Here is a 144,179-nt window from a genome sequence, read left to right as displayed (position 1 = left end):
GTAGGATACTCCCAACATACATCTGTAAACTGCCTACTCCTCACATTCAGTTTACGCCCGATGAGAGCCTCAATGCTGCTGCCGCTAGCACTGGGCAATCCTGGGCAAGTGCTGGGGCCCAGATCTGCCGGGGTGGGGGTGGGGCACATAAGGCTGTACATAAGTAATTCACAGGGGGTTAGGGGGACTTTATATAAAATAACCATGAGTGGGATATTTGGCATGATAAACTAGGGAATATTTTAGGGGACAGGAGACTCACCATGTTAGTTAATTGCTAAGGGGCCGACAGAGGCCCTGTCGCCCAGGGGCCTTCTGAAGCCTGGAGCCTCCTACTCCTCATTACAGGTAGCTTCCCACTCTTTCCTCCCCTATTGTGTGGACTCTGATTAAATGTTGTCTTTTCCGTTTTTATTCTTTTATCAGGCCAGGACCCATCAGGTATTAGACTCACGGGATGAAAAGTAACAATGTATTTCATGCCTGGAGTTTCATATGTGTTATGGTCCGGCCTATTCAGTGCACTGACATATATATATATATATATATATATATATATATAAATAAATGGAAAGTTCAGAGCAGCACAGCAACCTGGTTGGGTGCAAAGTCCTTGACCCTCTGGCTAGAGCGTCTTCAAATGTAATCTTTCAAAAACAGGCAGCACTCCAAAATAGTGGTGAAAACGATGGGGGTGTCTTTATTCCATGTGCAACGTTTCAGCTCTCACAGAGCCTTTATCAAGCATAGTATACATGGCCAGTGTGCAAACTTATAAGGGCCAGTCTTACATCTCATTGGTCCGTGTGCGGACTCTAACAATCATTTACAAACTTTCAAAAAATATGATAGTGCTTATTACAAGTGATACATATGAAAGATCAAAATGCAGTAATACATTGTGTACATTAAAATTACATCGTTAAATAGGTGAACAATGCAAGTGTAGGTGCAAGTGAAGGGAGTAGTGCCCTCCCATCGGTTATAGGACCGCCCCCAGTCTCGGCTTTCCATTCATCAAATCGTAAACAGGAGGGGCAGGACGCCGGAAGTGTCAATGATGTTCAAGCCGCGTCACCGGAAGTCGTCATAGTCACGTGGGCGGGCTCCGTCCACGTGATCTTGGCGCATGTGCACTTGCTCTTGCGATGTCGGACGCCATTTTGGGTAAGGGAAAAGAGGGAAAAAAGGAAGAAAACACACAGACATAGTCGGATCCCATGTTAGGTTACGTGCAATGCTGTGCCACTCCATAACCAGGAGCCTGGGGGTGACAGTAAGTAGTGAACCCACCACTCGTGTCACCCAGCTAAGATCGTCGGGATTAAACACGGTATCCTGTATATGGACCACCGTTGTTCTGTCCCGACGTCTTACCTGGTATTACTGGAGTGATAGTCACAATCTGAGGTGATAACCTCTGACGTTCTCCCTGATGGTTACGACTAATGATTTTCTGTGTCTGTCAAGTAGAAAACTGAATAAATGAATTATCATAGCTCACGGCATGAAGAGGTAGATAATGTGACTACTCCGGTGGTACGGATGTGATTTGTTAAAAGGCGAAAAAAGTGGAAGGCACGAGACTGTCGGGGGTTTGTGATCCATCCGATGAGGGTCAAATATTCCAAATGTGTCTAGGAAAATAGATAAATAAATAAATAAAGTAAATTGTCATATTGCAGTATTATCAATATTCAGACCAATAGGGTCTGATTCATTACTGGCGGGGATATTTTCCCCATACTATACTTTAACCTACACAGAAGAAGAACACCAGGAGGGCTACACAATGTGTCGAAGGACGACCCATACCTCAGGGCACCATTGTTACTGTCAACACCAAGGAAATATGTAATTAAACAAGCCCACTCAAGTTGTACTCAACATTTAAACCATGGGGTTGTAAGGTCCCTAGTCTCTGTATCCATCTTAATTCACATCTCCTGAGTATGGCTTCTCGGTTGCCCCCTCTTCTCAGTGTAGGAATGTAGTCTATAATCATACATTTCAAGTCGCTCTCCTTGTGCCCTGCCTCGGTGAAGTGTCGGCTGACCGGTAAGTCTTTCTTCTTTTTACGTATTGTATACCTGTGTTGCGTAAATCGCGTCTTGAAGTCAAGTGTGGTCTCACCCACGTATTTCAAGTCACATGGGCAACTGAGTAAATATATTACGAAGTCGCTATTGCAGTCAAGATAGTGGTGCATCTTAAACCGTGTTCCTTTGTGGGTAAACGTGTCACCTTTAATGACGTGGGAACAATTAATACATGTGCGACATGGGTAGCACCCTTTTCGAATAGGGCCTAATATGCCCCTTTGTATTGATGTCTTGGATGGACCTATATCAGTCTTTACTACTCGATCCCTGATGTTTCTAGCTCTTCTATATGAGAGTATTGGGGGATTCTGTAGTGCTGGCACTCCTGTGGGATCACTTTGTAGTAGCCTCCAGTGTTTCCTCACTATGGATGCTACTTGTGTACTTGTGTCACAATAGGTGGAGATGAAGGGAATCCTTTCACCTTTGTTTTCCGATTGTGTGGGTGATAGTAGTTCATTCCTACTTTTGCGTTCCAACCTGTGTTTGTTATCGAGAAGTACCCTATTGGGGTATCCTCGTTGTTTAAATTTGGATAACATCAGTTTAGTGTTTTTCTGCAATTTATCATCATCACTGGCTATTCGTTTAACTCTGTAGAGTTGGCTGAGGGGTAGAGAATTAACCATAGGTCGTGGGTGATTACTGTCAAAACGTAAAATAGTGTTTCTATCCGTAGGTTTATAGAAAACATCTGTTTTGAGGCTTTGTTGTGTATTTTCAATGAGTACGTCTAAAAATTGTAGGCTCTCCTTTGATTGTACCATAGTAAATTTGATGTCACTGTCCACTGTATTAAGGTATTCATGAAAGTCCGTCAGTTGTTGTGTGTCACCAGTCCACAGGAGGAAGACATCGTCTATGTATCGCCACCACCCCATTATGTGTTGGAAGTGGTGGGACCCATAGACGAAGTCCTCCTCCAGCGTGGTCATGACAATATTGGCATATGTGGAGGCCATATTGGCCCCCATAGCCACACCCCTAAGTTGCACAAAAAAGTCACTGCCAAATAAAAAATAATTGTTAAATAATATCAATCTTAAAAGATCCAGAATGAAAAGAATTTCGGATTGCTTGAAGCTGGATCTCTGTAGTTGTTTCTCCACACAATTAAGACCCATCTCATGGTTGATAGAAGTATACAACGATACTACATCAAAGGAAACAAGTGTAAGTCTTTTCGGGTCACATGGTATCTGTTTCAGTTTGCACAAAAAGTCAGTGGTGTCACGTATGTGTGATTGTCCCCTGGTAGATAGTTCCCTCAGCGCCTGATCTAAGAAGATGGCTATATTTGATGTGATAGATCCCCTCCCGGACACTATTGGTCTCCCTGGGGGATGTTCAAGACTTTTATGTATCTTGGGGAGGGTATATATAATGGGGGTACGTGGATGCATGACAGTTAGAAATTTGTGCATGTTCTCACTGATGATCCCTGTGTTCACAGCTGTGTCCAAGATCTGTGAGATACGTCGTCCCAATTCAAATTTAGGGTCAATTGAGACACGTTTATACACTGTTGTGTCATCCAATTGTCGACGAATCTCAGTGTTGTACATTGACGTGTCCATGACCACTACCGCTCCACCTTTGTCGGCGGGGCGGATCGTGATGTCATTGTCACGGGCAAGTTGTCCCAACGCCAAGATTTCCTCAGAGTTGAGGTTGGTGTGTGTTAACTTGTCACTTCTGGTCTGTTGTAATAGATTTATATCATGTTGCACTGCGTCCTTAAACGCTACAATGGCTGGGATCTCTACGTTAGGGAAAAAGTTACTTTTAATCGATAAACCAAATTGTCTTCGGTCAAGATTGGTATGGACCTTAGGGGTAGCTGGATTATTATGAAACCAGTGTTTAAGACATATACTGCGGTACAATCTGTGTAGGTCAACATCTAATTGAAACCAATCAGTGTTAGTGCATGGACAGAAACTTAAACCTTTTTCTAATACAGACAATTCACTCACATTTAGCTGTTTTGAGGAAATATTGACCACCACCGGCTTTACTTCTTCTTGTTCACTGTTCTCAATGGTAAAGTCCTGTTCTTTGCCGTTTTGCTTTTTTCTCCACCGATAGTGGCGTCGGCCACCCCTCCTGGTGGATCGTCTCTGTCCGGGTTGTCCCCTAAAAAAGACTCGCCTGGCGTTGATGAATTTGTAGTGGAGAACTGGTCATCATGTTGTGGTTTCCTAGTCGGGCTGCGTTTTTTCTTTCTCGTAGGAGCTTCTTTAGATGTGGTCCCCATGGTGACGGAGTGTGTGCCCTGCCAGTTATAGATTCTGCCGATCCGGTAATCTTCATTATCCCTTGCCCACTTCGTTCTTTTCGTCTGTTCCTGTTCATTCTTTAGTGTTGTCAATTTTTTGTCGACTTCTTTTACAAACTCTTCAAATTCCGTAATGGTATACATCTCTTTAAGTTTCTGTGACAGCTCCATGGTGAGAGCGTCCAGTTTTTTGGTCTCAGTCTGGAGATATTCAATATTTAACAAGATAAGGTCAAGTGAGTACTTATTGGAAATGTGCATGAATTTCAAACAAAATGACACATCCTGCGAGAAGAGGTTCGGTCGGACATTGGACCGCATGCCCCTTGGAATCTGTTTGGCTTTGAGATATTCACCAAGTGTTACAAGATGGAGTTGAAGAGACACTGATTTTTTCATGGCTTGTTCGTATTGTTTTCTGAGTTCGTTGACTGTAGGAGTGCTCAAGAAGGTCGTGTCGCCCTGCAGCCCACGTACAATCCGCTCCTGGTCTTCCTCTGTGTAGGCAAAGAGCTGGAATGGCTCCCCCGAAAATATATCCATAGTGAAAAAAAACGAAAATGTTGAGAAAAACTTGCGTGCAAGTAAGCTCCGATGCCGGGAAGATAAATAAATGGAAAGTTCAGAGCAGCACAGCAACCTGGTTGGGTGCAAAGTCCTTGACCCTCTGGCTAGAGCGTCTTCAAATATAATCTTTCAAAAACAGGCAGCACTCCAAAATAGTGGTGAAAACGATGGGGATGTCTTTATTCCATGTGCAACGTTTCAGCTCTCACAGAGCCTTTATCAAGCATAGTATACATGGCCAGTGTGCAAACTTATAAGGGCCAGTCTTACATCTCATTGGTCCGTGTGCGGACTCTAACAATCATTTACAAACTTTCAAAAAATATGATAGTGCTTATTACAAGTGATACATATGAAAGATCAAAATGCAGTAATACATTGTGTACATTAAAATTACATCGTTAAATAGGTGAACAATGCAAGTGTAGGTGCAAGTGAAGGGAGTAGTGCCCTCCCATCGGTTATAGGACCGCCCCCAGTCTCGGCTTTCCATTCATCAAATCGTAAACAGGAGGGGCAGGACGCCGGAAGTGTCAATGATGTTCAAGCTGCGTCACCGGAAGTCGTCATAGTCACGTGGGCGGGCTCCGTCCACGTGATCTTGGCGCATGTGCACTTGCTCTTGCGATGTCGGACGCCATTTTGGGTAAGGGAAAAGAGGGAAAAAAGGAAAAAGAAACACACAGACATAGTCGGATCCCATGTTAGGTTACGTGCAATGCTGTGCCACTCCATAACCAGGAGCCTGGGGGTGACAGTAAGTAGTGAACCCACCACTCGTGTCACCCAGCTTAGATCGTCGGGATTAAACACGGTATCCTGTATATGGACCACCGTTGTTCTGTCCCGACGTCTTACCTGGTATTACTGGAGTGATAGTCACAATCTGAGGTGATAACCTCTGACGTTCTCCCTGATGGTTACGACTAATGATTTTCTGTGCCTGTCAAGTAGAAAACTGAATAAATGAATTATCATAGCTCACGGCATGAAGAGGTAGATAATGTGACTACTCCGGTGGTACGGATGTGATTTGTTAAAAGGCGAAAAAAGTGGAAGGCACGAGACTGTCGGGGGTTTGTGATCCATCCGATGAGGGTCAAATATTCCAAATGTGTCTAGGAAAATAGATAAATAAATAAATAAAGTAAATAAAGTAAATAAAGTATCCCCCAATACTCTCATATAGAAGAGCTAGAAACATCAGGGATCGAGTAGTAAAGACTGATATAGGTCCATCCAAGACATCAATACAAAGGGGCATATTAGGCCCTATTCGAAAAGGGTGCTACCCATGTCGCACATGTATTAATTGTTCCCAGGTCATTAAAGGTGACACGTTTACCCACAAAGGAACACGGTTTAAGATACACCACTATCTTGACTGCAATAGCGACTTCGTAATATATTTACTCAGTTGCCCATGTGACTTGAAATACGTGGGTGAGGCCACACTTGACTTCAAGACGCGATTTACGCAACACAGGTATACAATACGTAAAAAGAAGAAAGACTTACCGGTCAGCCGACACTTCACCGAGGCAGGGCACAAGGAGAGCGACTTGAAATGTATGATTATAGACCACATTCCTACACTGAGAAGAGGGGGCAACCGAGAAGCCATACTCAGGAGATGTGAATTAAGATGGATACAGAGACTAGGGACCTTACAACCCCATGGTTTAAATGTTGAGTACAACTTGAGTGGGCTTGTTTAATTACATATTTCCTTGGTGTTGACAGTAACAATGGTGCCCTGAGGTATGGGTCGTCCTTCGACACATTGTGTAGCCCTCCTGGTGTTCTTCTTCTGTGTAGGTTAAAGTATAGTATGGGGAAAATATCCCCGCCAGTAATGAATCGGACCCTATTGGTCTGAATATTGATAATACTGCAATATGACAATTTACTTTATTTATTTATTTATCTATTTTCCTAGACACATTTGGAATATTTGACCCTCATCGGATGGATCACAAACCCCCGACAGTCTCGTGCCTTCCACTTTTTTCGCCTTTTAACAAATCACATCCGTACCACCGGAGTAGTCACATTATCTACCTCTTCATGCCGTGAGCTATGATAATTCATTTATTCAGTTTTCTACTTGACAGGCACAGAAAATCATTAGTCGTAACCATCAGGGAGAACGTCAGAGGTTATCACCTCAGATTGTGACTATCACTCCAGTAATACCAGGTAAGACGTCGGGACAGAACAACGGTGGTCCATATACAGGATACCGTGTTTAATCCCGACGATCTTAGCTGGGTGACACGAGTGGTGGGTTCACTACTTACTGTCACCCCCAGGCTCCTGGTTATGGAGTGGCACAGCATTGCACGTAACCTAACATGGGATCCGACTATGTCTGTGTGTTTCTTTTTCCTTTTTTCCCCTCTTTTCCCTTACCCAAAATGGCATCCGACATCGCAAGAGCAAGTGCACATGCGCCAAGATCACGTGGACGGAGCCCGCCCACGTGACTATGACGACTTCCGGTGACGCGGCTTGAGCATCATTGACACTTCCGGCGTCCTGCCCCTCCTGTTTACGATTTGATGAATGGAAAGCCGAGACTGGGGGCGGTCCTATAACCGATGGGAGGGCACTACTCCCTTCACTTGCACCTACACTTGCATTGTTCACCTATTTAACGATGTAATTTTAATGTACACAATGTATTACTGCATTTTGATCTTTCATATGTATCACTTGTAATAAGCACTATCATATTTTTTGAAAGTTTGTAAATGATTGTTAGAGTCCGCACACGGACCAATGAGATGTAAGACTGGCCCTTATAAGTTTGCACACTGGCCATGTATACTATGCTTGATAAAGGCTCTGTGAGAGCTGAAACGTTGCACATGGAATAAAGACACCCCCATCGTTTTCACCACTATTTTGGAGTGCTGCCTGTTTTTGAAAGATTATATATATATAGGTATACTGTATGTTTTTGTCTTCTATATTGTAATATTTTCATCCATTATAAAAATAAATAAAAAGAATAAAAATGGTATCTGAAAAAATATAAAGTCTTGCTGAATTTGGTTGTCAATTTTGCAAATGTTATAAATGTTGTGAACCTAATTATAAATGCTGCCTTAATATTTGTAACAAGTAAAAAAAAAAATCAAAAGCAATTAACCCTTTATCACCGAGACTAGTTTTCAGCTCAATGACCAGACTCGATTTTTCAAATCTGCCCTGTCTCACGATAATTTGTTATAACTTTGGAACGCTTTAACATATCCCGGTGATTTTCAGAATGTTTTCTCATGACACATTGTACTTCATGTTAATTGTAAAATTTGAGTGATAAGTTTTGCATTTCGTTCTGAAAAAAAGTTTGCAAAAGTTTGTAAAAATTCTTCATTTTCCAAGTTTGAAATGTTCTGCTTTCCAGACAGGAAGTAAAACTACCCAAAAAGCTTGATAAATTACATTTACGGAATGTCTGCTTTATGTTGGGATGATATTTTATGCGTCCTCTCACTTTTCTAGGATGTTATGAGGTGCAGAACTTTAGGTACCATTTTTCTAATTTTCATGAAAATTGCCAAAGCTCACATTTTGAGGGACAACTCAGCTTTCAAGTGACTTTGAAAGGCCTAAATAATAGTAAAACTCCATAAATTATAATTATAAAAAGTTCACCCCTCAACATTTGTAAAACAACGTCTATTAACCCTTTAAGTGTTTCACATGGGTTAAAACCATATGGACCTGCATTTTAGAAACGTTTGATTTTTTTGGAAAATACATTCATTTAGGCCAAAACTGACAATTTCATAATAATTTAAATGATGAAACGCTCTACAACGTTTGATGCCCAATTTCTCCAGAGTGTAGCATTACCCCATATGTGGTGTTAAAGTGCTGTATGGGCGCACTGCCGGGCATAGAATGAAAGCAGTGCCATTCATAGCAGATTTGTATTGTCACATTGTACTAGCTATAAATTTTTATATTTTTTCAGTAATGCGAACATATGAGGCTTATTATTTATGGGAAGAGATACAATGTATAGATAATTCATTTTGGGGGTGCTTAAATCTTTATTGGGAGACCTGCACTCTTCGATTCAAAAAGAGATCCAAGGGGCTCTACATGCATCTCAGTCTGAATGTACGTTACTAGGGGAAAGAACCGCACATGTACAATTTAAAATGGCGGAGTTCACAGTGGCCCATGATGATTTGGTGGACGCCAATAACAACCTAGAAGAAGAAGTGCGGGAACTGAGACTCAAGCTGGCAGACATGGAGGATCGCTCCCGTAGAAATAACATGAGATTCAGGGGAATTCCTGAGACAGTAAAATCAGACCAGCTAGAAGAATTTCTCATTGATTTCTTTGTTGCACTAATACCGGATACTCCTCAAATGAATCTTATGATAGACAGAGTTCATAGATTGCCACAAGCTAAAACTCTGCCACCAGAGGTGCCTAGGGATGTTATAGCCCGCCTCCATTTTTTTCACTTCAAGGACCGCCTGATGAAAGCTGGTAGAGACATTGAAGGTCTCCCCGAAAGATTTCGGAACTTATCTCTCTTCACGGACCTTTCAGCCGTTACGCTAGAACGGAGAAGGGATTTTCAAGCTGCAGCAAAGATACTAATGGACAATAAAATACCCTATACAGGTTTTCCTGTAAAGCTGATTATTAACAAAGATGGCCGAAAAGTCATAGCAACATCTCCAGAAAGGCTGAAACAGCTTCTAGCAGGATGGAACATCCTGTCAGAAGGGGAAAATACAGGAAGAGCAACAGATCAACATAAGAAACGCCTGGACGCAGAATGGAAGAGCACAGGAAAAGACTAAGTAAATATATGGGTATCAATATCATGTTTCCTTTTTCAAGGGCTTATTCTCTGGATGTTGTTGGATATATACCCTGTCTGGGTACGGTGCCATGTCAGATACACTAAAATTGATATGGTGTTCCGAACCCCCACTATATCCCTTGGAAGAAGGGATATTATACACTCACCGGCCACTTTATTAGGTACACCATGCTAGTAACCTTTTGCCTTCAGAACTGCCTCAATTCTTCGTGGCATAGATTCAACAAGGTGCTGGAAGCATTCCTCAGAGATTTTGGTCCATATTGACATGATGGCATCACACAGTTGCCGCAGATTTGTCGGCTGCACATCCATGATGCGAATCTCCCGTTCCACAACATCCCAAAGATGCTCTATTGGATTGAGATCTGGTGACTGTGGAGGCCATTTGAGTACAGTGAACTCATTGTCATGTTCAAGAAACCAGTCTGAGATGATTCCAGCTTTATGACATGGCGCATTATCCTGCTGAAAGTAGCCTTCAGATGTTGGGTACATTGTGGTCATAAAGGGATGGACATGGTCAGCAACAATACTCAGGTAGGCTGTGGCGTTGCAACGATGCTCAATTGGTACCAAGGGGCCCAAAGAGTGCCAAGAAAATATTCCCCACACCATGACACCAACAGCCTGAACCGTTGATACAAGGCAGGATGGATCCATGCTTTCATGTTGTTGACGCCAAATTCTGACCCTACCATCCGAATGTCGTAGCAGAAATCGAGACTCATCAGACCAGGCAACGTTTTTCCAATCTTCTACTGTCCAATTTCAATGAGCTTGTGCAAATTGTAGCCTCAGTTTCCTGTACTTAGCTGAAAGGAGTGGCACCCGGGGTGGTCTTCTGCTGCTGTAGCCCATCTGCCTCAAAGTTCGATGTACTGTGCGTTCAGAGATGCTCTTCTGCCTACCTTGGTTGTAACGGGTGGCAATTTGAGTCACTGTTGCTTTTCTATCAGCTCGAACCAGTCTGCCCATTCTCCTCTGACCTCTGGCATCAACAAGGCATTTCCGCCCACAGAACTGCCGCTCACTGGATGTTTTTTCTTTTTCAGACCATTCTCTGTAAACCCTAGAGATGGTTCTGCGTGAAAATCCCAGTAGATCAGCAGTTTCTGAAATACTCAGACCAGCCCTTCTGGCACCAACAACCATGCCACGTTCAAAGGCACTCAAATCACCTTTCTTCCCCATACTGATGCTCGGTTTGAACTGCAGGAGATTGTCTTGACCATGTCTACATGCCTAAATGCACTGAGTTGCCGCCATGTGATTGGCTGATTAGAAATTAAGTGTTAACGAGCAGTTGGACAGGTGTACCTAATAAAGTGGCCGGTGAGTGTACATGTAACATACAGATTGTGTATGGTTGATATGTTTTTGTTCCTAAGTTTATGTTTAAGTAGGATAGCAGAAAACAAGAAACAATTGCAAAAATATCTCATCAGTGTGTATGTCAAAGACAAAATAAGCCTAAAATTAGTTTTTAATAATGGGGATACAGGTTATGTCTATTAATGCTAAAGGACTAAACAGTCCTTTCAAGCTATCCCAATTATGGAGAGAGACACAATCAGCTAAAGCTGATCTGATATGTGTACAAGAAACGCATTTGAACCAGGAGGATACTTTTAGACTCAGTCATAAACAGTTCCCCCATACATTTTTCACCCCAGCTGTAAATAAGAAAGGAGGAGTATGTATAGCAGTTAAAAATTCTTTCACTTTTTCACTTCTGAGGTCAGAAGTGGACACCCAGGGAAGTTTTGTAATCTTGGTGTGCTCTATCAATAATATAATCTATACAGTGATGTCTCTATATGCACCCAACCGTAAAACTTCGAAAATAGATGTTATTAGCTGGTCGGTCCATGCTCCAATACATATGTATATAGCAGAACAATATAACAAATCTCGTCCCTCCACTTGGCGATTAAATAATTATCACCTACACTCTTCCAAATTTTTGCCCCATTCCACTGGGGTATTGAAAGAATTTTTTAGGTTCAATAGCTCAGAAGAAATGTCTCCGATGGCTATGTGGTGCACTCACAAGGCTTATATGCAAGGCCACTATACCAGTATAGCTATTACGGACTCTAAGTCCAGAAAGGAAACAAGATTCCATATAATATCAATGCCAACACATCTAAACGCTCTCCATAAAGCAAAATTTTGTCCCCACAGAGCAGACATGATAAAAAACTTAGAAAACCAATTGCATCAAATAGACCTGTATAAATATGGGACGGGCTCTTAACAAGTTAAAGGCTAAATTCTATGCATCTAGTAACAATGCAGGGAAAGTACTGGCTAATCAAGTAAAACAATAAACAGTACAAAGCAAAATCCCATACTTGTTTAACAAAGCTGGGGAGAAGGTGTTTGACCCTCAAGACATAGCAGATGAGATAGCAAACTTTTATGCCTCACTATACAACCTCAAGGATGATATATAAAACAGCCTGATGAGTGTGAGATAGATAGTTTTTTGAGGACAATAAAAATATGCCTAGCCTATCATTAGAACAATCGACCATAACTAAGCAAGAAATACTAGTGGCTATTAAAGCGCTTAAGCGAAATAAGGCTCTGGGGCCTGATGGCTTGTCAAATGAATATTTTAAAGCATTCTCAGATATATTGATGCAACATTTAAAAAAGGTATTTAATAATATTCAGGATACCGGACACATACCTTCAGAAATGTTGAGGGCTAGGATTGTCACACTCCCAAAGCCGGGTAAAACAGCAGATAGGCCTGGCATTATTAAATTCTGATTTAAAATTATACTCGTAGGATTTGTGAAAAGCAGACTGCCCTCAGATGGAACCAGGAGATTTATAAATATTATAGATTATGTGGAGAGGAATCGGACGCCTTTTCTGCTTCTTTCTTTGGATGCAGGCGTTCGACAGAGTCCACTGGGGATATTTAAGAAAAGTATTGATGAAATTCGGGTTTAGGGAAGAAGCACTTAAAGCTTTTATGGCACTATATACAATACCATCTGCTTCGGTTTTATCGGGCGGTTACGTGTCCAAGCAGTTTACAATTTCTAATGGAACCTGACACTGTCGCCGCTTATTTTCACTCTAGTAATGGAGCCTTTAGCTCAAGCTGTTAGATCATCTGGGTATACAAATAGGGAGCACTATACATAAAATTGGGCTGTTTGCCGACGACATTATAATAGCTATAACTAAACCAACTATGTCATTAGCGGCAGTGAGCATATTATTAAGTCAGTTTGGAAACGTTTCATATGCCGAGTGTAAATTTGCTCTCTTTTGCGAAGTGACAGCACATACAGATGTTGGCACCACATTTGTAAAAGCCCCTTGTGTGCAGCCATGTACGTTTATTTGGTACTCTACTAATGTCACTTGGAGATAAAATGCCTTCTATGGTTGAGGCTCTTCAAGGGGCTTTTACAAATATGGTGCCAACATCTGTATGTGCTGTCACTTCGCAAAAGAGAGCAAATTTACACAGAATTGACCACACTACATTGGCAATCCGTGATTTTATCAATTGCAGCACAAGAAATGTGATATATTGCATCACTTGCACATTATGTGATAAAGACTATGTAGGCTGCACTGGTAGAATGCTCAAAGAGCGTATACGTGAACATCTCAATGGGATCACAAACATGGAACATAACAACCCTTCTAATGCAGCCAGGCACTTTATACAGCAACACAATAGAGACCGATCTGGTTTCTCTTTCTGTGGTTTGGAAAGAGTTAAGCACAACAATAGAGGTGGAGACAAAAGAAAAAAACTGTTGAATCGTGAAGGATTTTGGATCCTGACAAAAGATTGTATATACCCTAAAGGTTTCAATGTAAGGAACGACTTACTTGTCAATTATTAAAATATGTTTTTACTGTGTATATATATTTTCTATGTATGTTTTTATATTTGCAACAAGTTTTTTCTTTATCTGTGTCATATACCAGAAGGGGTTAAGCACCTGCTCACCTGCAATGGGCTGACATCACTTCCCGTGAGCTGGGTATATCAGTATGTAACCCCATATTGGAAGCTATCTATGACTAAGGACCTTATTGGTCAGAAACGCGTAAGAAGATGGTTTTTTCTGCACTTATGTGTTAATACCTGTAACTTGCTGTGTCACCATGTTTGAATAAAGGATTCAAGATTTTCGGTGAAACAAAAAGTGCCGACCTCATCTGTTTTGAAGTTTATGTTTGCTTGGGAGAAGAGTAGTACTCTCAGAGGACCGTGCACCTGGAGTTTTGAGCAGGTTCGTTTGGTGTGTATTCACACTCAGCAGTGACTTGTACACCTCATAGGCTCGCAAACATATACGGGTCGACTTCCCCAAAATGCTGGCGTTGCCATAAACAAAAGGGAACAATTCCGCATATATTTTGGGATTGTCAATTGATAGTAGGTTTTTGGAAACAAGTAGAATCCAAATGACAAATAACATAAATAATAATTGTTTAACCCCTTAACGCTCTGCGCCGTAGCTCTCGGGCTGAGTCCTCTTGCACCGATCGCGGCTATTAACCCTTTCAACGCCGCCATCTTTTTTACGATCGCCGCGCCCCCGAACGTCATCGGGGGGCGGCGATCGGTTGCCATGGTAGCCTCGGGTCTTCGTTTGACCAGAGACTATCTGGCATCTTCAGATTCGTTACAATGAGCCAGGGGCTCATTGTAATGAATGTGCTGCAAAAATGCCATATATTGCAATACAGAAGTATTGCAGTATATGGTAGGAGCGATCTGACTATCTAGGGTTAATGTACCCTAGATGGTCTAAAAAATAGTGAAAAAAAAAATTTAAAAAAAAGTTTAAAAAATTAAAAAAATTAATAAAATATTAAAAGTTCAAATCACCCCCCTTTCCCTAGAACGGATATAAAACATAATAAACAGTAAAAATCACAAACATATTAGGTATCGCCGCGTCCTAAAATGCCCAATCTATCAAAATATACAAACGGTTACGGGCGGCGGTGACCTCCGAGGCGGGAAATGGCGCCCAAATGTCCGAAATGCGACTTTTACACCTTTTTACATAACATAAAAAATGAAATAAAAAATTATCAAAATGTCGCACAGTCCTCAAAGTGGTAGAAATGAAAACGTTGCCTCATTTTGCAAAAAATGACCCCTCACACATCTCCGTGCGCCAAAGTATGAAAAAGTTATTAGCGTCAGAAGATGGCAAAATTTTTTTTTTCTTTTTTGTACACATTCGTTTAATTTTTGAAAATGTATTAAAACACAATAAAACCTATATAAATTTGGTATCACCGCGATCGCACCGCACCAAAGAATAAAGTAGGCATGTTATTTGGAGTGAAGAGTGAAAGTCGTAAAAACTGAGCCCACAAGAACGTGACCACGTGCGGTTTTTTTTTAAATTTTTCCACATTTGGAATTTTTTGTTCAGCTTCGCAGTACACGGCATGTTAAAATAAATATCACTACGGGAAAGCAAAATTTGTAACGCACAAAATAAGCCCTCACACAGGTCTGTACACGTAAAAATGAAAAAGTTATGGATTTTTGAAGTTGGAGAGCGAGAAATGAGCCGAAAAACCCTGCATCCTTAAGGGGTTAATGGAAAAACATATAGCTATAAATGAAGGTTCACAAACTAAGTTCAAGAAGAGGTGGGAAAAATGGATGGGTTCCATATATTTTCAGAGTCACGTAAATACAAATGAATAAAAATATTGTCATACACAAAAGAAGAAGATACCGAGGATATATATAAATATATATATATGATGTGGTAATAGGAGATATGTTTCTTATGCTATCCTACAAGTTGGCTATGTTAGTACAATGTTTACTTTTGTTTGTATTACAGTAAGATTACAAAAGAGACATGGATAACATAGATGTATGTTATAAAAAAACAGAGGTTCAGTTTTAATAGATATATATGTGAAAAGAGTCGAAATGCAAGATGCTGCTACAAAAGAATTATGCAATGTACTTACACTGTATGATTTATATGATTTGTATTCATGTATTTTGACTCAAATAACCCCGGGGTGTCGGACAGTGTGTGCTAGGGGACAACATGGCATCTGGTGGGTATCTGTGAGATTTATCTCTGGTTGCATACTTTGGATACTTGTGTCCGTGATGTGGCATTTACCCTGAATTGTAGTGACATGTGAAACTCATTATCCAGGTCAGAGGTGTTTGTACTTATGCAACCAGCGCTTTATACATTCTTATAATACATTTTGGATTGCCCTCTAGTATTTGCACACTGTCCGTTTTTTGTACATGTTTTTATGGGGTTGTTTTTATCAGATGTTATTTTTATGATGAAATCACTCTATGCAGTTGCAGTAGGGATCAGCATCAGTATACACTCACCGGCCACTTTATTAGGTACACCTGTCCAACTGCTCATTAACACTTAATTTCTAATCAGCCAATCACATGGCGGCAACTCAGTGCATTTAGGCATGTAGACATGGTCAAGACAATCTCCTGCAGTTCAAACCGAGCATCAGTATGGGGAAGAAAGGTGATTTGAGTGCCTTTGAACGTGGCATGGTTGTTGGTGCCAGAAGGGCTGGTCTGAGTATTTCAGAAACTGCTGATCTACTGGGATTTTCACGCACAACCATCTCTAGGGTTTACAGAGAATGGTCCGAAAAAGAAAAAACATCCAGTGAGCGGCAGTTCTGTGGGCGGAAATGCCTTGTTGATGCCAGAGGAGAATGGGCAGACTGGTTCGAGCTGATAGAAAGGCAACAGTGACTCAAATCGCCACCCGTTACAACCAAGGTAGGCAGAAGCGCATCTCTGAACGCACAGTACGTCGAACTTTGATGCATATGGGCTACAGCAGCAGAAGACCACCCCGGGTGCCACTCCTTTCAGCGAAGAACAGGAAACTGAGGCTACTATTTGCACAAGCTCATCGAAATTGGACAGTAGAAGATTGGAAAAACGTTGCCTGGTCTGATGAGTCTCGATTTCTGCTGCGACATTCGGATGGTAGGGTCAGAATTTGGCGTCAACAACATGAAAGCATGGATCCATCCTGCCTTGTATCAATGGTTCAGGCTGGTGGTGGTGGTGTCATGGTGTGGGGAATATTTTCTTGGCACTCTTTGGGTCCCTTGGTACCAATTGAGCATCATGGATGTGCAGCCGACAAATCTGCGGCAACTGTGTGATGCCATCATGTCAATATGGACTAAAATCTCTGAGGAATGCTTCCAGCACCTTGTTGAATCTATGCCACGAAGAATTGAGGCAGTTCTGAAGGCAAAAGGGGGTCCAACCCGTTACTAGCATGGTTACCTAATAAAGTGGACGGTGAGTGTAAATATTTAATTCTTCCCACCAGGACATAGTGAGATTGGCCAATGAAGTGGAAAATTTGGCCCCCGTTTTGACTCCCTTAATTTGAAAGAAAAAACTCCTGTCAAACAAAGTAGTTATGTGTCATGAGAAATGTTCAAACATCAATGCTGTATCTTTTTAGCTGAGGTGTATAATCACTATATTTATGAAGGTGGAATTCTAATGCAGTGATGGCAATATGGTGGGGTATTGATGCATAAAGTGATATCACATCACAGCTGTGTTTAAATGTTTGTAAGATTAAGTCTCACATTAGCCATGACTAAGAACAGTTTGCCTGTTTGAAACACGTTGGAGAAGACTTACGCTATGGATTTTAAAGACATGCCATAATAAAGAATAGAGTTGCCTTTGGCTGGATCTGGAACTTTTTTCGCTACTTCTGCCCTTACAGATGGGTGATCCGTGTCAAACCGGGTACTTGGTTGGTTGATGGTGAGATGGACCCCAAGGCTGAACCGTGACCTTTTTCCATGAGATGGACTTTATACCATTACTTTTTTGAACTCTGTTTCCATGCACACCTTGGTTTTCTCAATGCCATTACAACAAATGTACAAACCGGTCATGATAACGGCAAGGAACTTGAGAAAATGTCTGAACAGGAAGCTAAAATTTGGTGGGATCATACCACTTTAAAGGTGTAAAAAGGCATGATTCCACAAGGTCTATGTCTGAAAAAGATGCCCGTCTAATGTTTATTCTGACTTTTTTTGTTGAAGACTGGAACAACATCATGTCTGACTGTTCCGTTAAATTAATGAAACTTATTATACTCAATGTAAAAAAGAAGCTGAAAGATTTGCAAGTTGAGATCTCCAGTGCTAGAGAAAAGTTAGAATCAACTATGTTTTAAGATAATTTTGAATAAACTAACAAAAAGGTTAGATGAACATCTCTCAACCCTCGAAGAAAGGATAGCTGCCACAAAAAAAAAACTTCAAAAAGGGACCAATTTGATTATGACAACCAACAAGTATATGAATGAGGTAGGTGGGAGAGATCAACATATCTCCCAAGATCTATCCTTTAGAATTAGTAGATTTAGAATTAAGTCGTCTTCTATTAGAATTTTTAAGTCAGCTTTACCTCTTCGGATCCAGATGTGTCGGGTGGCCTGTCTCAGTAATACGAAGGTTCACGTCTTGCCAGCATGCCAAAAAAGTATCTTACTATAAAAGAAGAGAAAAAATAAGACCTAAAAAAATGACGTGAAGGTGTAAACACCACCCAAAAACCATATGGCATCTCCACGCGACATCAACAGATCTGTCGGTGACCTAACTGTGAAATGACTTTTTTTTTTTTTACAGAAAATTATTCTAGATCAAATTCATCGTCTGTTTTACCCATGGTTGGTAATATGTTTAAACAACTTATGTTTGATGAACAGGTAACTCTATGCAATCTCATGTCTTTAGATGCACTTAGCCCAGAAGAATATGTACATAACTCCAAAGTAAAGAACCCCCATTTCTATCCGGTGAATTCATGTTTGGATGTACGGATCAATTTCAGGAAAGAATAGAAAGGGATTTAAAAATTCTAAAGGATACTACATCACCTGTCATAACCTGGTACAATATCTAGATAAAGCTCTTCATGAGATTAAAGAATGGGACGATACCATAATTTGAACTATACGAAGGATAACTAGAAATAGTACATCTTTATTATTACAATATTAAACACCAAAATATGCCAAACTTTTTATTAAAAACATTAAAAAAGCACAGTGCATACATTTCAATGAGGCAACAAAAAATGTTTTGTGCAAAAGATAAGCACTTGTTGCTGCAAGCAACTATATAATAAACTATAGTTGCTTGAATTTGTTAGGGCTAAACGTAATTGTAGCAGTGAGGAAGCCTACACCAAAGAAATTAACAACATTTGTTTCTTAACAGACATGGCTATTTTTCTATCCGCAAGAGAATTAGTCAAATCAATATAAACCCTTTTAGCCTCTTCCCATATATTCCTATTATTTTCTGAAGGGTGTTTAATAAAAACCTCCTCTAACTCTTCAACCTTCCTACCCATAGCTATAAAAGAAATGTAGATAATGGGGTAGAAGATATTTGTGCCTTAAATTCCCTCCCGAATATACGCTTTTGCTGTGTCCCATACAAATTACATTTTCTGAGGATCTTCATTTACCCGGAAAAAATCCTTTATACTCTTGCTAACCCAATCCTGATACCCTTATAACCCTAGCCAAAAAGATGCTACTCTAAACCCTGTATTCATTTTTACTCTATTAACATGTAAATCCACAATCAAAGGACAGTGATCTGAAATACCGCACACACAAAACGTTATTTTAACCACAAGCTGAAGTGTTTTTTTTTATCTGTAAAAGCCATATCTAATCTAGAGAACACCTTATAAGAAGGTGAATAACATGAGTATTCCTTTATTCCTGGGCGAAATTCTCTCCACACATCATACCATCCTACACTTTCTATCATATTTACTAGTGAATTATTCTTATGTGATGAAACTCTTTCATCCACCTACATTGTGTCTTTGTGAGCTTGCATTAAAGTCCCCTATCACTAGGTGAGGTTCCCCTAAACCTATGTAATAATTTAATAACAGCGTGCAAACCAGCAAAGAAAAGGAGGTGGAATATATACAGTGGCAATCGCCCATGTTTTCCCAGCTATTCCCCCCCCCCCCAAAAAAAAAAGTACCGTCCCTCTGTGTCTATCAATACTTATTCTCCTCAAATTGCAAATCCCTGTGTATTAACATCAACACCCCTCTAGAATAGGAAGAGTAAAAGGAATTATATAATTTTTCTACCCAATTTTCTTAAGAATTTCCCCTTTTTCTGCCATTAGATGAGTTTCTTGCAAAGCTACAATATCCAGTTTATGATGCCTTATCAAATCAAATATTGCTACCTGCTTGACTGGAGCACCTAGACCCCTAATATACCATGATAATACTTTCACTCCCTACCCAACTCCTTTCCTTCTAGTAATGGATAGGTTGAATAGTCTGTAAACAAGCATGGAGTAGAAGAGCGGCAAATGCATTAAGGGGAAGTGGGAGAGGGGAGATAAAAAAAACAAAACAAACAAAAACAAACAACCTAATATTTTAACATCAGAATATTTAACCATCTTTTTTCAGCCAATTGAGTACCTCTTCTGGTTCCTCAAAAAATATTGTTTTTTCCTTCCAGATGACCCTTAGCTTATCTGGAAAAGTCATAGCATATTGTATGTCCTTTTGCCTAAGTTTTTGTTTCACATCATAAAATTTTTTTTGGGGTTTCAACTGCAAAGTCCGGGAAGATTTTTATTTTATTACCATTATACTCTAATTTTTCAATATATCTTATTTTTTTCAAAATCAAATCCCTGTCCCTTGATAACAATTTAATCAGTATAGTTGAGGATACCCTCCTGGAATTGGGCTCTTCCCTGGAACCGAATGTGCTCTTTCAATAAAAGCGGGCAGTTTAAATAACTCTTCTCCCACCATCTCCTTCAATCACTTTTTTCATGAAACTCACTGGATCACTACCTTCTGCCACTTCGGGGAAACCTGTGCACCTCAGATTATTTCTTCTGGATCAATTTTCTAGATCAATTAACTTTTTATTTTCCTCCTGACTACGCATTTTCCCACTTTTAATTCTGCACAAATTGTATTTAACCCATCTTCCATTTCCGATATTATATGTTCTGCCTGATCCAGTGTTTCCCCATAGTGATGCAGCTCTGTTCTTAGTAAACCAAATTCTTCCTTAAATTGCCCCACTTCCAAAGTCAAATTAGCTATACCTCCTTTACAGTGTAGTATAGCCTTAAATATCTCTTTCAGGGAGGATGACCTATTTTCCTCACTCCTTTTCCTCTGTTGGTCTTCTCCCTCCTCTTTATCTTCTGACCTTCCCTCCACCAATTCCAAAACCCTATCAGGCATTTGTTTTTCCCCCAATTAACCAGCGACACTTAATTCCTCCACCTCTTCCCATCTACCATCCTGAGCTTTTTTTCCCCTATAATCCTTTCATCACAGGGGTTCTCCACAAATATCCTATCCTTAACTTGTCCACAACTCCCCTTCTCCATATTTTTTGGTGATAAGGCAAACTTATTCATAGGCAAGGTCTGTGGAGTATTACCAATGGTCTTGCCCGACCTTTTGGTGCCTGGTCTAATCATTTTTAATACAAAGAAACTGTCCCTAAATGGAACACTGATATTGAGAGTGACAATGGCTTGATAGTTTAAAAGACTCCCTTAGTTCATACAAAAAAGTTCAGGTTAGTAGAACACAGTGCTGGGAGATTAACTCGTACATCAGTCACACAGCCAGAGCTAATACAGGAGAGTTCAGGCAGTATTCACACAGTTCCAGAAGAGTTAGTCCTTATGCAATAAAAGAACAGTGGATCGAACAAAAAGGCAGCAGAGACTGCCCGCATTCCATGAAAAGAGATATTATTACAGAGTTTTTCCCTTGAACTGGCTAGCAAAGTGCCGTTAGTATTGCACAGCTCCTCAGATTTAGAATTGTGGAAGACTAGTATACTCAAAACAGCAAGAAGGAATGGATTAATATGACTCTGTCTTAAAGATTAACACATAGAAAAAAGTTGAGGTTAGCAAAACACATTGCTCGGAGATTAACTCATGCATTGCACAGCCAAAGCTAATTCAGGCGAGTTCAGGCAGTATTCACACATTTCCAGGAGAGTTAGTCCTTATTCAGCCAAAAAAAAAATATAAAAAAACAGAGGGTCAAACAGAAGGCAGGAGAGACTAATTAAGGGTTGGGGGCCCTTAGGATGGTCAAACCTCACGTTGCTTTGCGGTCCTGGCGCCCCCTGGACGTCCTTTCTGGATGCCGATGGTCGTCTCCCCACGTTCCTCACACCTCCAGCAAGAGGGCCCCCACTTTGTAATCTCACCCTCCACAGCATCTCTTCTTTCACTTTTCTTTATCAAATGCTTTCCCAACTACGCATTGCACGCTGCTCCATAAAAACGCTCTCTCCACCACCTCTCCGTTGCCTCCAACTGCCCTGCTTACTCCCAGCAGAGCTCCGTCCCAAGTGCAGACAAACGAACCATGCTGAACTCACATCAAGAACCTAGTATGGTCAAGGTGAGCAGCTGTAGGGAGGCGTGACGTCACGTCAGATCAGATGTTGGGTACATTGTGGTCATAAAGGGATGGACATGGTCAGCAACAATACTCAGGTAGGCTGTGGCGTTGCAACGATGCTCAATTGGTACAAAGGGGCCCAAAGAGTGCCAAGAAAATATTCCCCACACCATGACACCACCACCACCAGCCTGAACCGTTGATACAAGGCAGGATGGAACCATGCTTTCTTGTTGTTGATGCCAAATTCTGACCCTACCATCCGAATGTCGCAGCAGAAATCGAGACTCATCAGACCAGGCAACATTTTTCCAATCTTCTACTGTCCAATTTCGATGAGCTTGTGCAAATTGTAGCCTCAGTTTCCTGTTCTTAGATGAAAGGAGTGGCACCCGGTGTGGTCTTTTGCTGCTGTAGCCCATCTGCCTCAAAGTTCGACGTACTGTGCGTTCAGAGATGCTCTTCTGCCTACCTTGGTTGTAACGGGTGGCGATTTGAGTCACTGTTGCCTTTCTATCAGCTCGAACCAGTCTGCCCATTCTCCTCTGACCTCTGGCATCAACAAGGCATTTCCGCCCACAGAACTGACACTCACTGGATGTTTTTTCTTTTTCGGACCATTCTCTGTAAACCCTAGAGATTGTTGTGCGTGAAAATCCCAGTAGATCAGCAGTTTCTGAAATACTCAGACCAGCCCTTCTGGCACCAACAACCATGCCACGTTCAAAGGCACTCAAATCACCTTTCTTCCCCATACTGATGCTCGGTTTGAACCGCAGGAGATTGTCTTGACCATGTCTACATGCCTAAATGCACTGAGTTGCCGCTATGTGATTGGCTGATTAGAAATTAAGTGTTAACGAGCAGTTGGACACGTGTACCTAATAAAGTGGCCGGTGAGTGTATATGTATATATATATATTGAATACCATTATTGCCATTATTGCAGATGAATGTTCGTTTTTGCCAATGCTTTCATATGAAAACTATTATTATTATTATTTGTGTAATTTTTCAGTCATGGTACATGTAATATACTTTGCACAATATTAGAAAATCATAGGATGTTTATGTATCACTATTTAAAAAGATCCTCGCTTTCCCCTCCCCCCTTCCTCTTTCCCCTGGAATTCTGGAAATTTGTTTGGATTACTTCACAAATTGGGGGAGTGTTTGTTTTTACACGTGTTTAAATGTTTGTAAGATAATGTCTCACATTAGCTATGAGTAAGAATGGTTTGCCCGTTTGAAATGCATTGGCTAAGACTTATCCTATGGATTTTAAAGATATGCCATAATAAATAATAGAGTTGCCTTTAACACGGCTGGATACCAACGCCGGCGTCCCACTAGACAGAGCGGAGTAATGTCATATTGAGTCAAAGAGAAGATTTGGCATAATATAGCGTAAATTAAGAGTCGATGTAAAGACAGTTAGTCAGCAGACGACGCGGTTCACATGCTAGTAAAATGTCATGAACAAAAACCTTGACTCATTAGGTCACAATAAAAGACAAATGATACGCTACTGTAACTAGTGTTAGGCACGGAGTGATTGTGGGCATTGTGAAGCTGCGTTGAACCTAAGCACTACACAACTCCTAAACCCACTATACGTGCCACATCGTGTATAATCATATCTCATCTCTGATGAACTGCTATATGCAGGGAAACGCGTCAGGTGTAAATAGGTGTAAATAATCGTCATTGTGGAGGTGTATATATGGGTTGGGTGGCAAATCACTGGTCCACCACTACACTCCTGTAATGTATTCTGTTCTGAATACAGGAGGTGTATAAGCTATATCATAGGTGGTAAATTTAGAACCCACCGATACACCTCTTTATGATTTTCCTGACTTTTAAGAAATACACGTTGGTGATGCTTTGGGGTGAAGGAGAAAAACATATTGAATACCACATTACACACTAAAATTAGTCGTGTACTAGAATATCAGTGGACACATTAAAGGACCCAACATGGGGAGAGAAAAAGAACTGGACCGCACATCCACACATCACACAATGATCTAATGCCGCTAGGCTACATTATATAACGAACTCGAGGTTCTTAGTTACATTTTGATCAAATTGTATAAGCCCACCAACCACTTCACGGTGACCTCTTTTTGGTGGGTCCCTACGCTATTTTGTGCAGCATCACATGGCGTCCACCCCCGCCGCAGCACAGCGCCGGCAGGGACCAAGACCCGGTTGCCCCCCAGTACCCATACTGGTGGGCATAGCCCCCATGGCTCCGGGCCCAGGCCCCCACCAGCACCGCACCACAGAAGCGGCGGACGCCATGCAACACCGCACCATGTGAACAGGAAAAAAGGCTCACCATGTGTGAACAGGTGTTAAACTCACCGTTCCATGTGGTCTCAGACTCTGGCTGAGAGGAAGTAGGCGGACCCTAAATGCAGTCTCCTGCTAATTTAAAAACACCTGGGTCGAATGGGGCGGAGTGCTGGTGCCAGGAAAAACAAAATAAATGAAGGGATAGAGTATACTAAACCAACATGGGGAGAGAAAAAGAACTGGACCGCACATCCACACATCACACAATGATCTAATGCCGCTAGGCTACATTATATAACGAACTCGAGGTTCTTAGTTACATTTTGATCAAATTGTATAAGCCCACCAACCACTTCACGGTGACCTCTTTTTGGTGGGTCCCTACGCTATTTTGTGCAGCATCACATGGCGTCCACCCCCGCCGCAGCACAGCGCCGGCAGGGACCAAGACCCGGTTGCCCCCCAGTACCCATACTGGTGGGCATAGCCCCCATGGCTCCGGGCCCAGGCCCCCACCAGCACCGCACCACAGAAGTGGCGGACGCCATGCAACACCGCACCATGTGAACAGGAAAAAAGGCTCACCATGTGTGAACAGGTGTTAAACTCACCGTTCCATGTGGTCTCAGACTCTGGCTGAGAGGAAGTAGGCGGACCCTAAATGCAGTCTCCTGCTAATTTAAAAACACCTGGGTCGAATGGGGCGGAGTGCTGGTGCCAGGAAAAACAAAATAAATGAAGGGATAGAGTATACTAAACCAACATGGGGAGAGAAAAAGAACTGGACCGCACATCCACACATCACACAATGATCTAATGCCGCTAGGCTACATTATATAACGAACTCGAGGTTCTTAGTTACATTTTGATCAAATTGTATAAGCCCACCAACCACTTCACGGTGACCTCTTTTTGGTGGGTCCCTACGCTATTTTGTGCAGCATCACATGGCGTCCACCCCAGCCGCAGCACAGCGCCGGCAGGGACCAAGACCCGGTTGCCCCCCAGTACCCATACTGGTGGGCATAGCCCCCATGGCTCCGGGCCCAGGCCCCCACCAGCACCGCACCACAGAAGCGGCGGACGCCATGCAACACCGCACCATGTGAACAGGAAAAAAGGCTCACCATGTGTGAACAGGTGTTAAACTCACCGTTCCATGTGGTCTCAGACTCTGGCTGAGAGGAAGTAGGCGGACCCTAAATGCAGTCTCCTGCTAATTTAAAAACACCTGGGTCGAATGGGGCGGAGTGCTGGTGCCAGGAAAAACAAAATAAATGAAGGGATAGAGTATACTAAACCAACATGGGGAGAGAAAAAGAACTGGACCGCACATCCACACATCACACAATGATCTAATGCCGCTAGGCTACATTATATAACGAACTCGAGGTTCTTAGTTACATTTTGATCAAATTGTATAAGCCCACCAACCACTTCACGGTGACCTCTTTTTGGTGGGTCCCTACGCTATTTTGTGCAGCATCACATGGCGTCCACCCCCGCCGCAGCACAGCGCCGGCAGGGACCAAGACCCGGTTGCCCCCCAGTACCCATACTGGTGGGCATAGCCCCCATGGCTCCGGGCCCAGGCCCCCACCAGCACCGCACCACAGAAGCGGCGGACGCCATGCAACACCGCACCATGTGAACAGGAAAAAAGGCTCACCATGTGTGAACAGGTGTTAAACTCACCGTTCCATGTGGTCTCAGACTCTGGCTGAGAGGAAGTAGGCGGACCCTAAATGCAGTCTCCTGCTAATTTAAAAACACCTGGGTCGAATGGGGCGGAGTGCTGGTGCCAGGAAAAACAAAATAAATGAAGGGATAGAGTATACTAAACCAACATGGGGAGAGAAAAAGAACTGGACCGCACATCCACACATCACACAATGATCTAATGCCGCTAGGCTACATTATATAACGAACTCGAGGTTCTTAGTTACATTTTGATCAAATTGTATAAGCCCACCAACCACTTCACGGTGACCTCTTTTTGGTGGGTCCCTACGCTATTTTGTGCAGCATCACATGGCGTCCACCCCCGCCGCAGCACAGCGCCGGCAGGGACCAAGACCCGGTTGCCCCCCAGTACCCATACTGGTGGGCATAGCCCCCATGGCTCCGGGCCCAGGCCCCCACCAGCACCGCACCACAGAAGCGGCGGACGCCATGCAACACCGCACCATGTGAACAGGAAAAAAGGCTCACCATGTGTGAACAGGTGTTAAACTCACCGTTCCATGTGGTCTCAGACTCTGGCTGAGAGGAAGTAGGCGGACCCTAAATGCAGTCTCCTGCTAATTTAAAAACACCTGGGTCGAATGGGGCGGAGTGCTGGTGCCAGGAAAAACAAAATAAATGAAGGGATAGAGTATACTAAACCAACATGGGGAGAGAAAAAGAACTGGACCGCACATCCACACATCACACAATGATCTAATGCCGCTAGGCTACATTATATAACGAACTCGAGGTTCTTAGTTACATTTTGATCAAATTGTATAAGCCCACCAACCACTTCACGGTGACCTCTTTTTGGTGGGTCCCTACGCTATTTTGTGCAGCATCACATGGCGTCCACCCCCGCCGCAGCACAGCGCCGGCAGGGACCAAGACCCGGTTGCCCCCCAGTACCCATACTGGTGGGCATAGCCCCCATGGCTCCGGGCCCAGGCCCCCACCAGCACCGCACCACAGAAGCGGCGGACGCCATGCAACACCGCACCATGTGAACAGGAAAAAAGGCTCACCATGTGTGAACAGGTGTTAAACTCACCGTTCCATGTGGTCTCAGACTCTGGCTGAGAGGAAGTAGGCGGACCCTAAATGCAGTCTCCTGCTAATTTAAAAACACCTGGGTCGAATGGGGCGGAGTGCTGGTGCCAGGAAAAACAAAATAAATGAAGGGATAGAGTATACTAAACCAACATGGGGAGAGAAAAAGAACTGGACCGCACATCCACACATCACACAATGATCTAATGCCGCTAGGCTACATTATATAACGAACTCGAGGTTCTTAGTTACATTTTGATCAAATTGTATAAGCCCACCAACCACTTCACGGTGACCTCTTTTTGGTGGGTCCCTACGCTATTTTGTGCAGCATCACATGGCGTCCACCCCCGCCGCAGCACAGCGCCGGCAGGGACCAAGACCCGGTTGCCCCCCAGTACCCATACTGGTGGGCATAGCCCCCATGGCTCCGGGCCCAGGCCCCCACCAGCACCGCACCACAGAAGCGGCGGACGCCATGCAACACCGCACCATGTGAACAGGAAAAAAGGCTCACCATGTGTGAACAGGTGTTAAACTCACCGTTCCATGTGGTCTCAGACTCTGGCTGAGAGGAAGTAGGCGGACCCTAAATGCAGTCTCCTGCTAATTTAAAAACACCTGGGTCGAATGGGGCGGAGTGCTGGTGCCAGGAAAAACAAAATAAATGAAGGGATAGAGTATACTAAACCAACATGGGGAGAGAAAAAGAGGTGGTAAATTTAGAACCCACCGATACACCTCTTTATGATTTTCCTGACTTTTAAGAAATACACGTTGGTGATGCTTTGGGGTGAAGGAGAAAAACATATTGAATACCACATTACACACTAAAATTAGTCGTGTACTAGAATATCAGTGGACACATTAAAGGACCCTCCTACTGTTAACACAGCGTGGTGAAAAGATAGGAACTCCTTGATGCTCTGCCTTAATATAATATGCGGTAGATGGATGTAACCTTAGTATCCGCTAACAAATATTTGTAAATGGCAGATCATTGAAGTACTCACATACATAGTTTTATTAATTATACAATAAAGGTTGTTTTTTTTAAATGTTAACAGAGAAAACCTCTCAACAAAAATATTTGTGTTTTTCTATAAGTCTCCTCTTGCTGACAGCTATTGACATAGTTTTAGAAGCAAAAAGCAGATGAAATGATATACAAAATTATTTATGTATTATATAGTACAGTTTACCTTGGAGTCACTGAGTGGAAGCTGGGCTTCTGCAACCACTAAAAACAGTGGTATAGTAACAACTATTACTTGTCTGTATACAAATGTGTGACCTGAATTACCAAGGAAAACATGTTCTATATTATACTGTATACAATTATTAGTATTGCAAATAAATCTCATTACATTTTCTGATGGTGTAGCAGAGCTTTTTTTATTCTTCCGTATACATACCTGGGGGATCAGGTCCTACCACACACCCATGTTTTCCATAACATTATATGCAGTGAACACTACCCCCCTTTTCTTTTACTTTCCCTTTCTTTTATTAAACATGACTGAACTAACATACAAATGAAAGTGTGCATAGTCTGGGCACAGACATGTCCAAACCTGGCTAAAACCCAAAATAGACAACAAAGTTAGGCTAATGAAAAACATTCTTTTGGTCCTGATTAGGTTTTATGGGAGTGGGTGTGGTTGTTTAAGAAATTATGCCTCAATGTTTCATCTGGGAAATTGTTCCATCTTACATTGGTCGCTACCCTGAAATCATTAAACTCATTAATGCATATTTCGTAAACATAATGCATTTCATAAGTCCCTTTTAAACAAGTACGGTATATTCATTCGATGTTACCAGTGTTAAATCCCCCATCTCGTATTTCTGGGTGAGCTGGAATTTGAAGCTGAAAAATGTCTGGATTTCCATCTGGTCCAGAACTCTGTCCAGTAATTATTGTAAGGGCTTTGATCCTTAGGAGAAGACATGGGTTTCTGGCAGATATCTTAATGCTCAGCGTTACCTTGGAAAATCGATTAAGTCCTTCCCATCAGCGAGGGATACATTTGGGTCCAGTGAGTATACTGTAACAGAGGATCTTTTTGATGATCTATTTGCAAGTCATATGGGCTTCCTGTAAGCCTGGAGAAAAGTTCACACCTATGGTAATTAATACTGAGTAGTATAACATTACAGAACGAATTGTGGAAGCTGGGGGAATGGGCAGAGTAAAGGCTGATGAGGTTTAATATAGATAAATGTTAAGCTATGCACTTGGGTGAACTGGAATAGGTGCAGAGGAGAGTAACCAAGATTAATATGGGAATGGGTGGATTAGAATACAGTGAGCGATAACTAAAACTGGGCTTATTTAACTTTGAAAAAAAGAGCTGAGAGGAGACCTCGTTACAATGTACAAATATCTGAATGGGCAGTAGAGATTTCTCCAAAGATCTTTTTATACCTAGGCCAGTGCAGCATTCTCTTCACCTACAGGAGAGGTGGTTCTACCATCACAATAGAGAGGGATTCTCGGACTATGGAATTGTCTGCCATAGGAGGTTGTTATGGCGGATATATGGTATATGTTGAAGAGGGGACTGGATGGCTGTCTTGATAAAAAAAAAAAAAAATCATGGATTATGGAGAAGAAAAACATTTCATTTATGTCATAGGTTGGACCTGGGTCCTTTTCCAAGCTTGTATACTATACTATATGATCATAGGTTGGACTTGATGAACTTACATCCATTCTTTTTTTTTTTCTACTATGTCTATGGCCTCATAGAAAATTAGGGACTTGTAAATTCTCTAAGCAAACTTGCTAATTTTTCAAAATGTCACGTGCATGAAGCCCAAATTGGCTTTGAAGTTTTCAAAGAAATAAAGAGATTTTCATAATATATTTAATAACTTTGTAAACGAACATAAATGCTACATTTATCCAACATTTCAACGTCAGCAACAGCAATGAACCTTGGAATGAAAAAGGTCAGATAAGGCTATAATTTTTATGATACATTGATTTATTTTTTTTGTTTAGCATTCCATTGACCAAATGTGCCTCAAACTATTTATCAAACCTCAAAAAATCAATTCCCTTCAGTTATCAGATTTAATAAGCATTTTAAATTTTAAATTAATATATATGTTAATGGGATTATACTTTGATTATTAAACCATTTTTCATGGAAATATATTTACCTTGTCATGTTTTTATGATGTCACAAGGTGCAGTTTGAACTTGATTCCAATCGCTTGGTTTATGTATTGTGCAAGCCCATTAACAAAAAAGTAATAGAAAAACTTATGTTGAAACAAAAGAAAAAAATCCTCCTGTATACTGTATAAGCAGTTAATACTTGCATTTTCATTGAGGATGAAACTAAACCCTAAGCAACTGGTAGACCACACCACACGAATTGTCCTCATCACTATTTATTTGAAGTGTGCATATACAATGTATTATCGTTGCTTTAGATACCACAGATACAGCCATATTAACCCCTTAAGGATGCAGCCATTTTACAACTTAAGGCTCAGACCCATTTTTGAATTCTGACATGCGTCGCTTTATATGGTTATAACTTTTGAACAATGTTACTTATCAAAGAGATTCTGAGATTGTTTTTTCCCCACATGTTGTACTTCATTTTAGTGGTAAATATTGGCTGATAAGTTTTGCGCTTACTTACCAAAAAAAAATTAAAAATGATGACATTTTTGAAAAATTTGCCATTTTTGAAATTCTAAATCATTGCATTTCCAGGCAGATAGATTTACTACCTAAATAAGTTGCTGAATAACATTTCCCATGTGTCTACTTTACATTTTCATCATTTTGGAAATGTAGGGATAATTTATTTTGATGTCATGCGGCTTACAAATAGAATATCGATTTTCCGTATTTTCAGAATTTACTATTTTGGGGATAAATACAGTTTTGAATAAAATTTTAAATATTTAGCCACCATATTAAAACCACCTATGTAATCAACCCATTTGCAAATCTGCACCCCACAAACAATCAGAAACAGCTTTTAGGAAGATTGTTAACCCCTTGAGATCTTCATAGTAATTGAATCAAAATGGAGGTGAAATTTAGAATGGTCAAATTTTGTCGGTTATACGTTCATTTAGCCCTAAAATGTACACATTTTCAAAAGATAAAAAGAGAAAACCCCCCATAAAATTTGTTATGCAATTTCTCCCAAGTGCAGAGACCTCCCCACACGTGGCCGTTACTTGTTTCATGGGCGCACGGCGAGGCGCAGAAAGGAAGGAGGGACCTGCAGCTGCCAGGATTTTAGTTTCTTCATTGGACCATTTTGCAGGCTATAAAATTTGCTTTTTCGTTATTGGGGCCATGTGATGGCATTTTTTTTTTGAGGGACGAGATGCTTTTTCCAGTGTTACCATTTTGGGGTTGGTAACCCCTATTGTTGAAAATTTAGGAACGTTTTTTGGGGTCAGGATTTTTCCTTTTTTTCGGGATTTTAAAGTTTTTTTTTTTCATCATACGGGTTCAATAATTATTTAATTTTATTCTACGGATTGTTACGGACGTGGTGATACTATATATGTGGGGTTGGTGTTATGATTTATACTTTTTTTAGCGTTATATTTGTCTTTATGGGGCTTATGGACATTTTTACTGATTTATTACTTTATTTTATTTTTTAACTTTAACTATTTCCACGATGGGACATTAACTAGCAATCATCTGACTGCTTGTTCATGATAATACTCTGCAGTACTGATGTATTTTATGGGTATTAGTGTCAGCCTAAGAAAGATCCCCCAAAGGCAAGTTTAATGCTGCTGACCGCGGCATTTGACGAGTTAAGTGGGCTCCAATCACAGGTTTTACCCGGGGATGTCAGCTGTAGATTACCGCTCAGTGGGAGCGGAGTATCCTATGGGTTGTCTTTCTGTGGTGCACGGTGGCCACGTTTAGTCCTTGTACCATGCCCACAAGGAATAAAACTTAAAAAGCGGTTAAAAAAAAAACAAAATTTTAGTTATGACTTAAATAGAAAACAAAATAACTACATTTGAAAAAACTGTTGTTATCTGGTTTTAAGCCCTTTTCGACACGTCCTCAACATAGCCGGTAAGTCTTTGCTGCAATACCCGATCGGTGCTAGTACCGATCGCAGGTGTTTTCCCGTTGATTGGGAAAACACAGCGCATGGGCTGCCATCTTGGTGATGATCATCGCTCCACGTGACATCATCGGAGCGCACCATGACAGCCTCTGTCTCGTTTTAAACCATTCATTACAATGTGCGATTTGCACATTTTAACGAATGAGATGGAAAATCCCCATATACTACCATACAGTAGTATGGCAGTATATAGTAAGATTGATCAGACCTTAGGGGGTCTGAAAATAGTGAAAGTGAAAAAAATAAATAAATAAAAAAAATAAGTAAATAATATGGGGCATGGCCAAGCCATAGGACAGGCCAGACGTACGGCCAGGCAGCTTCATGCTGGGCAATAAAACCGAGGCCGATTAGCTCCCTCCATCACCTAACCGGGCCACTTAACCCCTTAGCGCTTTAAGATGGCGTCTGTGACGTCATCTTAAAGGCAAAGTGTCAGCCTATGCATCTGCATAGGCTGGCACTGCTAATACCCTGCAATACATGAGTATTGCAGAGTATTATCATGAACAAGCAATCAGATGATTGCTTGTTCATATCCCATGGTGGATCATGTAAAAAAATGTAAAAAAAAAATGTTTTTCAATAAAAAATTACTTTATAAATCACTAAAAATGTCCATAAGCCCCAAAAGATATAAAGAGACATATAACGCTCAAAAAAGTCTAAATCATAACACAAACCCCACATATATAGTATCACCGCGTCCGTAACAATCCATAGAATAAAACTAAATAACTAATGAACCCATATGATGAATGCCGTAAAAAAAAACGTTAAAAACCCGCCAAAAATTATGATTTTTACCTATTATATCCCACTAAAAATGCAATAAAAAGTGATCAACAAAACATATGTACTCCAGAATGATACTGTTGCAAAGAACTTGTCCCGCAAAATACAAGCCATCAAACAGCTCTGTAGCCAAAAACGTAACAATGTTATGCCACTTGGAAGACGGCGATGCAAAAATGATTTTTCCCCACATTAGGGTTTTATTTGGCAAATTTAGTAAAACATAAGAAAAAATATTCATGTCTGGTATCCCCGTAATCGTATCGACCCATAGAATAAAGATAACAGTAAAAGTAAAAAATCCAGTACAGAATTGATGCTTTTCTACTCATGACCTCAAAAATGTTCCTAAATTTTCAACAATCGGTGATACCAACATCTCATTGGGAAAAAAAAAATGCCGTCACATGGCCCAAATAATGGAAAAGCGAAAATTTTATAGCCTTCAAAAGGGGGCAACGAGAAAACTAAAATCCTGGCAGCTGCAGGGTGCTCCTTCCCTTCTGCGCCTCACTGTGCCCCCAAAACACAAGTAATGTCCACATGTGGGGGGTCGCTGCACTCAGGAGAAATTGTAGAACAAATTTTATGATGGGTTTTCTCTTTTTATTTTTTGGAAATGTGTAAATTTTAGGGCTAAATGAACGTATAACCGACAAATTTTGACCATTCTAAATTTCACCGCCATTTTGATTCAATTACTATGAAGATCTCAAGGGGTTAACAATCTTTGTAAATGCGGTTTCGGGATGCAGATTTGAAAATGGGTAGATTATATAGGGGGTTTTTGATGATAAATATGTAAAATTTAATTTCAAACAGTATTTATCCCCAAAATAGTCAATTCTGAAAATACGGAAAATCGCTATTCGATTTGTAGGCCGCGTGACGTCAAAATAAATGATCCAAACATTTAAAAAATTATGAAAATGTAAAGTAGACAAATGGGAAATGTTATTCAGCAAGTTATTTAGGTGGTATATCGATCTGCCTGAAAACGCAGTGATTTAGAATTTCAAAAATGGCAAATTTTTCTAAAAATTCATCATATTTTTATTTTTTTTTAAATAAACGCAAAACTTATCAGCCAAAATTTACCACTAAAATGAAGCACAACATGTGGGGAAAAAACAATCTCAGAATCGCTTTGATAAGTAACAGTGTTCAAAAGTTATAACCATATAAAGAGACGCAGGTCAGAATCCAAAAAATGGGACTGAGCCTTAAGCTGCCTTAGGCTGCGTCCTTAAGGGGTTAATAAACCTAGGGTAGCCGTCGGCACATCCCTGAGTCTTTTAGTGCGTCACAAGGAAAATCTGCGGCTGTGGCCTAGTGTGGCGTACATCGGGCCTATAAGCCGGCCACTCTAAGGCACAGTGTGGGAAGGATTGTAGCAGATAAGGAGCCCGAGATGGACCCCATCAGTTTGCGGCCTACAAGCCCAGAGAAGCCCCAGCCTGGATCAGTGGAGGAGCCCAGGCGCAGCTTGCCACCACTGCCATCACATCCCGGTAATCGCCAGGAGACAGAAAGCCTGTTCAGCTGAATCCACCTGCAGGCAGCCTATCCAGTTACTGCTTTCTGTACTACCGCCCTACACACCTGCAGTATCCCTCAACTACTTGGCTCAGGCGATTCAATTGGAAGGGAGGCCCTTCGGGTGCCCTGTTACACATCCATCTAGACAGGGCATCCGGGGTAGCAGCCCAATCCGCAATTTCCACAACAACCATCTCTTTAAGGGCCAGTACGCTCTCTACATTAACAGCTGCCTGCGCCTTACATACCCCACCACCACCCTAGCAATTGCTAATTTTTTTTCACATGCGGGGGGGGGGGGGGCAGAGGGGTTAAAAATGCTCACCACCAGCAGACATTTGCTAACCCAGGCCTATCTGCCTGCATAATACTTTGAGCAACTCAAATGGAATGACAAGGCCAAAGTAAAACAAGGACTCGTTACCTTAAGGTCCCTCTATATTGGATCTTCTTCAACACCTCCAGGCCTCAAATGGACCTGCTATGGCACCAACACCGCTTCCTTAGGCTAGGCCGCACTCATCCCAGGCATCTCCTCTAGGAGACAATCCTCCATGGCCAAAATCACAGCCGACACCGCTTGCCACCAAGGAGTTCCTACATTCCATCCAGGAGACCTTCCACAAGAAATTGTCTACAGCTGTGGAAACCCTTACTAAGCAACTCCAGGACATCGGAACCATAACTGAGGACCTGGAGCGTGGTATGGATGATACAGCTGATGCTCTTGAAGAAGACAGAGGAATTGGAAGACCATGTCAATCGCATAACAGCAAGGACTTAGAAAACCGGTCGCGGATGGGAAATATCAGAATATGGGGTCTCCCTGAGTCTATTACAGCCCTAAAGGAGATATATTCTCTGCTCTCCTACCGCAGGTTGACCCCAACCTGCTTTATATTGTCAGGATTCATCGGGCACTGGAATGACCTAGACCGAAGGGCTCACCCAGGGATGTGGTTCTCAAACTGCAACCTGAGCACTCCAGAGATCCGATTCTCAACGCCGCCAGAGATAATGCGGCTTAACCCAATCTTCCCGATTCAGTGAAACTGTATGCCCATATTTGCCGTGCCATACTGGCCAGATGCTGAGATATGCCTCCTATTACGGCGGCACTCCAAGAAGCACAGGTCCGATACCGTTGGGGATTCCAGTTTTCCTTGGCATTTACCCATAACGGCTCACAGTTCCTGGTTCGCTCCCTGGAGGAGGGCAGCTGAGCCCTCAAACGAGCCGGGATCCCCTGTACAGAGCAAGCACCACTTCCTCAACAGGCCCCTAGACCATCTCAACAATGGCGTACCATACCATGCCACAACGATCACTCACCTTATCACACCTGAACTGCTATGCACACAGAGAGAGCGTGAGTTTTTGAGAACTCCTGTTATATCTGCCCAATATTGTTTTTCTTTCCGGTTCTTTTCCTTCTCAATAGTTCCATTCCCTTGGAATGTCAGACTTACTCATTACTCATACTGATTATTGTTATTATAAATACTTTTGAGCTTAAAGTTACAATGTGTACAGTCACATAATGTGAAGGGACTAAACTCCCCTGCCAAGCGCCATGATTGACTATTCTAAACCTCGCCCCGGTATCATCTGCCTCCAAGAGACATTTCTCCACCACCTCCAGCCCCAATTATTTCCATTCCCAGTATAGACGAGTTTATTTGGCATCACATACCAGAAAGATGTGTAGCTATCCTCCTGAAAAACTCATTCCCCTTGAAGCCACTAGACACATACTCTGACCCCGAAGTGCGATTCCTGATACTCTCCGGAACACTACAATCCAGACAAATATGTATTGCATATTGCTATGCACCACTGACCCTCCAACTCTCCACTATTAAAGCTGTCTTCCATAAACTCCGCCAGCATTCTTATTCTATAATTTGGTGTGGAGACCTTAACCTTACAGTCAACTCTGCTGTGGACAGCTCAGCTGTGAGCAGGTCTGATGTAACGCGTCTGGATAGATGTGTCTTCTTGCAAGTGCTTAAAACACATTATTTAGCTGACTCCTGGCCAGAGTCACATGGCAATAGACGAGGTTACACTTATTTCTCCCCAGTACACAGAACCTACTCTAGAATTTACTATATATTCACTGACACCTCCTCTCTCCTAAATGAAGACTTATTAGTAGACCCTACTGTGCGCACACAAATAGAAACAGAACTCACTGTTTGCGGCAGCAAAATAAAAGCAAATCCCAACATCCAAGGCCTCCAAACAACACATGACACCTATAAGGTCAGTCTCTTTGCAGAGGACTTGCTTCTATCCATTACTAACCTCCACACATCTCTGCCAAATTTACTACAACTCCTCAATAGATTTTACTCAGTTTCGGGATTTAAGGTCTGAAACTCTGTATGCATCCAATTGAATAATTGGTCCTGGCTAGGCCAGATTCACACAATAAAAATGGTGACACTACCTAGGTTTATATTCCTTTTCAAATCCTTACCCATTCTGGTAAAAACCTTTAACCCCTTTTTTGCATTTCATTTCCATTTTTCACTCCTCACCTTTAACCCCTTCCCGCCGCAGCCCTTTTTCGTTTTTGCGTTTTCACTTTTCACTCCCCACATTTAAAAATCTGTAACTTTTTTATTTTTCCTGTGTGATGGCTTATTTTCTGCGTAACAAATTACACTTCAAAATGGTGGTATTTAATATTCCATGCCGTGTACTGGGAAGCGGGGAAAAAAAATTCCAAATGCAGTGAAATTGGTAAAAAACGCATTTGTGTCGTATTCTTGTGGGTTTGGATTTTACGGATTTCACTGTACGCCCCAAATGACAGGTCTACTTTATTCTTTGGGTCGGTACGATTACTGGGGTAACACATTTATATAGGTTTTATAATGTTTCCATACATTTAAAAAAATTAAAACCTCCTGTACAAAATTTTTTTGGGGATTTTGCCATCTTCTGGCGCTAATAACTTTTTCATACTTTGGTGTATGGAGCTGTGGGTGGTGCCGTTTTTTGCAGATTTTGATGACGTTTACAATGTTATCATTTTTAGGACTGTATGACCTTTTGATCACTTTTTATAGAATTTTTTTTCTTTTTTAAATGACTTTGGCCGCAATTTTCCATTAAGGGGTTAAACGCAGTGAAAAACCGTTATCATATTTTGATAGATGGGGCATTTTCGGACGCGACGATACCTAATGTGTTTATGATTTTTACTGTTTATTTATATCAGTTCTAGGGAAAGGGGGGTGATTTGAATTTTTAGTTTTTTATTTAATTATAATTTTTTTTTGAACTTTTTTTTTATTTTTACTATTTTTCAGACTCCCTAGGGTACTTTAACCCTAGGGTGTCTGTACGATCCTATCATATACTGCCATACTACAGTATGGCAGTATATGTGTATTTTACTACTCATACATTACAATGTGCTGATAGCACATTGTAATGTATGGGTTAACCCGAAGTAGCTTCGGGTCTTCGTGAGACCCGAAACTACCATGCACCGGGACCCGACGTGACGTACTATTACGTCACATGTCGGTAAGGGGTTAAAAATCTAACACTTTTTTTTCACGTAAAGAGCTGTGTGATGGCTTTTTTTGTGGAAAAAATTGCACTTAATTGTGATGGTATTTAATTTTCCATGTACTGGGAAGCGTGAAAAAAAAAATCGAAATGCAGTGAAAAAACACATTTGCACTGTTCTCTTGTGAGCTTGCATTTTACAGCTTTCACTGTGCGCTCCAAATGACAAGTCTACTTTATTCTTTGGGTCGGTGCGATCACGGGGATAACAAATTTGTATAGGTTTTATAATGTTTTCATACATTTAAAAAAATTAAAACCTCCATCTTCTTGCGCAAGTAACTTTTTCATACTTCAGTGAACGGAGCTGTGGGTGGTGTCTTGTTTTGCCACTTTTGATGATGTTTTCAATTTTATTATTTTTAGAACTGCTCAACATTTTGATCACTTTTCATAGAATTTTTTTTGTATTTTTTAAAATTTAAAAAAGTGCCATTTTCGAATTTGGCGCTATTTTCCGTTACAGGTTTAAACAGTGAAAAACCCATAGATGGGGCATTTGCACATGCGGCGATACCTAATGTGTTTATGATTTTTAATGTTTATATTTATATCAGTGTTAGGGAAAAGGGGGGGGGGGGCGCGATTTGAATTTAAAGTTTTTTTTTTTTTAACTTTTATTTTGTTGTTTGGTCGATCCTATCATATGCTGCCATACTACAGGCAAACAAGCCGTTTTTTCTTAAAAACTAGGGTATCTAGGGTATCCTCCGCTGGCCACATCACTCCTTTTCATCGTGAAGGAACCAGAGCTGGGTCATCATATAGGCGGCAATCAACTCCAGGCAACCATAATGTCTGATATAGCTCTGGATGCTGTCTGTGTGCAGAGACAGCGTCCAAAGCTTCCTCCCCTGGTCCGACAATTAAAAAGCATCATGAGGCTTCTGTGTGTTACATCTCAGGTGAGCGGCAGCCTGTGAAGTAGAGTGACAGAGCGGCTGCTACTACTGAGGTATAGTCTGAGCCAGACAGGGAATAGGTGCTGGAGAGGTGGTGGTGAATAAATGGCACTTCAGGCCAGGGGTGGCGGATGGGGCAGTCATACAGAAGAGGTATCAGGAGGTGTGTAGAGGGGAGACCGTGCCGGAATCCAGCATCCTGTTCTAGAATCACCTTAGCAACAGCATGACAACATAATCACTCCTATTGCACGGTACAACTTTTATCATATGTGTATGGCCACAGCACAGCACTATTACTACTCCTATGCCTGATGAAAGCTCCGGTCCAGAGTTGAAACGCGTCGCATTACTAATAAATCGTCCTTAATTTGCCTGCTGTCTCCTCATTTATAATCTTGAGCGCTGGTCCGTCATCATTTCTACCTGTACGGGCTTCTACATCATCACTCTCCACGGTGTGGATTCCTGGGTCCATCCAAGGGAGGCTGTTTCCTGGACTGGCTGCCATCTATTCTATACAAGGCTGACTCTCATCAAAAACCCGGTGAGAGTTAAATTGTGACGTCTGGATTCCGCTGACTCATCTTTCCGTGACAATATTACACTAGGGTTGCGCCTTTTTCTTTGTGTTTGTTCCCCTTTGGTGTTTCTGACACTCATTAACCCTGAGTGTTGGAGCCCATTCCAGGTTCTCTTCACATCATGTATAAATAGGCACAGTACTACTACTCCTATCCTGTATATATGGGCACAGCACAGTACTACTATCCTGTATATATGGGCACAGCACAGTACTACTATCCTGTATATATGGGCACAGCACAGTACTACTATCCTGTATATATGGGCACAGCACTACTATTACTATTCCTATCCTGTATATATGGGCACAGCACAGTACTACTACTATCCTGTATATATGGGCACAGCACAGTACTACTACTATCCTGTATATATGGGCACAGCACAGTACTACTACTATCCTGTATATATGGGCACAGCACAGTACTACTACTATCCTGTATATATGGGCACAGCACAGTACTACTACTATCCTGTATATATGGGCACAGCACAGTACTACTACTATCCTGTATATATGGGCACAGCACAGTACTACTACTATCCTGTATATATGGGCACAGCACAGTACTACTACTATCCTGTATATATGGGCACAGCACAGTACTACTACTCCTATCCTGTATATATGGGCACATCACTACTATTACTACTCCTATCCTGCATATATGGGAACAGCACAGTACTACTACTCCTATCCTGTATAAATGGGCACAGCACAGTACTACTACTCCTATCCTGTATATATGGTTACAGAACAGTACTACTACTCCTATCCTGTATATATGGACACAGCACTACTACTCCTCTCCTATATAAACGGGCACATCACAGGAATCAGTCATGGATGAGCACACGGTCGCGTGCATTACATTTTACTCAGACCGTTTTTAGAAAAGAGGCCTATATGAAAGTTTAATTAGGTAAATATTATTAAATACATATATAGTGACAATGAATTAGGAATAGAGAATCGGGGAAACATGACACAGTACATACAGCATTTATAGCAGAATCCTGCTGAAGTCAGTGGCGTAGAACTCTGGTAAGGCCAATAAGAGAGGCAGCTGCATAGTATTATGGGATTTGTGATAAAACTGCCTTCTAGGCCCCTACCACATTTACTTCTGTGTGGTACAGAATAGAGGCTAAACAAGCCTTGAGAAAACAAATAAAATGTATTTCTCATTCCAGTTAATCATAATGAATAGGTGTTTTTGAAATATTTTAACCTCTTTGGTATCTTTTTGAAGGAAGTTGAGTCGTGGCATAACCCCTTTAAAAGGAAGTCAAGCACACGTCAAAGAAGGGCGGCACAGTGAGATAGCGGATTAAGATCCAAAGGTGGGTGCAGGCTCGAAGGGTCTGATTCAAGGACCCTAGAAGTTTCAGAGGAAAAGGCAGGCGGGCAGCACTCCGTGGAAAAAGGTGTCTTTATTTCACAAGTGGATACAGCGACGTTTCGGCTGACTCTATGCAGCCATTTTCAAGCATGAGAATGGCTGCATAGAGTCAGCCGAAACGTCGCTGTATCCACTTGTGAAATAAAGACACCTTTTTCCACGGAGTGCTGCCCGCCTGCCTTTTCCTTTAAAAGGAAGTCAGATTTAGTGAACGAAAGTTGGTTAGAAGAATAGTGGTTGCTGTGCTGGTTGTTGCAGAGGGCTGTGTGCTGGATAGAGGTCTGAGCTTATCTGATTGTAGGAGAAGTCTTCTAGGCAGAGAGACTAATTGAAAGAAAGACTTCAAAGACTTTCAAGTACAGCTGGTCGTATACACGGAGACCACGTAGTGATACACAAATTACATAAGGTGTCGGTGTAAGAGTCCCTTATCACTGGAAACGTTGTCCTGTCTTAATTGGAGAGCTAGACTGAGGCCTATATCTGTGGTCCAAGGAGAAGACAGCTATTACCTGTGGATTACGTCCTAACAGAAATCCAGAAAAGACTTGTTCTTAAAGGACTTGTGCCCATCACCGTTTCAAGTAACTAGGTCAAAAGGTCAGCACCTTCTGCACACCGCAAATAGAGAGGAAACAGACGGACTAACTTCACTGTTATCTGCTTCAATAATGTCCACAAAGAAAAAAAATTATATGTAGCCCTCACCAACTTGTGACAGCAGCTCATTTTATTTTCAACATATATTCCATCACAGACACACCGACCATGAGTGGGGCAGTAGCAGGCCTCCTTACCACATGAGCGGCCGACGTACCTGGATGAAGAGTCACGTGACGCAAAACAGCCGTCTGTGGTAAGGATGCTAGTTCCCCACTCATGCACACATTTAATGGTTATAAATTGACGAGTGTCACATATAACTATTCTTCTTTGTGATTAGTTTGGTTTATTGAGCCTATTCATCATGACAGGTTTTCAGTTAAAGGAAATATAACACACTACACACTTTCAAGGAATATTCTGTCCACAGACAAATTATTAAGTATTAAACTTGTCCAATACCTTATCTGTTCAGTTAGGTATATTTTTGCCAAATACAATTACATTATACACCTTATAAACAAAGATATATACTTATAAACATATTACGTTATTTGATTTGAGGGTTCCTTCAAGAGCATGTTCTACTTTCCTGTCACAGCGTCTTCCAGTCTTTTAAATTTCTTCAAGTTTACAAGTAATTCCCAGTATTTTAAATAGATCCACATTAACCTACCATTTTCACACTTATTGGTGTTTGTTAGTACAGCACAATGGTTATCATGCTTAAAAATGTCAATCAAGCCATCAGTCATCCCCAGTTCTACAGCTACTGGATTGCTTGCAGCTTTGACTAATACATGTTTTTCTATTTCCAATCTATCTTTTCTAGGTCTTCTCCAACTGCAATAAATGTTCTGTCTCTCTTTCAGTGCATCTTCAAATTCCTTTAATAGGATTTTAGCTTTTGCCTGCCACTCCTCTTCCTTCTCAAGGTGACTTGCATACAAGGCCTGCATTTTGCTACCCTTCTGGGCTACGTTTATTTCCTGCTTTAATAGGTCTCTCTCAAGTTCCATCTGCTTTCTTTCTTCCACGAGCTGCTTGCTTTGAGCAATAAGGGCGTTACGATAACTAAGAGTTCTGTTTTGTTCTTTCTCAAGCTCGATTTCCAAGTGAGCCACTGCCCGCCTATTTTCAACTATAATATCTCGATATTTTGTTTCAAGTTCTTTCTCCGCAATGGTGACTTTACGAAGGTATTCAGTTTTGACTTTAGTAATTTCTTTTTCTGATTCCTTGGACCAAACCCATCCTAGAGAACACAAAAGAGATGTAATAGAATTAATGACTTGTCAGTACTTTGTATACAAAGTCTAATTCATCTTAAAGTATATTTAAAGTTCTGGGTCCTTAAAGAGGACCTTTCACCACCTGCCACATGAGGCGATTAACATACCATACTGCATTGTCTCCTACGCAGATTTAGGGGCACTTTGAATAACCTCTCTAGACCTAGACCAAACGGTAATAACGGAGATAGTCTAGGGCTCATATAGAGAGTTATAAATACCAATAGGTGTACCCACTTCTCTGGTAACCGATCCCTATGTAATTCAAGCAATAAATACCAACAGAAAACATATGAGATCACACTCATACTCCAAGTACCAAAAATAAATTCAAAATATACACCTTTATTAATTCATATAGACAATCAAAAATTGGACATTAAAAACATACACGTTAAAACCACAAAAACAAACAGCATGGTGGTGGTCAGTCTATTCACCATAGTAAAAAGTACCACGTCATAATAGTATACAACATCAATCCATAAGTATGAAAATAAGGGCTATACCGGGCACAGAAAATATAAACTCAATATCAAGTCAGACGCAATGCCAAAGTAATATACCTGTGCCTCAGACCAGATTAGCCCCAGACCACCACCTACCCCTCTCTTTGGAGAGGGGTAGGGGGCAAACCCCCCTCACTCCCTCCTCCTCTCCCGGACATCAGCGTGTGCCCGCTGTGCTATGGTACGGCGGGCACACGTTCATGTGAATGTAGCCTAAGGGGACTATGTAGGGATACCTTTATTAGGAGTCATTGTGTGACATTTGGTGAAGTTTTAATAGTTTACTTTGTGTGGAGAGAATTAATGGGGAGATTTTATTAGGGGACACTACAATTGTTCTGTCAGAGTAAGCCCTATACAGAACACTTGATGGTCGGGGGGAGTGTTGTTCCTTTGGCTGGGGCTTGGCTAGCAGCAAGCTCAGCCAACCAGTGTTGGGGGCAGAATTAGTGATTGGAATTACGGCTCTTTAGATAGAATTATGCTGCCACGTAGTCAGGGGGTCTCAAGAGTTACCAGAGCTGTATAGGTATGCGTATATGTGACAATGGTCACAAGAGCTTACAATCTATGAGGAGGAGGGGACAGGAGGTGACAGTGCTTGTACAATGGTCACAAGAGCTTACAATCTATGAGGAGGAGGGGACAGGAGGTGACAGTGCTTGTACAATGGTCACAATAGCTTACAATCTATGAGGAGGACACAGGGTGACAATGCTTGTACAATGGTCACAAGAGCTTACCATCTATGAGGAGGAGGGGCACTGGCTGTGACAGTGCTTATACAATGGCCACAAGAGCTTACAATCTTTGAGGAGGAAACACAGGATGTGACAGTCCTTGTACAATGGTCACAAGAGCTTACAATCTATGAGGAGGAGGGGCACTGGCGGTGACAATGCTTGTACAATGGCCGCAAGAGCTTATAATCTATGAGGAAGGGGGGACACAGGAGATGACAGTGCTTGCACAATGGTAACAAGAGCTTGCAATCTATGAGGAGGAGACAGGAGGTGACCGTGTTTGTACAATGGTCACAAGAGCTTACAATCTATGAGGAGGAGGGGACACAGGAGATGACAGTGCTTGTATAATGGTCACAAGAGCTTAAAATTTATGAGGTGGAGGAGGAGGACACAGGAGGTGACAGACTGTAAGCTCCTATGACCTTGTACAAGCACTGTTTGGGAATTGTTCATTTTCATACACCTGTGAGCACAGCACAGCAGGCAGAGGAGCAGAGAAGTACTGGTCACATGTCCTGTCCCCTCTTTAGTGTTATCTGATGCCCTTGCAGCACAAGCAGCTGGGACTCTGGGAGAAGACAGTGACCTGTCTGACATCAGTCACAGATAGTGCTCCCTGCTGAGGGGGCGTGGCTTCTGCTTCCCTTCCTCAGATAACCTAGAAGTGGGTGTCACAGTCTGTGTGCACTGTGTGGAGCCAAGCTCATCACTGCCCCACCTACATTTGGACTATAAGATGCACCACAGTTTATTCCCCTTTTTCGGGGAAAAAGATTTGCGTCTTATAGTCCAAAAAATACGGGAGTTGTAAATATGGATTTTGCTCAGTAAAATTGAGCAAAGACAACAAAAACTATATAAATGCAGTATCACCATAATCAGTGAACCAGAGAATAAAGATAAAATATTATTTTTACATTACGATGAGCGGGAATCCAAGTGCAAAAATCCAAAATAAAAATTGAAGATTTTGTTTGTGTCCCCCTTGAAATAGTTAATAAAATCTCATGAATAAGCTAGAGACCCCCAAAATGAATAATCTATACATTGCATCTCACCACCCAAATAATAAGCACTCATATGTTCGCATTACCAAAAAAAATAAATATAGCCTGTAAAACGTGACAATACAAATCTGCTGTGAATTGCGATGCTTCCAATCTATGCACGGCCATGCGCCCGTACATTAGGTTACCACCACATATGGTTCATTTCATCATTGTATTCATTATAAAAAAAAGTGTCATTTTTGGCCTAAATGAAAGTATTTTACAAAAAAATTAAAAAGTTTCTAAATGGCAGGTCCATATTGTTTTAACCCATGTGAAACACTAAAAGGGTAAAATTGAAGTTGTTTTACATATTGAGGGGTGTAGTTTCTATAGTGGGGTTATTTATGGAGTTTTACTATTATTTAGGCCTTTAAAAGTCACTTGAAAGCTGAGTTGTTCCTCAAAATGTGAGTTTTGGCAATTTTCATGAAAATGAGAAAAATCGCACCCAAAGTTCTAAGCCTCATAACATCCTAGAAAAATGAGAGGACCCATAAAATATCATTCCAGCATTCTGGATATGTTAGTTATCTAGCTTTTTGTGTATTTTAACTATCTGCCTGGAAAGCAGAACATTTCAAACTTTAAAAATTAAGAATTTTCTAAACTTTTGCCAAATTTTAATTTTTTCTCTGAACGAAACGCAAAACTTAGCACTTTAATTTTACAACTTACATAGTACAATGTGTCTTGAGAAAACAATCTCAAAATCACCTAGAATTTGTTAAAAGCATTCCGAAGTTAAAATCAATTATCGTGACGCGTCAGATTCTAAGAATCGAGTCTGCTCACTGAGCTGAAAACAAGCATCAGTGATAAGGGGTTACCAGTATATACGGTAGAAGAGATGTCCGTTTGTGAATATAGTGGAGCTATTACAAAGATGTGTGTGACTGTTAAATGGGTGTCAAATATATTTTTCCTTTTTTGATGTTCAAATCTGGGGTGCATCTTATAGTCCGAAACATACAGGTACGTATTTTTCCAATACACTTTATAATAATAATTCTTTATTTATATAGCGCACAAAGATTACGCAGCGCTGCAAAGTTTGCCAAATCATGTATCACTGTTTTATAGATCTCGGCTTGCTGTCATTCTGTTGAAAATCTGACCATGGTTGCACAGGTATACAAATCGTTAAATCTGATTACTCTCTATGATACCGCGTGATGTAACGAGCTGTGCACCTGTGTGACCATGATCAGATTTCTGTCCACTGGAAATAAACAATGAAACTTCCTATAGATTAACCGCAGGAAGAGATCAAAAAAGCAATGTGGAACTGATACAGAAAGTATATTGGAAAATCATATAGCTTTTCATTATACAAACAATATTTGCTAAAATGGGAATAGGAACTACTTATGTACTAAACACCTATATTATGCCAACAGTGGTATATTAACCCCTTAGCGCTCTGCGCCGTAGCTGTACTGCGCTGAGTCCCGCGAATAGCGCTCAGCGCAGTACAGCTACTGCGCAGAGACGATGCCGGTTCAGCGCTGCATAGCAGCCGAACCGGCATCGTTAGCCGCGGGATTTCAACGGTAATCTGTTGAAACGCGACCGCGGCATTTAACATGCCTTCTGGGGGTCTGTACCCCACGATCGCCCCCCCCCCCCCGCACCATTTTCGGGGGGGGGGGGGCATCGCTGTTTTGGCACCTCTGGGGTCTGATCGGGACCCCAGAGAAGCCTGGAGGGATTACCTTTAAGATGGCGTCTGTGACGTCATCTTAAAGGCAAAGTGTCAGCCTATGCATCTGCATAGGCTGGCACTGCTAATACCCTGCAATACATCAGTATTGCAGAGTATTATCAAGAACAAGCAATCAGATGATTGCTTGCTCATATCCCATGGTGGATCATGTAAAAAAATGTAAAAAAAATGTTTTTCAATAAAAAATTACTTTATAAATCACTAAAAATGCCCATAAGCCCCAAAACATATAAAGAGACATATAACGCTCAAAAAAGTCTAAATCATAACACAAACCCCACATATATAGTATCACCGCGTCCGTAACAATCCATAGAATAAAACTAAATAACTATTGAACCCATATGAACGCCGTAAAAAAAAAAACCGTTAAAAACCCGCCCAAAATTATGATTTTTACCTATTATATCCCACTAAAAATGCAATAAAAAGTGATCAACAAAACATATGTACTCCAGAATGATACCTTTGCAAAGAACAACATGTCCCGCAAAAAACAAGCCATCAACCAGCTCTGTAGCCAAAAACGTAACAATGTTATGCCACTTGGAAGACGGCAATGCAAAAATGATAGATTTTTCCCCACATTAGGGTTTTATTTGGCAAATTTAGTAAAACATAAGAAAAAATATTCATGTCTGGTATCCCCGTAATCGTATTGACCCATAGAATAAAGATAACAGTAAAAGTAAAAAATCCAGTACAGAATTGATGCTTTTCTACTCATGACCTCAAAAAAGTTCCTAAATTTTCAACAATAGGTGATACCAACCCCAAAATGGTAACACTGGAAAAAGCATCTCGTCCCGCAAAAAAAATGCCGTCACATGGCACAAATAACGGAAAAGCGAAAATTTTATAGCCTTCAAAAGGGGCAACGAGAAAACTAAAATCCTGGCAGCTGCAGGGTGCTCCTTCCCTTCTGCGCCTCGCTGTGCCCCCAAAACACAAGTAACGTCCACATGTGGGGGGTCGCTGCACTCAGGAGAAATTGTAGAACAAATTTTATGATGGGTTTTCTCTTTTTATCTTTTGGAAATGTGTAAATTTTAGGGCTAAATGAACGTATAACCGACAAAATTTGACCATTCTAAATTTCACCGCCATTTTGATTCAATTACTATGAAGATGTCAAGGGGTTAACAATCTTTGTAAATGCTGTTTCTGATAGTTTGAGGGGTGCAGATTTGAAAATGGGTTGGTTATATAGGGGTTTTTTGTTGCTAAATATGTAAAATTTGATTTCAAAACAGTATTTATCCCCAAAATAGTCAATTCTGAAAATACGGAAAATCGCTATTCGATTTGTAAGCCGCGTGACGTCAAAATAAATTATCCAAACATTTCAAAAATTATGAAAATGTAAAGTAGACAAATGGGAAATGTTATTCTGCAAGTTATTTAGGTGGTAAATCGATCTGCCTGAAAACGCAGTGATTTTGAATTTCGAAAATGGCAAATTTTTCTAAAAATTCATAATTTTTTTCTTTTTTTTGTAAATAAACGCAAAACTTATCAGCCAAAATTTACCACTAAAATGAAGTACAACATGTGGGGAAAAAACAATCTCAGAATCACTTTGATAAGTAACAGTGATCAAAAGTTATAACCATATAAAGAGACGCAGGTCAGAATCTAAAAAATGGGACTGAGCCTTAAGCTGTAAAATGGCTGCGTCCTTAAGGGGTTAAAGTGCAAGTGCATATACAACAAAGAATAGACACATATATATTCCATATGAGAGTCCGTAATCGCGTCTTTATATCTCAAGTGTGCATGACCAGAAGTGTCTACGGACTGCACATGCGCAATGGCAAAACAGAAGATCGTGTTGGCCATATTGGATAAGGGAACCGCAACTGTGATAAAGTGCCTATATAGGCTGTTGCAACTAGCCATATCGGGTCAAGTGCAAAGTAAAGTATAGTGTATTTCTCCTTAGGTACCTACCCCATAGTGTGATCAGAACTGGCAATCAGATTGGAAGAAATGGCCACTGGTGCCAGAACGCAAGCACATATATGAGGTATATTGATAACCACAAATGTGGAGTCTATAACCACCAGTAGTGCATACACAGACCCATTGTATAGGGGGCATGTCATATACAGAGCGAACACTTCAACGATGGAGCCATTGCTAGTACCAAAATAAAGGCTGTATACATATTGTGCAGAAACCAATAATTTAGCCTAGAAATGATGTCAGTTCCCGAACCAATCTTCTAGTAAAAGTGACAGTGCATATGATGTGATAATGATCTAAAAAAATAAGAACAATATATTAAAATCAAATAATGAATAAAGACAATAGCAGTTTTATTGTTATTCAGATGAGGGTCATGGGACACCAAAATGTTGGTTTTGTCAATTTACACGATACTTCCCAAGTTATAATCTACGTTAAGGCCATTGGCTTTAAGAGTATTTAAGCGATAAATCCACTGTTTCTTTTCCAAATCACATGGTCAATTCTTGTAAATTTTAATTGCGCTTCTGTATGACCAAAGTCAAAAAAATGTTTTGAAACTGGGAGATCCTGTCTACCCTTCCTTACTGTATACCTATGTTGATTAAAACGGGTTTCGAAGTCTAGTGTTGTCTCACCAATATATGCCAAGCCAAAAGGGCATTAACAGATAGATGACATGGTCTCTATTACAATTGAGATGTCTAATCTGGAATGTCTTGCCATTATGATCAAAAGTTTCACCCTTGGTCATATGGGAGCAGTTCACACAGGAGCGGCAAGGAAAACTCCCCTTGCGTATCCTACCCCATTGTCCCAATTGTGTTCTTAAGGGATCCCACATCAGCTTTCACTAGTCTGTCCCTCAGATTTCTAGATCTCCTATAACAGTGGTGGCGAACCTATGGCACATGTGCCAGAGAGGGCACGCAGAGCCCTCTCTGTGGGCATGCGGACCATCTCCCCTGCTGTCTATATATATATATCATTAGAACGCCTGGCAGGCTGGAAAAGCTGCCGATCGCCAAGAGCTCCAGTGATCTCTTTCACTGAAGGCTGCGTCTGACCTGCTATGTGCTCATTAATGCTGCCTAGAGACACAGCAGCAGGTCAGTGCCGCCCCCCACTCCCTCCCCCTTTAGCCCAGGAACAGGAGGAGAGTGAGAGGGAACTCACGCAGAAGCCTGTGCCCAGTGAGTACAGAGGAGTGCAGCAGGAGGGCAAGAGCTGCTCTGTGTGTATTACACAGGCAGCAGTCAGGAAGCTTTGGGGCACTATATACTGCCCCTGGTCCAGATCTCCTGTCACTGTCCTATGCTGTGCCAGTGACCCTGGGGTGCATAGACTGCCAGCATGACCTCACTGACAGCATGGCACAGGTGCCCAGAGCTCCAGACCAAGGGCAGTATATATATATATATATATATATATATATATATATATATACACTCACCGGCCACTTTATTAGGTACACCTGTCCAACTGCTCGTTAGGCATGTAGACATGGTCAAGACAATCTCCTGCAGTTCAAACCGAGCATCAGTATGGGGAAGAAAGGTGATTTGAGTGCCTTTGAACATGGCATGGTTGTTGGTGCCAGAAGGGCTGGTCTGAGTATTGCAGAAACTGCTGATCTACTGGGATTTTCACGCACAACCATCTCTAGGGTTTACAGAGAATGGTCCGAAAAAGAAAAAACATCCAGTGAGCGGCAGTTTTGTGGGCGGAAATGCCTTGTTGATGCCAGAGGAGAATGGGCAGACTGGTTCGAGCTGATAGAAAGGCAACAGTGACTCAAATCGCCACCTGTTACAACCAAGGTAGGCAGAAAAGCATCTCTGAATGCACAGTACGTCGAACTTTGAGGCAGATGGGCTACAGCAGCAGAAGACCACACCGGGTGCTACTCCTTTCAGCTAAGAACAGGAAACTGAGGCTACAATTTGCACAAGCTCATCGAAATTGGACAGTAGAAGATTGGAAAAACGTTGCCTGGTCTGATGAGTCTCGATTTCTGCTGCGACATTCGGATGGTAGGGTCAGAATTTGGCGTCAACAACATGAAAGCATGGATCCATCCTGCCTTGTATCAACGGTTCATTCTGGTGGTGGTGGTGTCATGGTGTGGGGAATATTTTCTTGGCACTCTTTGGGCCCCTTGGTACCAATTGAGCATCGTTGCAACGCCACAGCCTACCTGAGTATTGTTGCTGACCATGTCCATCCCTTTATGACCACAATGTACCCAACATCTGATGGCTACTTTCAGCAGGATAATGTGCCATGTCATAAAGCTGGAATCATCTCAGACTGGTTTCTTGAACATGACAATGAGTTCACTGTACTCAAATGGCCTCCACAGTCACCAGATCTCAATCCAATAGAGCATCCATGGGATGTGGTGGAACAGGAGATTCGCATCATGGATGTGCAGCCGACAACTGTGTGATGCCATCATGTCAATATGGACCAAAATCTCTGAGGAATGCTTCCTCACCTTGTTGAATCTATGCCACGAAGAATTGAGGCAAAAGGGGGTCCAACCCGTTACTAGCATGGTGTACCTAATAAAGTGGCCGGTGAGTGTATGTGTGTGTGGCCACAGACATGTGTCATATGTGGTGATTTGATGGTAAATTCACCTGCCTGGTTCCATGTAGATTTGCTGTTCAGAGTCCCACACTGGATGGGGGGGGGGGGGGGGGGTAGCGTCCCACACTGGATGGGGGGGGGGGGTAGCGTCCCACACTGGATGGGGGGGGGTAGCGTCCCACACTGGATGGGGGGGGTAGCGTCCCACACTGGATGGGGGGGCAGCGTCCCACACTGGATGGGGGGGGGGTAGCGTCCCACACTGGATGGGGGGGGTAGCATCCCACACTGGATGGGGGGGGGTAGCATCCCACACTGGATGGGGGGGGTAGCATCCCACACTGGATGGGGGGGTAGCGTCCCACAACGGATGGGGGGGTAGCTTCCCACACTGGATGGGGGGGTAGCTTCCCACACTGGATGGGGGGGGGGTAGCGTCCCACACTGGATGGGGGGGGGTAGCGTCCCACACTGGATGGGGGGGGGTAGCGTCCCACACTGGATGGGGGGTAGCGATCCTCACTGGATGGGGGTAGTGTTCCTCACTGGATGGGGGGAGTAGTGTTCCTCACTGGATGGGGGGTAGTATTCTCTGCTGTATTTGCTCCTGCTTTGTGATATAATTGGTGATGTTGGACTTTCTTTAGTGGTCTGTTTATTATCAGTATGGTGGTGTTTATCTTGTTGTACTGGTAATGGTCATCATGTAGCAGTATTATATGTCCCTTATAGAGTGGTATGGTGTGATTTTAGGCTAAATAGACGTGTTGGCACTTTGCGATGATTACATGGACTTTGGTTTGGAGTTTGGGCACTCAGTCTCTAAAAGGTTCGCCATCACTGTCCTATAAGATAAGAAAGGAGGATTAAAAAATTCAGGAATGTCCTCAGAATACTTACCTAGTATTGGCCAGCATTTTCTGATAATTTTTGCAACGTTCGGACTCAAGTCATTGTATGTGATAATGAATGGTATCCTTTTTGTGTTATCTCTGTTTGTATTTGGTCTCAATAGAGACTTGCGGTCCCTATTCAACGCCTATTGTTTATTCCTCTCTATGATCTTATGAGGGTACCCCGGTTCTTAAACCTCTTCATAATTATACATTTTTTTTCTAGTGAAGCAATCTCGCTAGAGACTCTTAATTCTCAAAAACTGGCTCAGTGGTAGTTATATCAACATTGCTTTAGGGTGGTTGCTCTCAAGCCTAAGGAGATTGTTTCTATCAGTACTTTTCGTTTATAAATCAGTAGAAAGTATACCAGATTTTATACTCACAAAAACATCTAGGAACTGGATGTCAGTTTTGGAGGCCATCATAGTGAACGTAATGTCTATCCACTTCATTCAGGTATTGGTTACTCGAAAGTCGAGTAACTTTGGGAAGTATCTGTCCAGATGAGGAAGATGTCGTTTATGTATCGCCACCACCTTAACATTACCATCTTTGCATGAATTTAATACAAAAACTTTGTTCCCACTATTAATTGTCCTGCTATAGAAACTATATTGCCCTAAAAAGGAATATTGCGAAACTTAAACTTGAAAACACGGAGACCCTTGAGGCAAGCCAATCTTACATCAGAAGAGATATCAGCCCTGCATCAGCCTCACGATCAAACCCGCAGACAATGGGGGTGCGGTCGTCGTCATGGATACGGCGATGTAGCGGTCTGAAATCCGTCTTCAGTTAGCGGATACTGAGGTATATAAAAAAAGTCTCACAAGATTCCAAATTTTAACTTAAACGTCAAATCACTGGTATTATTAATACTGCTGTAGAGAATGGTGTTATTAATGACAATAGGGCCAAATATCTTATGGTTGAATATTTGGTTACACCGGTACTTTATGTCTTGCCAAAGATACATAAATCCCTTGAATCTCGCCTGGACAACCTATTGTCTCTGGGAGTGACTTTTTTTTAAATGGCCATGGTACTTGATAAAGCACTACGCATCTTTGCCCCCTCTAGTCCTTCATACATTAGATACACTACTGACTTTTTGATGAAACTATCTGAGATTAAACTTGAAACACATCCTGAGGTTACACTTGTTTCTTTTGATGTGGTCTCCCTCTAGGTCATGAACAGGGCCTTATGGCCATCTCCAAAAAACTGTCAAATTCCATGTATACTGAAGATGAAAGATCATTCATTATTACATTACTCAAACTAACGAATTCTTCGCCCCATTGCACGGGGTTGCTATGGGGTCTAATATGGCCCCAACCTACGCGAACATTGTTATGTCCATTCTTGAGGAGGAGTATGTCTATGTGTCCCACAACTTTAGTAAGGTACTGAGGTGGTGGCGATACATAGACTACATCTTCCTATTCTGGACATGTACCTCCCAAGAGTTACTCAACTTTCACCAATACCTGAATGAAGTGGATAGAGACATTGGAGCGCATTTACCAAGGGTCCGAACGCCGCACTTTCGTCGGGTTTCCCAAATATTTCGGCTTTGTGCCGAATTGCCCAGGGATTTTGGAGCACGCGATCGGATTTACACGCATCGTTGCGACAGAAATTGGGAGGCCGGCCGTCGGACAACCTGACGGATTTGGACAACCTGCGGAATTTAAAAAAGGTTTTGTGTTGCAAGATCATGCACTCACATGCACCAGCAAGAAGCAGGTGAACTCCGGCGGACCTTGGCGCGCAGCAGCGACACATGCAGGAACTTGGACGCACGATCTTAGTGAATCGCGCCGGGCCCGAATCCTCGTCGGACAACGCACCCCATTAAGTTCACTACGATGGTCTCCAAAACTCTGCGATGTTTTAGTGAGTATAAAATCTGATGTACTTTCTGATTTATACACGAAAAGTACTGATAGGAACAGTCTCCTTAGGTTTGAGAGCAACCACCCTATAGCAATGATGATATCACTACCACTGAGCCAATTTTTGAGAATTAAAACCGTATAATTAAGGAGAAGAGGTTTAAGAACTGGTGGTACCCTCATAAGATCATGGACAGGAATAAACCATAGACGCTGAATAGGGACCACAAGTCTCTATTGAGACCAAATACAAACAGAGGTAACACAAAAAGGATACCTTTAATTTCCACATACAATGACTTGAGTCCGAATGTTTCAAATATTATCAGAACACTGGACAATACTAGGCAAGTATTCTGAGGACATTCCTGAATTTTCTGATCCTCCTGGCTTATCCTTTAAGAACAAAACTCAACTGGGAATATGGGGTAGACACACAAGGGGAGTTTTCCGTGCTGCTCCTGTGTGAACTGCTCCCATATGACCAAGGGTGAAACTTTTGATCATAATGGCAGGACTTTCCGGATTATCATCTATGTGTTAATGCCCTTGTGGCTTTGCATATATTGGTGAGACAACACTAGACTTCGAAACCAGTAAGGAAGGGTAGACAGGATCTCCCAGTTTCAAAACATTTTTTTGACTTTGGTCATACAGAAGCGCAATTAAAATTTACATTAATTGACCTTGTACCCGCATTACGACGAGGTGGGAATAGGGAAAAGTTGCTTCGGAAAAAGAAATTACAGTGGATTTATCGCTTAAATACTCTTAAACCCAATGGCCTTAATGTAGATTATAACTTGGGAAGTATCATGTAAATTGACAAAACCAACATTTTGGTGTCCCATGACCCTCATCTGAATAACAATGAAACTGCTATTGTCTTTATTCCTTATTTGATTTTAATATATTGTTCTTATTTGTTTAGATCATTATCACATCATATGCACTGTTACTTTCACTAGAAGATTGATTCAGGAACGGACATCATTTCTAGGCTATATTATTGCTTTCTGCACAATATGTACAGGCAGTCCCTGGGTTACATACAAGATAGGTTCTGTAGGTTTGCTCTTAAAGGGGTTATGCCACAAAACAATTGACTACGAAAAGCTGTCAAAGAGGATAAAATATTTCAAAAATCTATATGTAATGGTTACCTGGAAGTAAAGATCCCTTTCTATGCGTTATTATGATGCTTGTTCAGCCTCTATTCTGCTCCACACAGAAGCAGATGTGGGAGGGGCCTAGCCAGGCACATGCACAGCACTGACAGCAGCAGTTATTGCACAACTCAGTGCTACAGAGCGCTCAGCCTTCAGAGTCTCCTTCCACCTGCTGTGCTCAAATAGTCCCTGCATTAACTGATCCAATAGAAGTCCAATATAAATGTGTCATACGCCCCATGTTAAAAGTGCAACAAAAAAAGTTGGTGCAGTCTGTCAAAGCAGTGCAGGGGGCACCAGATTCACCAGAACATGCGCCAGAAATCCTGAATCTGGCGCTCCCTGTACACTACACTGCACATAGTACACATGTGCTATGTATTCTCACAGCATGATGGTCGGTCAGGCTGACATGCATGGCGGAAGTCTAGGTGGGTGCAGGGGAGGTAAACCCCACGTGTATCGTCACTCCAGAGTGACACTTACCCCTGAGGAAGTCACTTCGAAGTGAGGATACACATGGAGTTTGCCGTCCCTGCATTTTTCTAGACCTCCGACATATTTACACTTTACTGTCCGCCTGACCTAACATGATGCTGTGAGAATACATTGTTTTGCTCTACTTGTATGCACTGATTGTACAAAATTAGGTGCAATAACATGGATCTTTTTAGTTGTTTTTATGACTTTTACTAATAAACTTTTGTATTTTTGTATGTTACTTTGGGGCCGTTAATTGCATCTCTTTCTGTGTATTTTGTAAGGAATTGCAACTAAATCACTAGATAGATAGATAGATAGATAGATAGATAGATAGATAGATATGAGATGGATGTATGGATAGATAGGAGATAGATAGATGACAGGTGATAGGTAATAGGACTTGGATAGATAAATAGGTGACAGCTTCTCACATGTTACTGATCTTTAGCTACTTCCCTGATAGTCAGGGACAGGGGCCCCTTGCAGGATGGCAGTGTAGCTTGGAGTACAGGAGGAGGACTTCATCAGGAGATGTCAGAGCTCAGCCTGTTACTTGTGTTATCTCTGCAGCCTCCTGTGTGACCTGACTAATGGTGGAGGGAGGAAGGGCTGCTACATTTCTATGATCCATGTTAGGAGAGGACTCCTCTGAGCTGCAGATAGTCATGTCTGGCTGCAGTTACCTTGTATCTGCTGCTGTAGGCTCCTGTGACGCTGGTAAGCAGTGGCCATCACAGCACAATCTCTGCCCCTCCTCCTCTCTCACTCCCTATTGGCTGCAATGTGTCAGGTGATCTCTGAGTGTGGAGAGGAGCTGTGAGCCCGTGGAGTGATCTGTAGTGCAGAGCAGCTGACAGAATCCTTGTGCGCAGACTCGGCCAGATCAGCTGTAGCTCAGGAAGGGACACAGCTACCAGCAGGGGGCGCCAGCAACCAGAACAAAAGGAGTTATCTCAGTTAGGCTGCAGATTTTGTAATAAGTGTAAATGGTGAAAATACTTGTCACAATGCATTGAGCTGAATTACAGCCATGTGCTATGGTGACACAACCCCTTTAAGTTGAGTTTGTATGTAAGTCGGAACTGTATACTTTATTATTGTAACCCCAGTCAAAGTTTTTTTGGTCTCTGTCACAATTGGATTTTAAAAATGTTGGATAGTTATAAGAACCAGGATTAACAATAACTCTTAATTACAGGCACCATTGATAACTGTTATAGCTGTTTATTGTAGCCTAGGGCTAAAGTACATTAAATTAACAAAATCCAGAGGTCCGTTTGTAACTAGGAGTCATATGTAAGTCAGGTGTTCTTAAGTAGGGGACCGCCTGTATACTTTCAATGCCTTTTGGTACTAGCAATGGGTCTGTTGTTGGTGAAGTGTTCGCTCTGTACATGGGACCATGACATGCCCCCTATATAGTGCACTACTGATGGTGATCGACTCCACATTGTGGTTATCGATATACCTCATATATAGTGCTTGCTACACTATCACATTTAAATGTCTAGAAGACGCTACATATACTTTACTTTGCACTTGACCTGACATCGCTAGTTGCAATAGCCTATATAGGCACTTTATCACAGTTGCAGTTCCCTTATCCAATATGGCCACCACTATCTTCTCTTTTGCCACTGCGCAGTCTGGAGACACGCCTGGTTATGTGCATTTGAGATACAAAGACGCGATTACTAACTATCGCCATCACGTGTGTACAGAGACACCAGGTACCGACAATCAGTATGTAATTATGCATCCGATGTTGCACAGTCTGATCATGTGCCCAGATTGTATTGTAATCATGCTCTCATATGGATTATATTATTTTTTGTTGTATATGCACTTGCACTTTAATATACCACTGTCTTTCTAATTATGATGATCGTATTTACACTTTTATGAATTGTATACACTATGTATATTATAATGTGATTCTTTAGACACTTCCACTAGTGGGTATTTAAGATTGCTCACTTGTAAGCGCACATTGCTTGAGAAAGGTGGTAACACACCGAAACGTCGTTGGTTTTGGATTAAACCCTTCCTGTCTTCACTTTTGAAACTGGAGAGCTGCCTCATTTTTTGGTAGATAGATACATAGATAGAATATACATACATAGATACATTGATCTAGCTCATATCTATCTCCTATAATATGATATATCTCATATCTGTGATGCCGAACCTTTTACAGAACGAGTGCCCAAGCTACAACTAAACCATTTATTTACCGTGAAGTGCCAACATGGCATGTTAACGAGTAACTTATTGCTACCTGTTCTTCCTCAATTTTCAATCGTATCAACCCTGAGGCCACCAATACAGTTGAAAGAAGGGCAAATGCAGACTCTCATTGTAGCTTCTCTCTGAGGTCTCTCTGTTGAATGAGAACGGTGGAAGACATTGCAGTTCTGCCAATAGCCTCTCACTTTTCCTGCAGTTACAAACAGCCAATGAAATGTATTTTTAAAACATTATCTCTTAAGTTGCCTGGGACTGCAGGATTTGGTCCTACATGGTGAACTCTGTCCTGAAGTGATGGTCTGAGTACCCACAGAAATGGCCTTTGGCACCCATACCATAGGTTCGCCACCACTGAGCTAGATAGATATTAGATAGATAGATATGGTGTAATTGGTCAACAATTGCTGATAGAAGCTTTTTTGAGAGACAGAAACCGTGGTTGTTATGGACCAAAAAAGGTACTAAATGAAGACCGAGAGACAAAATATTTTGAGGAATGATTCCCATGGACATCTGGAGCAGAATTATACTTTTTTTGCTCAGAATGATGGATACACTTTAAACAAGGCCTGCCAGTCAATACCAAAGAAATGCAAAAAAATGTTAAATTCTTTGCCTATTCACAAAACCCCAGGCCAGGATGGCCCAACATCAACTTTCTACTTCAACAGCTATCTTCCTGGTGTGCAGCACTCAGTACAGGTGAGTCTTTACCAAGTCAGGCTTTAGAAGCCACATCAGTCATGCCTAAGAAGGGAGAGATTTGGAAAATTGTGCCAATTACAGTCAAATTTCTTTAATAAATGTGGATGTAAAATTTTGGGCCAAAGTCTTACCCCAAAAATTAAGTAAATTTTGTCCGCCTCTTAAATCCTGAGCATGTGGGATTTGTCCCGGGTAAAGGGGAGAATCTGATCTCCTCTAGGGTGCTATACACTAAAGACTTGGCAAGGAGATAGGATACCCTTCTCAGCATCGTACCAAGAAGGGTTTTGACAGAATCAATTGGGAATTTATGAATGAGAAAGTTTTGGCTCCCTAAATCTTTCATATAAGCTGTTAACACACTATATAGCTGCCCATCCACTTGCTTTAAATGACATCTAACACCAAGATCAAGCATTGTAAACCAAACACACTGACATTTTAGTGTGTGCCCCCTCTGGCAGGATCTGCTCTTTTTTAACCCCTTAACGACATGTGAGGTGATTGTATGTCACGCGTCGGCCGGGGGTGAATAGAGAGGGCTCATGGGTTTAACACTTATCAGTAACACCTGCGATTGGCGATAGCACAGTCCTAAAAATGGAAGCATTGAAAACGTCATCAAAAATCCACCCAGATCCAGTAATCCAGTAAATTGCATGGAATATTAAATACTGTCACAATGAAGTGCAATTTGTTATGCAGAAAAGGAGCCCTCATAAAGTCATCGATTTTTGAAGGTGGAAAGTGAAAAATATAAACGCAAAAACTAAAAAGGGCCGTGATGGGAAGGGATTAAGCGTCTTACGACCTTGTGTTTAAGAAAAAAAAAAAATATTAAGAATTATGCAAACGAGTCTGAGGGGCTACAGGCTCCATTAACACCAATGGAGCTCTTAAACCTTTAAAAAAAAATAAATAATTAAAAAAACCATTAAAGAAAGATCATATCCTGCTGAAGGGGGCACACAACCAGTATGTCAGTGTGCTTGGTTTACAATCCTTGATCCTGCTGGTATATGTCCTTTAATGGGAACCTGTCACCATAAAAAATTAGCCAAGGACAGTTTCCAATAGAGCCCTTATGTTCCTCACTCAACCCTATTTCATCTAGCAAGCTCGATCCTCACAAAAGCAGAAAACCACTTTTTATCATGGTAACTATGGATGGAGTCCATGTCCCTCCTCCCTGTACCTCCGTCTGCACACGCCTCTCTCACTATGCAACGTCACTCAGCCGCGTTCTCGTGCCTGCACACTTCCCCTCCATAGCCGTCAAGCGCAGTGAGCATCGCAGGGCCCGCCAAAGCCGCCGGTCTACTGCGCACGTGCAGTGATGCGCCCTACGTTTCTAGGAACTGAAGTATACACATCTCCCTATGGAGTTTGCATATCTCTCAATCGGCACCTCTCTGTCTAGACACTAATGCAATGAATGTAAAACTTAGTTTGACACTCATTGCGGACTTGTCTTGCAGAGATGTAACAGGTCTCATAAATGGGCAGTGTATTATGTATTTTCTGAAGCCTCTGTTGAGTTTACTTTCCTTTCGGGGGAGGGCGAAGAATAGCATAGTGGGTGGCATTACACAGTGGGGGGGGGGGGGGGGTGTTGGAGGGGCTAATTGGCCTGAATAATAATGTAGGGTTATGTTTTGTGTTCATATTAGCTGCCATTATATGGTGGGTTGACTTTGGGGGGGCATATTGGCTGGCATCAGAATGAGGGTGGTTGTTGGGGGGCATAGGGCTGGCATTACAATATGTAGGGATGTTTGGGGGGCTTATTGGCTGGCATAAAAAATGAGGGGGTTGTTTGGGGGCATAGTGGCTGCCATAACAATATGTAGGGCTGTTTGGTGGGCTTATTGGCTGCCATAACAATATGTAGGGCTGTTTGGTGGGCTTATTGGCTGGCATCACAATATGTAGGGCTGTTTGGTGGGCTTGTTGGCTGGCATCACAATATGTAGGGCTGTTTGGTGGGCTTGTTGGCTGGCATCACAATATGTAGGGCTGTTTGGTGGGCTTGTTGGCTGGCATCACAATATGTAGGGCTGTTTGGTGGGCTTGTTGGCTGGCATCACAATATGTAGGGCTGTTTGGTGGGCTTGTTGGCTGGCATCACAATATGTAGGGCTGTTTGGTGGGCTTGTTGGCTGGCATCACAATATGTAGGGCTGTTTGGTGGGCTTGTTGGCTGGCATCACAATATGTAGGGCTGTTTGGTGGGCTTGTTGGCTGGCATCACAATATGTAGGGCTGTTTGGTGGGCTTGTTGGCTGGCATCACAATATGTAGGGCTGTTTGGTGGGCTTGTTGGCTGGCATCACAATATGTAGGGCTGTTTGGTGGGCTTGTTGGCTGGCATCACAATATGTAGGGCTGTTTGGTGGGCTTGTTGGCTGGCATCACAATATGTAGGGCTGTTTGGTGGGCTTATTGGCTGGCATCACAATATGTAGGGCTGTTTGGTGGGCTTATTGGCTGGCATCACAATATGTAGGGCTGTTTGGTGGGCTTATTGGCTGGCATCACAATATGTAGGGCTGTTTGGTGGGCTTATTGGCTGGCATCACAATATGTAGGGCTGTTTGGTGGGCTTATTGGCTGGCATCACAATATGTAGGGCTGTTTGGTGGGCTTATTGGCTGGCATCACAATATGTAGGGCTGTTTGGTGGGCTTATTGGCTGGCATCACAATATGTAGGGCTGTTTGGTGGGCTTATTGGCTGGCATCACAATATGTAGGGCTGTTTGGTGGGCTTATTGGCTGGCATCACAATATGTAGGGCTGTTTGGTGGGCTTATTGGCTGGCATCACAATATGTAGGGCTGTTTGGTGGGCTTATTGGCTGGCATCACAATATGTAGGGCTGTTTGGTGGGCTTATTGGCTGGCATCACAATATGTAGGGCTGTTTGGTGGGCTTATTGGCTGGCATCACAATATGTAGGGCTGTTTGGTGGGCTTATTGGCTGGCATCACAATATGTAGGGCTGTTTGGTGGGCTTATTGGCTGGCATCACAATATGTAGGGCTGTTTGGTGGGCTTATTGGCTGGCATCACAATATGTAGGGCTGTTTGGTGGGCTTATTGGCTGGCATCACAATATGTAGGGCTGTTTGGTGGGCTTATTGGCTGGCATCACAATATGTAGGGCTGTTTGGTGGGCTTATTGGCTGGCATCACAATATGTAGGGCTGTTTGGTGGGCTTATTGGCTGGCATCACAATATGTAGGGCTGTTTGGTGGGCTTATTGGCTGGCATCACAATATGTAGGGCTGTTTGGTGGGCTTATTGGCTGGCATCACAATATGTAGGGCTGTTTGGTGGGCTTATTGGCTGGCATAACAATATGTAGGGCTGTTTGGTGGGCTTATTGGCTGGCATCACAATATGTAGGGCTGTTTGGTGGGCTTATTGGCTGGCATCACAATATGTAGGGCTGTTTGGTGGGCTTATTGGCTGGCATCACAATATGTAGGGCTGTTTGGTGGGCTTATTGGCTGGCATCACAATATGTAGGGCTGTTTGGTGGGCTTATTGGCTGCCATAACAATATGTAGGGCTGTTTGGTGGGCTTATTGGCTGCCATAACAATATGTAGGGCTGTTTGGTGGGCTTATTGGCTGCCATAACAATATGTAGGGCTGTTTGGTGGGCTTATTGGCTGCCATAACAATATGTAGGGCTGTTTGGTGGGCTTATTGGCTGGCATCACAATATGTAGGGCTGTTTGGTGGGCTTATTGGCTGGCATCACAATATGTAGGGCTGTTTGGTGGGCTTATTGGCTGGCATCACAATATGTAGGGCTGTTTGGTGGGCTTATTGGCTGGCATCACAATATGTAGGGCTGTTTGGTGGGCTTATTGGCTGGCATCACAATATGTAGGGCTGTTTGGTGGGCTTATTGGCCGGCATCACAATATGTAGGGCTGTTTGGTGGGCTTATTGGCTGGCATCACAATGTGGGAGGTTCTTGGGGGGCATAGTGGCTGAAATCGCAATGTGTGGTGTGGGAGAATTATTTTTAATTACATTGTTTGTGTGGTAGTGTTACATGTTGCTAGTATATAATGGGCAAAGTGTCTCTCATATGTAGTTTGAAATTTTGTGCAAAGTATGAACCTTTTAAATGGCTAATGTTTCCGCAAAATCAGTTCAAAAATTGTGATTGACAGTACATATGACTTAAATATTACATTTTTTTTTCAATTAAAAAATTTATAAAGAATCATAAACAAATATTTATATAAATAAAATGGAGAATGAACAAGACAACAACAATCTTGAAGATCAAGAAAATTTAAGTCTCAATTATTAAATGGATTCTGTTTACTTAATTGTAATTTTTTTAAATTAGTTTACCGTATATACTCGAGTATAAGCCGACCCGAGTATAAGCCGAGACCCCTAATTTTACCACCAAAAACTGGGAAAACTTATTGACTCGAGTATAAGCCGAGGGTGGGAAATTCATTGGTCACAGACCCCCCCCCCCCAGTAGTATACAGCCTGGCCCCAGTAGTATACGGCCTGGCCCCCAGTAGTATACAGCACTGCCCAGCCTGCCCCCAGTAGTGTACAGCACTGCCCAGCCTGCCCCCAGTAGTGTACAGCACTGCCCAGCCTGCCCCCAGTAGTGTACAGCACTGCCCAGCCTGCCCCCAGTAGTATACAGCACAGCCCAGCCAGCCCACAGTAGTATACAGCACAGCCCAGCCAGCCCACAGTAGTATACAGCACAGCCCAGCCAGCCCACAGTAGTATACAGCACAGCCCAGCCAGCCCACAGTAGTATACAGCACAGCCAGCCCACAGTAGTATACAGCACAGCCCAGCCAGCTCACAGTAGTATACAGCCCAGCCTGCCCCCAGTAGTGTACAGCACTGCCCAGCCTGCCCCTAGTAGTGTACAGCCCAGCCCAGCCTTCCCACAGTAGTATACAGCACAGCCCAGCCAGCCCACAGTAGTATACAGCACAGCCCAGCCAGCCCACAGTAGTATACAGCACAGCCCAGCCAGCCCACAGTAGTATACAGCACAGCCCAGCCAGCCCACAGTAGTATACAGCACAGCCCACAGTAGTATACAGCACAGCCAGCCCACAGTAGTATACAGCACAGCCCAGCCCAGCCAGCCCACAGTAGTATACAGCACCGCCCAGCATTAAAAAAAAAATAACAAACTTATATACCCTTCGGTGGCCCCTATGTGCAGGGCTGCTCCCCCGATGTCTGCGCGGCTCGTCTTCTGGCTTCCATGCCCGTCCTCTGTACATCGCGCTGGGCACCGCCATTGCTCTCTCCCAGGCGGCGTTGCTGACGCCATACTAGGCGCTACCTGTGGGTGAAAAAACATGGCGGCGCCCAGCACGATGGTAGAGAAGACAGAAGAGGAGCCAGGAAGCCAGAAGACGAGCCGCGCGGACATCGGGGGAGCAGCGCTGCACATCAGGGCCACCGGAGGGTGAGTATATAAGTTTATTATTTTTTAAGTATTTTTTGTGGGGCGTATTGACTCGTGTATAAGCCGACGGGACGTTTTTCAGCACATTTTTTGTGCTGAAAAACTCGGCATATACATGAGTATATACGGTAATTTTCTACATTTCTAAATCCCATATAGATACCAATGGTAGTAGATAATCTTGCTGAAGAATCCTTAGTTATAAATCTTAGGGCACATTCACATGGCCGTCTGCAGGGACGTACATGCGGCCGCAAATTTGCGGCCGCATGTACGTCCCCATATACGGCAATAGCGGCGAGGCGCAGATGCGGTGCCACACATGTGTGGCACCGATCCGGCCCGCACACCGCAAAAAGATAGAGCATGCTCTATCTTTTGGCGTGTGTGCGGCCGTGCGCCGCTATTCTCTATGGAGGGAGGAGGGGCTGCCTCCTCCTCCTCTCCAGCACACGGCGGTATGCTCGCACGGCGGGCATACCGCTGTGAGAATGTACCCTTACCTGTATGCCCGATTCTAGTATTATGGTAGAATCCAATTACAACATTCTGTCTTGTATTGTTGAATCGGATGATGGAGAACCTTACAACATTCAAGTAAGTAATTTTTTACATTACAAAAATTCGGTTACTACATGTCTTCTGAAATTGTTGTAGATGGATACCAACAGCATAAATATATGTATTCCCCCAGGGGACACTAATGTAACATGACAACCCCATAGCGAATACCCTGCCAAATTTGAGTCAAATAAAGCTAAACAACTTTCAGCTTTTAGATTTCGATTATCAAAACTTCCTTTTGTTAAAAATAATCAAAAAACTTTAATCGACTGTTATAAACAAATTTTAATTCATTCTATTTATTTACTAAAGGCCCTATTTGAAAATGAGGACAATGCCATCTCTTCTGCTGCTACTAGCAACATTGACAAAAGTGTCTGTTAGACTAAAGTAAGGCATTGTGTCTCTCTCCCATTGCTGACATGCACTACACATCAGTGCATGACTAAACCGCCATAGGGACTCATATGACGGATAACATGTTAAACACCATATAAATAATACAGTCTCCTTATAGAAAAAGTAATTTCCTTTTGACATCCAGCTTCTTGAAGTAAAGTTTGCATGTCAGTTAACAATTTTCAATTTTTAATACATTATTAATAAAAAATGACATTGTGTTAAACTATTTAAAAATGTCAGTGGAAAACGTGATGTTTGGTATTGTGGTTTAACAGTAACACCATTTATTAAAAATTTCCTTTTTTAAAGATTTCAGATTTGCTGTTCGAATTAAGTTTGGAGGGAACCAAAGAAATGAGCCATGCTTTCCTTCAAATCCTTTGCGAGTTGATTATTCGCAATATATTGATTTTGAAATAGAAGAAACCAATGAGAGAATCGGAAACGTTAATTGGTGTAATTGCAATAATTGTATTCTCATGAGAATGCAATCCCTTCCGTCACTAATCATACATGTATAATAGATCACGAATACTTTAGAATATTTTGTCAGAGAACTGACACAGTGAATATTATATTAAGAGTTATCGGTCAAATAATGTATCCCCCACTGGAGAAAGAAAAATCTTATAACTTTTAGTATATACCGTGAAACATATATAAAAGAGCTGCTAATTACTATTTTATAACAGTAAGTTTGCCCACAAAGAGATTCATTTAAATATTTAACTAAAGTTGAGTTAATATTATAAATATCACTTTAGACAAGCTTATCTGAAAGTTAATCTGCCTAGCTTTGGCTCTTCTCAGTGTGCTGGTTTTAATCATATGTGAACCTGTAATGTACAGATTAAAGGGGGAATGATTGAGATGCCTTTAGACATATGCATAGTTACACCATTTCTACATCACTAGTTTATGAAACCTGTCAATGTGAGCCAGCCATCAAGATAAGGTTTTTTAATTATTCAAAATTTTTCAGTATAGTGTAATCTTTGTAAGTTTTTCACAATCAATATGGACAGCAAGGATAATTATTATTATTTGGATTTTAGTAATAAAAGAATATAATATATAAAAACCTGTTGTTTAGTAAACTAAAATGTATTTAAAAATTAAGTAAACATTGTGAATATAATTATTTTTTTTTTTGTTCACATCGCATTTACTGCATGGGTACACGGGTACCTAGGAATGGGAAACCGACAACCCATTCCTTTATGTGTTAAACATTTAGTACGTTTAGCGTTTCCAGACCCGGCCAATGAATTACATGGGTTACAGAGCAAGCAACGACGGGGCCGAGTTCATGGCTTTTGAGTAAAGCACTGTTAATGACCATCAACCAACAGAATCAGTGTGTAAAGTATTGACATGTTTGTCTCAGCCAGTGGTGTGCTCTTTTGTATTATAGTTTATCCCTAAAAATATCATTTATAGCTTACATCAACCGACTATTTTCAAAGAACACTCATGAATACGAGTAATGATAATGTGGAAATTGAGCGTTCCTCACCAAAAAGCTGATCAATAACCAAATTAGTGACTTTACTGGCTGAAACAAACATGTTAGTAATATACATTCATTGATTATAATTCATTGTTTACTTGAAGAAATTCACCATCACTAATATTTAATAATTTATATACATTTATATTATATACATTGTTTTTTCATGTTGCAATTATTTAAAAAGTTCATATTAAAAAAATTTATGGAAAATTAAAATTTGCTTTGCTATGAATAAAACACAAATACCACTGGATGAAACATTGATTTTAATAAGATAAATTAAGAAAAATGCAACAAAGCTTGCAACCATAATTAAAAATCAAATGAACCATTTGGGCTTTACTTAACTAGTTCACATAATTTTTATTACAAATAAAAGGTTTTATAGAACTTTGATAGCACTGACTATAACACAACAGTTATATAAATTATATAAGAATATTTAGTAGAATAAGATACCACTCATAATTTACTCTAAGGTACAGTTGTGAATACAACAGTTTCTACTCAAAAAGTTTAGTGTCTGTCAAATCTACCTCTAAATCCAAAATATTGACAAGTTTGTTTTTGCGGAAACGGGCTATTCGCATAAGCTCCTTATTTGGTCTCTCCAAATTTGATGGAAGTAAAGGAGCCAGTTGTGTGAAATTTCCCCCTTGCACAACCTTAGAACATCGGTCATAATTGCTTCTAGCTAGTTTATGGACAATTTTTCATAGACAGACATTCTGAACTGTCCATTTTTTCCCCCCTTTGGGATAATTAACTTTGTTTTTTCGGTGCCAACAAGTTCAGTGTTTTTTCCGCTGGACTTTGACTGTTGCTAGCTTTTGTCCAGTATTAAAATTGTGGGTAAGTACCGCCAGCTTTGTTCTTGCTTCCATGGCGTTGACTCCAAAGTGTATTCTTTTAGTACGGTACTTCAATGCCATACTATGAAAAAATTCAAGGGCACCAGTATGGCAATTGTGTACCAAGTTGGCCAAATCATCTAGAAGTTCTTGATTTGTCACAACTTTGTCAATATTTTTGTATGGCCGGGTATCAGGATTTAACCACAACACCTTTTTATCATCTGCATCAGGAGTTTCCAAGGGACCATGCACACATGCAGTGTAGAAATTTCCTTCCCAAGAATGGATATGGTATAAAAAAGACAGCCATTTTTCTCTGAGAAGCTCAACATTGTCGTCACATGTTTGTAGGCACCACCAAAAATGCAAGTTAATTTTTTCAATCCAAGGGACAATTTGCTTGTTAAATTTTTCTTTACTGCCCTGGGTCAGCTTTTTTCGAATAGACTTCGCATAGTGCCAGACATCAAACAGATGTATAATTTTGGGGTAGTTTAGCTTCATTACTTTTCCGAATGCTTACATGACGGTCAGACGCAAAAAGTTTTATCCTATAGCCCTGAGCAATAATCCGTTCCATGCAAACACCAAATCCATACATCTCCATAGCTACTGATGATGAACACTGGGGGCGTTGAACCACTTCAAAGTCAACTATTTTTTCTGTAACAGTCCATCAATGTATAAATGCAGTATTTTGCGCTGTGACATTGGCCTTCTCCTGAAATACATAACTTTTTTCCTTGAAGGTTGTTGAATAAATGACTTTGCTCCTGTTTCCATGAAATATGGGAACATGGAAAAGTGACTGGTATCTGTAATAGCTACACTCTGATATGTTGACCAAACCAAGTAAACTCAGAAAGTCAGAAACTCTTATTTTCTGAAAATTCAATACGCTGAACAGAATGGCTGAGACTAATAACAGATTACCTGAAGCATATTGTCCAATTTTTGGTTGTGTTTCCATAATGTTCAAAGTAAGTCCCTTGGAACACTTCGCCCTAATTAAACAGTAGCTCCCATCAAATTTTTTCGTTACATGTTCAACAAGGCTTGCACAATTGATATATTTTTGACATTTAACTTTATATAACAGTTCGTCCAGACATGATTCAAAAAGTATAAGTTGCCGGTCTATAACTTGTTCAGCTTCACTCAGATAAGATCCAAATTGTGTTTCTATCAAAACCACCTCTTTTAGAATAATGGATATGAGGAGCAAAGGCGGCCGTGTCTTCTGATAATGTCAGTGGCTCTGTATAATACATTATTGTTGAATTCAATAAATCGAAATCATTTTGGGTAGATATTTCTCAGAATTTCACAAAAACTGTACTCTCCAAATTTGGTTAAGGTGTAGGTACCGGGACAAGAAAAGGAGAATTATTCTCACCGTTAATTCGGTTTCCATTAGTCCCCCATGACGGCCCCAACTGGAGGATGACCCTTGACCTCTGTAGGGACAGGAAGCAGAGAGGTTAAATACCCCACCCCGGCATCCGTACTCCAGTGGCTACCAAATAACTACACAGGCCTTGGATGCAACCCATTTATTTTATGTTATTATTGCACACAGAACAACAGGTAACTTAAATTTTTGAAAATTCAGGGTGGGAATATATATGGGCCGTCATGGTGGACTAATGGAAACCGAATTAAAGGTGAGAATAATTCTCCTTTTCCATAGCGTCCCCCATGACGGTCCCAACTGGAGATGTACCAGATAAGTAATTTTTTTAGGGGGGGACAACAGCTTGTAAGACCTTCCTTCCGAAGGACTGGTCTCTAGCACTCTGAATATCTAGCCTATAATGTTTGGCAAAGGTTAGATGAGTTGCCCAGGTAGCTGCTTTACATATGTCCTCTAGTGAGGCCCCCCGTTTCTCAGCCCAAGAGGCTGCCACTCCTCTGGTTGAATGGGCTCTAATAGTCCCTGGAATGTCCAAGTTATTGGCATTGTAAGCTTCCTTGATGACAGTCCGGATCCATCTAGCAATGGATGCTTTTGAAGCTTTTTTGCCTTTGTTTCTTCCTTTGAACTGTAGTAAAATGTTGTCATGCTTTCTCCAGGACTTGGTAACTTCAAGATAATGCAGGAGACATCTTCTGGCATCCAATGTATGCCATTCCCATTCTTTAGCCTGTTTTGGGTTCTGACAAAAGGAAGGTAGAATAATCTCTTGATTACGGTGAAAAGATGAGGCTACCTTGGGTGTGAAGGTTTTATCTAACATTAGTACGACCTTGTCCTCATACATTTTGAGATAGGGCTCTTTAATCGACAGGGTTTGAATTTCTCCCAAACGCCTAGCGGTTGTTATAGCTATAAGGAAGGTGAGCTTTAACGTCAGTTCTCTAAGATTAACCGTTTCTAGGGGTTCGAATGGTATTTTCATGAGGTAATCTAGTACTAATGAGAGATCCCAATTGGGGATATTCTGTTTTATATGTGGTCTTAGTCTACTGGTAGCTTTGAAAAACCTTTGGATCCATCTGTTTTCTGCTAGTGGGGCATCGAAGAATGCGCTGAGGGCGAAAATCTGGACTTTTAAAGAGCTTGTTTTAAGGCCCTTGTCAAATCCCGCTTGCAGGAAGTCTAGCACCTGTGACATATTTGGGGATAGTTGGTTAGGAGGAGTCCTGTCACAAAAGGATACGAATCTTCCCCATATACTGGAGTAGATTTTGTGAGTAACCGGCTTGCGGCTTGCCTTGAGCGTGGAAATTACCTTATTTGATAACCCCTTGGATATCAACAACATCCTTTCAGGATCCATGCCGAGAGCTGGAGAGCCTGTGGGTCTGGATGGTATACTGGACCCTGGAACAGAAGGTCGTTTAGAGGTTCCAGCCTGATAGGTTCTTCCAACGCCATCTTCCCTAACCACGGAAACCAGTTCCTTTTGGGCCACCAGGGAACAATGAGAATAACTCTGGCTTGATCCATTCTGATTTTCTGAACCACTCTTGATATAAGAGGTATGGGGGGAAATGCGTACATCAGAGGCCCGTTCCAGGACTGACTGAAGGCGTCCCTTTGACCAAATGGAGTCTTTGGTTCCAGAGAGAAGAAATATGGAACCTTCGCATTTTTGCTGGAGGCAAAGAGATCTATTGCTGGTTGACCCCATCTTTGTGTGAGACGTGCAAAGATGTTCTCGTTCAAACACCACTCGTTTTGGTCTATGACTTGACGACTGAGATAGTCCGCTATCAAGTTCTCTTCCCCCTTTAGATGGGTGGTTGAGAGAGAGCAGACGTTGGTTTCTGCCCATGCAAAGATCTTCTCTGAGAGACTGAGGAGATCGGGGTTCCTGGTGCACCCCTGATGTCGAAGGTAAGCCACAGTTGTGATGTTGTCCGAGTATATCCTTATGTGTTTCCCCTTCAAAATTAGAGTGCTGGCTCTCAAGGTCTCTAGGACGGCTCTCAATTCTCTGTAATTTGATAAGCGGGATCTGACCGATTGTGGCCATAGGCCCTGAGTGGGACGACCTGCCACGTCTGCTCCCCAGCCTGACTGACTTGCATCTGTCCGGATATTTATTACTGGCCAGGGATGCCATGATATTCCTTTTGTTAGGTTTGAAGTGTTTTTCCACCAATCCAAGGATCGCTTGACCACTTCTGATATCCGTATTTTTTGATTCAGGTGCTGAGGATTTCTGTTCCAAGAAGCCAATATCCAGCTCTGAAGGGATCTTGTGTGGCTCTGGCTCCACTGTACACACTGAATGGCTGACGTCATAATTCCTAGGATCCTCATGGCTTCCCGTACTGTGCATTGATCTTTCCCCTGAAATATTGTAGTCTGTTGTATCAGCTTCATTATCTTCTCTGGTGGTAAGAAGGACATTTGCTGAACGGAGTCCAATAATGTTCCCAAAAAGACTACTTTTGTGCTTGGGGTTAGATTTCTCCAAATTTATCATCCAGCCTAACTGTTGCAGGATTAACATTGTGGCATTTCGGTGATGTATTAGTTCTTGTTTTGAACTGGCCACCACTAATAAATCGTCCAAGTAGGGTATGACTAATATCCCTTTTTTTCTCAGGAATGCTTGGTCCTTGGGGCCGAAGAAATCCCAAAGGGCAGCGCCATGTACTGATAATGTACGTCTTCTCCCCTGGGTGATCGTACGGCGAATCTGAGAAATTTTTGTGAGTTCAAATGGATTGGCACGTGGTAATATGCGTCTCTCAGATCTATGGTACACAAAGGCTCCCCGTTGGATCAGGACGGCTGCTGAGCTTACCGTTTCCATCTTGAACCTCCGGTAACGTATGTATCTGTTCAGGTTCTTCAGGTTGCAAATCATCCTGAATGTGCCGTTCGTTTTTTTATCAGGAAGAGGGGAGAGTAGTACCCTTCTGTTAGATTTTCCTGAGTCACAGGGATGATGACGTCCAGCTGTACCAGCTTTTGTATTTCTGACCAGAGTAAGGCTGAGAGATTTTCTGAGGGTTGTTCTGTCAGGACAAATTTTTTGGGGGGGGAAGAGAGGTTAGTTCTATATGGTAACCTTCTTGAAGAATACTTAGTATCCAGGGATTTGATGTTATCTGATCCCATTGCGAATGGAATCTCAATCTTCCCCCCACTCTGGCGTCATTGTTTCCTGTACGCTGGAGCGGAGTTACTGGCACTAAGTAGGAAGCCCCTTCCTCTTCCTCCTTTAGGGTAACTCCACTTACCCTGTTTACCTTTCCCTCTGTAAGACTGTTTTCTATCTTTGGAGTCCCGAAAGGGCTGCTTCCTTGGATTAGTTCTTGATTCAGGAAAGCCTTTCTTCCTATCCGCTGCGCTTTCCAGAAGCGTGTCTAGTTCGGCACCAAATAGATATTCCCCTTCAAATGGAATACCGCAAAGTTTTGACTTTGACCTAAAATCTCCCGTCCATTGGCGAAGCCAGAGTGATCTCCTGAAGGAATTAGATAGTGCTCCCTCTTTGGCGCTTATTCTTACTCCTTCTGCAGAAGCATCTGCGATGAAGGCTGTAGCCGCTCTTAATGTGGGGAAGGTACTTAATAGCATCTCTCTAGGGGTGCCATCTCTAATATGACTCTCCAACTCTGTCACCCAGTGAAAGAGTGTGCGTGCCATGGATGTTGTGGCAATATTAGATTTTAAATTTAACATAGCACACTCCCATGTCTTCTTCAGAAGACTGTCTGCCTTCCGATCCAAGGGATCTTTAAGCTGGATCGCGTCTTCAAATGGTAGGTCCGTTTTTTTGGTCATTTTTGTGACCTGGATATCTACTTTAGGCGTAGAATTCCAAACTTTGGTTTCAGCTTCACAAAGGAAAGACGGTTTTTAAACTCCTTAGATATGGAAATCCTGTTTTCAGGCTCCCTCCATTCTTCCAGTATCAATTCTTTGAGAGTGTTGTTAATTGGAAACACACGTCTCTTTTTTACCTTAAGAAGACCAAATAGCTCATCCTGGATAGTCTTGGTCTCCTCCACTTCTTCTGTTTTGAGTGTATCTCTCATAGCTCTCAAAAGTGGCTCTAGATCTTCAGTTGCTAGCAGATATCTGGATTCCATTTTACTAGCTGAATTGGAGGGCCCAGGATCCATATCAACAGATTCTTTGGTTCCTTCAGAGTCCGATGCTGAATCCGACATGGATTCTATAATCCTTTGCCTTTTATGTGGAGGTTCTTGAGGTATAAATGCCGCCATGGATGTTGTAACTGATGTTCTAACTTCGTCTCTGATAAAGTTACGCATCTCATCCACGAATGAGACTCTCTCTTCTCTGAGCAAATTATCCACACAAGTTTTGCAGACTGGTTTTTTGTAGTCTGTGGGGAGCTTTTCTGAGCACATACTGCACTTTTTTGAAGTAGCCTTCTTAGTGCCCGACTCCTTAGCTCTCCCTTTATCCTTCTCCTTTTCCCTGGGATCCTACCAAGGAGAAGGAGGAGTAATTAGTCCTTAACCGGACACCTATGTGATAATATGGGGATATGTGGGTGACCCACCACCCTATCCCTAAATAACCATACTTACAGGGTTCAAGGATATGAGGTCCATGTTTGAAGCCTCCACGCCATGCGCCTCCATATTCCCAATGGTGGAATCACTAATATCAGCAAGCCTAAACATTTAATAAAAATTACATGATAGCTTCTGACAGATTAAACAGCGATGTATAAGTGAAAGGGTACCTTAAGAAGCTTGAACAAAGGATATACCGCACCAGTTCCTAAGAAAAACATACATTGGGATATAGACCTATATCATATATGGCATAATTGAGGCAAAATTCAGCATATAACCGACCTTGACGGCTGGGGAAATGCTTAGAATGGCGTCTGATCTTGAAAGTACCTGAGTCAGGACTGACATGCGATCATTAGACCTCAGATCAACGTGCATATCCCGCTTTTTGAATCGTACCGCTCCACGCTCCTGTTTCCGGGTCGCGTCATCATGACGTCACATCCGGTTTCTTCATTTCCGGTGGACGTCATCACCAGAGTCGGATGGAGCCGGCACACGTGACCTTCGTGACGGACGCGCTCCGGGTGTCCTTAGCTTCACGGAGCTGCGGGCAGAGGCGGAGAGATGTAGTCTCTTCTTGTGGCAGAGGAAAGGACCGGGGTCCGATCGAGGCCGAGACTACCTGGGGTAAGGGGAAAATCCCAGCGCCTATCATGATCCCCCCTCACCGTCCCAACTACTGGGGATGAGGAGAGACTTCTCTCTACTCCCTGCCCTGTGTAGGGACAGGAAGCCACTGGAGTACGGATGCCGGGGTGGGGTATTTAACCTCTCTGCTTCCTGTCCCTACAGAGGTCAAGGGTCATCCTCCAGTTGGGGCCGTCATGGGGGACGCTATGGAAATCTCCACAATCCTCTTTCTCTTGACAGCTTTTTTCAATGACTCCTCAATAAGACATTCCCCCTCTTCCACAGTTAGAAAAATTGTTGGTACAGCTTCCGGGCGGAGGGTTCTTTAAATATATATGCATCAAGAGCAAAGTGTTTAGAGCACAAACGAAATTTACTGGTCTTGTTTTCATCTTTTATCCGTTGGGCTAGCTTATCAACATCAGAAAACTGTTGTCCAGTGCTGACAAGCCATCGTCTGATTCATGATACATCAGATGGAAAAGTATGTAAAATTACATCTGGTTGCTGTCCCTTTTAACCATTTTTTTACAGTCTTACTATCGCATTGGTTTATAAGACATGTAGTCATGTTGAATAGTCTAATTAAACAAAAAAATATATATATTGCTGTTACTTTAAAATATAAATATTTGAATTATTCTAATTTGTAAATTAATTTGAAAGCTACTTGTCCCACCCCACCAAAGAGCGCCTTTTTCAAGCAAATTTTCAATCAGCCACACGCATTCAATGAACTTAGATGGACTTATCAGCCTGCCCCACCAGGATAATGTACTTGTCAACATCCCCCTACACAAATAGCCAGCCAGCTCCACAAACTTCCACCCAATGTGTAATGACAGCCAACATGCTGCAAAACAATTATACACATTGTTATGCCAGCCACTATGCCCCCCAACAACCCCCTGCATTCTGATGCCAGCCAAAAAGCCGACCAAACATCCCTACATATTGTAATGCCAGCCACTATGTCCCCCAACAACCCCCCACACTCTGATGACAGCCAATAAGCCCCCCAAAACCCCCCCACATTGTGATGCCAGCCAGTAAGCCCAAACATCCTTACATATTGTAATGCCAGCCAATAAGCCCTCCAAACATCTCTACATATTGTGATGCCAGCGAATATGCCCTCCAAACATCTCTACATATTGTAATGCCATCCACTATGCCCCCCAACAACCCCCCCACATTCTGATGCCAGCCAATAAGCCCACCAAACATCCCTACATATTGTGATGGAGGACCTGGAACTCTTGATGTTGGAGCGGAAATATGATATAGTGGGTATCAGCGAGACATGGCTGGACAGTAGCTATGACTGCAATAGATTTGTTAAAGATGAGGATCGCACTCTTGCTTGCTTGCATAAAAAAAACTTGAGCTTTATTCATACATGGATACAGCGATTACAAAGTAAAATGAGATCTGACACGTTTCTGACCTCGGTCCTTAGTCTTAGATAAAAGTGAGTGTGGTGCGAGAGACACTTGTACTCTAGGTATCGGAAATGGTAAGGTAATTAACAGGTGTGTGTGTCTCTATCGCACCTCAGACACTATGTGCTTGTACAATAAAAACATTGTAATGTAAGACAAAACATCATAATGTATAAAATAACACAACCAAAGGTATGGGATTTAATAATTGACCAGTAGGTCATTTCTCCCATTGAATTCTCTAGGGCAGGGGTCAGGAACCTTTTTGGCTGAGAGAGCCATGTACACGTCATATTTTAAAATGTAATTCTGTGAGAGCCATACAGTATGCACATTCCTACCAGTAGATAGGTAGCCATGGCACATGTCCCCCAGTAGATAGGTAGCCCCAGTACATGTCCCCCAGTAGATAAGTAGCCATGGCACATGTCCCCCAGTAGATAGGTAGCCCTAATACATGTCCCCCAATAAATAGGTAGCCACCGCACATGCCCCCCAATAGATAGGTAGCCACAACACATGCCCCCCTGTAGATAGTTAGCCCCAGTACATATCCCCCAGTAAATGGGTAGCCACAGCACATGCCGCCAGTAGATAGGTACCCCCAGTAGATAGATAGCCCCAGTAAATGCCCCCCCCAGTAGATAGGTAGCCCCAGTACATGCCCACCAGTACATATGTAGCCACAGCACATGCACCCAAATAGACATCTAGCCCCAGCACATGCCCCCAAGTAGATAGATACCCACAGAACATGTCCCCTAGTATGCTGGTAATCACGGCACATGCCCCCCTAGTAGATAGGTAGCACCATCACATGCCTGCTAGTAAATAGGTAGCCACAGCACATGCCCCCCAGTAGATAGGTAGCCCCAGTGCATGCCCCCAGTAAATAGGTAGCCACAGAACATGCCACCAGTAGATAGGTAGCCCCAGTAGGTACCCCCAGTAAATAGGTAGGCACATCACATGGCCCCCAGTAACTAGGTAGCCACTGCACATACCGCCCCAATAGATAGTTAGCCCCAGCACATGCCCCCAGTAGATAGCTAGCCCCAACACATGCCCCCAGTAGATAGCTAGCCGCAGCACATGCCCCCCTGTAGATAGTTAGCCCCAGTACATATCCCCCAGTAAATGGGTAGCCACAGCACATGCCGCCAGTAGATAGGTACCCCCAGTAGATAGATAGCCCCAGTACATGCCCCCCCCAGTAGATAGGTAGCCCCAGTACATGCCCACCAGTACATATGTAGCCACAGCACATGCACCCAAATAGACATCTAGCCCCAGCACATGCCCCCAAGTAGATAGATACCCACAGAACATGTCCCCTAGTATGCTGGTAATCACGGCACATGCCCCCCTAGTAGATAGGTAGCACCATCACATGCCTGCTAGTAAATAGGTAGCCACAGCACATGCCCCCCAGTAGATAGGTAGCCCCAGTGCATGCCCCCAGTAAATAGGTAGCCACAGAACATGCCACCAGTAGATAGGTAGCCCCAGTAGGTACCCCCAGTAAATAGGTAGGCACATCACATGGCCCCCAGTAACTAGGTAGCCACTGCACATACCGCCCCAATAGATAGTTAGCCCCAGCACATGCCCCCAGTAGATAGCTAGCCGCAGCACATGCACCCAGGCCCCAGTAGATAGGTAGTCACAGCACATGCCTCTCAGTAGACAGGTAGTGCAAGCACATACTTGCACCCAGTAGATAGGTAGCTCCAGCACATACCCCCAGTAGATAGGTAGTCACAGAAAAAAAGGGAATACTACCTGCTCTCCCTTCAGCAGCTTCTTATCACTCCCTCACTCTTCTCTATGACCCAGGCACCGCTGCCATCGTTGCTTAGGCAATGGATGAGTGGAGAGGAGTGGATGCTGCTCTACTCTATGACACAGGTGCTGTCACCTAAGCAACGGTGTGGCGATGGCGCCTGGGTCACAGAAAGGATACAGGCAGTGGTAACATCCCTGCCTGCATCCAGTGATCATCGCTGTGTGTGTCTTAGATGTACACACTGCCGATCCCTATTAATCAATGATTTATCAGAGAGCCAGATGCTGCCATTAAAAGAGCCACATATGGCTCCCGAGCCATAGGTTCCCTACCCCTGCCATAGACCTTCCTTTTCTTCTACACATAGTATTAAACCCACCTTTGTTACCACATATAGTGTAGAACATAAAGCTATAAAAAACATCATTAGCACCTTTATACCTATGCTTTTCTTTCAGAAAAGCCCCAACTATAGGTAGTATACTGTCTCCGAGTGATATTAATAGAAACATTCATACAAGGTCTTGGCTTAGCACTAAAAGATTTTTTAAATGTGGGGCTAAAATCTGCAGTAAAGTTGCAAATATGCACGAAATTGCAAAACAACGTTAGACAAAAATAAAAACATGGAAATAACTATACGAGATTTTATAAATTGTAACACTAAAACGTTGTATATTGCATCACATGATCACGTGATGTAATAAGGCAAATCACCTCTCCTCAGCTGTTGTATATGCGTTTCAAACGCAATGAAAAAGCAGGTCAAAACGCAACGTGTGAACGCGCCCTCAAGGAGAACTGACTAGTTGGCATAGGATTTCAATGACACTGGAAACAATGGGCCTAACCCCCCCCCCCCCGGCAAATGATGAAGGTGTGATCAGGTGGGAGCGTCAGGTGTACATAGCTTTTAGGTCGTTCTCTGTCATTAGGCCCTTTTTGGATAAGATCAAGAGGCATATTAAACTAATCACTCTGCACAGCATCACTCTACGAAGCATCACTGTGTCAACATACTAATACAAGCAGCAAATTTTATATGACCATTTTGTTAAACTCTGGAAACCTTACATTCAATTTAGAAAAGCAGTCCGTGTCAGCTGGGACACAGATGGGATAGCAGAATAGTAGCTAAGATAAGGCTGTGATGGGCTCTTAGATAACCTTTTGAAACTATACAATTAGCTTATCCCTTTACTCTCTATTTTCTGCAGGATGAATAAGAACTCTACATTTAAGAAACTCTAAACCACCTTTGTATAAAAATTACTTTTATTATTGGAGGCTATGATGTATTCTTGTCAAAGATTGTATTAGGTTATATCACAGGATTTCTCTGACTTCCCTTCCCTGAATTCACCCCCCATCCCCGCTTTGTCCCTTCTCCCCTTCCACCTCTTCTTGTGGCACGCATTGCGGCTTAAAGAAAACTAAGCCATATTTGCTAACTTATGATGTACTGTATATCTTGTATATCTTCTTATGCACATGGACATTGTAATCTGCTGAAGTTATTCTAAACACGGCTGAAGACAGTAAAGAGATCTCTCCAAAGATATTCTACACCTAGGCCTGTGGCCAAGTCAAGGGAGCATCCTCTGTGCTGAGAGAGGTGGTTCTACCAATGCCACAGACAGGGATTTTTTTTACTGCAAAAGCAGCGAGACTATGAAACTTTCTGCCACAGCAGATTGTCATTGCAGATTCTTTGTGCATGTTCAAAAGAGGTCTGGATGCCTCTCGAGAGGAAAAATATCACAGGTTATTGGAAAAAACATTTTATATGTGTTTTTTTCCAACTTTATAAACTATGATACTCATACTATATACTTACCATAGGTTCCGGGTTTTGGTTCAGGGGGTCTGAACATGTGCAAAACCATTTATATTTATTTCTATTTATTGTACACTGAAGGGGGAGGGGTATGGTGTTTCTCCTTGCTGTTTCTGACTATAGTTTATCATTGTTGAAATTAACCCCTTAACGCTCTGCGCCGTAGCTCTACGGCACAGAGGTACAGGGAATGTATGAAGAGTCCTCTTCATACAAAGGTGGGGGTTGTTGCATATTACGCACAAAATAAGCCCTCACACAGATCTGTACACGTAAAAATGAAAAAGTTATGGATTTTTGAAGGTGGAGAGCGAGAAATGAGGGAAAAAACCCTGCGTCCTTAAGGGGTTAATGATTTTTCATCATGGGAAATTATATACAAACATCATAGAAAAATTGGTGTGGTTTTCTCTGGTCCAAGGCTCAGAAAGGAAACTTTTCACCATACCTTTGAACACAAAAAAAACAAACAACTTACTAAAAGCGGCAAGTGCCAACATTGGTACCAGCAAGGCATAGTTCCATTTATTCCTATCTTCACCAGCTTCATTTGGACGAATGTTCCAACGCGGTGGATTGTTTAAATTATTCATTGATGTTCACCTTAGAACTATAAAGAAATAGGAAATACAACAAATGAAAAAAAAGTAGAAATTATTTATGCATGTGCAATGTTTATGAGGGCTTATGTTTTTGTTTGAGTACCCTTTGGTCTATTTGGAAATCATAGATTTTACAATTACTTAATTTGTTTTTGTATTTATCTTGTGATATATAAGTACTGTGATGTGTGAAAGGGAACCTGTTAGCACCCCACCCCCCAAACCCACCAACAGTACCTTGTTATATACAGTGGGTACAAAAAATATTCAGACCCATTTAAATTATTTACCCTTTGTTTCATTGCATCCAATAAGTAAGATCCAAAATAGTTTTTTGTATTTGCTCACTAATGTTAACTCTGCATCGAAATGTTTAATACAATATCAAAAATATCTACAAGAAAAACTTAAATACCACATGGTCATAATATTTGGCTCATTATTGAGTAGAAGCACATTTTGAGCTAGTACAGCCATGAGTCTTCTTGGGAATGATGTAACACGTTTTCCACACCTGGATTTGGGGATCCATTCTTACTTGCAGGTGTGCTTAGGGTCATTGTCTTGTTGGAAGGTGAACCCTTTGGCCCTGTCTGAAGTCTAGAGGACTCTGGAAGAGGTTTTCATCCAGGATCTCTCTCTCTCTACTTGGCCCCCTTCATCTTTCCTACAGTTGACACCAGTCGTCCTGCCTTGCAGCTGAAAAACACACTTATAGCATGATACTGCCAACTCATTTCATTGTCGGAATTGTAATTAACATCTGAGCCGTACTGGCATTGGAAAACACGGGGTGCCGGATGTAACATTCTCGCTCTCCACCTTCAAAAATCCATAACTTTTTCATTTTTACGTGTACAGACCTGTGTGAGGGCTTATTTTGTGCGTAACAAATTTTACGAATCTGCAGAAGCCAGATAGCCTCGGGTCAAACGAAGACCCGAGGCTACCATGGCAACCGTTCACGGGCGCGGCGATCGGAATAAAGATGGCGGCGCCCGCGCGCCGCCGTCGTTTAAATGCCGGCGGCGGCAATGAAAGGGTTAATAGCCACAATCGGTGCAAGCACTGACCGCGGTTATTAGCGGTGGGGGTTTGCTGCAATATGCAACAACCCCCACCCTTGTATGAAGAGGACTCAGCCCGTGAGCCCTCTTCATACATTCCCTGTACCTCTGCGCCATAGAGCTATGGCGAAGAGTGTTAAGGGGTTAATATTGTCACAAATATTTTTTGTCTTGTTGTTATCTAGTCTGATAATCTTGATTGGTCATGTGGAAAAGATAGTCATTTATGGAGTTTATTCATCATGGAAAATTTAACATGGGGGACTGAAATAGAGACTTATGAATATGTTTGAAGATGAGAGGAGGAATCTGTATAAATCAGTGCACTTAGCACTTTGTATTTATACTCACAAAATATTCTATGTGATTAACTTTTCTAAGGCCTCTAGTGCAAACGGGCACAAACTCCCAGGTCGGAACTAGCGTAGTCTTTTGTTGTAGTCTCTGTCCATATAATTGGAGGAGAAGCAATAGTAACTGGGCCACTGTGTTTTGAAACAAAGTAGAAGGGAGGAGCTTTTCCTTATCGAGATGCGTTTGGACCTAAAACACTTGTGATCAGGAATAAGTAACTTGTGTTCTGCATTGTTTCCGGCCAAAAAAATGAGTGCCTTGTTCCTGATCAGAAGCACTTAGGTCTAAAGCCCTCCCTGCAGCGCCTGAGTTGTATTTAAAAATGGAGTGTGTGAATGCATCCTTCAAGGGTTCAGTGTGCTCCAGCAGCCACAACCAGATATTTGAGTACAAACATTTTGAATTCAGATAACGCTTTTTTCTTTTTGGGAAAAGTATCAGATCAATATAGAGTATATAGTGATACTTTTCGTATATCATATCACACTCAGAATTTTGGTATTAATGCAACCCAACTCAGGAAAACAAAATAACACATCCTCTAATTCACTGTTATTAATAAAATACAGTATTTCACTGATATAATTCCAACCTGTCTATCAGTCCTGGTGTTTACAGTTTTGGCTGTACTTGTATCCAACTGTAAATCTTCTAACTATGGTCAGATTCTACTCATGAATAGCTTCTCTTATCTGCACAAGGCAGTGCTCTCTGCCTCCTGCCCTTTCCCCCTACATTACAAGACCAGCTCAGAAACAGTCACTTCCTGACAGCAAGCAGCATGCAGAGACTCACTCTAGAAGCTAATGGCTAGATAAGGTCTTTATCTGACAGGGAGTGTCATTGTATGTTATATCCATCTCATGGATTTCATCATCTCTCCTCCCTCATCTTTTTCTATGGGGGGGATTTACTAATTCTGTCGAAAACTCGACAGTCGGCATCTGAAATCCAACGACGGAAAGCATAGCCCGATGTATTAAAGTAGCGCACGGCTGTAAGTAATTAATGCGCAGACGGAACTAATCAGTCGGGCGCCATAAAAATGCTTACACAAATGAGATGTGCGCCAAAATCTTACATGGGCTGCGCCTGTTTTTCTGTTGATTTCAGACCATTTTTTCCTGGTCTGTTCTGCGCCAAAAATTGCGCCTAAAAAAGCCAACAAACTCAACATAAACGTGGCGGATGATGTGGAAAATATAGGCCACGCCCATTCGCGCCAAAAAAAGACGGCCAAGTACGGATAGTCGGAAACTATCCCTTTCTAGCGCAAAACACATAAATGATCAGCAACGCTTTTGCACCAAAAAAGTGATTTCCCAACGAGTTTTTGGCACATATACGATAATACATCTGCCCCTATGTGTCAGATAGTAGCAGAATGTTCAGGAGCTAAATAAAAGTGTAGATAACCCCTGTACACTGATAATCTAAGCACATTGCCAGCAAACTACTTAGAGCCGGGTCCCAGTGCAAGGAGAGGGTTCGCGGGCTGAGGCCTCTCCATAGCTGATAAGTCTTTGCTGCATATTGCAGCACAGAGTTACCAGTAACACTAGCAATTGGTGCTAGCACCCACCAATCGCCGCCGGTAATGCGGCTGTGACGTCATCGGGGAACGGCGATCCTTCTCCATGACAGCCTCGGGCCTTCCGAAGACCTGAGGCTGTCTCGTTTTAACCCATTCATTACAATATGCTATCAGTCCTAAAAATTATAGCAATGAGAACACCACCAAAAGTCGCAAAAAATTTGTGCAATTTGTTACGCAAAAAATAAGCCATCACAGAGCTCTTTATGTGGAAAAAGTTAGAAAAAGTTATAGATTTTTGAAGGTGGTGAGTGAAAAATGGAAGTGCAAAAACTAAAAAGGGCCAGGTCGTTAAGAGGTTAAAGTGTCCCTGCCCACACTCTAGAATTTTACAATGATCATCACAGAGTTACAGGAACTAAAACAGCAATAAAACTAAGTAAAATTGGAAAGTAATAGGGTTAAAAGTAATCTTGTGTCTAAACATCACTAGGGGGTTAAAATTTGAGAACTTTCTTTCATGGGCAAACCCCTTCAACTTCTTACAGGCAGTAAGTAAGCATGACCATGCAGTTTAAGGGGTATTCACCCACACTGCTTTCTGGGAGATACAGACATTGTTATTGCAGCCCTGACCAAGGATCCGGTCAGGATTTGACAGTTTAAGTTTTAGTGCAAGAGTGACCATCAGATGATCACATTTTCAAGTAAACATAAAAGGAAACCTTCCATTTGATTTAATGCATTATGAAGCAAACATACATTGAGAATGCAGTAGCTACACTGATGCAGGATCATTTCTTGGTTAATCCCTGAGCTTAGAGGTTTTGCTGAAAATACTATTATAACATTCAGGACCCTGGGAAAGCTGGGCTAGGCTGGCTGCCTAGACTAACACATTAGACACAAACTTGTAATTACAAATGAAGGTTAGTCAAGCATGACTAATCAACCTGAGCTTGATCACTCATACACAGCAGCTGGGGGATGGTGCAGCAATTGATTATTCTGCCTTCAGGCACATCCAGGGACTGCATCATTCTCTCCTGCAGAGAATAACTCATATGCTAGGACAAGCGCTGAACCAGCCACAGTAGCGGGAGAGCTTCATTATCATAATGTTAAATCTATGTTATCAGCAAAAACACTCTGCACAAGAATTAAATATATGATCCTGCATCAGTGTAGCCACAGGATTCTCAAGGTATGTTTACTTCATAATGCATCAAATCAAATGGTAGGTTTCCTTTAAAAGGATGTTTAGGGGGAGGGGCCTTCCCACTGAGTAAGAATAAAACGTTGGTGTAGGCTCCCACAATATAAGCTTTATGACAACTCATGAGGGTGAGAACATAATGAAGCTTGTTGGAAAAACCTCCAGAATACACAGAGTACACCTTCCTGCAAAGAAGACTGGCCTCTCTGAGCGCTTCCATAACGGATGGAAGAATTAATTGTGAAGTCATCACTGCTCCCAGGTCCTCTCCTGCCCCCGATAATGGCACATAAACAAGAAAGGGACACAGAGCTGAGCATCACATCAAGGAGAGAAGATGCAGTCTGGTACATGGAGAAGAGAGGCCAGGAAAGGGCAGAATTTAATGTTGTCTGCTTTGAATATAGTATTTGGTTTCTAAATCCCTAGATCAGGTATAGAACAGTAATTTCTTAAATTTTTATTATGTATTTAGTTTAGTCGGTCCATTTTCTCCCAACCTCTTGTGTTCAGAGCAATTGCTGGATCTACCAAAGTTCCCCCAAATGGTACCATTGAAAAGAGCAACTCTTAGAAGAAAAGAATTACCCCTCAACCAGCTCTGTATACAAAGAATAAAAAAAAGATCTCTGAAAAGATGGAGATGCAAAAACAACTAAGATTTTCTCCAATTTATAAATAAGATATTGTGAAGTATTGTTATAAGTTTAATGAAAATGTTTCTTATTTTATATGCTTGCTAAATGCTGAAACTAAGATGATGCCAGACTATGGATGAAGATTGATAACAGTGTGATAACACTTTGCTGTGCAGCGAAACAATGAGGGCTTTGGCCGATTTACGATGCTACCAATTCCAGAGAAAACAGCCTTTGTTCCTGCTATGTCTATTTTCTAATTTACTAACCAATGAACTATGGACATCTTATCTTTAACTAACCAAGGCCAGGTCCTGCCCACTGAAAGTTCTGTATAAACCTTTGAGAAGCAAATAGAGCACTCTCACATCTGCCTAGCCTTTCATGGCATTACTTCACAGAGATTGAGATATTAGTTGGTTTGAGATATTGAGATATTGGTTTGATTTCTTTGAGCTCCCTCTGTGAATTTTATTAGTCATTAGAGAACCTGAGGTTGTGTGAACAGGGGCAGAACTTGACAGCTGGTCCGTGACTCTGATCTACACTCGAGGAGCCGAGAAGGCCCCGGACCGGTAATCAAAGGGTGTTTTCAGGTCATTCACTGGAATGACCCAAGCTTAATCAACTCAACTGAACACAGTAAGTTCAATGATTTTATGTGAATCTTTGTCTTACCTTTGACATAGGTCCACTTGTAAGATGATCTCGAGAGCCGCGCCTACGTGACAGGTCTTGGACTATGGTGTGTAGTTACAAGAATTTATACATTGTTAGTGTCACTAACAACCCAGGTTACTCTAAGCCTTCTCCCAACCAGGTGTGGTTATTGCTGCAGCAGTGGAAATATTGAGTTGTGTTCAGGTCTCATATAGCAGACAGTGATGGGCGGATGGTTATGTAGGGTGGATAGTGAGGTTTCACAAGACTTGAAGAGTAGGGGCCTGGGGCTGGTGTTGCTTTGTACTGGTATGTGGTGGTGCCAAAGATCTGGTTCCTTTTCGGTAGAGACGTTAGAGAGGGATAAAATTGGCGCAGCACACTGAGGAAGCACAAGGCCCTCATAAGTCGTGGTAAGACGTCATGAGGTTGTGATTTCACCACTGGAGGAAACAGGTGGGAGAATGCTGAAACTGTATTAATTCCGGAAACTGATTGTACATTGAGCAGCTGCTATCAAAATTCTTTGTAAAGAGGACAGAAAGAGTTAAAGTTTGTCTTGGTTAAAGTCTTTGTTCATGAAATACTCCGGGAGGCAGAGATAAGGTGATTTACTGTAAGAGACCATTGGCCATGTCTATGTGATTCTTTGCGTATGCACAATATTTATATATTTATGTATATATAGAAGTTAAATAGTCATGCTGAAATAATTAATTACACCAAATATAAGACAAACTACACTGGATATACCAACAAAATTACTTCATGGTCCTGCTCCCATGTAGGAGTGTTCACTCAAAAATGTCAGAGATAACCAATTAGATAGAACAATGAAGAAAAACCTAACTCCTTTTCATGTAAAAGATATAAGTTTATTTCAACACTTAACCCCTTAATGACCGCCCTATCGGGAATCTACGCCGGTCATTAAGGGTACTTCTTTTGATGCGACGCCTTTCTACGGCGCCGCATCAGAAGATGATTTCGGGACATCGGGTTATTATAGTGCCGGTGTCGGGCTGTGATATCACAGCCCAGACCCGGCACTAACACCCGGGATCGGAAAAACTCCGATCCCGGGTGTTTAATCCCTTACACGCCGCGGTCAAGTGCCCCCCCCCCCCGTGGATCGGACCCCCCCCCCGGTGTGCTTACCGGGGGATCTGATCCCTCCTGCTGCTGCCCCGGGTCCCGACGAGTGACCCGGGGCTGTCGGCTCCTCTTCTCGCCGGGTTCTGCCTTCCTGGCAGAAGTGTATTGCAGTGTAAAGGCTTGAATAAGCGATCGGATGATCGCTTATTCAAGCCAAAAGGTTGAAAATATGTGAAAGTAAAAAAAAAAAGATTAAATTGTTTTATAATAATAATTAAATAAATAAAATAAAGTCCCATAATCTCCCCAGTTACACATATAATGCAAATACAGTATATAAAACACAAAAACACACAAAAAAATGTACATATTTGGTATCACCGCGTCCGTATTAATCTGTACAATAAATCTAAATCAATATTGAACCCGCTCGGTGAACGATGAAAAAAATAACTACGAAAAACTTCCCGTAATATACAATTTTTCATCAAACACTATCACAAAAAATGTTCTAAAAACTGATCAAAAAAAGCTACATTCCCTAATATGATACGACTGAAAAGAACAACTCTTTTCGCAAAAAATAAGCCCTCAACCAGATCTGACAACAGAAAAATACAGAAGTTATGGCCCTAAAAAGTTGTCAATAGTAAAAACAATGCGATATTCTCCAATATTGGTTTTGCTCAGGAAAATTGAGCAAAGATAAGAAAAACTATATAAATGAGGTATCACCGCAATCGTAGTGAACCAGAGAATAAAGATAAAATATCATTTTTACATTACGGTGAACGGGGGGAAAAAAATGCTAAAAATACAAAATAAAAATTGATGATTTTGTTTGTGTCCCCCTTGAAATAGTTAATAAAATCTCATGAATAAGCTATAGACCCCCTAAATGAATTATCTATACATTGTATCTCATTCCGTAAAAAATAAGCCCTCATATGTTTGCATTACCAAAAAAAAAATAAAAATGTATAGGTTGTACAATGTGACAATACAAATCTGCTGTGAATGGCATCTCCATTCATTCTATACTTGGCCGTGCGCCTGTACAGAAGTTTACCACCACATATGGGGTATCAGTACACTCGGGAGGAATTGGGCATCAAACGTTGCAGTGCGTTTCATCATTTAATTTATTCTGAAAATGTCAGTTTGGCCTAAATGAATGTATGTTCCAAAAAAATTCCATAGTTTCTAAATCGCAGGTCCATATTGTTTTAACCCATGTGAAACACTTAAAGGGTTAATGGACTTAATAGAAGTTGTTTTACATACGTTGAGGGGTGAAGTTTCTATAGTGGGGTAATTTATGGGGTTTTACTATTACTTAGGCCTTACAAAGTCACTTGGAAGCTGAGTTTTCCCTCAAAATGTGAGTTTTGGCAATTTTCATGAAAATGAGAAAAATCGCACCTAAAGTTCTGCGCCTCATAACATCCTAGAAAAGTGAGAGGATGCATAAAATATCATCCCAACATAAAGCAGACATTCCGTAAATGTAAGTTATCAAGCTTTTTGGGTAGTTTTACTTCCTGTCTGGAAAGCAGAACATTTCAAACTAGGAAAATGAAGAATTTTTACAAACTTTTGCCAAATTTTCACTTTTTTTCAGAACGAATCGCAAAACGTATCACTTAAATTTTATAACTAACATGAAGTACAATGTATCACGAGAAAACATTCTCAAAATCACCGGGATATGTTAAAGCGTTCCGAAGTTATAACCAATTATCGTGAGACATGTCAGATTTGAAAAATCGAGTCTGGTCATTGAGCTGAAAACTAGTGTCGGTGATAAGGGGTTAAAATTGATGATTTATAATAAAATCAGATGACTATCCACAATAATAAACAAACAAAGACAAGTCATGCACAGAGATGCACAAGTGATCACCAAAATCTAGATGTCTCCCCACTGGGGCTGATTTGCATAGTCAAGTGTGATATACAAACATTTGGAGCGGCCGCAAAACCAATCAGGGGGGTCATGGACAAATACAAAAAAGTGCAGAGTGCATGTAAATTAAAGATATATCAAACCATAAGGCTAGCGAAGTGCAAGGATGGAAAAATACAAACATATAACAGTCAAACAGCTGTAATACACATACCGATAGTTATAGTCTTTCCCCCCCAGTGTTTGTTGTTTCCCCATCACGTGTTTCGGCAGATCAGGCCTTTCTCAAGCCGATTTACATGCACTTTTTTGTACTTGTTCATGACCCCCCCTGATTGGTTTTGCGGCTGCTTCAAATGTTTGTATATCACACTTGACTATGCATATCAGCCCCAGTGGGGAGACATCTAGATTTTGGTGATCACTTGTGCATCTCTGTGCATGAATCGTCTCTGTGTTTGTTTATTATTGTGGATAGTCATCTGATTTTATTATATATCATCAATTTTAAGTGTTGAAATAAACTTATATCTTTTACAAGAAAAGGAGTTAGGTTTTTCCTCATTGTTCTATCTAATTGGTTATCTCTGAAATAATGAATTCACAAAAAGGAATGTAACAAAGATATAGTAGGTTGTAAATTATGAGATGTGTGGAGTGCCCGCTTAGCAAAGAGCTTGATAGAAAGACGGGCAATGAGACAGGTCAAAGTTGTTGTTGTGGAAAGTAATTTGAAGAAAAAGAGGTTTCTTTAAAGAAACAGATGTTCTCTTTTTATATGTTTATGACCATTTATCATGATCTAAACTTATATTGTCCCTTTTGTGTTTTTTAGCCCAGATAGAGCCCAAACATTAAAACAGCCTGATACAATTTTTAACAATATGTTTTCTTCTAATTTCTGAGCAGGTTATGAACTTTAGATGCATCCAGTTGACATACTGCCTTTGGGGCAAGGGGTGAGAAGATCCAAGTATTTGGTTAAATTTAACTAACTTTCTTCCTCTCACGGAAGACCATGATTATGTGGCCTACATGGCCCACGAGACGTTGGGATTTTCTCACGTCAAAGATTCAGTACCCAGACCTTGTACTCTGTGTGGATGGTTCCAGGTATTATTATGAAGGTAAAAGTTATTAAGATATGCTGCCATTGTACCACACAACAAGGAAGCAGGTATAAGAAACAGAAGCACTTCCATTACATATTAGCACAAGAAGTGGAACAGAACTGAAAGTATTGATAAAATTATGTCCCTTAGCTTCGGGCAAGACAGATAGCATGTACACAGATTCAAGGTATGTTTGGAACAGTACATGATAACTTCCCTATGTGTAAAGCCACAGCGTTCAACACAACAACAGCAGGCGCCTAGTGAAAAGTGCAGACTTGATAAAGATACATATGGAGAGGATACTTGAACCAACATAAAAACTATTGTTAAGAGTAAGGCACACACTAAGGTGAACAGAAACACAAGAGAATGACTTAGAAGATAAAGCAGCCAAGGAAGCTGCCAGGACGTCTGTACCCTTGACTGTGTAGGGGCTTCTGTAATAGACTATAAAAGGTGCCACCGCGGCACACCAAAGATTTTAGTATTTTTACCAGAGAGAAGCGTATTGACTATGTTCAGTTCAAAAATGGTCTCCAGGTATGAGTGACCAGAAGTGCTCAAAAGGTACCCACTTCTCAAGAGAAGTTAAGATTTAGGGATAGATTAGGTAGTTCACATCCCATGACATCAAAAAAGTAGCAGGAAGGTTGAGAGGTAGATTGGGACTTTTAAAAACGAAAGATCCAAAAGGCAATGGTAGAGGCTGGGAAACCATGGACCGAGGGTCTACCATTAGCCCTTCCAGTAAGTTATAGGCCAGTAAAAAGACAGGATTGAGTTCCTATGAGATTTAATTTAGTTTGGTTCCTAGATTAGGATGTTTTTATTCACAGTTGCTCCAAATGCAGTATGGGAGACTTTAAACTAAATGATAACCTTAGACATGCAATGTACTAAAGTATGTTTTTGAGTTTTCTCTTTCATTAGCTTCAACCTGGAGATCGGCTGGTGATAAAGACAAATCTATCTTCTATAACAAGAAAAGAATGCTCTATCCGTTTCATGCAAAAATAGAATAAATTTTTCTAATTCTGCAACCATTTTTACAATAGAGTTGTGGGGTCAAAATGCTCACTGTACCTCTTGGTAAATTCCTTGTGGCATGTAGTTTACAAAATGTTATCATTTGTTGAGAGCATTCTTACACTTAAACTATTTCAGCCAAATCTCCTTACCAAATGTCTAATGGTCCTCCTTCTGTTCCGTGCCCTGCCACATGCCCATTAAGCAGTTTACAGCTACATTCGGGGAACTGCCATCATGTGGTGTCACTCGGGGTACAGGCGCCATAGAAGTCAATGGGGACAAATATGTGGCCACGAATAGTGCGGCTGCATATATGTTCCCATTAAGTTTGTGGGAATTATCCCTTAGTGGGGTTTTCAATAGTACTGAGACCACAGGGGCTTTCGGAGACAAAAAAAAGACCAAAACCAAACTGGAAAAGGAGCTGAAGCCATATAGCGCCCTACAGAAAACAAGGATATGGTATAAAAAGCTGTCCATGTTCATTGTACAGATGGTACTGTAGAACTCTTATGTGTTGTTCCAATGTGCAGGTCATACCGTATCATTTCTAAATTTTCGAGAAGTAGTGATTAAGTCACTAATATTTGCTTTCAACTCTCCTTTATTAGCCTCCAACAAAGTGGAAGGCATAATTAAAAAAAAAAAAAAAAGCATACAAAACAACAAGAGCCAGCTGTATAGGTTCAGGTAAACAGAGACAAGATGAATACAATACAGAACAAAGGGATAGGCAAATTTCTTGTTAAAGAGATTGCATATGAAATATACGAGTCCAACTTATTATGACTTATCTTATCATGAGTTTATACAGTAATAGTCTAAATATATCCAGTATTGTCCCATATTGATAAGTACCTACAAACACACACAAGACAATAAGACAGTAAAACAAAGAAAAAAGAATGAGGAAGGGACAAAAGGGAGGGGGCAAAAGGGGGATCAAGGAGCTAGGACTGGGCTCGCCATATCCGCCTCGCTGCAAGAAATAGTTCAAGCAATCCCATAATATATCCACTGTATTACAAGAGCTAGTGAGCCCTTGAAATAATTGAGTGCCAGGGTCAAATTTGTTTACTGTACCTGCTAATAGACTACACAGATGGTTGTTGACCATGATCCATGTGAGTTTTGTATTAACAATAACCATGGGAATTGTTGTAGTTTTCAACCCTCGTGCTATGGCTACGCTCGCTGCCAGACAAATGCATTTTAAGAGATTTCGTTTAGCCTTGGACAGGAGGAGGAACCTCTCAACTGGTGTCTTTCTAAAGTGCCATTAAAGGGTCCTTCTCTAGTACCACCCCTTTCAAATTATGGATCATAGTCCACACTTCCAACCAAAAGGATACTACTACAGGACAAGTCCACCAAACATGAAAGAATGTGCTTACATGACCACAGCCCCAAAAACATAATCTGTTTGTTCAGAAACCCACAGTCCTTTGTAAAACTGGATGTGGAGTAGGCCATGTCACTCCACTTGGGTAGTGCCAGTTCCACTCCTCCCATCGCAGCATGCATGGCAATTTATATGATCTTCATTGCAGTCTCTCAAGTGCAGACCTTAAGTGCTTGGCATCAGAATTATTCCAGAATTAAACCAGGATTGAACCAGGTTTGAACACATCATACTATATGTGACTAATCTTGCCCACAAATAATGCTGTTTGTAGCAATAACTATCATTTTCCCACTATTCTCATATTTCCACCATTATCCATATATTCTACCACCAACTAATGAATTGTCTATATCACCATCGCTTCTGCTCCCTCATCTAATGGCTTCTGCTGACGCTTACCTGAGTGCTGCACTCCGGCTTTGCAAACAGGAGCTACCACCACATTCTCTATCCTTCTCTCACCCGCTATCACTATCTCTGAAAGGCCCTGGATTGGGGGAAATGTCACCAGTAGCAAGGACTATCAAACATATCCCGACAGTTCCTCCAGCCTTCCGCCATAGTACCATCTCATCCAATTCTTGTAACCACTGAAATCTACAACCTATCCACCTGACACACACTCCCACCTCCTCCACCCCCTCTCTCTGGAGCATTATGTAATGCACGTTACATATGCAACAAAGTCACCGATATTCATGACCTCTTTATTCCTCGTAAAACAGTCTTTCCTGGGTCTGAATCTCAAACATCTGGAAACCTGCAAACTCTCAGAGACTCTCCTGCCTCTCTCTTCCCTATCCTAATTGAAGAAGGTAGAAACTGCTGCCACCTTCTACAACACCACAGTTTCTTTAGCCTTGGACTCTGTAGCTGCCCTCACTCTCGCTACATGTAGACAACGTAACCGGTAACCCTGGCTCACCGACCTCACAAAACATGCGAGGCAGTGTGCCAGCAGTGCTGAACAGCGAATAAATTCTTCTTGAAGGAATACCTTCTGTCATAAGTCTGCACTTGCATCTGCTAAACAGGGTTACGGGGTTAAACGCATTGAAAAACCATTAATATATTTTGATAGATCGGGTATTTTCAGACGTGTCGATACCTAATGTGTTTATGATTTTTACTGTTTATTTATGTCAGTTCTAGGGAAAGGGGGGTGATTCGAATTTTTAGGTTTTTTTATTATATATTTTTTTTAACTTTTTTTATTTTTCTTTTTACTATTTTTCAGACTCCCTGGGGTACTTTAACCCTAGGTTGTCTGATCGATCCTATCATATACTGATTTTTTGAGAAAATATGCCTAAGGTAAGTAGACTTGTCAATTAACATTTTTGTTACTTCATTATAATACAAATCTTTGCCCAGTATTACAATGGAGCCCCCCTTGTCCGAAGTAGGGATACTAATATAGGGATTGTTTTTCAAAGAGATGATGGCTTTCTTCTCTTGCCTAGATAAGTTGATTTTACTGTTATCATTCAGGGACTTTTTATACAAATTAGCTAGATCCTCTTCCAGTCTATTTTGGAATATGTCCATACGATCTGCTTGGGATCTGACAGGACAGAAATACGTTTTTTTTTGTGTTTACTAATTCAGATGTGTCCGTTATTGTATCCATAACTGTGCTTAGGTAACCCCTGGGTAGGCTTGTCCAGAACCTAAAGGTCATTTCCAGTTAGTATGCAGTATATTTTACCATCTGTTAAACAATCCTCTATCTATGACTAAGTATCTATGCTAAGATTGGAAACGTGACAGAAGTTTCTATGTTTCCCTGCCATGGCATTGTGATGCTCTTAATGTTTTGAAAATAAATAGCGTTTTCACTTTTTCCTGGAAACCAACATTTCAGGACAACTTCCTTTTTTCTTTGTTACGCAATATCCAAACCCACGTTCCTGTTAACCAACAGTATCCAATCCCTGCCCCTGTTAACCAACTTCTCTTTACTTACTGACAAGAAAGTTTCCTCCATACAGTCAAGCTCACATCTCACCACTTGTGCGCTTGACCCAACACTAACCCATTCACTGTACTATCCACTGTTACTGTTCCATCTTCCTTTAAACATCCAACTGTCACACCGATCCTAAAGAAACCATTTCTGGACCAATCCACTCGAACAATCACACTTTCACTTCTTCCTCAAAACTCCTAGAACAACATGCCCACCTAGAACTATCTTCCTACTTCTCCTCCAACTTTCTCCTTGACAAACTACAATCTGGTTTTCGACCCAATCACTCCACTGAGACTGCCATGACCAAAGTTTCTGATGTCCTACTGTCAACCAAGGCAATCACTAATCATCCTTGACCTGTCCTCTGCTTTTGACACTGTCTACCATTCTCTCTTGCTGCAAACGCTTTGTTCTCTTGTTATCACTGACTGTGCCCTCTCCTGGATCTCCTCATACTTTTCCAACTGGGCGTTCAGTGTCTTACTTTCACATCTTCACCTCGCCCCCCCACCTGTTGGAGTCCCACACCTCCGACCTTGGACACCTAATTAAGCCCTATGGCTTGCAATACAATTAATATGCAGACACCACACAGATCTATATTTCTGGTCCAGATATCTCCTCTCTTCTAGCCAGAATTCCATAGTGTTTGTCAGCCATATCATCCTTTTTCTCTTCCCGTTTTCTAAAACTTAACATGGACAAAACAGAACTCATAATCTTTCCTCCACCTCCCACCTGACCTAACCGTTATAATTCATGGTTCCACACTCTTCCCCGGTCCCTAAAGTCTGTTGCCTTGGAGACACCTTTGACTCTGCCTTATCCATAAGCCTCACCTCCAGGCCCTTACTACAACCTGCCACCTCCATCTCAAAAACATCCCTTCCTCAGTCCAGAGTCCATGCCCTCATCTCTCGCTTGGACTACTGCCACACTCTTCTCTGCAGTCTCCCAGCTAACTCTCCAACACCCCTCCATCCTATCCTAAACTCTGCTGCCACACTAATTCATCTCCTCTCTGCCAGTCTCTCCAATGGTTACCCATTGCACAGCGAATTCAAAATACTGACCATGACCTACAAAGCCATCCACAACAAGTCCCCTCCATATATCACTGAACTCTTCAGGCAATACCAACCCACACATAATCTCTGCTCCTCACAGTACCTTCAGCTTCACTCTATTACCATCCGCTCTTCTCACAACCGCATTCAGGTCTTCTCCTGTGCATCTCCCATACTCTCTACCAAAATGTGTCAGACTGTCCCCCATGGTGTACAGCACCATGGAATTAATGGTGCTCTATAAATAAATATAATAATTTGCCTGCAGGGGTTACTAATTGTGTATATAATACAGATATTTTGCCCCCTACCATTTGTGAGTGGCAAAAGTATTTCAATGGAGGCAAATTTTTAGCTTAACAGGCTAATAAAAATTCTCAAGTTGGCGGTAGTGGTTCTTCTCCAAAGGTAGAAGGGAATGAGACTCTCTAAAGAATTCTGTTGTCAAGGAATGCCCCACCCAGAAGTCCCTAATGCAATGAAACCCCTTATTCAACCACCACTTAAACTCCGGTTTCTGCATGCCAGGAGGGAAATCTTACAATGAATCGTGGCCATTGGAACATGTGGTGAGCCATTATCTATGACAAGACCAGTGACATCATAGCAGGTCTTGACTGTGGCTTCAGAAACCAGAGTGTTTCGATTGGGGTTGAATAACAGGCCCTGGCCTCAATCTCCAGCCATTGCCTCCAGCCATCGCAGTTATATCTGCCAATCCAGAAGCAGAATATAATTTTAACAAGGGGTACTCCTAAGCCTCTGCACACTTAATATATTACATGCAATACTTCGATGTTTATCTCGCCAAATAAACTTAATACCTTGGGCGGAAACATTAAAATGTTCTTGCAAAGAAACCGAAGGGGAAGGGCTCTAAATAGATATAAGATCCTAACAATGGTAACAATGTCATTTTTATCACTGCAATGTGGCCTAGCCGGGGTAACAGATAACGAGATCAGGTCTGAAGGTCGCTTTCCAACTTGCATGGGAGAGGGGGGTAGTTAACCATATACATAGACACGATACCCACCACTGCAAGAATTTTACATTATGGGTAGAGAGCCCTATGTTTAACGCTAAAGATTTGTTATGATTCACCTTTAGCTGAGAAATCTTGCCAAATTTATCTGTGTTGAATAAATTGGGTAGTGATGCAAGAACGGATGACAAAAATAACAAGATATCCACAAATAAAGCGCTTTTGTTTTCCTCCCTTCACGTTTGGATTGCCCCCAATTAATTATTCTAATGGCTCCATTGCTAAGGCAAATAATACCAGAGATCGGGGAAGCCCTGCAGCGTTCCCCTGGCAATGTACACCTCATCCGATTGGCATCTGCGTCGCGTAAAACCCTTTAACCCCTTAAGGACGCAGCCATTTTGTAGCTTAATGTTTAGCCCCATTTTTTGGATTCTTACCCGAGTCTCTTTATATGGTTATAACTTTTGAACACTGTTACTTATCAATAAAAGTGATTCTGAAATTGTTTTTTCCACATGTTGTAGTTTTGTGTTTATTTACAAAAAAAAGAAAACATTATGAATCTTTTGAAAAATTTGCCATTTTCGAAATTCGTAATTATTGCGTTTTCAGGCAGATAAATTTACCACCCAAATAAGTTGCTGAATAACATTTCCCATATGTCTACTTTACATTTTCATAATTTTTGAAATGTCTGGATAATTTATTTTGAAATAAAAAATTTGAGTATCGCTTTTCCGGATTTTCAGAATTGACTATTTTGGGGATAAATACAGTTTTGAATGGAATTTTACATATTTAGCATCAAAATCCCCTATATAATCAACTCATTTTCAAATCTGCACCCCTCAAACCATCAGAAACCGCTTTTAGGAAGATTGTTAACCCCTTGAGATCTTCATAGTAATTGAATCAAAATGGAGGTGAAATTTAGAATGGTCAAATTTTGACAGTTATATGTTTAGCACTAAAATTTACACATTTACAAAACATAATGAGGGAAAACCCACCATACAATTTGTTCTACAATTTCTCCTAAGTACAGAGATCCCCACATGTGGTTGTTACTTGTTTTATGGGCACGCAGTGAGGCGCAAAAGGGAAGGAGCTCCCTGCAGCTGCCAGGATTTTAGTTTCCTCATGGGCCCCTTTTGTAGGCTATAAAATGTTAACTTTTGCATTATTGGGGCCATGTGGCATTTTTTTTGCGGGATGTGATGCTTTTTCCAGTGTTACCATTTTGGGGTTGGTATCCCCCATTGTTGAAAATTTAGGAACTTTTTAAGGGCAGAAGTAGAAAAGCATCAATTCTGTACTGGATTTTTTTTCTTTTTTTTTGTTGCTCACCGTGTAGCCTAACAATCATGTTATATTTATTCTATGGGTCGATATGATTACGGGGATACCATACATGAATATTTTTTGTTGTATGTTGTACCTTGCACCAGTATCATTCAAGAGTACATATGTTTTTTTGATGACTTTTTATAGCATTTTTTGAGGGATTGAATAGGTAAAAACCTAATTTTTGGAGAGTTTATAACAGTTTTTCTTACAGGGTTCATCGTGCATTTTTGATTTATTACTTTATTTTTTGGTGAATATTTTTTTTTCCAACTTTTTTAATCCATCATGGGACATGAACAAGCAATCATCTGATTGCTTGTTCATGATAATACTCTGCAATACTGATGTATTGCAGGGTATTAGCTGTGTCAGCCTATGCACATGCACCGTTGTCGGGAGGGGGGGGGGGTCGTTGCTATGGCAACTCTGAGGCGTCTGACGTCATCTTACAGGCACAGTGTGAGCCCTCGCATGTGCATAGTCTTGTGGTCTTGTGGGGGAAAGTCCCCCCAAAGGCAAGTTAAATGCCACGGTCGCACAGACCACGCCATTTAACGGGTTAAACACTCACTCCGACCGCGGGTGTTACACTGGGGTGTCGGCTATTAGTTATAGCCGGCACCCCGTGTGTCCCGATGCTGGTTCGGCTTAGACCTTGAGCTGAACCGGCATCGGCTCTGCGTCCGATATATCAGGAGCTGAGCGCTAAGTCACTGCGCTCAGGGTCTGATATATCGGACGCAGAGCAGAAAGGGGTTAAGAATGTTTAGAAAGGTCTGCACAAATCCCATTCTGTCCAGAATAGATCACATATAATCCCAGGAAAGGGAGTTGAAGGTCTTTTGTAGGTCTAAGCTTAAAAGCATACAGTCTCCTCCCACCTCCCTGTCCCAACCCAAATTCATGATAGGGATGGTATCCACACTCTCCTCATCGGATCATTAGCCTGTCTACAGTGTAGAAATCCTGCCTTGTCCCTACAAATATACTCGGCAAGGAAGGAATTGAGACTAGTGGCCATAATCTTTGTCATAATCTTAGGTCCATAATAATCAATGAGATTGGTCTATAGATATTGGTCTATAGATATTGGTCTATAGAATTATATTTTTGGTGTTGTGGGATGACATGAAAAAAATCTGAACTAGCATGGTTGGGGACTTTGGCACCCCTCTTACATACATTGTACATTTATACCAGATGGGGACTGAAAATATCACAATATTTCTTTCAATAAAGGTTTTTATGGCAGACTTAAATGTAAATTCTGCATCCATCGTTCTCTTGTGAGAGTCCGACAATAATTTAAGTGGAATTCTACTTGTTTCAGCAGGTTCTGGATGAGGGTACTATCCACCAACCTGAGCTTGGGCAAGGCGGTACAATTCCATCTTGTTATTAAACGTCTAGCCTCCCCCAAAGAACTATGTCATAACTATCGGATCATGCTCTGACACGGAGTAGCTAAAATATGGCATATAACACTCCCCCTACCGCAGAGGAGGAGAGGAGAATGTGATCAATACGAATGTAAATCAATACGCTCAAAGATAAGTAAAATCTTGTGTGGTCAGATTACACTCCCGCTATACATCAGATCATATACATATAGAAAAGTGGTAATTCCAAGACTTTCAGGAGTGGGAAGTAACAATGTGGTCCTGAGTGAGTGTGAATGTCTAAGGAGGAGGCCAGGGTGATATTAGAATCAACAGTCATTATAAGCGGGCCTTGGATTGAAGGACTCGCACATCTCCGAAAATTATAGTCCCTAGAGCGATTCTACAGGTCCTCAATGCAAGCATTTGCAGTATCCAGTTGCACCAGGACACCCGCCAGTAGCATAGAGTTTTGGTTAACCCTCTTGGTGCCCTCTAATTTGGCTTCAATGGTTGCAAAGTTATCTCCCACTTTATGAAGATCTCGATGGAACTCCATGAGCTTGGTCTCTAACTGTTAAGGACTATGTCCATGCAGACCTAAATGATCTCCTCCATCCAGTCTTGCGAGGGTGCCATATGTGGCGATGCTATGTCTGCACGTGTAGATACGAGATTGGTTGTGTCCCAAGATGGTTGCGGTGTGTCTGCCTCAGATATCTGGAATGGTTGATCAGAAGGCCGGAATACTGCTGGGATATTATGAGATGCTCAATCAGGGCTCTGCTCACCGAACACTTCATAAAAATGGCGCTGCCTCATGTGACGTGCCGCGTATCGGCTCATATACGATTATTGCAATTCCTCACTTTACTTGCAGCACTTTTTCATTTGAACACAGAGATGAACTGTTCTATGGTGAGGTTGTAGGTGGCATTTTCTTTTTTTTTTTTTTATAAATAAATTTTTATTGAAAAATTTTCAAACAATACAACCATGTATGACAGTTGACATTATGGTACAAAATAGCATGGATTTTGTCTATCTTTACATTGATCCGCCAGGTACCTACATACTCATCTTGTAAAAGGACAAAACCCAGAGGCCTGGTTGTCCTTTAGGGGGGTATACTCCTTGTTAATCTATGCTCTTGAGAGTTTTGGTCATACACTATAACTCTGAAATTAACAACACCAACAACTTAACAACCAATGGGCACAGAGGAAAGTATTTGAGCTCGCTTCTCTCACAAGCGAGGGAAATACCTATGAACAATATGGAATGCAATTGTTCAAGTGAGCTTTTGAAACAATATTATGCTGATAAACCAGTTGCATCAGGAGTTAGCCGGGGATATAACTTTACCCAGGGGTCCCACATGTCTTTAAATTTCTGAACATTCCAATTTCTATAGGCTATTAATTTTTCATACACGCAGTGTTCTGCCATCATGTCGGTTAGTTCATGGGTATTTGGGGAAGAATTGCTTTTCCATTTCCTTGCTATCAGTAACTTAGCCGCTAATATAATATGACCCACCAATTTGTGACTTTTAGTCGGTATTTTAGTAATTCCTACTCCTACCACTGCCAATACCCTATCTGGGCTTATAGTTCTCATCGCGACTTTAGAACAGATATCAAATACCATTTTCCAGAATATATTTAATTTTGGACAGATTTTCTGGTGTACTTCTAACATGTTAGCTGAGTGGGATGCTTAGGAGGCCCAATAGAATGCTGAGGCCCATTCTTTTTGGTCTATGTCTTTCCCTAGTGTATTTTGCCATTTTATGAGGTGTGACATATGATTCTTGGCTTCCTTTTGTCTTATAGCTTCATATAGGTGTTTGGTGGACTTTAGAATTTTGCTAGTTTTACCCTCTAACATTTTCGTTAAAGGGTCTGGGAGGGACAGAGTAGGAGTAGGGCCCCTAGGTAGTAATGCTCTTATTTGGGCATAAAGAAGGAAATCTGAGTCGGGAAGCATGAACTTAAGTTTTAGTACATGAAATGGGACTGGACAGTTATCTTCAAAGAGGTCACTAAATGTGTGGAACCCAGTGTTTAACCTTAAGGTTGGGGTTGATTATACGCGCCGTCTCCAATGGGATTACATTAATACTTGTCAGTGGAGATAGCGAATGTATAGAGGTCAGTAGTTTCCAGGTTTCTATCGCTGTTCTTATAGTTGGCACAGTTTTGGGCGGGAGCGGTAAATTGTCTCGGATTGTGTGGGCAATCAGAAGTACCTTCAGAGAGTGGCCTCCTGTTAAATATGATTCTATTTCAGGCCAGGAAGAGTGAGGGTAAGGTCCCCCCCAGGCCTTCAAGCATTGGGCCCCAATTGCCTTGTAGTAGATCCATATATTGGGAACTCCCAATCCCCCTTGCAATTTTGGTTTGTATAAAACGTCTTGTGACACTCTAGGTTTCTGACCTTTCCATATGAATCTTAGCATCTGTTTGTGGAATTTTTGCAATGTGACTTAGGGATGGGAATGAACAATGCCCTCAGAAAATACAATATCTTCGGGAGGATAAGCATTTTGTATAAGGTTATTCTACCCAGCCAAGATGGTTCTACCTTACCCAGGGCATCTATTTCTTTTTGTAGGTCGTTCAATAGGGGGAGAAAGTTGATTCTTGCTAAATTGGATATGGGGGAGCAAATCTTCACCCCGAGGTAAGTTATTGCTTCTTCTACCCATTTGAATGGGAATGCTTCCATTATTTGTTTACGGAGGGTTTTGGGGATATTTATACCTAATATGATAGATTTGTCGGTATTGACTTTATAATAAGAAACTTTGCCGAAATCTTCTAATATCTGCATGACCTCTTTCAAGGAGGTTAAGGGGTCTGATAGCATGAGAACTACATCATCAGCAAAAAGACCAATTTTATGCTGACTATTCTGGGTAGTTATTCCACGAATTGTTTCCCTCTCCCTGATTATAGATGCCAAGGGTTCCATTAACATGACAAAAATCAATGGGGACAAAGGGCAGCCTTGTCGAGTGCCTTTAGTTATATCTAATGATTGTGATAACCGTTTCCTAGAACTCTAGCTGAAGGTGACGAATATAGTGCCTGGATAGCCTTCAAGATATGGCCATCAAAACCAAACCTCCTAAGAGTTGCAAAAGCAAACCCCCAATGGATCCTGTCGAATGCCTTCTCCGCATCCAAAGTAAGGAGCAGAGAAGGCACCCGAGAGGACTCCATTACTGACACCACATCAATGATTCTCCGAGTACCATCTGACGTCTGACGTCCTTTTGTGAATCCAGCTTGGTCGTTTTTTATTATGCTAGGGAGGATTTTAAGCAGCCTGTTAGCTAAGATTTTAGCGTATATCTTTGTATCGCTGTTTAACAGGGAAATGGGTCTAAAGTTAGGAGGGGAAGTGGGTTCCTTCCCTGGCTTTGGCAAAGTTACTATGGCAGCTTCCAGCATTTCTGGGAGAAGAGTTCCACTGGCCATAGCTTTGTTAAAAACTGTTAGCATATGGGGCCCCAATATCTGGTAGAAGGTCTGGTATATTCGTTCCCAAAACCGTCCGCTCCTGGTGCCTTTCCTTTCTTGGCCTGTCTTATTGTCTCCTAGTTCCTCTAGGGAGATAGGGGAATTTAATCCCTCTAACTGATCTTTGAAGATAGAAGGAAGCATGGCTCTTGATAAGAAATTATCAATTTCGTCTTGATTCGGTGCATAAGTGGCACCAGAATTTTTTTAGGTTATATAGGTTCTCATAAAATGATTTGAACATATTTGCTACTCATTGGGGGTGGTTTTCCTTAACACATGGAGTCCTAGACTTATAAAGAAACGGGATAGCTGTCTTTACTCTCTGAGGCTTAACCTTCGCGGCCATAAGTCTGCTAGGCTTATTAAAAGTGGAATAATAGGATGCTTTAATAGATGTCATTTGTTTATCGTAGTGAGACATTAAAACGGATCTAAGGTTTTGTCTGGCTACCATTAGTTCTGAATAAGTGTTTGTGTCGTAACCTGATTGAAGGACCAGTTCAAGGGATCTAATTTTTTGGATACTTTCGTCAATTTTCTTATCCTTGGCCTTATTTAGTTGTGCACTAATTTGCATTAGAGTGCCTCTAATTCCAATTTTGTGGGCTACCCATAAGTCTTCAGGGGTGATGTTATCTACATTATTTGTATCAAAAAATTCAAGCATAGCTCTTTCTATCCTTGCCTTTAAGGACGGTAGGTAGAAGATATAAGGTGAATTTCTCCATCTCCTAGTAGGAAGTAGTTTAGGGGATAGATTAAGTTCTAAATAGATTGGAGAATGGTCCGACCAAGTGGCTGTGCCACAGGCTCTGAACCAACTCTCCATGGCTGCTGTGCATAATTGTAATAGTGCTATTTCCTCACTCACAATGCTAGTGGGTGGTGTGAAGGAAGATCTTATTATTATACGTCATGACACGCAAAGGGTCTCGGAGAGGATGGGGGGCCTAGAAGGCAGGTTGATAGTGTGGGACACGTTAAAGTCACTCATTAGAGACTGCTTTAATAAAGGCATTATTGCTCACAACTCCAAACAGAAGGCATATACACAAGTGTTACAAACGAGGGTACAAGACACTGAGCGATGCTTTGTAGATACTGGAACGGGGGAAGCTAAGGCAGACTGGATAGAAGGTAAGGACTTTCTTAAGTCTCACGTGATGGCAACAGCTGAGGCTAAGAAGTTTTTCGTCCAACAGAAATACTTTGAAAGAGGGGAAGGTACGGTTAAGCTGTTAGCCTCGGTAATAAGAGCACAGAGAGAGTAACAGGGTGTGTTCACGGACCTCTTCAAGTGGGGAAATAGTTACTTCAGATCAGGATATTCTAGAGGTCTTTCGGGGATTCTATGAGGACACCTACTCCTCCAGACTAAGTGATAGACCAGAAGATATTGAGAACTTCTTGGACACAATCAATATGCCCACACTCTCCAGAGAACAGAGAAAGATACTAGAAGCCCAGATTAATCTAGAAGAATTAGAGGAGGCCCTTAAAAGAGTGCAGAATGAAAAAGCCCCAGGGGCAGATGGTTTACCGGGTGAGGTCTTTAAAACCTATAGTTCCTTGCTGCTACCAGAATTACTATAAGTAATTAAAGTTGCCAAAGAGATGGGTGAATTACCTAGCTCCATGAGTGATGCAATCATTGTGGTTATACCAATGCCTGGCAAAGACCTGCTATTACCAGATTCTTATAGACCAATATCACTGTTGTGTAATGATGTGAAATTAATAGCTAAAGTACTGGCAAACAGGTTGGTTAGGGTAATACTGGCACTGATTCACGGAGAGCAGACCGGTTTTATGCCAGGCAAGTCAACATCTATTAATCTTAGGCGACTAATTCTAAACCTACAATTACAGCAAGAGGGAGAAGGAAGTAGAGCAATTTTATCACTGGATGCCGCCAAGGCATTTGACAGTGTTAAATGGCCTTTCTTATGGGCGATCATGAGGAAAATGGGATTTGGACCTAAATATATTAAATGGGCACAGATGTTATATGGCTCACCCAGAGCACAAATAAGGGCAAATGGACTTTTGTCTGAGCCTTTTGCTCTTCACAGGGGTACTAGACAGGGGTGCCCATTGTCCCCATTCCTATTCGCTCGGCCATAGAGCCTTTGGCCTGCCTTGTTAGGTCGTCCCCAGACATACAGGGATTTAGCTATGGAACATTGGAGGAACACATTGCCCTTTATGCAGATGATATGCTGCTATTTATAGGAGACGTGGAGCGCTCTCTGGGCCCAATCATGGCTCTGTTGAATGATTTTGGCTGCTACTCTGGGTTAACAATAAATTTGCACAAATCGGTGCTGATGCCATTAGATCCCACCCCACCCAACCTAGACCTGCACCAAATTCAATCGGTTGTTACTTTTAAATACCTAGGCATCTGGATCTCGCCTAGGGTGTTAGAATATGTAACACTTAATATAGACCCTCTGCTTGTGAGAGCGACATCCAAGGTAGATACGTGGTGTCGCCTCCCCCTATCAGCAATAGGACGGATCAACCTATGTAAAATGGTGCTTATGCCTCAATTTTTATATGCTCTCCACAACTCCCCTGTGTGAATTCCAACTGGAATCTTCCATAATATACAAAGATTATTCAGAACACTTATTTGGGGTAAGAAATTGGCCAGAATTCGTTTAGAAACCCTACAAAGAGCTAAAGACCAAGGGGGGTTTGCGGTCCCAAACCTGTGGTTATATTTCCTAGCAGCGCAACTTCAACACCTGAAAGGATGGAGTCTAACAAATGCTAGATCCTCTTCTGAAAAACTGCTGAGATACCATGGCGGTGGTAGACCTCCGCTATACTTGCTAGAACTGGGAACGCAGGGAAGACCACGTGACCGTATATACACTGTGACACTGCTACGTAAACTATGGCAGAAAACTAAGAGTATACTCAGAATGAATGGTTTTACGCGGTTCTCACCGCTGTGGCAAAACCCTGAGCTACAAGAAATAATGCAACTGGAGGGCTTTCAGAGATGGGAGATTAAGGGCATACACGGGATACATCAGCTATATCCGGAGGGTGCTCTCAAAAGCTTTGATCAATTGAGGGAGGAATTTCATCTTACGCACGATTTCTTTTATCAATACCTACAGTTAAGACACGCCTTAGAAACTCAAAATAGGGCTGAAACCATACATGAGCTGATTGAGGATATACTGGCAACAGATGGCACAAAAGGTTATATATCTAGAGCAGTGATGGCAAACCTTTTAGAGACCGAGTGCCCAAACTACAACAAAGACCCACTTATTTATCACAAAGTGCCAACACAGAAATTTAATTTGTGATTTATACTCCCTTCTCTGTCACAGATTTTCATTGATACCAGCACCCTGAGGACACCAATAAAGCAGAAAATAGTCCCAGGTAGAGCTGTCACTTTAAAATAGCTCTGTGCACAGCCATCACTGATCTAGAGTGTATAGTATGCTGTTGGAGGCCCAACATGCACAGAATCCCCTTACCATCCAAGAAAAATGGGAAGAAGATGTAGGACCTTTGACAGATGATCAATGGACTGAGGCACTTTCCATTGTACCCTCACTATCTCTATGTGAGGCTCACCGACTCTCTCAAATAAATTTATTACACAGGGTATATCGTACTCCTCACTGGCCATACAGGGTTGGTCTGCGTGAAGTGGACTTGTGTCCCGGATGCGGTATGGAGTATGCCCACATACTTCATATGCTGTGGGAATGTAGAAAACTCAAAAGATTTTGAGGAGAAGTATTAAGGCTGATTACCAAAGTGTATGGAGTGACACTGACGGCATCCCCGGTAGTTTGTCTGCTAGGGCAGGATAATTTGGAAGATGGAGTAATTGTGGGCATCAGTAGAATTCTATATCAAGCGAGGAAGCTTATTGCTATGTACTGGCTTCGCCCTTGTGCACAAAGGCTGGAGGCATAAGTTAAAAAACTTAACAACATTATAAGGCTGGAAAAGAATATTTATTGTAAATGTAAAGCAAATACAAAATTCGAACGCATTTGGGGCATCTGGCTGGATTCCCCGGGACTCCCCTCGCTACACCTGAGGCGCCATCCCCTATCAGCATTCATGTAGAGTGTTTGTACTGTTAAGAATATGATACTTTGTAATTGCTAAATGCTATGTATGTATTATTCGATATTGTATCGAAATCCTGTAATGCCATTATTACTATGCAATTGCACCGGAAGGGTATGGGCCGGGGGGTGGGTATTTGTGTCAGAGGGTGGGAGGGGGAAGTGGGAAGTTGTGGTTATGTATAAAATGTTTTAAAAAACTGATAAAAAAAAGATTTGATAAAATAAAGATAAAGTTCCTTGAGGCATTAATAATTGGACAAGAACAGTGCCCCTGTACCTTTGGATAAGATCCCCCCCCCCCATGTTGTGCCAGGGCAACATTTTCCCATTGAAGTTCCCCAGATTGCTACTAAAGGGGGTTAGGAAAGACTACATATATTATTGCGAGACCTGCCCTGACAAACTACTTGGCCAAAGCATGTAAGAGTGCATCAGGATAAACGATACAAATCCCCTGGTATATTTCACCACCTAATGCACAATGCATTCACAATTTACATAGTTTAGGAATTCTTGTAACAACTGTAAGGTCAAATTTCTCACTTATACCCCTTGATTATTTCCTTCAAGGTTGCAGTTTGCAAACTAGGGTCTCCAAGTGATGTACACTCACCGGCCACTTTGTTAGGTACACCATGCTAGTAACGGGTTGGACCCCCTTTTGCCTTCAGAACTGCCTCAATTCTTCGTGGCATAGATTCAACAAGGTGCTGGAAGCATTCCTCAGAGATTTTGGTCCATATTGACATGATGGCATCACACAGTTGCCGCAGATTTGTCGGCTGCACATCCGTGATGCGAATCTCCCCTTCCACCACATCCCAAAGATGCTCTATTGGATTGAGATCTGGTGACTGTGGAGGCCATTTGAGTACAGTGAACTCATTGTCATATTCAAGAAACCAGTCTGAGATGATTCCAGCTTTATGACATGGCGCATTATCCTGCTGAAAGTAGCCATCAGATGTTGGGTACATTGTGGTCATAAAGGGATGACATGGTCAGCAACAATACTCAGGTAGGCTGTGGTGTTGCAACGATGCTCAATTGGTACCAAGGGGCCCAAAGAGTGCCAAGAAAATATTCCCCACACCATGACACCACCACCACCAGCCTGAACCGTTGATACAAGGCAGGATGGATCCATGCTTTCTTGTTGTTGATGCCAAATTCTGACCCTACCTTCCGAATGTTGCAGCAGAAATCGAGACTCATCAGACCAGGCAACGTTTTTCCAATCTTCTACTGTCCAATTTCGATGAGCTTGTGCAAATTGTAGCCTTAGTTTCCTGTTCTTAGCTTAAAGGAGTGGCACCCGGTGTGGTCTTCTGCTGCTGTAGCCCATCTGCCTCAAAGTTCGACGTTCAGAGAAGCTCTTCTGCCTACCTTGGTTGTAACGGGTGGCGATTTGAGTCACTGTTGCCTTTCTATCAGCTCGAACCAGTCTGCCCATTCTCCTCTGACCTCTGGCATCAACAAGACATCCGCCTACAGAACTGCCGCTCACTGGATGTTTTTTCTTTTTCGGACCATTCTCTGTAAACCCTAGAGATGGTTGTGCGTGAAGATCCCAGTAGATCAGCAGTTTCTGAAATACTCAGACCAGCCCTTCTGGCACCAACAACCATGCCCCGTTCAAAGGCACTCAAATCACCTTTCTTCCCCATACAGATGCTCGGTTTGAACTGCAGGAGATTGTCTTGACCATGTCTACAGAAATCGGAACACCAGAGGATGCACTTAGACTCACTAATAGTTAATCTGTCAAACCATATACTTACCCCTGCAGAATCCTCAGTCCTTAGAAAGGGGTTATCTTTCGTCCCCACTAACAAATGTGATACCTTTCACTGGTATAAGGACATACAATTATTTTTACGTAAATTGCGATGGCACAAATTCTTAAAAATTAAAGAAAGAAAAGAATGCCAGGACCTAGGGATATCTAGTGACATCCTGGCAGATGTGCATCTTTTAGACAGTCTATCCATTCCATTACCAACCACGGCGGGAAAAGGTCCCTTCACAAACCTAAAAAAACAGGAGCACAAAAACTCCCCCAATAGGTGATATTTCAAGTATTGACATTTTCGCACGACTTATACTTCATGACCTAGACCAGTGGTGGCGAACCTATGGCACGGGTGCCAGAGGTGGCACTCAGAGCCCTCTCTATGGGCACCAGCGCCATCACCCCAGTGCAGAGTTTTCCAGACAGGACTCAGGGCCTCTTGCAGTCCCAGGCAGCCCAGGACCCTAGAATGAAGCTACAATCATAATCCAAACTTCTTTTCCTTCTTTCTACTGTATTGGTGTCCTCGGGTACCTATACAATTTAAACGTAACAGAGCAGGGAGTAATAAGTTACTACTTAAATTTTTGCATCGGCATTTCGAGAAAAATATGTGGGTTTTGGTTGTAGTTTGGGCACTCGGTGTCTAAAAGGTTTGCCATCACTGACCTAGACAAAGCAGACCCAAGATCTAAAACTACCAACTGTAACAAAGAGGAAATTATGGCCTTATCCTTACTTGAAAAAGACCGCAATATCACTATTAAACCATCAGACATGGGTGGTAATATATTAATTATGCAGTCAGAAGACTATCGCACAATGTGCCTTAGCCTTCTTAACGATAAGGAAGGCTACTCTAACCTTACAAAAAACCCTACAGAACAGTTCTTGGATGAATTACGTAACATCATCAAAAGAGCATTAACCAAGGAACTCATCAACCAAGAAGAATATGACTTCCTCCTACCCAGACATCCCGTGATGGCCACTTTCTATGGGCTTCCCAAACTACATAAGGGTACCAACCCTCTGAAAAGTCGTCCCATAATATCGGGAGTAGGGTCACTCTGTCAGAATGTAGGTATCTATATCGACAAGGTACTTGCCCCCTTTGTTACAGCTTTACCATCCTAAACCCGAGACACTACCGATTTACTCAAAAGATTGGATGGTCTTAACATCGGACCAAACACCTTACTCGCCAGCATAGACGTGGAGGCCCTTTATTCCTCCATCCCACACAATTTGGGACTAAAGGCAGTTGAGTTTTATCTCAACACCAGGGGTAACCACTGCAAGGCACACAGCTTTTTTATTCTAGAACTACTAGAATTCTCCTTAATCAACAACTTCTTCACCTTCAATGGCAGAGTGTACCACCAGCTCAGGGGCACAGCTATGGGGAGTTCGTGCGCTCCAAAATACGCTAATTTGTTCCTGGGCTGGTGGGAACACTGCTGCATCTTTGGTGGGGAGGAAGTTGGCCCCAGACACATTGACATGGCGAGCCTGTGGGCCCGTTACATTGATGAGGTCTTTATAAAATGGGAAGGCTCATCTGACCAGTTTAAACAGCTAGTAAACGACCTGAATGACAATACCCTGGGACTCAGGTTTACGTATGAGATTCAGACATCACGCATCCCTTTCTTGGATGTTATGATCCAAAAAAACAACCAGGGCGAACTGGAGACCTCCATATTCAGGAAACCAACATCCACTAACTCACTCCTCAGGTTGGAGTCTAATCACCCCCCTGCCCTCAAGAGAGGTATTCTATTTGGACAATACCTTAGAGCCCGGAGGAATTGCTCAACATTGAGTGAATTCCACAAAGAAGCTAATGAACTTCGTTCAAGATTCCTAGCACGCGGTTATCCCAACACAATACTTAAATCAGCATACAAAAAAGCACAAACCTTAGACCAGTCTCCTCACCAGTCAACCAAGACCCACAACATCACAGACCATAAGACTCATTGGCACTTATGATGGGGGGACCGATACCATACGCCAAATATTGAACAAATATTGGCATATACTAAGAATGGACCCTGACCTATCCCCCGTAACTACAGAACACCCCTCGATCACCTTTAGGAGGGGACGTAACATCAGGGACAGGGTAGTCCACAGTCACTATGTGAGACCCAAACCTGACCAGACGTGGCTCACCCAAACCAGCAAGGGCTGTTACCGATGTAGTAGCTGTGTCGCTTGCAAGGTAGTGAAAACCTGCAAGAGGTTTACGAGTAATACGACAGGACTCTCATATGATATCAACCATTTCATCAATTGCAAATCCCTAGGGGTTATCTATCTAGCCACCTGTAAATGCGGTAAACAATACATAGGTAAGACCTTCCGTGAATTCTGGCGCAGGGTCGGCGAACACCTAGGCGACATCAGACCCAATAGAGACAAACCACTGGCCAGACACATGCATGAGGAACATGGTGGCAACTCAACAGGCCTATTCTTCATCGGCATTGACCTGGTGAAACCACCAGAAAGAGGGGGTGACTGGGACCGCTACCTCAGACAAAAGGAAACGAGATTTTCAGACTTAAGACTGAATCCCCATTAGGCCTCAATGAAAAATTGAGCTTTGCATGTTTTCTATAAAATAACCCATTAAATAACTTTTGGTTACCCCTCCGCCCCCCCCCCCCTCCTCCCATACTGTATCAGGCACATCCATCTCTTTATTTTACTTTGTTCCTCTTACAAGCACCTACTCATCACCCACATGTGACCTCACGACCACTGAGACAAATATGCCAAGAATCCCTACTACCTTTATCTGCACCCATCATGTGCTATTATACCCATGCTGGGCTGCTACCACCATGCGGAGGTGTTTTATTCTACCCCGCTTTATCATCTCATTAGGCGCCCGTACTAACATGTTTATACTTACCTTAGCCTTGACTCCTCCCCGCTGCCGCCCGTCTCCACCCCCCGAGTGGGAATCCACCCACTCTTTGGTGGGGACCTGGGCGACAGTGCGCACGCGCCGGGCACATGCGCACTGACACCGGCATCCTGCCGGTTGTGCGCATGGGTTATCCGCACCCTCCAGCCGCCGTGTACCTGACGCGTGCGGCCGCGCCGCCCATCGAGGCAGCCTCCCAATCAAATGCAATGATTGGCTGGTGCCCATGAGCGCCGTCGTTGGGGGCGGGGCCAGGCACTCCTCCTAATTATGGCGCGCTCTTTAAAATCCTCGGCACTCAGACTCATACCAGGAGATCCCACTGGACCCAATGGCTTAGATCAGGAGCAGATACTACACTCCCTAAGCCCACTTTGCCTGGCTACATCGCCTTACCCGCTAAGTTGCCCCCACAAGGGACAAGGTAAGATCAAGTGTTTTCTATGCATACCATTCTCATTGCACATGCATCCTAATAGGTCTATAACTAAAACAAACTCCCCATCTGTTAATAGGACGTTTGTTGGATGAACCCAATGATCCCCTGACGAGCCCCATAGGGCGAAACAAGCCTTATCGGGATTCGGGTTTCATACTCCTCTCAGGACTTGCATCCCACAACATAGGAGCCACAACTCTCTTTGTCGGCACCTCTGTGATACTATAAGGACCATAACCTGACTCTACCTGCCAATTAGGTCTATAACAGGGCCAGTCATTGCAGGGTCAGGTTCCAGTCGGGCCTGTGGTTAAATAGGACCATAGTCCCGAGGCTAGGCTACCAGGGTATACTAGATTTGCGTCCAAAACTAGGGTTTAATAGGGACTTATTTTGTGACTACAGTGTCATTTTAAACCCTAACCCATACGGACATAACGCTTATCTTCTCACCCTAAACCTTTCGTTTCCTGTGCACTCCTTTTGGATTATCCATCTACCCCACCGTGACCACTTACCATCTCTTCACTGACTCTGGGGTACCCCGCAATACCACATCCTAAGGAGCCCCACAGAGCCCATATTCGGAAGTTTATTGAGACGTACACAGTCCCGGAGGTGAGCCCATCTTCTTATCATATACTATAACTTTCAGGACAACCCGAGCCGACTCTCACACCTCTTGATCTATCTCATTTTCAGATCGATCATTGATGCCGAGGACTCGAATATGCAAAGCAAAAGATCCGAAAACACACTTTTGTTGTAAATAGCTGTAAATAAACACGCACTATCATACTTTCAAATCACGAGTTGTACTTTTCTTTATTAGCTTTTACGTGATCATTTGAGGGCTATCTCAGTAGACCCCCTGAGAAACCCAATACGTATTATGACCATGTCTACATGCCTAAAGGCACTGAGTTGCCGCCATGTGATTGGCTGATTAGAAATGAAGTGTTAACGAGCAGTTGGACAGGTGTACCTAATAAAGTGGCCGGTGAGTGTACTTTCCAAAAAGGTACTCCAAACACAAGTAAAGGATTACTGTCAAATATGGCTTTTAAAAGCCAAACATCCCTCTTTCCCTTCTGAGCCCTACTGCATGCCCATATAACATTTCAAATGCACATGTGGGGCCAGAGGTCACATTAAGGCCTCACCATGCGTCATAGACTTTTATACTGTTTATATGTGAATTCTTGCCTCAAGCCCGTCCTGCGAGATGACATCAGGAACGCAAATGTGGAGTCCCAATGGGTGGAGATAAGAGGAGGGAAAAAGAATAATAAAATATTACTAGGGGTTTGTTATAAGGCTCCAAATATAATGGAGGCAGCAGAGGAAACGCTGATAAGTGAAATGGATGCGGCTTCAAAGCATGGTGAAGTACTTATCATGGGGGACTTCAATTACCCAGATATTGACTGGGGGGCAGAAACCTGCAGGTCCTTCAAAGGTAGCAGGTTCTTGTCAACAACAAAAGACAATTACCTGTCGCAACTAGTCCTGGAGCCAACAAGAGGGGGGGCACTGCTGGACCTTATCCTTACCAACAGACCTGATAGGGCATCAAAACTACAGGTTGGGGGGAACCTGGGGAATAGTGATCATAATATCATTGATTTTGCATTACGCTTTACTAAGCACGTTAGTGAAGGGGCAACCAACACTCTAAACTTCAGGAGGGCAAATTTTCATCAACTAAGGGAAGACCTTAAAGGCATAGACTGGGATAATGCTCTCAAGGACAAAAGCCTCCCCCAAAAATGGGACTTTTTCTCATATATTCTGAAAAAGTCCTGTGAGAAACACATACCTTATGGGAAAAAGCATAAAAGGAACAAGAAAAACCCTATGTGGCTAACTAGTCTTGTAAGGAAAGCAATAAGCGAGAAAGATAAAGCGTTTAAGGTGCTAAAACGTGAAGGTAGCGATGAGGCTTTACAGGATTATAGAGAGAAAAATAAATCCTGTAAAAAGCAGATAAAGGCCGCAAAAATAGAGACTGAGAGAAATATTGCCAGGGAGAGCAAAAATAATCCCAAATTATTTTTCAAGTATATAAATGATAAGAAACTAAAAACAGAGCGTGGGTCCCCTTAGAAATAACATGGGGGTCATGGTGGAAGGAGATGAGGAAAGGGCCAATCTACTGAATGTCGCCTTCTCAACTGTCTTTACCCAGGAAAATCCCCTGGTGGAAGACACAATGAGGAATAATGTAAAATCTTTTTATAATGTCAACAGTTTAACCCAGGAAGAGGTACGGCGCCGCCTCGCAACCACTAAGATAGATAAATCACCTGGGCCAGATGGCATACACCCCCGGGTTCAGCATGAATTATGTACCGTGATAGACAAACTGTTATTTTTAATATTTGAAGATTCACTGAGGACTGGTTATGTTCCACAGAAATGGCGCATAGCAAATGTGGTACCAATATACAAAAAAGGATCAAATAGCGATCCTGGAAACTACAGACCCGTAAGTCTAACTGCTGTGGTGGGGAAAATATTTGAGGGGTTTATTAGAGATGCTATCCTGGAGTTTCTCACTGTGCACAACCTTATAACCCAGCGTCAGCATGGGTTTATGAGAGATCGGTCCATTCTCAGATTGGGTTGATGTTATTTTTTATTAATGACCTTGTAGTGGGTTTACACAGTCAAGTTTCAATATTTGCAGATGATACTAAGCTGTGTAAAGTAATAAATACTGAGGTCGATAGTTTAGCATTACAGAGGGATTTGTGGAAGCTTGAGGGATGGGCAGAGAAATGGTTGATGAGGTTTAATGTAGATAAATGTAAAGTTATGCACTTGGGCCATGGAAACAAAAAGTATAATTATGTTCTAAACGGTCAATTACTTAGTAAAACTGAAGCTGAAAAGGACTTGGGCGTATTGGTGGATGGTAATCTTAATTTTAGTGACCAGAGCCAGGCGGCTGCTGCTAAAGCAAATAAAATAATGGGATGTATCAAGAGAGGAATAGATTCTCATGATAAAGACATAGTTCTGCCCTTATACAAATCCCTGGTCAGACCACACATGGAATATTGTGTACAGTTTTGGGCACCAGTGTATAAAAAGGATATAATAGAGCTGGAACGGGTGCAGAGGAGAGCAACCAGGATTATTAGGGGAATGGGGGGACTAGAATACAATGACAGATTACAAAATTTGGGATTATTCAGTTTAGAAAAAAGACGACTGAGGGGAGACCTCATTACAATGTACAAATACCTGAACGGACAGTACAAGGATCTCTCCAAAGATCTTTTTATACCTCGGCCTGTGACCAGGACAAGGGGGCATCCTCTACGCCTAGAGGAGAGGCGATTCTACCATCACCATAGACAAAGGTTCTTTACTGTAAGAGCAGTGAGACTATGGAACTCTCTGCCGCAGGAGGTTGTTATGGCAGACTCTATGTACATGTTCAAGAGAGGCCTGGATGCCTTTCTGGAGAGAAAAAATATCACGGGTTATGGGGATAAAACATTTATTTAATTCTTGAAGGTTGGACTTGATGGACTTGCGTCTCCTTCCAGCCTTATATACTATGACACTATGATTACCCCCCAAAATAATTGCCATGCGCTTCCCTTCCCTGTAGCGCGCAGGCTGAGCGGCCCGGCGCGCGCTGCAAAAGAGGTAAATGTCTGTAGCGCGATCACAGCGCGCGCCGGGCCGCTCAGCGGGACACGTGACACAGTGATCAGAGTCATCAGCGCTCCGGAGCAAGAGCCCAGGCCCCGGGAGACCTGTGGACAGCGGGGCTGCTGCTCCCTGTCCTGCTCCATCTCCTTACCTGCCCGCAGCTGCCTGCGTTTATGTCGGGACTTAAGAGCAAGGCCGGGTGAGTGTGCGCAGTGTGTAGTGGAGTGGAGTGGAGTGGAGTGTGTGCGCAGTGTGTAGTGGAGTGGAGTGGAGTGTGTGCGCAGTGTGTAGTGGAGTGGAGTGGAGTGGAGTGTGTGCGCAGTGTGTAGTGGAGTGGAGTGGAGTGTGTGCGCAGTGTGTAGTGGAGTGGAGTGGAGTGGAGTGTGTGCGCAGTGTGTAGTGCAGTGGAGTGGAGTGGAGTGTGTGCGCAGTGTGTAGTGGAGTGGAGTGGAGTGTGTGCGCAGTGTGGAGTGGAGTGGAGTGTGTGCGCAGTGTGGAGTGGAGTGGAGTGTGTGCGCAGTGTGGAGTGGAGTGGAGTGTGTGCAGTGTGTAGTGGAGTGTAGTGGAGTGTGTGCGCAGTGTGTGCGCAGAGTGTAGTGGAGTGTGTGCGCAGTGTGGAGTGGAGTGGAGTGTGTGCGCAGTGTGGAGTGGAGTGGAGTGTGTGCGCAGTGTGTAGTGGAGTGGAGTGTGTGCGCAGTGTGGAGTGGAGTGGAGTGTGTGCGCAGTGTGGAGTGGAGTGGAGTGTGTGCGCAGTGTGGAGTGGAGTGGAGTGTGTGCGCAGTGTGGAGTGGAGTAGAGTGTGTGCGCAGTGTGTAGTGGAGTGGAGTAGAGTGTGTGCGCAGTGTGTAGTGGAGTGGAGTAGAGTGTGTGCGCAGTGTGTAGTGGAGTGGAGTAGAGTGTGTGCGCAGTGTGTAGTGGAGTGGAGTAGAGTGTGTGCGCAGTGTGTAGTGGAGTGGAGTGTGTGCGCAGTGTGTAGTGGAGTGGAGTGTGTGCGCAGTGTGTAGTGGAGTGGAGTGTGTGCGCAGTGTGTAGTGGAGTGGAGTGGGTGCGCAGTGTGTAGTGTAGTGGAGTGTGTGCGCAGTGTGTAGTGTAGTGTAGTGGAGTGTGTGCGCAGTGTGTAGTGTAGTGGAGTGGAGTGTGTGCGCAGTGTGTAGTGTAGTGGAGTGGAGTGTGTGCGCAGTGTGTAGTGTAGTAGAGTGGAGTGTGTGCGCAGTGTGTAGTGTAGTAGAGTGGAGTGTGTGCGCAGTGTGTAGTGTAGTAGAGTGGAGTGTGTGCGCAGTGTGTAGTGTAGTAGAGTGGAGTGTGTGCGCAGTGTGTAGTGTAGTGGAGTGTGTGCGCAGTGTGTAGTGTAGTGGAGTGTGTGCGCAGTGTGTAGTGTAGTGGAGTGTGTGCGCAGTGTGTAGTGTAGTGGAGTGTGTGCGCAGTGTGTAGTGTAGTGGAGTGTGTGCGCAGTGTGTAGTGTAGTGGAGTGTGTGCGCAGTGTGTAGTGTAGTGGAGTGTGTGCGCAGTGTGTAGTGTAGTGGAGTGTGTGCGCAGTGTGTAGTGTAGTGGAGTGTGTGCGCAGTGTGTAGTGTAGTGGAGTGTGTGCGCAGTGTGTAGTGTAGTGGAGTGTGTGCGCAGTGTGTAGTGTAGTGGAGTGTGTGCGCAGTGTGTAGTGTAGTGGAGTGTGTGCGCAGTGTGTAGTGTAGTGGAGTGTGTGCGCAGTGTGTAGTGTAGTGGAGTGTGTGCGCAGTGTGTAGTGGAGTGGAGTGTGAGCGCAGTGTGCGCGGCGTATTACCAAAATTTTCATACTCCTCCTCGGGTAAAAATACTCCTCAAAAATGGTGAGAGGAGTATTTTTACCCTTCTGGAAAAATGTTAGTGCGACCTCTGTGTGGGGCAATTCTAGGATTGGAAGAAATAGTTACATATATTTTGGGTGTTGTTTCATCTTTAGGGGTAAAATTAAAATTATAACTGAGAGGCTTTGAGAGTGTTTCCAGAGCCCATCAGTGATGTCTTTTCACTTGATGTTAAATCGAGCAAAACAAGTCTCCTTCTCTCCAACTCCCTGTGCAATCTAGCAGTAGCAGGAAGTGCAAGGGGAGGGGGGCTGACCTGCTCTTTTCATTGTAATGAGTGAAGGCCATGTGAGGACTTAATTTTTGTGGGATGAGATGCATTTTTCACTGATATAATTTTGGGGTTGATATGCCCTAGTAATGAAAATTTATGAACTTTAATTGTGGGAGGTTGGAGAAAAAAACATCAATTCTGTAAACATTTTTTTTTGTGTGTTCACCGTATATACTAACTTATATGTTATCTTCATTCTATGGGTCAGTACAAGAACGGCAAGTTCTATATGTTTTTTCTTCGGTTTTATTTTCACACAACTCCTGACTCCCCTTATCTAGTCTCCTATCACTTGCTCCACACTGAATGGTTCCCTATGTGTTGCAGTATCATGATAACACATAATCGCTGCAATTCGACCAATTATCATATTGATATCACTGCTCAACTTATCTAAAAATGAACAAAAATAGCCTCTCCCCCCTCCACACATGTGGTATCCTCAGGGGGTATGGGGCTGTACTGTTTCCAAAGTGTCATCACTTAATAGATACCACATATTAGAAATAAACTGGAACTACCTCGATCTGGTCTTGTATCTGGAAAACGATCTCTTTGTGAACTGTAGGTGCCAAGCTGCCGGTGCTCAGTTCCCTATGCAGACAGAAGGTTCAATCAACCAAAATAGAGTGATGGAGCGGCACTCACCAAATGTGTTTAAGCTTTATTAGCAGAATAACAATACGGACATACTGCAGACCGTGACAGGCCATTTTGCGCCAAATGGGCGCTTTCTCTAGTCTACGTCACGTGTCTGGGACCCGCCTAGAAATACATGCCTCCCATGACGCATTATCCCAGCAAACACAATACAACATTGTTATTATACAACAAGAGCGATCTTGCATAGCCTAATACAGTTTGAATAATCTGGGAGCCGACAATAACACGGCTCCCATGACGTGAGCGTTGTCTAGGGAGCTCACTACAGCATCGTTACACTACAGTGGAATCGATCCATATAAAATCTTGCCATGTTAAACAACATGTATACCAACTTTGCAACACTTTAGAAACGGAGGGAAAAAGAATCGCATCATCAATCTATATATGTCCCATCATAGCAACATTCGGGTAAGATATCTCCAATAATCAAAATAGCTACAATATACATATTAGTACTAATGTATGTTCCAAAACTATGAGCACAGTGACTAATTTCGTACAGTATACATATTCATTGACAGCATCTTGCCAATCAGTCGGTTTCTAGAAATACAGGCGGTCCCCTACTTAAGAACACTCGACTTACATACGACACCTAGTTACAAACGGACCTCTGGATGTTGGTAATTTACTGTACTTTAGTCCTAGACTACAATAATCAGCTGTAACTTATCAAAGGTGTCTGTAATGAGGCCTTATTGTTAATCCTGATTCTTATGACAACCCAACATTTTTAAAAATCCAATTGTCACAGAGACCAAAATAGTTCTGGCTGGGATTACAATGATAAAATATACAGTTCCGACTTACATACAAATTCAACTTAAGAACAAACCTACAGACCCCATCTTGTATGTAACCCGGGGACTGCCTGTATACATAAAGTGTAACCGTCATTCTGAGCAAAAAACACTAAAAAACAATTCTGCTCCAGGTGTCCCTGGGAATCAGTCCTCAAATTATTTTGCCTCTCGGTCCTCATTAAGTACCTTTTTTTGGCCCATAGCAACCATGGTTTCAAGCTCTCAAAAAAACTACAAACAGCAAGAAGGAGGGGCGGGACCTGCCTCCTATCACCTCATCACAAGCATGTGCTGCAGACCAATGAATCCTTATCCATCTCATATTTATTTATCCCATATCTATCTATATCTATTATCTAGTCATATCTATCTATGTATATCCTATCTTTCTATGTATATCATATCTATGTATATCAGCTTGAAGACTTGGAGAGTCTCTCCTCCCATTTCCTGCTGTGGAGTGTGAGGTGATGGGGGAGGGGGGGCTGTGATCGATCTGCAGTTTGTGTCTGTGTGGATTATTTGTTTACATACAAGTGTAGGGAAAGCTGAGGGAGAGATGAGAGAAGAGTTGGGTGTGTCTGTCTACGTAGTCAGCAGCTCAGTGAAGTCGGAATGTGCCTAGCAACAGCTATCTAAGGAGTCACTAACAACAGGGGGAAGGCTGCAGAATACAAGAGAAAGGAGCAAAATTCGGGTAACTAATCCAATTGCAAAAGGGCTTAAAATTACCTGCCCTACAACATATCAAAAGTTTTTTTGAAATGACGGTTACACTTTAAATCATTACATTTATTCAGACCTAGTCTACCCGTGGTGTCAAATCTGATGATGTGTTTTGCCTCTTGTCGTAACGAATCACAGGCCCCATCTCCTCCCAAAGGATTAGCCTCCACCCTCTCTAAGCCAGCGAACTGTACAACCCCTGGATCTCCTCCATACTGTTCCCTTATATGTTCTATCACCCAAGGGCCACAGTTACCTGTATCAATTGATTTATAGTGTTCCCTTAAGCGCACAAACAGCTTCCGAATGGTCTTGCCTATGTAGAACCATTTCAATGGGCACCAAACGATGTACACACGTTGTTCTACAGGTAATAGATCTATTCACTTTCCATGCAATACCTCCTAAATTAATAAATTTCCATGTATGCCTTGGATGGAAGCTATCATATCGTAACAAAGAGTTAGTCGCTGTTGGCTTTCAGAGTGTAGTAGTATTCAATTTTCCTTCCACTAGACTCATTCTCAGGTCAAGGAAGTCCAACTCATGGCCACAAAACACTGATGTGAACCGCATGTTCATATCATTTGTTTGATTTAAATATTCCACAAAGTGATAAAAGTCATCCTCTAACCGGTCCCACTGGGCAAGAAAGGTTGTCTACAAATCTGAAAAATTCCAAAGAAAGCACAAATTTACTTTCAAGAACGACCCAAAAAATATTTGCATAAGTACAGGCAACAGGAGTGCCCATGGCCATACCAGTATTTTGGATATACCACCTATCATCAAACATAAATGCATTATGAGCAAGTACAAAACGCCTTAGGAATCCCTGGAACTGCTATTTTTTGGGAATCATAAGCTTCTTTGATAATGGTCTTTATCCATCTCGCCATGGAAGCCTTATATGCTTTAAGTCAGGATTACAGAGAGAAAAGAAAGCACTACGGGCACAGCCAGCACAATAGCGGACCCTTATCAGTCGATAGGAACAGTGGATGGGTATGTGCGGAGATTGTCGCTATATCACAGCGGCTGTGCTCTGACTCCCGAAAGGTCACTGCCTTGAGAAAGCGCCGGCTGGCGCGAAACGGCCCGTTGGCTTTGCGGCACTGCGTGCCCCCCCTGTGTACCCTCCATATGAACTTTGAATAAAGAAGATTGCTTTAACGAATGGTGAGTGCCACTCCGCCTCTTTACTTATTGCTTATATGCTTTAAGGCCTCTGTTTTTCCCACTAAACTGTAGCAGTCCTTTCGCCATGACTGGTTAATTTCTAGTAAAAGAGAAGAATCCTTCTGACATCCAGGAAGTGCCATTTTCTTTCTTGTGGAGATTTTGACAGAAGGTAGATAATATAATCTCTTGGTTCAGATGGAAACTTGAATAATAACAATTATTTATTTATATAGCGCACACAGATTACGCAGCGCTGCACAAAGCATGTCAAAATGAACCAACCTTTGGAATAAAATTTTTATCAAGCATTGGAAACTCTTTTCAAGTAAGGCTCTTTGGTGGAGAGCGCCTGTATTTCCCCCAAATGCCTGGCTGACATAAGGGCTATTAGAAATGTTATTATTAACAAATATTTGCAGAGGTTCAAAAGCAGGACCAGTATGGTAGTTCAAGACTACAGATAAATTCCAACTAGGAAAATATGTTCTAAAGGTAGGTTTGAGTCTAGAGGTAGCATTTACAAACCTTTTAATCCACTGATGTTAAGCCAATGGTTTAATCAAAGAATGCACTTAAAGCCAAAATCTGTACCTTCAAAGAGCTGGTTTTCAAGCCTTTATCAAATCCTGCTTGAATAAAGTCTAGTACCTGAGAGATATAAGGGGAAGATTGATCAGGACCATTAAGACTACAGAATGAATTAAACTTTTTCCAGATACATGAGTAAATAGAAAAAGTAACTGGTTTGCGACTTTCCTTTAAAGTTGTAATGACTTTATACGACAATGCTTTGGTCCTTAGCAATTCACTCTCAGGATCCAAGCTGACGACTGGAGAGCCTGGGGATTTGGATGGAGGACTGGACCCTGGAACAGAAGGTCTCGACGAGGAATGGTTTGTCTAAGGCCATCTTTTATAGAAACCACACCTTTTTTTGGCCACAATAGTACAACAAGGATTACAGTCGCCTTATCTCTGAATTTTTTGAACCTCTCTTGATATTACTGGTATCGGAGGAAAAGCATACTTTAGGGAAGCCTCCCATGGCTGACAGAATGCATTGAAGTTGTTCCGTTTAAAGAAAAGAAATGTTCCACTTTTGTATTGTTTCAGGTAGCAAACAGATCTTTGGAGTCCCCCATTTTTGTTTAAGTTTTAGTTGTTCAAACACCACTTGTTTTGGTTGATGGTCTTCCTGTGGAGATAGTCTGCTATCACATTTTCTTCCACTTTCAAGTGGACTGCCAATGTCGACTGTCGATGGTTGTTTGGCGAGGATGAAATTTCTGGGAGGAAGGGATGTTAATTCTTTCCTGTAACCATCTTCCAACAATGTTAGTATCCAAGGGTTTTGTGTAATTCTTGTCCATTGTTGGTGAAATTTCATGAGTCTTCCTCCCACCCTGGCGTCAATTCCTGAAGGATGGAGTGGCATTACTGGAGCTAAGGAGAAAACCTCTTCCTCTGTCTCCTTTGGGGTAACTCCATTTCCCCTGCTTTCCTTTCCGTCTAAATGGAAACTTCTTTACCCTAGATTCCCAAAAGGGCAGTTTTTTTCTGGGTTGTTTTGGCTTCTGGGAAGCCCTTTTTTCTATCCTCCACTTTTTCTCAAGGTGGTTTCCAGCTCAGGTCCAAAAAGATATTCTCTCCTGGAAATGGAAGTCGACAGAGTTTAGATTTAGAGCTAAAATCTCTACTGTCTTAACCAGAGTGTTCTCCTGGTGTAGTTTGATAGGGCTCCTTCCTTTGCGCCGAATCTTACTCCCTCCACCGATGCATCAGCAATGAAGGCGGATGCCAATTTAAGTGTAGGAATGGTCACCAGAAGCACGTCTCTTTGTGTCCATCCTTAATGTGGTTTTCCAGTTCCGAAAAAAAAGGGTTCCAAGGAAGCTGCCTACATAATGCATTGTTTGCAAGAGCTTTCATTCTATGAGGATAAAGGGGGAGGGGGGGGGGGGCACAAGAGGTAAAAGAGCTTGTATAATGGTACAGCTATTATAAAAAAAAATCCAGGACGTCATGGTGGACTAAAGGAAACCGGATTACCGGCGAGGCCAATTTACATTTTCCTTAGTGTCCCCCATGACGGCCCCATCTGAAGACGTACTAGATAATGAGGTATTTTTTTTAGGGAGAGACTACGGCTTGTAGAATTATTCTCCCAAACAGCAAGTCTCTGGTAGATTGCAAGTCCAAATGATAATGTTTAGCAAAAGTCCCTGCATTGGACAAGGTGGCGGCTTTGTATATTTGTTCTATATATGCTCCTGCCCAAGTAGCAGCCATTGTCCAGTTCTAGCTCCTGCCCAAGTAGCAGCCATTGTCCAGTTCTAGTTCCCCCCCTCCCTCCTGCCGCCAAGTTCTAGTTCCCCCCCTCCCTCCTGCCGCCAAGTTCTAGTTCCCCCCCTCCCTCCTGCCGCCAAGTTCTAGTTCCCCCCCTCCCTCCTGCCGCCAAGTTCTAGTTCCCCCCCTCCCTCCCTCCTGCCGCCAAGTTCTATTCCCCCCCCCCTCCCTCCTGCCGCCAAGTTCTATTCCCCCCCCCCTCCCTCCTGCCGCCAAGTTCTATTCCCCCCCCCCTCCCTCCTGCCGCCAAGTTCTATTCCCCCCCCCTCCCTCCTGCCGCCAAGTTCTATTCCCCCCCCCTCCCTCCTGCCGCCAAGTTCTATTCCCCCCCCCTACCTCCTGCCGCCAAGTTCTAGTCCCCCCCCCTCCCTCCTGCCGCCAAGTTCTAGTTCCCCCCCTTCCTCCTGCCGCCAAGTTCTAGTTCCCCCCCTCCCTCCTGCCGCCAAGTTCTAGTTCCCCCCCTCCCTCCAAGTTCTAGTTCCCCCCCTCCCTCCTGCCGCCAAGTTCTAGTTCCCCCCCTCCCTCCTGCCGCCAAGTTCTAGTTCCCCCCTCCCTCCTGCCGCCAAGTTCTAGTCCCCCCCTCCCTCCTGCCGCCAAGTTCTAGTCCTCCCCCTCCCTCCTGCCGCCAAGTTCTAGTCCCCCCCTCCCTCCTGCCGCCAAGTTCTAGTCCCCCCCTCCCTCCTGCCCCCAAGTTCTAGTCCCCCCAACTCCCTCCTGCCCCCAACTCCCTCCTGCCCCCAAGTTCTAGTCCCCCCAACTCCCTCCTGCCCCCAAGTTCTAGTCCCCCCAACTCCCTCCTGCCCCCAAGTTCTAGTCCCCCCAACTCCCTCCTGCCCCCAAGTTCTAGTCCCCCCAACTCCCTCCTGCCCCCAAGTTCTAGTCCCCCCAACTCCCTCCTGCCCCCAAGTTCTAGTCCCCCCAACTCCCTCCTGCCCCCAAGTTCTAGTCCCCCCAACTCCCTCCTGCCCCCAAGTTCTAGTCCCCCCAACTCCCTCCTGCCCCCAAGTTCTAGTCCCCCCAACTCCCTCCTGCCCCCAAGTTCTAGTCCCCCCAACTCCCTCCTGCCCCCAAGTTCTAGTCCCCCCAACTCCCTCCTGCCCCCAAGTTCTAGTTTCCCCTCCCTTGGGTTGTGCACCCCTGCTCTACACAGAAAGAGTTAATAAAATCTTATCAATAAGATATAGAAGCCACAAAATGAAGTATCTGTAAAGAGCATCTCATCCCGCAAAAATAAACCCTCATGGAACAATTAGGGGCAACTGAGCCTAACATGGTCAAATACAGAGGCAGTGGATGGGGGAACCGCCAAAGCTCACCTAGACCCCAAGAAGGCCACAAAGCCGCTTCAGTGGACTCAGACGTGTGTGCTGGAGGCGCGGTGGGAACATACATGCTGGAAAACTGTAAGTCTGTTCATGCTTAAAAAGCCCCATCCCTATAGTATGTTTTTGCAAATCAAGTAAATGATACGAAAACATGTTCCTTTTATCAAATATACTTATGTAAATTAGCGGCATACACGGTAGAATCGGCTTCCAAGCCGGGGCTGCGCTTCTGCCTAAGCAGTGCGCACGCACATGTCTGCACAGCCTACTGTGCATGCTCTGAAGAGCATATTGCAACAGACACACACCGGCAAAACCCGCAATCGGTGGTGTTAACCCTGGTGGCACCATATTGCCTTATATGGCCATGACCTTTGTGATAGATCGGCTAAAATCAGTCTGCCTCGGGTCTTTGTATTGCACATAGAGGATGTGGAAAATCCCCATATACTGCCATACTATAGCAGGATCAGACAACCTTGGGTTAAAGTACCCTAGGGCTGTACACCAGCATAGAGTTTACCAAACAGGACTCAGAGTTTCCTCCTGTATTCCCATGCAGCCTAGGATGTGCTCAGGGCAATTTTAAAGCGACATATCTTAAGCGAGATGGTGCAGAGGAGGTCCGATTAACATTGAGGCTCTTGCTCTAGGCCCCACAATGCTTCATGTTCAGAGGGGCCTGGAGGGAAACTCCAATAATCTAGATTTCACCTCCTGGTGTCCTCAGATGCCAATATTTTTTAAAATTGTGGAATAGCAGGGAGCCATAAATTAGCAATAAGTAGACATGTTGGCACTTTGCCATAATTAAGTGGCTTTTGGGTCGCAGTTTGGGCACTTGGTCTCGTAAAGGTTTGCCATGAAAAAGAGTAAAAAAATAAAAAACCTTAAATTGAAATCAACCGCTGTTCCCTTGAACTGATATAAAAAAATAAACAGATCGCACATTTTAGGACAAGCCAATACCTACCAAAATATAATAACGGTTAATCCTGGTGTTTAACCCTGTAACAGAAAATAGCACCCAAAGCCGTAAATGACACTTTTTGCAAAATATTAAAAAAAATAATAATATGTGATCAATGGCCGTAGAATCCTCAAAATGGTAGCATTGAAAATGTCATCTCATCTAAAAAAAAAATAAAAAAATAAAAAATATTGATATTTATCAAGCGTTAGCTCCCTCTAAGCTAGCCAAAAGGCATAATTTAAAGCCACTTCTGCTTAAACCCAGCGAGCAGAATACCCTAAATGGCTGTTCCCCTTTGGAATGCTTTTCTCGAAAAGTCTCCTGCCACATTGTCATAAGGAACCTAGATATTGCTTGGAAATGCCTGGAAGTGGAACAGCTTCACAAATCATTATGGCTACCCACTGCAGACTGCCTCTACGTTCCTTTACCCTGGATCCACAAAAACACAAAGAGAGGAAAACCATCCCAAAAGGGGAAAAAGGGGAGAAAACACATGACTTCCTACATTATAGAGGATATAAGGTATCCACAGGTGATCTGAACTTCACCAGTACCTTTTTTGTTCAATTAACATTTTTAGATTCCACTATGCGCAATTAACCACTTTTTTTTTGTAGCTGAGGTCACTTACCAACATGTGGATCTGTAAGGATTACAGATCTTTTTTAAGTCTCAGGAAGCGGTGCTAAAGGTTGTAATGAGCCTTGCTTTAAACAGCATTCATCACCACATATCCACCTATTGTTAAGTGACCCAAGCTGAAAACCACATTCTGCAAATGGTCAATTTCCATTTAGGCGCTTAGCTACTGGTCTGGTTGCTGGCCCCGTTTAAGGTGATCCTGCAGACTTTTCATAATGTATCAACTATTCTTTATACTACACCGTTTGTGTGTCACCCCTCCATTTTCCCTTCCCAGATTTAAAATCTCTACATCTCCATTCTTACCTTGCTGGCAATTTCATGCAATGTAGCTGCATGTTACCTTACCCTTGACCCTGAGACAAAGTTCAGAATGGCTGATATAAAATGTAACAACATGGAATACTAAGGATCTTAACACCTACCATTACTGAACTCCGCTCCTCCTCAAGCTACGCCAGATCAACACTACAGTGATATTCTTGCAAGAAACACATTTAATACCTAGCTTGCCTGTCACCACATTTAATTATCATAGCTGTCAACTCTCCACTTTCTCCACAGCAGTTGCCATCGGGATTTACCTTTTGTCCCCTCCACCACCCTGTATAACACCCATGATTCCCCTCCACTGTACCCTACACAGTATAATGCACCAATAAGTAAAAATCATAACTTTTGGTGTTTTTTTTAAAAAAAAATTTTGTTTTATTTCTATGGGTCATTACGGATGTGGCGATACTCCATATGTGGGATATGTATGGTGATTTTTTATTGTATATGTAAATATAATGTATAAGGGTGCTTTGAAGGCTTTTTGATTAATTACTGCATGAAGAGTTTAAAAATGGTAAGAGGAGTGTTAATACTTTTCTAAAAAAAATATATATATAGTGTGACTAAGTATGACTCCTTACAGATCATTTGTATGGAACATTCACAAGATCACTTGTTTTGATTAATGCTGAATCCAAAAGAATATTTAAATGGGTTTGACCATGAAAGTCCTCAACTCTGAATCTATTAGTGATGCTAACATGATGAAGATCACATTTAATTCAGTCCCATGCTGTGCTCATGTACATACTCCTATACACCTGGTCGCTGTGTGCAGACAATGGGGGTCATTTACTAAGGGCCCGATTCGCGTTTTTCCGACGTGTTACCCGAATATTTCCGATTTGCGCCGATTGTACCTGAATTGCCCAGGGATTGTGGCACATCGGCGCCGGCATGCGCGCGACGGAAATCGGGGGGCGTGGCCGAACGAAAACCCGACGTATTCGGAAAAACCGCCGCATTTAAAAACCCTAAAAGTGTCGCTTGGGGAGCGCTTACCTTCACCTGGTCCGAGGTGGTGCATTCCGGCGCGATGAGATGACTTTCAGCGCAGCAGCGCCACCTGGTGGACGGCGGAAGAACTACATTCATAAATCCCGGCCGGACCCGAATCCAGAGCAGAGAACGCGCCGCTGGATCGCGACTGGACCGGGTAAGTAAATGTGTCCCAATGTGCTTACATTATCATGGTACGGGGTTTAGCTACACTTTCCTTTAGATTCAGAAAATTCTACAAATATCTGACACACAGAAAAAGAGATGATACAGCCAGCCCCCACGCAGCTGGCCTACAGCCAGCCCCCACGCAGCTGGCCTACAGCCAGCCCCCACGCAGCTGGCCTACAGCCAGCCCCCACGCAGCTGGCCTACAGCCAGCCCCCACGCAGCTGGCCTACAGCCAGCCCCCACGCAGCTGGCCTACAGCCAGCCCCCACGCAGCTGGCCTACAGCCAGCCCCCACGCAGCTGGCCTACAGCCAGCCCCCACGCAGCTGGCCTACAGCCAGCCCCCACGCAGCTGGCCTACAGCCAGCCCCCACGCAGCTGGCCTACAGCCAGCCCCCACGCAGCTGGCCTACAGCCAGCCCCCACGCAGCTGGCCTACAGCCAGCCCCCACGCAGCTGGCCTACAGCCAGCCCCCACGCAGCTGGCCTACAGCCAGCCCCCACGCAGCTGGCCTACAGCCAGCCCCCACGCAGCTGGCCTACAGCCAGCCCCCACGCAGCTGGCCTACAGCCAGCCCCCACGCAGCTGGCCTACAGCCAGCCCCCACGCAGCTGGCATACAGCCAGCCCCCACGCAGCTGGCATACAGCCAGCCCCCACGCAGCTGGCATACAGCCAGCCCCCACGCAGCTGGCATACAGCCAGCCCCCACGCAGCTGGCATACAGCCAGCCCCCACGCAGCTGGCATACAGCCAGCCCCCACGCAGCTGGCATACAGCCAGCCCCCACGCAGCTGGCATACAGCCAGCCCCCACGCAGCTGGCATACAGCCAGCCCCCACGCAGCTGGCATACAGCCAGCCCCCACGCAGCTGGCATACAGCCAGCCCCCACGCAGCTGGCATACAGCCAGCCCCCACGCAGCTGGCATACAGCCAGCCCCCACGCAGCTGGCATACAGCCAGCCCCCACGCAGCTGGCATACAGCCAGCCCCCACGCAGCTGGCATACAGCCAGCCCCCACGCAGCTGGCATACAGCCAGCCCCCACGCAGCTGGCATACAGCCAGCCCCCACGCAGCTGGCATACAGCCAGCCCCCACGCAGCTGGCATACAGCCAGCCCCCACGCAGCTGGCATACAGCCAGCCCCCACGCAGCTGGCATACAGCCAGCCCCCACGCAGCTGGCATACAGCCAGCCCCCACGCAGCTGGCATACAGCCAGCCCCCACGCAGCTGGCATACAGCCAGCCCCCACGCAGCTGGCATACAGCCAGCCCCCACGCAGCTGGCATACAGCCAGCCCCCACGCAGCTGGCATACAGCCAGCCCCCACGCAGCTGGCATACAGCCAGCCCCCACGCAGCTGGCATACAGCCAGCCCCCACGCAGCTGGCATACAGATAAAAAAAATAAACTTAATACTCACCCTCCGGTGTCCCCTATGTTCGTCATGGCTACTGGTGGCTTTTTCTATCTTCTCTCTTCTCTAGCCGGCAGAGTGGCATCCATGCGATCTGCCGGCCGTCGCACACTACGATGCAACGGTGTCGCCGCTGATGACGCCAGCGTCGCATCGTAGTGTGCGCCGGCCGGCAGATCGCATGGACGCCACTCTGCCGGCTAGAGAAGAGAGAAGATAGAAGAAGCGCCGGGCGATAGAAGAGGAAACACGGGGAGCTGTGACGGGGATTGGGGACACCGGAGGGCGAGTATTAAGTTTGGTTTTTTCTTTTTACTACTTTATTATTGACTCGTGAACAAGCGAGTATCTACGGTATCTATATTGTACATAAGACGTCCAATCGAAGGCCAGAAGAAGTTTTTTTAATGAGTGTTCTTAGTGCAACTTCTAAACCAGTTGGTGTCACAGTTGCTCCATAATGTTAGAGCACAGTTACAATGTTGTATCTCTATTACGCAACTTTTGTAGCATTAGTTGCTATGTTACAAGGATTGTTGTCTCAACACTTCTTTACAACTGGCACACTCTTCCTTATTTACACTATCGAATTCTAGTACTACTGAAGTGTGGCGAAATTTTCATACACATATGATAGACACTTGTACATACTATCTTTGAATCTTTATACAGATCACCAACTCTGGCTGTCGTTTGTCTGACTATTGTTATTCTCTCTCCGAGACAAATGCTAAAATTCAAACATTCGCAATATGGGGGTGGGGTGGGGGGATGGACTGTAGTGTGAATGTTTGAATTTTAGCTATTAGTCTCAGTGAGAGAATAACAATAGATAGTCTGACAAACAACAGCCAGAGTTGGTTATCTGTATAAAGATGCAGTAGTATGTATGAGCGTCTATCATATGTGTATGAAAATATATCACAAATCAGTAGTACTAGAATACATTATTGACTAATGGGTCTCAGTGAGGTCATGCTATGCCATCCAAAATACATAATAGCAGAACTGATAGCGACAGGTTAACCTTGCAACTGTGAAATGAAGTATTTTTGTTAATAAGATTGAAGTACAGAATATATAATTTTGCCATTCTAAGTATATTTCAAGCCCAAATCCTCTACTCAAGGTGTGGCAAACGGTTCATCTTGATCACCTTTAGACAGTACACATTTTCATATTAATTTTTCTCAATGGATATACAATGCATTGTGATTTCTGGTACTCTTTTGAATGTATGTGTATGTATACAGAACTAAATCCCTTTTGTGAAATCTGTGTAGCTTATTTAAACAAAAAAAAAAAAAAAAAAATAGGAAGTATTTTACCAAAACACAGACTAGGGAATTCTTGTAGTAATTCAAGTCCGATCAGGCAACTTCATCTGGAATTTCTGTGGAAAGAATAAAAGAAAATGCGGTTAAGTAATTAATCTTATTCATGACAACAATGTACACTACTGTATTTTTTAACACTAAAAGAAAGGAAGTGGAGGGGTCAATTTCACTACAGACTACACATTTTACATAAACACTCAAAGCAGATACACACTACTGTGCTACGCATATATTATATATGCACACAGCTATCTGCACTCTGTATATTAAAATATCTGCAAATACACAGGCACTGATCTTTACAATCCATTATAGTGTTTTTATTACTGGTCTTCTTGTTCTCCATCCAGGAATAAGGTAATATAACGAAGGGAGATCGCAACACTCAACCAGCAATCTCTTCACTTCTATTGGAATTATGGGACAGCCATCTACTGCAGTCTCATATACATGAACAAAGCAATGGAAGAACATGGACAGCAGGGCTTATTTTCTGCGTAACAAATTACACTTCAAAATGGTGGTATTTAATATTCCATGCCGTGTACTGGGAAGCGGGAAAAAAATTCCAAATGCAGTGAAATTGGTAAAAAAACGCATGTGTGCCGTATTATTGTGGGCTTGGATTTTACGGATTTCACTTTGACATGTCTACTTTATTCTTTGGGTCGGTACGATTACGGGGATACCAAATTTGCATAGGTTTTATAATGTTTTCATACATTTAAAAAAAATGTAAAACCTCCTGCACAAGATTTTTTTGGGGGATTTTGCCATCTTCTGGCGCTAATAACTTTTTCATACTTTGGTGTATGGAGCTGTGGGTGGTGCCTTTTTTTGCGGATTTTGATGACGTTTACAATGTTAAAATTTTTAGGACTGTACGACTTTTGGTCACTTTTTATAGAAATTTTTTTTTAAATGGCAAAAAAGTGCCATTTTGGAATTCGGGCGCGATTTTACCGTAACGGGGTTAAATGAGTGAAAAAAAGTTATCATATTTTGATAGATCGGGCATTTTCGGACGCGGCGATACCTAATGCGTTTATGATTTTTACTGTTTATATTTATATTAGTTCTAGGGAAGGGGGGGGGGTGATTTGAATTTTTAGGTTTTTTTATTATCATTTTTTTTTTTTACTTTTTTTAATTTTATTTTTACTATTTTTCAGACTACCTAGGGTACTTTAACCCTAGGGTGTCTGTACGATCCTATCATATACTGCCATACTACATATATGTGCCATACTGCCATACTATATGTGTATTTTACTACTCATACATTACAATGTGCTGATAGCACATTGTAATGAATGGGTTAACCCGAAGTAGCTTCGGGTCTTCGTGGGACCCGAAGCTACCATGGCAACGGATCACCGCTCCCCAATGAGCGTGGGCGCCGCCATCTTTTCGATCTGCACGAAATGCAATATGCAGCAAAGACTTAACGGTTATGGAGAGGGCTCGGCCCGCGAGCCCTCTCCATACACCGGGACCCGACATGTGACGTACTATTATGTCACATGTCGGTAAGGGGTTAAATAATAAAATCAGACTGCATATGTCCCAGGGTCATCTCTTCCGTTTATTCGTCTCCGCTGGATAATATCACAGACAGAAGAGTAATCAAAGAGGCGTGAATAGAATACTGCAATGCTATTGGCCATAATGATTTCATCAGCACATTTTTGAAAAAATTAACAGGCCTTGTTCCTCAGACATGTTTATCTACAGAATGTACAGAGAATGTCTCCAGAACCCAAACATTTATGATAAGAAGAAGAACATACTGAAGGTCAATCATTTCTCACATGTGCCAAGGAAAAACTTTTACAACCAGGTTACACAAAAATGGCTGAATTATGAAATTTAAATGGACAGAGGTCAGCTAAAATGTTTGCTTGATCTAACATGGCTGACAGTACGCAAGATGTCATCTGAAACCAGTGCGATCTCCTTAACAGTGTCACTGAAGGAAAGTAAAGGAGAAGATTTGAAAGCTCCTGTACCTACAACTACGCAAAACTTCGATTCAAACAGACTGAGTAAACCTGCAGCAGTAGGCTACATGCAAGTCAAGTGCATATCACATCCTAGAAGCTAAGCACAACATAAGCATGAGTTGTGATGGAAACTATATTAACACACTGGCTGCCCTAGTTTTCAGACGCAGTTTACACATAAATACATGTGCAAACTGCTCGCACATGTATTTATGAAGTGATTGCGCCAGTTTTGTATCACGGCTGTACAGTATCCACCAGGACACAAACCTCTGCACCTAAAGGGGCATTCCAGTGCCGACTGGACGCCAAGTTTATGTCCAAAGTGCAATAAAATTGTGGCGCACATCCATTAAACTGATGCACTCAGTTTAAGTTTGAATTGCGCATGCAGGGCGCGTCAGATTACTGAAAACCGTGCGCTGCTCTTCAATAATATGGTGCTGCTTGCCTCACTATTAAAGGGAACCTGTCACCAGGAGACCCATTTTTAGCACTACCCCAGTCCCCACAAAGCATAGTACATACGCTGCCAAAGTGTTTTTGTATAAAAAAATTGGTTTTACAGAAAAAAAGATATGTTATATTGTACCTTTCATTAGCAGCTGCTGTGTGACTAGGCAGTTGCCAAAAGGGAGGGTCTGGAAAGGAGCAGTTCCCCCCCACCCTTGGGGAACAGCTTCTCCATGTGACCTTTTCAAATATATGAAAACACCCATCACTTGGCTTAGCGACGCCCCCTGCTCCTCTACAGCCAATCCCGAGTGTGGGGAGTTAATCATATATTTGAAAAGGTCACATGTTTCCCAAGTGTGTGTGGGGGGGGGGGGGGGACTTCTCCTTTCCAGACCCTCCCTTTTGGCAACTGCCTAGTCACACAGCAGATGCTAATGAAAGGTACAATATAACATAGCTTTTTTTCTGTAAAACCAATTTGGCAGTGTATGTACTATGCTCTATGGCAGTGATGGCTAACCTATGGCACTGGTGCCACAGGTGGCACTCAGAGCCCTTTCTGCGGGCACTCAGGCCATCACCAGAGATGACTCCAGGTATCTTCTTGCAGTCCCAGACAGCCCAGGACTTGCTGTGCACAGAGCTATTTTAAAATGACAGCTGTACCTGGGACTATTTTCTGCTTTATTGGTGTCCTCAGGGTGCTGGTATCAATGAAAACTGTGACAGAGAAGGAAGTATAAATCACAAATTCAATTTTTGTGTTGGCACTTTGCGATAAATAAGCGGGTCTATGTTGTAGTTTGGGCACTCGGTCTTTAAAAGGTTTGCCATCACTGCTCTATGGGGACTGGCGGAGTGCTAAAAATGGGTCTCCTGGTGACAGGTTCCCTTTAATAAATCTGAGCCATTGTCTTTAAGGGATTAGCAAATGTTACTACATTTGCTCCACCACAATTAGGGGAAAGGAGCAATGCGCTGCCACAGCAGCTGAGAAATAAAACACTAAAACAAACATAAAAAATGCTAAAAGTCAAAAATATCACTTCTCCCATTAAAGAGGTATTCTCATCTTGACATTAATATTTAATTTAAATCATCTGCAGTATACATACATTTCTTGAAGTGCAAGTTTAACCCCTTTCCACACCTTGACGTGATTCTACGTCATAGGATGCGGGTCGTTCCCGCACCTTGCCGTAGAATCACGTCATGGCGATCGCCCGGGCTCAGAAGCTGAGCCCTTGCAATCGCCGCGGGATCCCAGCGGTACGCGACTATCGCGATCCCGACTGTTTTTTGCCAATTTTACATTTTTTTCATAACTAAACACAAAAGATATCATCAAAATTTTAATATTACTTTGAAGTACAATGTATGACGGTAAAACAATCTCAAAATCTCCTGGATATGTTAAAGCGTCAAAAAGATATAACCTCCTATAATGACAGGGCAAATTTTAAAAATCAGGCATGGTCCTAAAGGTCTAAAACGGCTTAGACACGCAGGGGTTAAAAAAAATTAAAAAAAATAAAAACTAAATGTACAGATATGAACAGAATTCCCCATAAATGTAGCCAAGCTCCTTAGAAACAAGATATTTGTTCTCGGATGCGATCACCCAGCACTCAGACATGCACTATTGAGCCCTGCCGGACCACTTAGATTCAGCAATCATTACCACTGGATGGCTGAAGGACATACGGCAACTCCTGGTCATTTCAGATGCAGAAACAACTTGGCTCTTTTTGCAATCACCTCACCAACAATCTAATTTCTAAGGGACAACATGACTATATGGCCGGGGTCACACGTTCCGCTAGCGTTGCGTTCATAATGCGAGGCTAGAGCACAGGGGACGGGCCTCTGCCCGATTGCATATGCGTTTGCCGGGAAACGCATGCGATCAATAACCCAATAACCTATTTTGTCTTATGGACACATGCAGAGAGATTCTCTCCCTGGCTTCAGTGATTTTTCAAAGGGCTTTTTCACACTTTAGTTCTTTGTTCCACTGATCCAATGTTGTCCAGTGAACACAAAAAAAAACCCTAAACTGATCACTGATCAGTTAAAAAATGAAGTGTGAAAAGGAAAATTGAAAGGAATGGGTCAGTGGGCTTTTTCACACTTTTTTCAGTTTTCGGTTTAAAACCTGCTCTTTGTGTTCTCTGACAACGATGGAAAGAAGCTGTGAAATACTCCATTGAAAAAAATGGGTCAGTAAGGCATCTGTGAAAAATTACTGAAGCCAGCAAGAGCAAACCAATCTGCGTCCATAAGCCAAAATGGGTTCAGTGAAAAATCAGTGATGAGAAAAAAAAAAAGGGCCAACCATTTTTTTTTTTTGCCTATTAAGATAAACAGCCAAACAGTAAAAATCAGATGAATTTTGAACCCATTTTTAGGTCATTTTTTGAGCAGCACGTTAAAAACGGATGCGTTTCGAAAAATGCATGCGTTGTTTGAAAACTTATGCGTTGACAGGTTTTCCCAATTATCTTAATTGATAATTTGGAAAAACAGACAAAAACGGTAAAAATCTGATGCGTTTTCAAAACAAACAATTCAAGCTCAGTGTGGAGGAGTTTGTCCTGACTGAGCCAAATGCTTCTGCAATCAGGACAAGCTCCTCCACACTTATGCTAAACTTACCTGGCTCCTCTTATACCAGCACTCAAGAATTTGGGAGGAGTTGACATGGGTTCTGCCAATTTCTAACTAGAAAAACACTAGACTTTTGCTGCACCAGATATTGATGAGTTTATGAATTCTGCGGGTATAGTAAAAGACTGAATTTTGGGTGCATAGACATTCAGTATACCACACCCAGGGCTGCCATTAGGAGGGTTTAGTGTGACTGAGTTCAGAGGGCCCCGACTAGAATTGGCCCCAAGCCACAGAAACCCTCCTCCCTCACTGTGCATGCAGGGCCGGATTATCAACCTTGCCAGTCCTAGTGGTGGCCCTAACAGGACCCCCTTAATTGGTCAAGTAAAAAAAGAAAAAAGTGCCAAAAAAAGGTCTAAAAGCCATGACAAATGTGGTGCAAGACATTTTAGACAGTTTTTTTGGGCGCAACACCAAAAGAATTCGGGTACAAGTGCGTTATTAAATTCCTCCCCATTGTGTTGGTTTCTGCAACTCCTGTTAGTCTGTTGCAGTATATCATCTGACAACAGCTTAGTAGGTCCACAAGCCACTTTCTATGGAAACGCATATGCTTTCGGGCCGAGGCCCGCCCCCTGCGTGCTAGCGTCGCATTATGAACGCAACATTAGCAGGACAAGTGAACGCGCCCTTAGGTTTTTAGTTGCGCGTTTTCAGATTGTAAAAAACGCATGCGTTTTTCCCGCTATTCCCAATTATCTTACAAACAAAAATGCATGTGTTTTAAAAAAACACATGCGTTTTTTACGATCTGAAAACGGGTGACTAAAAACGGCCTTAGGCTGGCGCCACACGTGGCGCTTTTGTCTGCGTTTGCGAACGCAAACGCAGACAAAGTTGCGCCCACCGGGGAGGGCCTCGGCCCGATCGCATCGGCGTTTCTATGGAAACGCCTGCGATCGGGAACGAGCCGCCGGTGTTTCGTGTTAATTTAACACGAAACACCGGCGTCTCGTTCCCGATCGCAGGCGTTTCCATAGAAACGCCGATGCGATCGGGCCGAGGCCCGCCCCGGTGGGCGCGACTTTGTCTGCGTTTGCGTTCGCAAACGCAGACAAAAGCGCCACGTGTGGCACCAGCCTTAGGGTGAAGACACACATGCGTTTTTGACAGGTTTGAGCAATTATCTTAATTCAAACTGGTCAAAAACGCATGCGTTTTTAATGATCTGAAAACGCAAAAACGGCCTAAAAATGCCATGTGTGTCTTCACCCTTAGGGTGATGCCACCCATGACGTTTTGAACACATTTTTTGGCAGTTTTTGAGCAGTCCGTTTAAAAACGCATACGTTCTTGACCAGTTTCAATTAAGATATTTGGTAAAAACTGTCAAAAACGCATGCATTTTTTAACGGACTGCTCAAAAACGTGTTCAAAACACCATGTGTGGCATCACTCTCAGTGTGACGCCACACAAAGCATTTTTGGTCCGTTTTTAAAACGCATCTGTTTTTTGCCGTTTACCATGCATTTGGCTGCTTGTTTAACTCTTAAGATAAATAGGTTCAAAGCAACCAAAAGCACAGTAAAAGGTAAAAAAAAAACGGATGAGTTTTAAAACTGCATGCGTTTAAACTCACACGACCATTGAGGGACGTATATACGTCCCCCGTAGGCCGGCAATGGGTGCGCGTAGTGGTACAGTGTAGCACACGTGTGGCACCGTACCGTTCCGTACCCGGGAAAAAGATAGGACATGTCCCATCTTTTCCCATATTCCCAGGCATCTCTATGGAGAGGAGCAGCTCTCCCGTGTGCCCACCGCGCTACTGTACGGCAGGCACACATGAGTGTGAATGTAGCCTTATTGTTATAAGGTTTATGATTAGAAATGAATGAAAAATAATTCCCAGAAAAAATGTATGCCTGATACTCCCAAACTATTTAGCTGTTATGTAACATGCTCAGGATCTGCAGATCGCCGAAGCAACATACACCAACGTAACTGAAGTATCGCTGCCCGTCTTCACTCCCTGACCTTGCAGCAACTCACCAACAACTACTAGCCCCCACCGGTCAGCAGCCAACACGCCCAAAAGTTGTTTACGCCATTTCTACACTTTACGGAAGGACTCAACCATTTACAGATGTAAAGTCGGGAGAGAAAAATGAGCAACAGCAAACTCCAACTAAAAGCAGAAACTGTGCATACGCGGTATCAACGGCACTGTGTTCTTGTGTTTGTAATTGCCAACCCCAATGTACTGTCGCATATTAATTGTGCAGTTCCGTCCTCCAAGGAATTTTCTCATTGCAATAAAGTTGATTTAAAAAAAAAAGGAAGCAGGGCGGTACCGTGAGCGCTACGCTGCAGTGACAGTGTTTGAAATGGCGGGGCTGAGCGCTGCAGGGTTGCTGGGATACAGGTTGTGGCCGAGCAGCGCAGTATGCTAGTACAGATATACATTCCACATATATAGTTGTATACCAAATTTACTAATTAGCGAATCAACAGGTTTTATGAGCAGATCATGTGATCTTAGTTGCTGTCTGCAATATTTACATTGTGTTTAGGGCCAGAGGTTCTCCTACCGCAGCTCCGTGGAAACTGATTACTAGTAAAATTGAATTTATAATCCATTCATTTAATGTCTAGAGAACACAGGGTATTAACTCTTATAAATGTCCCATATGTGTTCTGTCTACTATATCTGCAGATATACTATTTATCAATTACAACATAATCTGCCCACATGTTGGATTATTTCCATCAGCTTCCCTGATGTGATGTTGATGTCATTCGCCAGCATTTTCATGTGAACAACATAGTGAGCCAGTGGCTAACATAGCCCGTCCCGTGCCGAAGCACGGCGGGCAGACGGCAGCGTGCGGGGAGAGGAGGAGGAGGTGAGCGCTACATGTCCTATCTTTTTCCCGGGTACAGAGCGCACGCGTTCGGCACCATATGTCTCCCGTAGGGCGCCGTGCCCCCATTGCCATCTATGGGGGACTTATATCGGCCGTATTTACGTCCCCCTTGCGGCAGTGTGAATACAGCCTTACCCCGATAAAATCAGGTTAAAATTGGTTTGGAGAGGGGTGACTGACTGAGCCTCAATGTTTTACATTTAATAGGGAGCCGTTCTGGAGCCAGAAAAGCTGGCCCTTTTTAATGAGCTGATGGTGCTCAGCTTCAGTTGCACATCTGTTGGTTGTGTCTCCGTTTTTCTTCCGTTTCTTTCTCCATGATGCATCCGTTTTGTCTCCGTGTCGCAAAAAAACCTGAAGGTTTAACATTGCTTTGCAAACATCACACCTGTTTTTCAGCCTCATCAGTGGAAAAAATGTATGGTTCATCTGATTTTTTGTGGACCCATAGACTTCTATTGCCTTCCGTGATCTGCATCAGTGAAAATAAATAAGACATTTCATAATTTTTCCCATGGACAACTCATCAGTTGAAAATACAAGCCAATGTGAAAACACACATAGAAATCCATGACTTTGTGAGGCATCCATGGAAATCACTGAATCACGGACGTGAAACACAATGCCAATGTGAAAGAGCCCTAAACATCCATGACTACGTATCATCTTGAAAGGGGTGTGTCCTTCTTTATGTGGGCATAGGTTTACCCCCACACCCTACAGTAGACCTGAGGTGCATCATGGTGCGTAATTGGAAGTTTATATCGCATATCCGTCCTTTTATGACATCCAGGATCTCTGACAAGCATAAAATCACATACGTCGCAAGGGGGACGTATATACGGCCGATATACGTCCCCCATAGATGGCAATGGGCGCATGGCGCCCTACGGGAGACGTACGGTGCCAAACGCGTGCACTCCGTACCCGGGAAAAAGATAGGACAGCGCTCACCACCTCCTCCTTTTCTCCCTGCCCTCTGCCCGCCATGCTACGGTACGGCGTGCAACGGCAGTGTGAATATTAACTTTCAAGACAATCTATTGCATAGCATAAAAAAATTCTGTATGGGGGGGACCTCGTGGAAGATGACCGCACACTGAGAGAGCTCCGTCACCCCTGTGCCTGATCAGCCTTGAAAGAGGGGTGCTACCCTGGCCCCTAAAGCTAAAAAGACCCCTGGAAGGGGAGTGAAGACCCCTGGACCGCAGGCAGCAGCTCCGAGAGGCGACATGTCGCTCACCCGGTACCTCCGCTCCCGCCACAGAGGCGCCTCCGGGGCCCGAGCACTGCAACAGGATGCCGGCGAAAACGGCAGCACAGGCCCCCCAGCTGCCGCTATGTCACTCACGGCAGCGACGGGTAAGCACAGCTCCCCGGGTCCAACTGCGCCACCTCCAAAGGCACGGCGCCATGCTGCGGCCTCCTCGCAGCAGGCTGCATCTGGACGCCATCTTGGCGCTCAGCCAGTGCAGCAGCAGGCCTCCCCCTCAGCGCAGAAGCGCTCACTTAAGGACATATCTGCACAGACTCTGCATCAGGGAGCCCCCCAGCAGCAAGAAGGAGGTGAGCAGGCTCCCCAACTCACCCACCCTACATCCACTGGCAATGATCTGTCTCCCACGGTATCAGGACAAAAGGACCCCCGGGCACCGGTAGTGCACCTTCAGTCTCCTAACCTCTCACAGCCAGGGGTGTTTGATCCAGGGTCCCGTATGTCGCAGCCGCCCGAGGATGATATAAGCGCTACCACTGGTCTCACACGCTATGCAGCACCCTCCCCAGAATGGGAGTCCTCACCCGAACAACAATGTACAGTCTCCACTGCTGATAGGAGACCCCCGGTCCCTGATTTGTATTGGCATACTCACCTACAGAATCTACCCACTAAAGAGGACTTTAACCCCTTAACGCTGAAGCCACTTTTCACCTTCCTGACACGGCCCATTTTTTCAAATCTGCCCTGTGTCACTATAAGTGGTTATAACTTTGGAACGCTTTAACCCCTTATCACCGACACTAGTTTTCAGCTCAATGACCAGACTCGATTTTTCAAATCTGACATGTCTCACGATAATAGGTTATAACTTCGGAACGCTTTAACATATCCGGGTGATTTTGAGAATGTTTTCTCGTGACACATTGTACTTCATGTTAGTTATAAAATTTAAGTGATAAGTTTTGCGTTTCGTTCTGAAAAAAAGTGAAAATTTGGCAAAAGTTTGTAAAAATTCTTCATTTTCCAAGTTTGAAATGTTCTGGTTTCCAGACAAGATGTAAAACTACCCAAAAAGTTTGATAATTAACATTTACAGAATATCTGCTTTATGTTGGGATGATATTTTATGCTTCCGGTCATTTTCCTAGAATGTTATGAGGTGCAGAACTTTAGGTGCGATATTTCTGATTTTCATGAAAATTGCCAAAACTCACATTTTGAGGGACAACTCAGCTTTCAAGTGACTTTGAGAGGCCTAAATAATAGTAAAACCCCATAAATTACCCCACTATAGAAAGTTCATAATATTTTATCTTTATTCTCTGGTTCACTACAATTGCGGTGTTACCTCATTTATATAGTTTTTCTTATTTTTGCTCAATTTTCCTGAGCAAAACCAATATTGGAGAAAATCGCATTGTTTTTACTATTGACAAATTTTCAGGGCCATAACTTCTGTATTTTTCTGTTGTCAGATCTGGTTGAGGGCATATTTTTTGCGAAAACAGTTGTTCTTTTCAGTCGTATCATATTAGGGAACGTAACTTTTTTTGATCACTTTTTAGAACATTTTTTGTGATGGTGTTTGATGAAAAATTGTATATTATGGTAAGTTTTTCGAGTTTTTTTTTTTTTACGTAGTTCACCAAGCGGGTTCAATATTGATTTAGATTTATTGTACAGATTAATACGGACACGGTGATACCAAATATGTACGTGTTTTTGTGTTTTATTTTGTATTTTATGTGTTATTTGGGAGATTATGGGACTTTTATTTTATTTATTTTTTAATTATATTGTAAAAATATTTAATTTTTTTTTTAACTTTTTTACATTTTCTACTTCTTGGCTTGAATAAGCGATCATCCGATCGCTTATTCAAGCCTTTACACTGCAATACACTTGTATTGCAGTGTATAGTGTTAGGCCCCTTCTACACTAGCGAGTGTGATGCGATGAACTCGCATCACACTCGCAACGCAAGCTGCCGGGAACGCACGGCCCGAACCCTGCACCGCGGGAGTGAACTGACATGCTGAGTTCACTCCCGCGGTGCAGCGTTCGGGCCGTGCGTTCCGGGCAGCTTGCGTTGCGAGTGTGATGCGAGTTCATCGCATCACACTCGCTAGTGTAGAAGGGGCCTAAGTAACTGAGCATGCCGCACATGCTCAGTTACTTACAGCCGGGTCCTGCCAGGAAGGCAGAACCCGGCGAGGAGAGATGCTGGAAGCCCCGGGTCACTCGTCGGGACCCGGGGCAGTGGCAGGAGGGATCGGATCCCCCGGTAAGCTCACCGGGGGGGGGGCCGATCCACGGGGGACACACTTGCACGCCGCGGTCATGCTTGACCGCGGCCTGTAAGGGGTTAAACACCCGGAATCTGAGTTTTTCCAATCCCGGGTGTTAGTGCCGTGTCTGGGCTGTGATATCACAGCCCGACACCGGCACCAGCGAGACCCGGTGTCCCGAAATCTTCTTCTGACGCCCTGCCGTAAAAAGCCGATATGGCGGTCATTAAGGGGTTAACATATCCAAGTGATTTTGAAATTATTTTCTCGTGACACATTGTACTTCATGTTCGTTACAAAATTTTGGTGGTATGTTTTGCATTTATTTATGAGAAAATCAGATATTTGGTGAAAATTTGGAAAAATTCTCAATTTTCGAAATTCAAAATGTTCTACTTTTTCCACACATGAGTCATAACACTAGAAAACATAGTAACTAACATTCACCAAATGTCTCTATACCTCTGTGGTTTTTTTTATACATACTATCATTTTTGTAAGCTGTTATGGGGCTTTGAACGTTAGGTGCATTTTTTCACATTTTTATTAAAAAAGCAAAATCCTGCTATTGAGGGACCCTCTGAGGTTTGAAGTCACTTTGAGAGGCCTAAATAAAAGTAAAACCCCATAAATTACCGCATTATAGAAACTACACCCCTCAATGTACGTAAAACAACTTTTATGAAGTTTGTTAACCCTTTAATTGGTTTACAGGGGTTAAAACAAAATCGGATGCAATTTTGAAATTTCTTTTTTTTTACTAAATTAATGTGTTTTTCATAAAATGTACAAATTCTCAGTGGATAAAATACCAAAACGCTCCACAAAATTTGAAACCCAATCTCTATAATATTTTTATTCTCTAGACCACTACGATTACGGTGATACCTCATTTATATCGTTTTTTAAATATTTTACAGGAAAAAAAACGAATATAAAGAAAATCTCATTTGTTTTTGCATCGCCATCTTTTTGGAGATATAACTTTAATATTTTTTGGTTGACAGTGCTAGTTTAGGAATTATTTTTTACGTGTTGAGTTGTCCTTTTCAGTGTTACCATTTTGGTGCACATAACTTTTTTTTATCACTTTTTGGAACATTTTTGTGAAGGGATTTTATGAAAATTGTCATTTTTGGCGAGTTTTTCGTGCTTTGTTTTTACAGCGTTCACCGTATGGGTCCAATAATGTTTCTGACTTATTGTACAGATTGTTACGTACGCAGCGATACCAAATATGTGGGGTATTTTGGTGATTTTCAGGTTTTTTCACTTTATTAGATGTGTATAGGGAATGTTTGTGTTTAGGGGACTTTAACTTTATTTAATTAATTCTTTTTATTCAAAAGTGTGTTGAATTAGTGTCTTTTTACTTTTTTTCTTTTCTTTTACAGGTCCACTGATCATTTGTTATTAGCTATTCTTCACCTAATACAGTGTAATACAGATGTATTACGGAAGGAGGATCGCGCAGCCCCGGGCTGCGTGATCCTCCAAGATGGAAGCCAACTGCAGCAAAAGAGACGAAGGCCGCGGAACAGAGCCTCCTCTTGGGACTCCAACGATTGAAGGAGACTGCCTATCCTGATGCATATCCTTTATTTTTTCCGTTAACTTTTTCTTTATGTTTGGCCAGGGGTTTATTTGGTTGTACTTCCAGGGTACATACTCTCTTAGGTTGTTAGCTAATTATGTGCACCAATGCACTGGGGTGCTTCTCCCAGTGTGATGTTCTAATGTGATTTTTGCTCATTTTTTCCACGTTGCTTAGACTTGTGTCTGAAAGTGTTTATCATCCTATAGAGGACTCCATTGCCACACTACCCTCCGTAAGTGGGTCTTGCTCGGACCCTACCCCCTAGTTTTCAGGTCTACCCCGAGTTCAGGGGTAGACCGGCTGAACAGACCCGCACTAGAGATAGGAAGGTTCTCCTTTCTCTGGTTATAGAATTGTAATTCTATTTCCCCCCCCCCCTCTCCTTATTTTTAAAAGGTTATTTCTATCTTATTTGTTCTCCTTTCCCCGTCGTTTCTGGTCAAG

The 144,179-nt window shown here is 42.7% G+C and overlaps 2 protein-coding genes and 1 long non-coding RNA gene across 7 annotated transcripts in view; 1 reads left to right on the top strand and 2 right to left on the bottom strand.

The window, feature by feature from the left end:
* SLC9A3 (solute carrier family 9 member A3) overlaps window positions 1-18,359 on the bottom strand; it is a 245,734-nt gene extending 227,375 nt beyond the window's left edge. For both annotated transcript variants that reach the window (XM_072153018.1, XM_072153021.1), the window contains exon 1: window positions 18,276-18,359. The gene's annotated coding sequence lies outside the window, so the exon portion shown is untranslated. The remainder of the gene's footprint in view (window positions 1-18,275) is intronic.
* A 21,248-nt stretch (window positions 18,360-39,607) lies between these two features.
* On the top strand, window positions 39,608-42,027 carry LOC140133195 (uncharacterized). Its single transcript, XR_011855845.1, has 3 exons — window positions 39,608-39,892; window positions 41,184-41,274; window positions 41,635-42,027. It is a non-coding gene; the product is annotated as an uncharacterized lncRNA (long non-coding RNA).
* A 15-nt stretch (window positions 42,028-42,042) lies between these two features.
* CCDC127 (coiled-coil domain containing 127) lies at window positions 42,043-138,141 on the bottom strand. Of its 4 annotated transcripts, none has more exons than XM_072153013.1 (4): window positions 138,059-138,141; window positions 130,626-130,690; window positions 80,216-80,347; window positions 42,043-43,191 (listed from the first exon to the last, which is right to left on the bottom strand). In XM_072153013.1, exons 3-4 carry the CDS (start codon window positions 80,328-80,330, stop codon window positions 42,521-42,523), a joined length of 786 nt encoding a protein of 261 aa, XP_072009114.1. In that variant the 5' UTR covers window positions 80,331-80,347; window positions 130,626-130,690; window positions 138,059-138,141; the 3' UTR covers window positions 42,043-42,520. The 4 variants fall into 4 exon arrangements, with proteins under 4 accessions (XP_072009114.1, XP_072009112.1, XP_072009113.1 ...); XM_072153011.1 differs by lacking the exon at window positions 138,059-138,141 and adding an exon at window positions 137,916-138,036; XM_072153012.1 differs by lacking the exon at window positions 138,059-138,141 and adding an exon at window positions 137,757-137,909.
* Between the last annotated feature and the right edge of the window lie 6,038 nt (window positions 138,142-144,179).

This window comes from Engystomops pustulosus, chromosome 5 (assembly GCF_040894005.1).
Source record: "Engystomops pustulosus chromosome 5, aEngPut4.maternal, whole genome shotgun sequence".
Taxonomy (NCBI): domain Eukaryota; kingdom Metazoa; phylum Chordata; class Amphibia; order Anura; family Leptodactylidae; genus Engystomops; species Engystomops pustulosus.
This window is presented reverse-complemented; position numbering and strand designations above follow the sequence as displayed.

Excerpts from the sequence above, each read along its gene's own strand:
- CCDC127 (XM_072153013.1), bottom strand. The coding sequence starts at position 80,330 with ATGAATAATTTAAACAATCCACCGCGTTGGAACATTCGTCCAAATGAA. Across the intron at positions 43,192-80,215 it reads GTTGGCACTTGCCGCTTTTA|GATGGGTTTGGTCCAAGGAA; the intron begins GTAAGTTGTTTG and ends TGTGTTCTCTAG.